Source organism: Falco punctatus, assembly GCF_963210335.1.
Source record: "Falco punctatus genome assembly, chromosome: 2".
Lineage (NCBI taxonomy): Eukaryota > Metazoa > Chordata > Aves > Falconiformes > Falconidae > Falco > Falco punctatus.
In genome coordinates this window covers 45182066-45303961 of record NC_137581.1, presented here as the reverse complement: position 1 = coordinate 45303961, position 121896 = coordinate 45182066, and the positions used below count along the sequence as shown (strand labels likewise).

The window sequence follows — 121896 nt, the reverse complement described above, 5'->3', positions numbered from 1 at the left end:
AGCTGATACTCCATTTTTGGGAAAAACCTTAAAAAAGAATCCTAAACCCAACAAACTGAAAATGTTCCCATCTGGAAAAATGCTGTGATCACACGTAAGCACACAAGACTCGAGATTCAAACTTAGTTTTAAATAGAAAACGTTGTTGTTCCTCGCTGGATCAAAGTCTGCTGTGCCAGAAAGCTTCATGGGATGGCTGTTACTTGAAAAAAATGACAAAAATAAGAATCTTTCCACAATCAAATAATTCTTTCAAGAGAAATGTAAGAATTCAATGCATTCTTTCTCTTTAATCAGTGCTATGTTAAATTGAATAACAATACACTGAACACAAAAAATGTGGTGGGTCGCTTTAAGTTCTAGAGATGTTTATGAAACTTCTAGCTAGGATTATCTTACAAATTTTGCTCATTCCAGTTCCCCTAAATCTGTTTGGGAGTGGTTCTTATTGGCAGAACAAATTATAATCTGTCATTACGATCAAAAAAGATTAGTGCCATTTGAAAGGAAAAAAACCACATCACCAACCCCCTATCAGATTAATTTTCCATCGTTTCTATTGTGTAAAAATTTCAGTGAGTGTCTCCTGCTATTGACATGTCTCTACAAGACTGGTATGTCTTACTCAAACTTTTGGCATTGTATTTTAAACTATAATAACCTCTATGTATCTTGCAAAATCTACAATTTTCATTATTTCTAGTGATATTTTTTTTTCGTAACATACTTGATAGAGGAGGCACCTGAGTTTCTCTAGCAGCTAAACTTTAAAGCCTTGGTAATATGTCCAGTCCACTGAATTTGCTTTCTAAAACTTAATTGTATTTCCAAAAGTTAATTCATTAGAGTCTTCAAATAAGACTGGGTAGTTTATATAAAATGTTTTCTAAAGGAATAATGTCTGTATCTCGGATCTTCCTAAGAGGCAATCTGGGAGTAAATAAAATTTTACTAGTTAAAAATTATGCAAATACAACAGCGAACCCTGAAATCCCAGAGAGTTAAGTGACAGCATTCTTAGAAAAGCAATAGGATGAGAAGCAATTCCAGCTACAGGGCATATTACTGAAATAAAGTACTTTAGTCCAAGCTGATTGAAGTTATGCATAAATTACAGGATTGTAAAGTCTACAGCTCCTCTAATAACTTAATATTTTTTCTGCAGTTAAAATTGTGGATAGAGAGCTTAAGGGGATGGATAATTACCACCAATTAACAGTCTGATCATGTGAGATGCTGAGGTCTCTCTGCTCCTTAAGATATTACTGAGAACTGTGGTTGCTTTACCATTTTACAAGTTTAAATCCTTTAACACTGAATATGAACTGATGATCCAGGTATGATAAATGAAATGGTTGCTGTGATGCCATGTGCAGAAACAGTATATATTACCAAGATACTGTCTTAATAAACAAAACATACTTCCTTTAATAAACAGAAGGAACATATCAATTTTATTTGGAAAAATAATCTTTACATGTAGTAGTTCACTGACAGGCATGTCGAATCCAAAATGTTCTTTATGTTTACTTACATTTAGTTAACTGCATCCGTGTTCGGTCACTTCAACAATATCACTTAAGAGATTTTGCATCTAAAGTCTATACAGTCAACAGAAATCAATGTCAGGTTATCAACAATTCAAAACTCTGGGTATTGTGGTGGGTTTTATTTGACCAACTGAGCATGTATTTGCAGCACATGCTATGGCAATTATTGAGCCCTAGTACTTTATGTACTTTAGATCTTTGAATATAGTTTTCACTTTGAATTTTACAATTTGTTTCAAGAAGCTTGGCCAATAATAATAATTAAAACAGGAACTTTAAAAAAAATTGTGGCATCTCATCAGAGGCTTTGTCTGTTGTGTCGCTGCATGGGTGCTGTGTTTACACTTCCATTTGGGATGACCTCGAGAGAAACTGCTCTTTCAGCAAGAACAGGCATGTTTTCAAAGCTCTGTGGATAAGGGCTATGGAAAGTTCCTTTCTTCTCTGTCTCAAAGTTTTTGATTCCCATTAACTGAGCTATAAGGAGTATATAGTTTAGGCTAATTCCTAACTATATTGTTCAAAGAGTTAGATGATGATTCTTTTCTCACCATTACAGTTTTAAACACTTAAGGGACAAATTACATGAGGAATAAATCAGAAGTCATGGGCAAAGGAATACTGTACTCAGTATGACAGAAATTAGGAAGTTTTAACTTAAAGACGCATGCAATATTACAACTGAGAAGAAATGAGAAAAGGGCACTAACTTCAAGAAGTTATGTAACTAAAGGACTGAGTTTCTAATGAAACACTATTAATGAGATGGGGATAAAAAGTGGTAGGAGATTAAAGGATAAGAAAAGATGAAGTAAATGGATAAAGGTAATGGGATTCAGACATAAAAAGCTGAAATGGGAAGACAGCATGAAAACTTTGGATTAAGATCTGAGAATTTGATTTTGGATGTAGTTAAAATATTAGTGGTACAGTTTATATAGATTAATTTTGTCTTATAAGGGTTTGTATAAAGAATTCAATAATAAAAATAAATTAGGTTAAAATAATCACATCTCATACCACATTAAGCAAATCACCCTACTGAAGAAATCAAACAGCTTGACATAACTGGCACAATGGTGATAATTTAAGGATTTCAGATTAATTTTCTACATTTTATTCCTTGCAGTTCTACCTCAAAAAATAATTTGCAAAATTTGAAATGTGTTCTTAGCAGCTGAAAACATGGGTCTGTAGCGTCTTAAAGTGAAGGCTTCTTGTTCTTTTCTAACAATGTGAGAACATCGATGGATCTGTGATTAGTTAAAAGAATTTCAACCTTTCTGCTATTTTTTTAAATGTATTCCCATGTTTGTCTTCACATTTCCTGATTATTATTAATTTGTATCGCCACAGCACCTACAAAGCCTAGGTGGTTGTCTGGAACCTGGTTTTGGTAGGTCATGCACAAACATCATACAAAGGGGTCGAATAGTGTTTGTAAGCAGCTGCAGCAATTCATTATGTTGCAGCCTCCCCCTGAGGCTGCTTCATTACAGCCATTTCATGATTATCCCATCTAAAAACATTGCAACAGAATGCACGAGGGGGTTTCCCCCACTGCTTTGGTGCCAGCCCAGCGTTCAGTTCACTTCCCTGGTAGTTTAAATCGGTCTTTGTGCTCAAGTGACTTAAATTGCAGCTTCATACATCGGATGAATCATCTAACCAACCATTCCCAAAAGGAGCAAGTAGTCTTGCTGCCCTCTTCACCCCAGAGCAGCTATTCCCGCTTCCTTTGTGCCCACAGCGGTGTCTTTTGAGTGCTGTCTCTTAAATTAGAGGCGGCTCACAGAACTGAGCTGGCAGAAAAGGCGCAGTTCATTGCAGCATTAAACCCGAGCTGGGGCTGCTGCCACGCAGCAAATGGGTCTTCTCCCAGGCACACTGTTAGAGGATCCTGAACCGTCATCCCGTAGTTGCTGGAGCCATATTTCAAGTACCATTCTCAGCTAAAGGGTTAATGCTAACTGCGCAGACTGGGGAACAAGAAATTTTTTAGCTTTGGGATCCAAAAAATGCATCTGTTATTCTTCTGACTAGCCCAGCTGTAAAATCTACTGTACACCAACGCAGTTCAGATGTTAAAGTGTGTGAAAATAATCCGTTTGGGAAAGCAATTCCATTCTGGCTTTAACTTGTACCATTGCAGCAAATATTAAAGCTGGTGTCCAACCTACATAAGACTTTTTGCATTAGCTGCCCTGTTCAAAGAATAGCTCATTTTAGGATGCTGTGGGAAGAGGTATACTTGACATCTTTCCAAACCAGAACGTTAAAACTGAAAACTACAACTGATAAACCAAAATGCATAAACCAGATGATTAAACTGGGAAAAAGAGGAGCAAAATACTTTGCTCAGGAAGCGAGCGCAGTTGCTGGTAATGCTATTGAAATATTGCTCGTGCCACCGTTTCTGTGTCACTTCTGTGGTCGTTGTGACCTACATGACACCTCTCTGCCCAAATCTGCCACCCAGCCTGAAATTACAGAGCAGCCCTTCGGTTTGAGCTACAGATTATTTTTCTTTTTTTCTAGACAGGTTTCAAGCGGTTGCTACAATGGCACGTTACTGGGAATTCTCGCCGCTGTTGCTACCGATGTAAGCACAAGGACAGCCACTCAAACTGACAGTTACAGAATGGATACGGGTGCTGTGTGACTGGAAAAGCTTTGTCCAGCTACTTTCTCAGGTAGAGGAGACTAGTTACTAAGATCTACAGTAGGTGGCGGTTTTTTCATCGATAGGAGATGTTATCGCGATAGCGGCGGGGGGGCGGGGGAGAGCGAACGGACGGGACAGGACACAGATAAAATCTTAAGCAGGAAAAAGAAACAGCATTTTAAGAGCAGTTTTAATTAAACTCTGACTTGCGAGCGACCCGACAGGGAGATGCTGCTGGGATGCAGCCACAAGGTCCCCCCGCACGCTGCGGCAAGGCTGTGCCTCCCCGCGCGGGGAAGGCGGAGGGGAAGGGGGGGGGGGGGGGGGCTGCCTCCCAACGCCCCTCCGGCTTGCCGCAAGCAAAACCGACCGGGAAAAAGCTCGGGAGCTTTTGCAAACGGGCGGGGGGCGACCCCGCCGGCCTCCCCACCTCCTTCCCGCCGCTGCTCGGCGACCTTCCTCCCCTTGCGGACCTCCTCCTCCTCCTCTTCCTTCTCCTTCCCCACCCCTCCCCGGCGGCTGGTCACGTTGCGGGGCCGCAGGGAGAGGCCCGCACCCCCGGGAGCGGTGGGGCCGGGCGCACTTGGCGACGCGGAGCGCAGCGGAGGCCACGTTGTATTTTTGTTTGCTGCCCGGGGCGGCACCGCCCCCTCGGAGCCGCTCGGGGCGTAGCCTGCCCGCTCCTCCCCGGGGCGCGGAGGAGGAGGACGAGGAGGAGGAGGCGGGGTCCTTCCCCTCCCCGGGGGCCGATCCCGCGCGGGCAGGCAGGCGGGCGGCGCGGCTGCGGGGACGTGCCCGGCGGGATGCGCGCTTAGCGGCGGCTCCGGCCGAGCGCAGGCCCCGTCGGCTGCACCTGGCGCCCGCCGCCCGGGAACCCGCCATGGAGAAGCGAGGGGAGGGCGAGCCGCTCTCCCACCCCCTGGAGCTGGAGCCCGAGCCCGAGCCGCAGCCGGCGCCGCCGGGGGAGAAGCGCTTCAGGCTGTGGTACGTGGGCTCGTCGTGCCTGGACCGGCGGACCACGCTGCCCATGCTGCCCTGGCTGATGGCCGAGATCCGCCGCCGCGGGCAGCGGCAGGAGCCCGGCGGCGCGGCGGGCAGCGGGGTGGTGGCCCGTGAGGTGCTGCTGCTGCTGGGCTCGCCCACGCTGCGCTGCGTGCCCGCCGGTCCCGGCCCTGGCCCCGGCCCCGGCCTCGGCCGCCCCGCCAGCCCCGCGCCCGCCGTCTTCATCTTCGAGCACAAGGCGCAGCACATCTCTCGCTTCATCCACAACAGCCACGACCTCACCTACTTCGCCTACCTGATCAAGGTGCAGCCCGACAACCCCGACTCCCCCATGGCCTGCCACGTCTTCCGGGCCACCGACCCCAACCAGGCGAGTGGCGGCGGGAGCGGAGGGAGGGGGCACTGCCCGGGTTCCCCCCCCCCCCGCTTTGCTTCTCTCCCCCTTCGCCTCGTGGGACCTCGGGCGCTGCTCTCCGCAACCGCGGAGGCGGTCGGTGCGCTCGGACGGGGCCGGGCAGCGCTTGCGAGACAGTAACCTCCCACACAGCCGCCCGCGGAGCGTGGGGAGGGGGCGGGCCGTGCCTGCCGGGCTTTCCCCGGAGCAGCCGCCCCGGGGCTGCACCTGTGCTGCACCGCGCCGAGCGGCTGGGGGGGCACAGCCCGGCGCGGCGTGGGCTGCCGTGCCACCCCCTGCACGGGGCGTCCCCCTGCCGGGCCGGCGGTGCCAGCCTCCGCGGAGCGGGGGTGCCCCCATCCTTCCCCGCGGTCCCCGCCACGGGGAGGCCTCGCACCCGCCGCAGCGCAGCGCCGAGCCGGCGCAGGGTGCCGGTGCGCGCCCCGCGGAGTTCGCGTTAACCCGCCCTTAGGGCCGTGTCGGTGCTGGGGGGGCGCCGAGCCGCGAGGACCGTGTATCCCCGCGGAGCCCCGGTGGCGGGGAAACCACGGCTCGGGACCGGTGGGCCCCGTTTTGTCCCCGGGTCACGCTAAGGACACCTGGCCCTGCCCAGGCACACGGTGGTGCTACAAGCAGCCCTGGGTTCGGGTGGAGACATTGTTGATAAAGTGCCAACTGGAGAAAAAGCCCTGACGGTAAGGCTGTATTTTCTTGAGTCTCTACCAGGCTCTGGCTCACGCCTGAGATGTGTGGCAGGCTGCTTTCTCCTCCCTGTTTAGAGTGTGTGTGCAATGGCGGTGTGACGAGTAGGTCTGGTCCTTGATTTAGCACAGGGACAGCAAGGAAGCGGCCTTTCAATAACAGTCCATTGGTTGAGTAAGGTAAGACACCTGCCCTTCAGTTTTCACAGACGCATATGGAAGAACACATGTGCGATTAGAAATGCTGGATTTTACTGGAACCACTTAGCTGACTTAGTAGATCTCCTGAATGGTTGCTTGGGTTTCTTTTTTTTTTTTTTTTTTTTGGGGGGGGCGCTGTTGGTTTTTTGGTTTTTGTTTAAAAGTGAAGAGGATAGGAAGCATTCAGAAAAATCGTTGAAAATTTCACAGTGTATTAATTTCTCTGAGCCAACATACTACCAGTGGTTATAAAGGAGGGGTTTAGATGGCATGCATAGCAGTGCCTGGAGCCATCATCAAAGACAGAGCAGCACAGGGGGACAGGTGGCCTCCCTCAGTGGAGGTAAGTATGCTTAACTTGCAACTGCTGCCCCCGCTGTGCTCTGCCAGGAGAGAGCATGCAGGAAGCACGAAATGGAGGGGATGGTGTCTGGCAAGGGAGGAGCCAGTATCCTTTCAGGAGTCTGACCATATGGACCAAAAGGAGCCAAGGTTCCTGTTGCTGGCAGAAGAGGCTGAATTAAGTTTAATTTTGGGGTAGATCTGCTTTGGTACCATGAGTTTGTAAGACAACCTCATGCTGTAAGATAGTAAATCCCTGTTACTCATGTGAACATGCAAAATACTATGTACGTTTACATTTGGGAGGCTGTTTCTGACTAAACGTTTTATCTGTATGTCCTCCCTTCTTTCCTCGTGAGGCAATAAATCACATTGATGCCGTAGGTAAAGTCTTCCTATTGAAGGAAGTTATTAGTGTGAACAAGTTTCCTTTCATAAACTCCTATCTTGTTCTGACAATATGCTCTAAATTTTATCTGTCAAGATTTTTTTTAACCTTGTTATCATTAGTAGAGAATAAGTCCCTCGCATGAGGGTTACTCAGCGTGTGATTTCCAAAGAACTACAATAAGGGTAGTAGATGCACAGCCAACGATGAGACTCACAAGTATCTGATTAATAGGCAGGTTTTTTAAGGTATCAAAAGGAATAGAAGGTGGAATTTTTTTCCCCTCAAGTTTTGTTACCAGTCCTTGAGGCTTGGTTGGCTGAGGTGGTGTAGGTCTCTAGGTGTTGCTCTGTGCTTAAGCCTAGTCCTGAGTAGCGTCGCTAGCTCTGGAAGTCTTTTGAAGCTCTGAATTGTTAGTTATGAAATAGATGCTGTTCTTGCACGCTTTCAAGATCTTTAAGTATGTACTTCTGTTTCATATTGGTTATGTGAGCTTCATGGTGCATATCAGTTTAGAAAGTATTTTTCGCAGCTGTTATTTTAAGACGACCTCATTTTCCATCTTAGGCCATAGTCCCTTCCAGCTAGTGTAAGTAGGCGCTGCTACAGAAAAGGGTTCCCACTCTCTTCAAGCCTCGACCCCTCGTTCCTTCTCAGCTTTATCTTCATGGTGGCACAACTGTTGTTGTGACTACACAACTGTAGCCACATGGCTAACGGGATCAGGGAACTGACTGGCATTAAATTTGCTTTTCCCCCACCTTTGCTGAATTAGTTCCAAACAGCTTCCTTCAGTACTAGAGCTGCACAGTAAAGCAACCGTTTATGTCAGGTCAGGTGGGTTGGAGGCACAAAGCAGCAATGAGTGGCCAAGAAGGTAAAGGGTCAGATAGCCTTTCTAGAAATTACGCTGACTTCAGACTAGCCAGAGATGACCACAAAGCCGTGGTGTTACCTGTCTTGGCAATATTAAGTTCAGCAGCACGCTAAGTCCCTCTGGAATGAAGGAAAGGTGCCGGAGGTGTTGTGTGGCCTTTGAGTTAAAGAACAAGCAAGGTGTCATTTTTAATGGTGGGTGTAAGTTATAAAAGTGAGAGGATAATGATTGATTACCAAGAGATTAGTGCTAGCACAGTAATTCAAAAAACAGTGTAGGTTCAGAATGAAAGTTTTGGCATCAAGCCTGTTGCTTTGTCCACCGGTGGTACTGCACGGTGTCTAGGATGAACACGCATTCACTGTGACCACAAAAGGGGCAGTTATGCACAGGAGGGGGGAAAAAAAGCAATACTTTTTGCCAGTCCCTGCAAATGTCTTCAGCAGATGACCAATAAAAAGCCAATGCAGTATGTGCTCAGATAACATCAGGTGGAAAGATAACATCTTTGAACGTTATTTGCCGTGACTGAAGACAAATGAGAGAGTGAGGCAGTACAGAATGCATTCCTGTTTTACTTGAAAGCTTGCAAACTGTAGGCAGAGCTGAAAAGGAGGAGCCACTGGGTCAGCTCCTGTTCCGGAGCAGTACTTAGGCACCGTGTCAAACCCAGAGCTCAGCTGTCGGTATGGGGATAGATGCTTTTATTTAGAGGAGTTGTTTTCTTCTGCCGTTTAATTACAAGGGGAGAGAAAACTGGAGCCCTCTGGGTGAGGATGGGAACAGAAGTGTTTGACTTCTGCCCCCACCCTCTTAGAATTATTACAGTGTTTGCTGCTCCTCATAACTTTTCAAAGCAGCAGCCAGCTGAAGTGGATGAGGGTAGTTCTTTAGTAGCTTTTGAAAAGCAGCCAGAGGTTTGTTAGTTTTGTATTGCTGTCATTTGAGAATTATCTGGGATGCGTGAAGTCTGTCTGTAGCCATCGGATGACAACATTGTCTCATTTTATATTTGGCAGATTTGCTTCACAGCCCCAGGAACAGATTTCCACCCCACCCCCACCCCCCACCCCCCCAGTTGGATTTTATAAATATAGCAGGCATAACCTTCTCCCACTCATCAAGAAAAGCCCTTTTGATTACAGTTTGCAAGCTCAACTTCAACATATTTTTACCATGAAATATTGATATTTTTTTTCTATAAACGTGATTTTAATTGTGTGGAACAAATCAATGCTGCTTGACACAGTTGCCTTGAGTTCCCTGGTTTTTGGGAGAGGGTTATGGTCTGATCTCTTTCTGCTTTTTTTTTTTTTTTTTTTTTTTAATTATGGTAATCTAGGCTGCATTTTCTCTGTGAAACATGAATAAGCCTGTTTTGGGGGATTTTTTTTTTTTTTAACCTAAACTGGCATCCTAAACCTATTTATACTATAATTGATTCTATAACTGAAGATTATGTCTCCAGTTAAGCAAGAACTTACGTGATGCATTTTGTATTTCTTCTAGAAACCTTATAAGCAGTGATCCAAATATATTGTTATGAGGTTTCAAAACTAATCCTAGCTGGCTGGGAAAGAAAATACTCTAGTGCAGACCTCAGTAGGTTTTAGCTTTGGTGTATATAATCTGTAGCTGCGGCGTTCTGCTGCAGCCATGTGTTAGGGAGGCTGTCTCAAGACGAAGCAGAAATAATGGAGCATTTTGCTGGCAAAGTAAAGCTGTGATAAGAACTGGAGAGGTAAAGAGCCAGAGACAAGAGCCAGAAGCCAGCCTGCTTGTAGCCCAGATCCCTGCTTTGTCATTGTTGCATGATGGGCTAAAAGTCAAAAACTTTAGTCTGTTCCAAGAGTGTGTTAATTGTCTGTTAGATAATGTATTTCAGCAAAGCGAGGCCAGAAGATGGTTTCTCCTGAAAAACAAGGCATCAGTACAAAGTCTTTCATTTTAGATATTCAAAGGATGCTTTTATGCTGTAATAATACCACATTCTGTAAGGCTTCTTATTAAAGAATGTAAGTTAGAAATGTTTGAAGAAGAAAGTTCATTAACTTTACATTCATATTTCTTTTGTGCTTTGATTTTTACATGACATAGGAACATGAGCTGAATGGCAGCAAAGTCTTGGTGTATTAAGTACACGTGTACAGCATTGTTGTGGCTCATATAAAAATATTGCATAGGTTGAGTCATCTGATAAACTGTTGAATAGGTCTAACAGACGTGGTAAAAAAGATGGGCTCTGGGTTTTGAAGGACTTTGCAGGTAATGGAAGAGATGCAGTTTGTTTGCTAGGTAGTTGTGACCGCACTTGGATTGCAGAGGAAAGAGGTGATGTCATTTTCCATGAGAAAGATAAGTTGTCCCAGTTTTATCAAGAAAACAAGTCTTGGAGAGACCAAAAGAAAATTTTCTCTGAGTGTGTGTGACTCAGGATTTCATTCATGGGGTGAGAAACTGAAAAGCGATATGACTCAAAACAAAGCCTGGATGCTAAAGGCTTGCAACGAATGCAGAATTGTTCGGTGAGCAGCCTCATTATCTCCAGTCTACATGGGCTATACTCCCTTTTTTTGTGTGTTTTGTATGCTTATTTTTGGTTTGCTTGTTTTTTTGTTGTTGTAGTGATGTTTGACTTAAGATTTGCAAAGTGGAACTGAAAGTTGAGAGCTTAAGGTTTCATTTTTGTTTTCCTTAAGTATAGATTCAGCACTTTTTTTCTGAAAACGAGAGCATTTCTCATTTTAGGCTTGTAAAGCTATCTTTAAGTTTTTGTTTTGAACATCTTGTCCATCATAACTTTCTCCTATGTCCCAAACAGAAGAAATAATAAAAACATTAAAATTGTTAACTGTTTCTAAATGGTGATATGTAGCCTCTTTATGCCAGACTAACGTTTAGGAGAGGAAAGGGGATGGTTTCAAATACTCTTACTTGCAGTGTTTGCAGAAATAATTCATGCATTTTCCCTTTTGCGGTTCCTGAAAACCATTCCATTATTTGGGGAATAGAAGTGATGTTACAGAAGATTGTATTTTCAGAAAGGCAAAATAAAATATAGAATGATAGATATATGAAATGACGTAAGCTCACTGCGAGTGGCTGTAGGTAACACAGTGACCGGCTAAGGCTATTTTATTTAAAGAAAGGAGCTTGTATGCATCTGTGCACACCAAATCAAGGCCCCTATTCTGATTATCTGTTTCTATGGGGTTTTTGTCCTATTTTTCAAATGTAGAGGCAGTTCCTTTTAAAAATAATCAAATAGAAAACTGACTTCTGAAAGATTTGGCTAGTTTATGTATTTCTTGGCAACAGGGAGAGCCTGATTTTTAGGGATGGTAAAAATCTTGGACCAAAATGCTTGAAGGTTTAAAAAAGTGAATAATAAAAAAGATTACATTTCTAAACAATCATTGCAGAATAGTAGTGTGACTTGACTCCTATTGATCTATACTCTTTGCTAGAGTTTGGTATATTATTCGATGTGCACAGTTAAGCCTTCTTTGCATGCCTTGCATCAGTCTTCCCCATTCACGTGGAACTCCCTGGACATCTTGCGTTTCTCTGAAGTAAGTGAAGTGGTGAACAGCGTGATGAATTTCAGGGCCTGATCATGGAGATTGCTGTCTAGGCTGTAGGTCATGCAGAAATTTCAGCAGTGTTGGCATGGTCCCCTCATGGCACCAGCTGTCCTCTGCCACCTGGTTTTGTTTCCTTTGTGGTTTCAGATACTCTTTCAAGTTCAGACACAAGAAAAGAAGAAGAGTTTATTTCCGTGTGGTTTTTATCATTTGTCCCATATGTGAACTGTGGCATCACCTGTCTTCACATTCTGCGCTGTTCTTTAGGCGCCTTTAGAGATCACAAGGAGATGACTGGTAAAAAGGCAAGACCTACTAGAAGTCTTGTATAGGTCGTTAAATAATCTGGTATCTGAGGGCAGCTGGAAAACAAACTTAAGGCAACAAAGCGTCTTAATTCATAAACAGGGTCTGTGCTTTTCTTTCTGTTCTGTATAGACGGTAATGTCTGTCACCTTAAGTTCTGACACAAATAGGTACATCAAGACCATATGTGATAACATGGGTTCCAAAATAAAATAGAGCGTCACTGATACAAGATAGTGTATCATTATGTTGAACAACTTTATCTGCCCCGAAGAGGTCTTCCTTCAGAGTGTAAAAAGGCAGTACTGAATGTCGGAGGGCAGGGTGAAAGCACACGAGTGGAAGTGGTTACTCCAGCGATGTATGAACTACGTGACTTCTTGTTTTGTGAGCTGTTTTGGGTACCAGAGAACATGCGTTAGTTTCGGATATGTGTGTTTGCATCTGTGAATGTGTTGGGCTTGTTTGTTTCTTTCTTTTGCCGCGTGTATTAATTAGGTGACAACTGGTAGATCAGTGAGGTGGGCAAATAAACATTCTTGGCGGTCCTCTGGATCTGAAAGTACTCTGGTAATTCAATCTTCCTCTTAGCCTGGGTCAGAGGTAAGCTTGTTTGTGCTGTAGGGGATTAGTTCTAGTAGTATATTTAGGACTGCAGGGGAAAGGACATAAAACCCAAACAAGAAAACAAAACCACATGCGTTCACCCCAGAGGGTTCATTGTACTCGTAGTCAAGTCTTCACTTTCATATTTTTGTAGAAGTTAACTATGTATCTTGACAAATCCAGTTAGTCTTCATTCTGAACGCAGTTGTGCTTTACCAGCACAAAACCTGCTGTGGTTTGCAACCGTGCTCCCTTGCCTCTGCCTCTCCGCTGCGGCCGTGCCGCTTGAAATGAGCAGCACTGCGTCCTGCTGTTTGAAGTGAAGGCTGCTCAAAGCCATCCCTCTCTTAAGTGAAATGGGCTGCTTAGTCCTCCCCCTCCCTGCTGCAGGGAATTAGGACTTCCAATGAGAAGTTAATTACTTGGTCCTCTTCTGGAGAGGGTGGGCCTGCTGGGATATCTGCTGCTCCCCAGGCAGACCCTCTCTGGGCAAAACTGTGTCAGTGGTGGGGCCGCTAGGTCTTGTTTCATTTTCCTAAGGTGAAAGGTGTGTTCACTTCAGCTGCAGTGCTTAAACATGGCTTTTCTGGCCTTCTACGTGATTTCAGTTGCTTAGGTCAACTGAACAAAAACACTGCAACATGTACCTCAAGGGCTGTCATACCGTGGAGGCTCTTCAGGCAGGATGGATGGCGTAGACTTAAGTACACGTATAACATGTCTGAAACTTCATTTTTCTGTTCAGAGCCTCTGAAAGATGTCAGGAACTAATAAGCAGTTACCTGGATGCATGACTATTTCATTTGTAAGAGAGGCAAAGTATTTCAGTTGAACCACTGCAAAACAGGAAAATAGTACTTTTTATTATTACTATTTTTTTAAATGGGCTCCCAGTGCCATTTAGAAACTCTGCTTAGTGCTTTGGAGGAATTGTATCTAGTAAACCACATCGCCTGACAATGTAAGTTACTTGTAATAGTAAGTTGTCATCTCTGCTCAAATTTGGTTCTTTCTCAGAAAATCCATAACCTCGTTTGTAATTTTACCTCTTCAGAATTAGATGCGCTTTTGCAAATGATCTTTTCTGGAAATTTGGAAAGGCAGTATGGTAAGGGTTTTTTTGTTCTGTGTTTCTGGAGCCACTGAAGATAGGTAGGATTCTACAGTATTGGGTATGCGGCATGTTTCTGAAGGATTAAATTAATTTTAAATACAAACATGAGAGAGATTCTTGTCCAAAGCCTGTGTGAAAGACCTGTAGAAGCTATTAGATAAGATAAAACCAATGCCATGGAAGCATGGCTGTTTCCTAGCTCTACAATCCCTGTCTCTGTGGTTTTCCCCCTCCCGTTACAGCTGACTTCAAAGTATATTTCAGTTGTGAAGTTCATTTTTGTATGTTGATAAACCTTAACAAGCAGCTTGCTCTGTTAAAATGACTGGGGTTATGTTTTATTTCATTACTGTTCTTGGCAAGAACACGTAGATCTGCACAGTGCTGTTTAGAGATCCTTGATGCCTTGAAAAACATGTTGTGGGAAGGCAGAATATTATCCTCTGGGGCATAGCAACAACTGCCTTCCAAACTGTTCAAAATTTTGTTTTTACTAGCAAGATTAATAAATACTTATTTTTTAGGATGCGGATGTTAAATATATTTTGTGTACTCGGTGACACTGATACGGGTTTCCTGTTATGCTCATGTAAAAAAAAAAAAAAAAAGATAGAAAAAAGAGCAGTGTCCTACGAGCTTTGGGAGTAGTCGGTGGTCTGTGGGTTGTTGAGTATTTCTAAAATAAAGTAAATATTCAGTAACAGAGCAATGAAAGACTAGGACGTGCAATGCTAACTCTTTGAAATGTATTTTTATATACCTTCTCATAGTTTGTGTCTTGCTTTGGCTTACTTATTCCCAACAGCTTGATCTCAAGTTCCGGTAGGATTTCTAAGTAAAAATAGATGTAGGGTAGTACATATTTAACTGAACTCTATTTGCCAGAGAGGAACCAGTTGCTTTCTTTAGGGCCGCTTGGCTGGAAGGGTAGTAACAGAGCAGCACGTAAACTCCAGCTAAACCCTGTGATGAAAGCTGATGTATGACCTTCAGGTTGACGTCCACAGAGCACTGCAGTGCACACACACATGCAGAATTATGGTTTTGGTAGTCTAAGGTGAAAAAAATTCTTCTAGCTAGTGTGCAGATTAGAAAGAGAAGGGATTTATGCATGACCTGCTGCCTTACCTTGCAATGGAAATAATACCAAACTGCCCTCAGTGTCATGGTACCTTTGTGCCAATGTAAGCAATTTCAGATACAAATTGTCAAATAAACTATTGTAGCTACACTTCAACACAAAAACATTATTTAATATGCTGAAATGTTGCTCTAATATACAAGTCTCATAACATCTAATAGGAGAGATGTCTATGGAAAATACCGCCCTTCCTGTAACGTTTGGTTTAGGCTTTTGTACAAGACTTTGTTTTTTATGGAGAAAGATTTTAAACAAGTATCCTTTTTGTAAAAAATACTTCTGGCCTGACTTTGTGGTCGTACTCAGTGAGAGTTCCTTAAATTTCTGTGCTGCAGGACTGCAAGCTTGAGCAGTACAAAGCAATTTGTAAAGAGGATCCACTTTTTTTGTAAACCAACTACACTATAAATAGAGGCAATATGTTGGCTGCTCTTTAGCAGCACTTTTTTTTGGGCAAACTTTGCCGAAAGAAAAAAATCAAGCAAGCCTTTCAGTAGGAGCAGCACATCATACTTTTATCTGAATTATTCATTAAGAAACACACCCAGATTATCTGTGGCATATGTGTGCCATGTATCCAGATTTAGCCTTGAGGAAATTTGCTGACCTAAACATGGGAACAGAGTGGGAGCAAGGCAGCATGATTAAAGCCAGCTCAGAAGGAGTGGGTTTACGTCCTGGCAGTGTGCCTTGGATTCCCTGTCTGCTTAGTGCTAGGGAGAACTAAAAATATCTGCAGTTTAGTGGGGTGGTGTGAGGTTTACAAAATGAGTGTGTTTCTTCTGTAGTGATCTCTGTCTACCAAATCACCACAGAAGAAGGTGATGTAAAAAAATTATATAGAGCATATCAGTTGATCCGTATAAATGCTGTTTGGGTTTTTTGTGTTTTGGGGTGGTTTTTTTGTTTGTTTTTTCACCTTTGCTCAACGTGCAGGTTGTCCTTAAAATATACAGCATTGCAGCTGGGAGCGTGAGAAATGTGGAGACCAGCCCAGACTGCTAGATTAATGAGCTTGGTGTATTAACCAAGCAGCCAAGTATTTTGTTTATGTATGTTCACCACTGTTCTGCACTTCACCTGTTTTACTTCAATATCCTGAGCTTGCTAGTTGTTGTTGTATGGGAATTTGAAAGGAAGCTTTCTGTGTTTAGTGAAAATTATAGGTTAAAACTTGAGCAATCCCTTCTAATGGTACCATCAATACAAAGCTCAACAGAGGTTTAGCCATAGTGTTGTTTTATTTCTTGTCTGAGTTTTTCAGATTTGAAAACCTATTTGATATGCTTCTGCTCTGAGTTCTCACATGACCACCATAAAAAGGCCAGATTTTGAGAAGATGGTTAATACTTGGATTTCTGCAGCACAACAGAGTGGTTGATTCAGCTAAATTCTGTTACTTCGGGAAGTGTCAACCTCAGGCAAGCTGGGCGTGTATATGTATATGCTGCTGTTTATTACCTATCAAGTAATAAATCTTCAAGAATCACTTAAAGAACAAACTAGAATATGATAAGCTTTCCTATTATGCTAAGCTTGAAGCTGAAGAAAAGTATCAGAATGAGATGTGGCAGTGCTAATTGTTTGCCAGCTCAACCTATACTACTGGGTTTTTTTTAGCTATTTAGTCCTGCTGTTACACTTTGCAATTGTACCATTAGATTTTACGTGCTCTGTATACCACCACCTGAAAAACTCCTACAGGGTTCCACTGGCTTTGACTCGCATTTTGCCAATTTTTAAAATTCTTGCTGTAGCTCTGTGGGAAGCACAAAATACTCTGTGGAGCCCCACAGATTGTTGCCATCCTTGTAGAAACACAGCACCCAAGCTTGTGCATGCCTACACAGTCATATACATAGTAGTTAACATCTAATAAGATAAAAACATACCGGTAAAATGCTGAATTCTGCTATATATTTTGGCCTTTTACATAATGCTTTGAAGCATGCTTGCATCTGTATCATGCTTTTGAGTGGGATTACTGAATTCAAGCAATAACAGGTAGGGCATAAGTTTTAAACTTAGGATCACCTGCGTTTTTTTATGGGAAGTTCAAGCTTTATTTTTGTGTGATATTCTTCTTTCCATCAGTTTTAAAGTATTTAAGTCTGTTACCTATGGTAAGATACAGAAAATACTTCATTTCAACCCTGTAGTGGGTCAGATTGTTGGGAATAAAGAATAGGCTTCCTGGTGTCCTTTTACAGGGGTCGGTCAATTCACTTGAGCATACTGCTGCCACGTGAGCTCCCCAGCCGCCTTACAGGGAGCAGCGCACATAAATTGTAATGGGTCACTGCACCTGGAAGGGCTGGTTTTATGTACCCACAGGAGCCCTGCATGAAACTACGCCGGGTCTGCTTCGTGGTCTTATCCTGGGCTTCATTGCTTTGGGTTGGTTTTAGGGGACTATTCAGTCAACAACTTAAGACTCTGTCCAGAGAGCCCGGTTCTTAAATAGGAACAAAGTCACACAAGTCGTTCTGCTCAAACCGCAGAGAGTTTTCCTATAGGCTCACCAGCTGCTAAATGGTGAACCTATAGGTTCACCAGCTGTTGCTGGAAGATAGTGCTGCTTTACTGGTCTGTAGCATGTTTTGGTTTTTATAATGCTTTAAGTATTTTCCTACTATCAAATATAGCAATCTTGTGCTATTACTATGTCATAATAGTCTTGAAGTTTCTAGTTTCTACTAGCACTGCTCGTATTAAAATGTCAAAATACCTTTCAGCTCAATTGAATAAGCAGGTGGATAAGGATGTAACTGGTTTCTAATTCAGATTAAGTACTTGGTGCTACTGTCATTTAGAGACCTAAGAAAAAGTAACAGTTTTTATTGGCATGTAGATTTGCTGGCTGTGTTTGTTGTACCATCAGGAGCATTCATCCAGGAGAGCACATTTCTTAAAGGGATGTTTTCTCTAGTTGATGCCTGTGAATGACCATGATGAGGTCAGGGTTGGGAACCATGACATGAAGATAATGGGGAGTCTGATACAGAGATCAGCTGCCCACGGAAGAGTATAGAACACAGATCACTGTGATATCCCTTACTGTTTGTCAATGGATTCATCAGTTTTCAAATTTGTGGGCTTTTCCAGTATTTTTACCATACGTGTATACAAGGCTACTGCTTATTATTTTCTCATGTCGTGTCTCTTGCTTTTCCATTTTTCTCAGCTCCTTGAAATTATCTCAGTCCAGGATTATAATCTTTTTTTTTTTTTTTCCCCCAGGAGTTAACAGTACTGCGTGCAGTACAGACAACCATGAAGAGTCATGATGCTGACCATAGCAGGGGGGGAAGATAATCCATTTACCCCCACTGCTTCCCACAAGCCTTCTGGCTCCAAATTAAAACTTGAAAGAAAAAAAGCCATTCATTCTCTTGATTGCATGCTGCCAGGAGCTGAGCTTTTCAGATACAGCTATCAGGATTATAAAAATTTAAACTTTATTCCTGTTCATATTGCTAGTGATAAGTTTTGGATTTCATAAATATCACCAAGACTAGCTCCTATTTCTTCTCTCTCTTTTTTTTTTTCATTAACTTTTTTTTTTATGTTCTGGTAATAGCTGTTTATTGAATAAAATCCTGAACAGAAGATTTTATGTAAAAATATGCATGCATGATGATTTCAATTTTGATCGAACTGTTCTAATGTACTTGCTGAAAATTCCTTTGCATTTAAAGTTTGTTTTCACCTTCATGCCCCTTTTTAAAACACACGACCTGGCACGTTTAATTTCAAGTCAAGATTGCATACGTCCAATGATAAGTGAAAGTTAGCTTCCTGATGATCAAGGCAGCGTATCATGTTTCGGTAGAAGGTATGGATGGAAAAAACCCAAACAAACAAACCCAAGCTCTGCTATGGGGGAAGAGGATGCTGTGCTGTATGGTAAAAGGCAGTAATGTTAGCAGAGTAACTCCTGGAGGATGACAGGAGCAGCTAAGTCATTTATAGCTGGTACTGAGATGAATTGTTGCTGAAGGATCCTGGTTACTGCATGGCTGCTGCTACAGCTGGTAGATTGCTTGGTTAAGAGCAAAGTAAACTTGAGCCTGGTAAGAACTGCTGTGAAAAAGTACACTCCAGATAAGTGTACTTTAATCTCTGGAACATTTAATTGGTTCACCAGCATTTTCTAGCGCCTGAAGCTTTCAGATGTGCAAGTGTATTAATGATATTGACATAATTGCTGATTTCTACTTTATTCTTCTCTGAATTTGGTAGTAATAGTAGCAGAGGACACTTCCCTTTTTACTGTTAATAGAGTTATGGTTCATATATCAAATTACGAAGTTCATACCTGTCCTTGAAAGCCTCCTGCCTATTCTCTGCATCTTAATGTAGTACAAGGCTGCTGTTGTAGGTCACTATAGTGATCTTGTGTCTATCTAACGAGGTTTGAATGTGTTTAATATGATCCTCAGAGTATGCTTTCCATGCAATTATGTAAAATTAATCCTTTCAAAAACTTGTATTCAGCTTGCGGTCTTTGAACATCATCTCCACTGGAACGTTGTTTTGACAGATTAGTTGTTGATAATTATTTTTTTTTTTAAAGCATGTTTAGCTCCTTATGATAAACATTCTGGTAACTATCAATCCAATATTTTCATATATAATATATTGTTTGAAATTTTGTTTTTTTAAGATAAGAAGGGCTTCTACGGTCTTTAATAATGTCTTTGCTTCCCAGTTCCCAAATGTGTTTTTTTTTTCCAAGCAGTCAGACTCAAAACAGAGCGTCAAGAATGATTGTCAAGCTCCTGTCCCAGTGCGCTGTGGCAGAGGGTGGGCAGGTGGAGGTTCGAAGAAGCCCTCGGCTCTTTAACTGGTCATAAAGAGGTTGGCAGGTTCACAGGACTTGAAACTGTATATAACGAAATTTCAGAGTGCCATTTCTGAGGTTAAGATTGGGGGGGGAAAGAGGGACCATTTCCCCTTCTCCCTGAGGGAATTGTAATGCTTCCATGGGAGTGCTTGCGGTCTTCTGGAGGAACAGTTAGTGGCAGCTTGGAGGAAAGGGAAGCTTCTGGTGTCCTTGCATGGTAATCAGGCTCCTGAGTAACTAACCAGTGACTCTGACAAATACATTCCTTTCACCTCTTGAGTTGCGTTATTTCTGACGCCATACGTGGTTAGTTGCCACTTTGCTTGCAGATGTAGCGCTGCAACTTTACAGAGTAAATATGTAAGTACCTTCTTGGGCATCATACCTCCCGTTAGCCATCTAACTTCCTGTCTTTTTTTCCTTTTGGTGCTGTTTTTCATCTTGGCTCTGTTTTTTTAATAGTCTTGGATGGTAGTGGAACAGAAAGATTTAATGCCGTGGGTATTCATTTGTTTTCTGCTTTACGGAAATCTGCATAGTTTGAATATAGTAACATGAAGGAAAAAACCCCCAAATAGTAGCAATTTATTCAAGTAAATTACTTCTAGGCCCTCACAGATTCAAGTATCATAGAGAAGCAGGCGTTTGCCCATTTCTCTTGACTGGGGAGCTCAGGGTGCTCTGACAGGTCTTAATCACTCATTTCATCCGCTTGCTTCTTTCTGTCCATCTGGACAGTCTTGATCTGTGGCAGTGGCATATATGACAGTATACATCAGTGCATATGTCTTGCTTCAGCCCACGGACTGTAAACTAACAGGTGGCATCAGCTAAGGAAAGAGAAGATACATCAAAAAGATCACACATCTTAAAGGGTGCTGTTGCATGAAAATGGGTTTGAATAGCTCAGGCATGGAAATTCCGTTCATAAAAGTATTATTTCTCTGTGCCGCTGTGGGTTTTTTTGTAGATTGGAAATAAATCAATCTAATTGGACTAGATACAATCTTTTAGAGGTGAGTAAATTTAAAAGAAAGTACTGATTGTGTGTGGGTTTTTGACTTCATGTGCAGAATGCTTATTAGGACTATAAAAAAAGATCGGACGTTTTCAGGAGTATGTTGAGTCATGAGCAATGTTTAATAGTCTAGATTAACAAAAATGCCTCTTTGGAGAGCTCTAACGCTTCTGTATTTCTCCAGCTTTTCTGTGGAGGATAATTTTGTCTCAGTAAAATTTCCCTGTGGATTGTCCTATTGTTACATTTTCTTAAGGATAAGTGACTTTCACCTTGCTATTTCAGATCATGAATATCTAATGTTTATATATGAGAAGTGCATCTTTCACTGCGCACCCCAAGAATTCTTGAACAGAATGGTATAAAGCAGAAATATCCATGCCTCACCAAAAAAATGTACTTGGGAACATGTAGACCAAGTAATTTGTATGTAGGCAAGCATAACTGAATTTTTGTAGCTGGTTTCTGAAGTTTCACATAAAGGAATCTGCAAACATGATACTGATGATGGCTTTGAACAAGGCAAGTCCTGTTTTCAACAAATGTTGACCTCATGTTTGTGGGACTGATCCTCTTAAAATGTCCATATCTCTCTGTATTGTGTAAAGCAGTTCTTTTCATATATATAAGCCTTTGCTTCTAGATCGCTTGCTGAGAACATGCAGCAGGGATCATACATACAATTTTTCATAAAGTAACTTCAGGCTATTTCCCAGCTTGCAAACAACCTTTCTCTATGACCTTGCAGTCATGCTGCCTTCTTGTGAGCCACAGTTCCTGCCTGAACTCTGGACACAATCGCCCAGTGTTACAGCTGGGCTGGCACAAAGACATCAGTTATTGCACAGAAGTACATTATTCTGCTAATACCTATATGCTTAAATACTTGGAAGTGATAATTCTTTCCAAAGTTATTTCTAAAGGCACTGCCCTTTCAGGTGTTCTTGGACAAGTCTAGCTGACTTCAGGGAGTTGACTTGTGTATGAATTTTCCAGAAATGGGCTGCAAGCCCAGAATTCCGCCGGGAGGGTTAATCTGAAGAGCACTGTAGTTATGTATTGTTTCCACATGAAAGCTTTCTGTAAACTTTGATTTTTACCAAGACCTTAACAAATAAATAAAACTAACATTTGTAAGCTGGTTTGAAATGTGCTTTAATAAGAAAGTATGTAGGGTGTCACCTGTCCTCTTCCAGCAGGCATACTTTGCTTTACTATAAAAAACCAAGCTGTTACTTGTTTTGCCACAAACTCAGGTACTCAAAAAACCTGCTAATGGATCTTTCTTCCAAATATTTTCTTTTAGTAGATTGCAGTTTTATGTGACCTTCTGCTATCTTTGGGGGTCTATTGGAAAAAGCAGCTTTATTAGAGGTATGCCATGAACGTAAACGGTGAGGGCATCGCTCTTTCACAAAGTCCCTTTTTTTGATTGCAGGAGCCTCTGTAGATTGCAGAAGGTACAAAAGGTCTGTAGAAATTAACGTGGTGACAGTTTCTTGTGAACTTACTATTTTTACCAAATGTTACAAATACTGTGTACTATACATTCGTGTCCTTATTACCAGCTTCAAAGAGTTTTCTGAGCTACTTGTTACTATAGGATCTGAATGTTTTGCAAAAGCATTATTAAATTTATTTTCACATTTGTGAGAGAAGGGGTGTCTTAATTTGGAAAAAAAGAATAAAAAATTAAAAGCTCAGAAAGGGATTTTAAACTGGGTGGAATAGTAAATATCTATTTCTTGAAAGCTCAATTCATGGTGTTTAGGAACTGTTGTGAAAATAGCTGATAGATTCAGACCTCATACTGGCTTCTGTACCTGCTGTAGCTTCCCAGCCTTCCGGCTTGTGATACTCTGGGACCTTAAATCAGTCACTCAGATACTGCAAAGTACACAAAGCATTTGGTTTAGTGCAAAAGGTGAGGTTTAGGCACCTTACCTAGCACCAGGGGAGATCATAATGGCAGAAGAGTGAGTCTCCTTTGCTACAGTTTGTCTTCTGTAACTGCAAAGTTATCCTCCTTTTTGGATTTCTGTTCCTTGAGCCGTGTATGAGGAAAGGTTCTTATAAATGGAGCAGGTGGACTGTCTTCCACTGCAGTTCTAGTTTGTTCTCAGATCATGACCTTTTTTGATGTGAATGAGCCAGGGATCTTGTGGAGAAAAAAGCATCAGTCTCTAACCACAAAAATTGTTAAGAACCTCACTATATTCCCTGCAAATGTCTGTCCCTTTTGAGCTAACTGGATAACTGATGGCAATGGAAGTCTTGTGCTCCAGTGCTAATGGAAAGAAGAAGAAAAACACATTAATTTTTCCCAGACGTTTACTGAGAGAAAACATTTTGGATGCTGACTTTGAGAATTACGCTGAGTACTACATTCTGCATTCTGCTTCTAGCTCATTTTTGCCTAATCCTCTTCCTTTGCCATTGCAGCTCTTTCCCAGTTTGCAGGCTGCTGCTGTCACACTCGTTTGCACTCAATGTGACTCTGACTTCTCTGGTCTTTTTCTGATCTCTTGTGTTTTTGTCAGTCTCTTTGTATTGGCAGTCCCTGGTCTGACACAAGTCCTCATCAATCTCTCTCGCCCTTTCTGTCATGTGTTTGGCCACAGTCCCTGTTGTTCTTTCAGCTCTGCCTGCAGTTCTCTTCTCTCAGTCCTGCCTGGTCCCTGTCTTTCTCTTCCCTAGCTTATCTCAACTGAGTTTTTCCTTCCCGTTCCTGAATTTGTGGACTCAAGCATATTGCAGATGTGAGCTGTATTTGCAGGCAGAAATTGCTATAGTATTTTCAGGGTCTGGTTAGCATCCAGGGAATCTGACCACTTGCATAGGTTTATTACCGCTAGACAACATTTCGCAGAGATTTCTAATTTGGGTAGATTCTGGTGGAGACAAGAATTGTAAGTTATACACAAAGACCAAACTGAAGAGTTTGCATGCCCAGGTATCTTGGATGAGTTTCTTGCAGTGATTTATATATATATATATATATTTTAACAGGAGTCAAAACCCAAGGAAAAATGTGTCTGTTTCTTAGCAGTGACTGAACTATTTTGAAGATGTCCATCCAGAAAGCTTGGTAAAGTTATGATCTAAAACCAGAGCTTTGTAGCATGAACTTTTGGCTCACCTGAGCAGCCTTTCATTCCAGGAGATGTACGTAATTTTTATTTTAAAACTGTAGACTGGGGAAAACCAGTGCAAGGTGGTGATCTTTTGTAGAGGGTTGAATTGTCCATTATGTCATCAACTTTTTCCTTATTGATTTTCTGGGCTGGGGTGTGGAGGAGTGTCTCTTTCTGTAAGACGTTTTTGGCTCAGAAGTGATGAGAGTTTTGCCAAAAATGTGAGGGGAAATAAGGAGTGAAGCTGAATGTGTTACAAATTAATTCAGTCTCAGACATGGGCATGTGGAAATGAGCAATTATGTACGTTAAAAACACCTTCAGATTTAACATACTGAATGTTTCCATTTTGTGCTTGAGGTTACAATAGAAGAGAGAACATTTTGGATGGGATTAGGAAAAGTTAAAGCCCTACTGGTTCCTGTTAATACTTTGAACTTTAGACAAAGATTCCATGTCTTAACACCAAACCTGTGGTAATACTTACTAGTAAAGGGACCCATCTTTCCCTGGCTGGTGTAATATAATTCTGTATTACAGAATGATAAATCGGCATTTGAAAATCTGATGATCAGTAAAATCTATTGAACGCTTGACTCCACAGAATTATGTCCATCCTACAGATGCAAGTTAAATAGGGGCAGAATTTTACCTCATTCTAAAATAAAAATGCTAAATGTGAGGTAGATCTCCAGAAAGAGCTGGAGATGAGAAAGTGGGTATCATGCCTTTTTGGCATCTCATCAGAGCCCAGGTTTCTGATGCTGATTACCTGAGAGAGAAGTACAGTGGCAGTTTACCCTATTCCAGGCTAAGATGAAGTGTATTTTCACAGATGTGGGAGAGAGGCACGTGGTTACACCTTACTGACCGTTGCTAGGTATGGCATGGTTATTCCCCGTGTGTGAAAACAACAAAGGTGGGAAAATCTACCACCTTGCTTCCCCACCCCCATTGAGAGACAGTATTATTAATACTGAAATCTGCAGGTGCTGTTTGTATTTTGAAATAAAATTATTCTTAAATGCAGTGGGGAAAGGGTGTTTCTCTTTGAATTTGCCAGGACATCGCCCCTTTGTGACCTAACAGCTGCAGCCTTGGTGGGCAGCTGGTTTTGCTACAGGAGTGTTAGTACCCAACTTGTCAAACATTCAGCTTTCTGCAGGCAGCACAGTTCTGCTGCTGAAGTTCGCCTGTTTAGAAGTGTTTTGTGTTTTCAACAAGAATGTTGTGTTTTCTGATGTATTTTAAGCACCCGAGCACTGTAGTTTCCCTCTGGTTGGGCTGACGGACCAGCAAGAGGAACTAGAGAGGAACCCTAGCCTTTGGGGGTAGGAGAGGCTCTAAAACCAGAGATTTCTTTTTGAGATCATCTTCAGGAAAGGATGGAAGATGGTGATGCAACTATCTAATCCTTTGCCCGCTGTCTCCTTATTTCCGAACAAATGCCAGAGCATCTTCCTGGCACAGCAGTATTAGGGTTATAAAGAAGCGAACCTCAGCAAACCTGTACCTTAAGAGCAGACGGTAAAGACACAGCATTCAGACTATACATTGTATGCAGTCTGGAGAGCTGATGAAACGCATATATGTGAGGTCCAGTGCCGAGCCTGCTTCTGAAACGAGAGCCCTAAAGAGATGATTTTCAGGTCAGAGTAAAACTAGGAGTAATTGCATGGCTCAGCCATTAGCATCGTGAGCCAGAAGCGTGATGTATGTTCCCCTGATGTTATGGAAGGAAAGGGTAGATGAAAATCCAGTCTATTTCCATAATATTTCAAACCAGCAAAACTGGTAAATTATTGATGCTAGGAAATACTGGAGTTAATGAATCCCCTACACAGTTCAGTAAAAGTAATGTAATTTTAAAGAGAAAGGCCTTCCAATAGCTTTAAAAGTAATTTCACAGCTTAAATGATTTCAGTCATGCCTCTGTAGTAAAGAGTGCATTACCCTTTTTATTACCATCTGTGAAAACTCTGCTTAGTTACATTTGAATTCAAGACACGATGGTTAGACTTGTCTGTGCATAGTTGAAAGTGACTGATCTAATTCCTGAGAAGGTATGTCCTAATAAATACATCTGTTGATCAAATAGAGCTTCAGAAGGGAAATGATTACTCATTTACTGAATTTAAATATAAAGGGCAGCTTTTTATAGCCTAAATGTTAATAATTGCTCTAAATATACAGCAGCTACTTTTTAGAATATGTTAACATGTATTAAGGGCAGATACGACTCTCTCTGAGAGGAAAAGTCTGTCAGCTCTTAAAAGATCTCCATTTATCTAAAACTAAATGTAAAATTCCCTGATAGCCCTTTGAGACAGATACTGATAGTTTGAAAAAATTTTTTATCCTTTCTTCAGATTTCCTCAGGTTTTCAGTGATTAACACCTAGATTACCTGTAAAGATAAGGATAATCTGTCTGCACATACTTCAGTTTCCCTTTGAAGTTTCCAGTTATATTTATTGGTAGCGGCTGCTTGGTCTCTTTTCGTTCTAATCATAGAATAGACAAACCGTAATGGTTTTTAATTGTCATCAGGTATTTCTGAATTTGAAACAAGCAGTTTGGAGAGGCTGAATTTGAGGGAGAAGCAAATTTGGTGCCCTGCATCCATTTAGTATTACGAACTTGTTTAATAGGTTTTAAATAAACAGATTTTATGTTTAAGTCTGAACTAAGATTCAAAGATCAAAATTCTTTGCCTACTGTGGGTTGAAGCAAATGGGCCTAATTTATAAAAATGGGTCTTTTAAAATACATAACACTTTAAATCGATAATATTGTGTACTATGTACTCTATTTTAGAATTAGGCTTTACAGAAGCAGCCAGTTTTGCGTGGTATCTGTTGTTAAGGCACCTTTTCTATCAAGTGGAGTTTATCAAGTGCCTTTACAGGTCCAGATGAAAACATTTGAAAAAAATTTTGAAAAATCTAACCTAATTAGGTGTAAACATTAAAAATGCAGAAATAAGCTGAAATACAACTCTCTCGGAGAGAGCATCGTGGAGTCTGACTTTTTGACATAATGCTGCAAAAAGTAAGCACCATATTTAAAAAAAAAAGAAAAAAAAAAGGCAACCCCCACAACAACATACACACTCAATGGAGGACAGTCTGTCAATCTCCCTAACTTTTGAAGAATGTTGGAGTTGTGCTGTGGAACGTTTATGTCAAGGTGGCATGGCAGATTTCAGTTCTGCATCCAACTAGCATTCAAAGCACTGTATTTTCATCCTTTCAGCAAGGATCTTGCAGTTGACTGGGAACAAAAACTGTCATGAGTCTCACATCTAGATTTCTTTATATATGTATACATGCCCCAGCTGTGTTATGTAAAGAGAGGAGACATTCCATTCATTAAGATTCTTTCACAATGATTTTTTTATTATTATTATTATTAAAGGCTGTTAATGAGCTGATGTGCTTTGGAAACCTTTGGAACAGACTGTGTGATGGGAGCAGTTGAGTATTCAACAGTTATTTACCAGCACGTTGTTTGAATTAGGATTGCAAGAGGAAGGAAGTTTCCATGGGAGATTGCCTCATGTATCCATCAGAATATCCATCTATTCTAGTTGCTCTGCAAGTTTTATGTAGTTTTAATTTAAATTGAGTAAAATTGCTCTGTTTTGCACAAGCTGCACAAATTGCGCTATTCTAGTTTTCAAAGCAAAGGTGAGTGGCAGATGTGGTTTTGTACGGAGAAATCCATAGGGATTGTTTCAGATGTCAGAAAATAAACTAGGTTCTTAGTTGGTACCTGTAAAATGGGAGCGATCAGGAGAGTTTTTGAGCTCATGAATCTGCTTTATGTTGTCCATGGCACAAAGTCTGGGTTCACACCACCTCCTGCATCCTGTTTGTTTTTTTTTATTATTTTATTTCAATAGACATAGATCCCCCAGGGCAGGAGGAGAGCTGTGCTGCAGCCCAGAAGACACCTCAGTCTGAAGACCAAGCCCACCTCATTGTTCAAATGGTGTCATGGAATGAACCCACTTTGCAGAGTTAAAGCTGCTGAATTGGAGCCGTTTGTCACGTGTTACAGAAATGGGTCAGAATCTGTCTTTGGGAAACTAGGCATATCAAAATAAATCCCTTTTCCTCAGAAATTGGAGTTTCTTTCTTATCAAAAGATAATTTTTTTCCTTCTGCTTTCTGCCTGTTTTTGAAAGCAGATGTTTGGCAACCAATGATTCCTGGATTCCCAGGGTGGAAAGATCCAGGCTACATCCCAGATCTGTTGATTAGCCGGAGCTGACAGTAGTCCCCCAAGCACTGGTCTTGTCCTCTGAGCAATGAGTCAGAACATGAGAATTCCTGACACTCATTTCCTTAGGCCATCACTCACATGTTACAATTTATTTAAAAAAACCCCGTTACATATATTCTCACTTTACAGTGTTTCGAGATCCACCATGTAGCACCTTCTGTTGTAGGGCTCCTCATCAGCACACAGTACTTTACACCTGTATTGGAAACGCCAGAATACTTTTGTGGAACATAACCTTCAGGCATCGTGGACAAGTATTACGTTATGCAAGAGCTATTTCTAGTGTATTAAAGATTAACATCTATGTAGAAAGTTAATCCAGAATAAGCACGTTGTGCTGATAAGGTAAAAATCACTCTCCGTTTAGTAGTCACTCCTATTTTTAAGAGTTCCCAAATTAGATCTAAAGTTCTTGTTTGTTTGTTTGTTTTCTTTTTTTAGCCAGACATTGGTGCATGGAGTAGTCAGTCAGGAGTATAATTTATTTTTTTTTAAATTGTGTTGTTTACAGTGACTGACCATTTTTGGTTAGAATTTTCATCTTCATTATTAAATAAAAAAGGTAAATCTGTTCCTTTACTTTTCATTGTTGTGCTTTTAAGTACAGGTAAATTCAGGCTGATGGAAGTATTGATTAATCTCAAAAATATCAAGTTAATTGAACTTGCAAATATGTATTAAAGGAGGCATAAATTTGCCTCAGATCTATTTGTAAAAAGTACTGATGTTTTTAGTTGTGAAGTCAATGCTTTAAAGTACGAGCTGTGCACTCTGGGGTTTTTTTAGTGGATCTAGCACACTCTATTTTAGATTAAACTTTTATTTTAAGCTAAAGCATGGTTTAGATAGTAAGTCTCAGTAAAGACACAAGTATCTTACTATGACAGTAGCTGGAGTACTAAAGGTCTAGAAAAAATAAAACCACCATAAAATAAAACCACCATAAAATTAAATACAGATTAGATTGATGTACCAGTAACGTGTCAAAAAAGATGGTGTTGCTGCTTGGACTATGAAAATGTCAGGATACTTTTTTTTTAAAAAAAATTAAAAACGATTGAGGAAGAATTGGACTAAGAAATAAAATTTTGTGTATTCCTAGGGGTGAGCTGGGACACCCAATTATTAGGGAGGAAAGACCTCAAAATCTAAGGAAGCATTGACTGTAACAGACATTCTTTGATATCTGTGGCACATGTATAAGTTGAGAAACAAAATAATGATTCATTTTGGAATAGTAATTTACATTTTTTGGTTCCCATGAATTTGGATTCCCAATTTAAGTTTCCATTTGACATACAATACCATAAAAGCAATAAGGAAGTGATGAGCAGTAAGAATGCTAGTGATCCGTTCTGAAGGGTTTTCTCTAAACACAGCTTGAAAGCACAATCATAAGATTTCCAAATACTTTTCAGTGTTTTTGCAAGTGTCAGAGCTCAGAGACTCCATATGGTTTGTAAGCAAACCAAAAAGATCACATATAGTTGGGGAAAGCATGGTGCAAGATGAACTGAGTCTGCTGAACCGTTCTTTGGCTGCAGCTAACATCTGGTAGTGCAGAAGTAATGGGTGTGCTGCTTTCTGGAGTTTGCTCAAGCTCTCTGTACCTTTTCTTTATGATTAGCTGTTTCAAAGTCAGAATAAGCTGCTTCTGACTCTCAGAAGTGGGATGGGAGATTGTCATTTGTGCCTCTGAGGTTTCTTGGGAGTAAACGTAACCCTGCTCCTTAGCATATGTTAGAGAGGTGTCAGCATTAGCCCAGAATGGTGGGACTTGCTTTCTCTCATGTGCAGCCTCCCCTGAGCGCCAGAAAGTTTGGATTGCTTTCCTGATTTTCATGGCCTCCTTGACACAATCCATATGCTTCCAGGGCCAGCTTTTCCTTCATAATTTAGATGTAAAAGAACACGATAAAACCTCGTTTGTGGAAGCAGATGGAAGGAGTAGGTACCTGGAAGCTGTGGCCCTGGGGACACTTTCCCTGTCCGGCACCATCAGGAGGGGAGAAAACCATGGTGAGCACGTGTTACATTGCTTACTGCCCCTACCCATATTTAATTTTTTTCCTGTCACAGGCTATATATTGCTTCTTTGGAGCAGTGTGATGTATTGGTGAGGATGTTATGAGAAAAATGCCCTTGGAGAGGCACTACGTCTTCACCTGGGGAAGGAGGACACAAAAGTAGCGTGGCTGGACTTGCTTTCCTTCAGGCTCTCCTCCAGTGCAAAGGCAGTCTGCAAGGCTGTCCTTCTGGTTTGAAGTTACTAGTGTTTCTAGTGGTCAGCAGGCTGTTGGCAAGGTTGTTTCGGTTTGTGTATGATGATTTAAGCTGTCATCTTTTAATTGAAGGGGAAGAATGTCAGTTATCCTCCAAAGATTTTCAGAAATTAAACCTGCTTTAACAGTGATGTTCATTGCACCGATAAAACATTTGCATCTCAGCAGAAGCCTTAGCTAGCTGTTTTGGGTATATTTCTTGGACTGTTTCTCTCGGTTGCTTAGCTTTTATTTCACTTGTTCAAAGGCTGTCAGAAAGGTTCCCAAACTGGCTGAAGATGTCACAACAGCTAGATACATTGGAAGGTGGCTTGAAATTTTTAAAACCAAAATGCTATAAAATGGAGATAAATGGTGAAGACGTTTCTGCTATTGTCGTGCAGTTGAAGTTATTTATACTTCATCTTTATACTTCAGCTGCTTCTATATTTAATTATGTTGCAATATAAGTTCCAATTGGAATACAGATACAAGATGACAGATGATGCAAATGATGCTTTTAAGCAGTAACATTGCTGTTCTTTCCTGGATCAGATCAATTATGGCATAGTTGACAGCCAGGATTAATTTTGACAGTAAGCTATAAAGCAGTGTGGTTGGGGAAAAAATTAGCAGATGCATATATTTGCTGAAGAATCTGGATTTGCAGATTATTACGGGTGTTATGAATTGCAAATTAAGACTACTGGAAAGCTTCTCCACCTTGTACGTCTGCAGCTGTGTTCTTGGTGTCCATGATTTGAAAAGCTTTTCTCCTACTGGATTAGAAAATGCTAAAAGATTAACTTGGCTTTGTTAGCTAGTTGTTTTGGAATGCAGTTCAATAGCCATAATTGAGTAGCAACTAGCTACAAAAGCATGCATTTTGCTAGTTACCATTTAAAAAAAGGAAGAAAACATTTCTTTGAGAGCAGAAGAAAATTCTAAGTTTTTATGATGCCTGTTCTAATGCTTTTATTTTAGAATAAATTTGAACATTTCTTAGGGGGAGACTGAGCTGTAGAGAGAAGCAGCATGTGCTGCACAAGGCAAATGGCACCAGGAACTGCCAGAAACAACTTGGGAACAGCTAACGAAGTGAAAACAGTTCAAGGGCTGTTCACATCTGAGTTTGGGTATCCAGTGACCGCTTTGCTGTGGCTCTCCACAGGAAAGCTACAGACTAAGAGAAGTCCAGACCTCTATTTATAAGAAATGCTGTGATTTCTTAACTTTAACCAGAAGCTTTTATGGTGGTTTATAGTTTGCTGTATTTTACCACATTATTTATCATGTTCTTCTAGTTCTGTAGAATGTGTCCCATATATAATTTTTTTTAAACTGCTAAATGGTTAAGCACCTTCCATCTAAGCTTATTTTCCTCAATGGAACATCATCTTAACAGGACTGTAGTCTTTTCTTTGTATTGTAACTACGGCAGTGCTTTATCTCACCCTGAGTTGAAGGGATCATATCAGACAGGTCTTGAGTATCAGGTGCAAAAGCAAAATAATCAGTGTAATTTAAAGTGGCTAAGGGCTTCAACTCGCAGTTGCATAATATTTGAAGAGGCTGATCAACATTTTTGTTAGTTACTAGAAACTTTGGTATAGGTTTTTCCTTGGGAGGCAGCGACTGAGAAGATTTAACACCTTCATCAACTTCTGTGTTCCTCATGCACTGTTGCAACCCTTACAAGTTTTGCCAATAACCACTGATGCTCACATGTTTCTAGTTGAGTAGTCAGTGCAGAGCAGGTGGCCCGTGGAGCTGCTCTGCCTCTCAGTTCTGCAAGCTTAGCTGCATTCAGCCTGCAGACTGTCCTCAGTTACCCTCATGAAACTCCAGACAAAATCTGGAGCTCTAGGAAAACAGTGAAATTTAAGTCCAAAGTTTATTGTTAGGTTTTGTTTGTCTGCAAAAATGTAAACACCCAAACCCAACAAAACAATACAGCTTGGTTTTTAAATTTTAGGCTGAATTAGCAGAACCACCAACAGAACAAAAAAAAAATAAAAAAAGGTTGGATTAGAAAAGGCAGGTGGTCATTGAAATACTGGACAGTGAAGTCTCTGCCACTTTTACATAGGCTTTATTTGGATTATCAGGGTGTTTTATTTCCTTCCTTCCTTGTTGTAAGGAAAATCAGTTGAGACTTCATGTATGCAGTATGGCAGTACAGGCACCTACTAAGGGAAAGATGGAACAGTTGTTGTATACAGATCCTACACATAGTTGATGCAGCGGCTGAGAAGCAGTGAAATCCTTGCCAAGTAAGTGTCTGTAAGCTGAGTGGTCATAATTGATCATTAAAAAGTCCACAGCATATTTGGGATAGCTTTTAAAGTCACTGGTCAAAACAAGATATCTCATGATTGTGTGTAGGGTTATAAAGTAAAACAATATGTAGGACAAGCAGAAGTTATTGTAGGATAAGGGCCTAAAATGCAAAATGTTTTGCAGTTGGATACTTCTTGATAAGATATCAAACACCACTCCTCCTGCCTAAACACAGAAGAGACAAAGTCTAAGCTAATCTAATTAGGAACAAGCATTTTAAGCGATTGTGCTATTTTAAATCTAAAGTTTGTTTTCTAGAAAAGCAGGATAGAACAAAAGTTACTTTTGTTAAACATTATTATAAGGTAATGACATCTGAACTGTCATCTGAGAGAGCTCATCTGAGCTTTCTCATCAGAGCTCTTTTAACCCTCAGTCACATCAGTCAGAAAGTGAATTTTTTCAGTGTAAATTTCCTTTCCCCCAACTATCCCAGTGATTCGTCCTCAGTTTTAAGTCTGTATACACGACGTGTCAGATGGCGAGACTTTGATTATCTTCAGTCTCTTGCTTAACAGTGTTAGAATTAGCTTAAGAAAACAGTGTTTATTTTTATGGGATTTAGGGTTTTTTTACTGTTTTAAGCCATAAATTTGTCACAGTTGATAACTAGCAGAAGTGGACACTAGTTTTGGGATTTTCTTCATAGAAACAGGTCCTGTCAAATCATCATTTGTCAATACATACCTAGAAAATAAAAATATACTAGTTGTGTTTTAAAAGTAATCATCTTTTCCAAGCTAGAGTTTTCTGTACACTGTATCTGTGAAATTACGAGTAAGTATGTAGTAGCTCAGCCTTAAATGTTTCTCTAGGTCTGCTATAACTAAATTGGGATACTATAGTATCTATCCTATAGTAGCACAGATCAGTGTTCACAAAGTCAAGAAGTACAGAATGGGACAAGAGTCTATTGATGCAAGATTGCATACTACTTAGTGGGAAAAAATTAAGCACCCTTATAAGAGAGAAATTAACTCTTTTAAACTCTGCTCCACAAAATCTAACCTTTCGTAATGAGAGTTGTACAGCAACTTTTGCTGGTAATTAAATAGACATTTTCTAGCTAGACAGGCAGATTTTTAGAAAGCATTGAGATTTGGGCATTGTAATTAATGTTTTTTTGTAGCACATAAGCTACATGTGTCAAGCAGGGCTGTAGGAGGAGCAGCAAGATCGTGTTTTTTTAAGCAAATGGAACCCTAGGAGTATCTGTAGGAAGAAGTTCTTCACATTTCTTCAAGTATGAGTAAATTCATATCTTACTGTTTAGAAGCACTTAGAAGCTCAAGAGACCAACTAAAGTAAAGGAGAACTTAGTAATACACATGTATAGCATATATAATATTCTAAGAAGATGAGAAGACCAGTTAAACAAACATAGCAAACTGGAAGAAAATTAAGGTCCATTAGCATCACTGAAAAACCAAGGCACAGTAGTTCTTACATCTTTACTGGCCTAGCAAGACACAGTTGGAAATGATTGTATAGAGTAAGTCAGGAAGACCCATAAGATTATAGCATAAAATATATATTCCACAGATGTCAGTGCTGTGGAATTAGTGCTTCAGAGGTCTGTGAAGATGGGGGAGATAAAGGCAAGGAGGATGGCTTTGGGCAGTAGGGCATATTCCCCAAATAGTTTGGGCTAAGGTGGGGTGTAATTTTGATGTTCTTTCAGTCGTAGGAAAAGACAGGAGCTGAAGCTAGGGAAAAAAAGATGCCACCGTAGTACAGAGACATAGGCTTTACTGCACCAAGTTATGCATCAGGCTGTTACCTTCTTGCATCCAAAGAGCAGCTACCTGGTACCTTCACTCATCGTAGCTGGGATTTCGGATTGAGATGGATGTGGGAGAGAACAGTGAAAGTCCTATGACTGTGCGTTGTATTTCACAAAACGCACCTCTATCAGTGATACAAGGTGCATCTGTTCACCAAAGCAGCATTTCAGTGTTCAGATAGGAGCAGGGCTTCGATGCACCCGTACCCATTGAGCTTGGTGTGTTACGGTGGAGTCCTCTTGTTCTTGGACAGCAAGGCTGCCGAAACAGTAAGTGTGAAACATATTGATGTTGAGAAGGGTATGAAGGCGTTGTTAATTGTAACATTAGCTAAGGACAACGACGTGGTGGAACAGCACGTGCCTTGCTGGATGTTGTGTTTTGTGTGAAGTGCAGTTTTGAGTGGCAGATTTAATCTACTTACAGTGAAGCTGGTAGCATTAACAGTTGTGGTCTTTCTTGTGCCACTGAGCAGCTGGAGTCAGCGCAGCCTTGCAGTGGGGGCTGTGCAGGCATGAAGATGCGATCTTGTCCTTGAAGGGCTTCTCCTTTGGACTGACACACATCCAGCTAAAGGCATCTGCTCTGGGAAGTGGTTCTTGACTCCAGCGCCAGACAGATGGAGTCTGGTGTTCAAGCTTGCCCAGCTGCCTCCCTCTGGAGGGTACGTGCTGCCTGGCTCCTGCCTGGGGTTTTATCCGGGTGTCTGTGGAGCAGGCACGGGACCTCCGAGGATGGGTAGGCAGGCTGTGTGGTTCTGAGTGCTTCAGATATGAGGTTGGAGTTGGCAACCACAGGAGTGACACGATGGCACGGTGCTGAAGTGATCGTGTGCTGTCCTGCGAGCTGGCTGAAGGGAGGGTAGGGGGTGGTTGGTGGGAGGTAGCACTTGAGGTTAGTGTTGGAGATACAAGGGGGGGTCAAACCTGATACAGCCTTACTGTTTCCCCTTATTGTAAGGGTGCCCTGTGGCAGATAACACTTGGTTTAATGCTTCACGTTTGAGCAAACCTACTGTGTAAGGTGATGAGAGCCAACAGAGCGCTTGGGAGTGAGTTTGTGTGCACAGTGTGGGTGAGCAGGGATGAGGCTTTGGACTGAAACTGGAAGCAAAAGGCAGGCTGAAAGGCATCAAACAGCATTTTCGGGAGATTTTATTTTGATGGCCTTAAGAGCACCAGTGAAAATGCCCAGCTGCTTATCCAAAGTGAACAAGAGAAAGCTAAATTACTTGATGTGAAAAAGTAAACTGCTGAGAATATATTTTTTTTAAAGGAAATTAGGTATGAGGAGATCTTTTTTGACTGACTGCTGTATTTCTCTAGAGGAACTTAAAGGCAGTTGTTGCCATTCAGGCTGGTAGTATGAGAAGCAAATGATCGAATTAATCAGAGAAAAGTGTCTGGGTGGGTGGGGAGAGCTTCAGGTGAAGTTAGTTGTTGGGCAGCTGGTCACATCTAACAGCAACTGCATGTACTTACCTATGTAAATTGAATAGTCTTAATTGATGAATAGGCAGTTTCCCTGTCAATGAAGAGGGGACCTTTGGAGAGAATAAATGGGTGATGCTGGACCATCTTCGTCATTCTGATGAGTATAGGAGTTTCAGGATCTGTTTCTATGGCTCATTTCCTTTCCATTTACGCGCAAAGTAGGATATTAAAAAAATGTTCATTTTATTGACACAAAATAGAACATTTGTGAATCATCATTTATATTTAGGAGAATGCATCTTTGAGTAAAACGAACTGGCTATTCCTAAATATAATTTATGTATCTGTTTATCAAGTTATAACTTATTTCCAGTCTTATGCAGGAGCATGACAGAAGTTGTGCTGTAAATTACTTGAATTATTCTTTGTGTCAAATAAGGAGTTTGCCAATGCTTCTCTTAATTCAGGATTGAACAATTATATGACACTTGGATCTCACTGCCTTTGTATTTAATTAATGAGAAAAACCTAGAGTGTGAATTACAGAGCCAAGTAGTTCCCTAACAACATCAGGAAATGTTTCCACAATAAGGTTGTCAAATTGCCTGCTGATTTAAAGGATCGCACTAAAAAAAATATGGTAATCTTTTTTTGCCAGGATATGTCAAATTTCATGTTGCAGTTCAATATTGCTAATGAAATCCCTTCTGTGCCAGACTGAAAAGGAATCTCAAACTATAGTCACAACCTGTGCTTGGGTATCATTATGGGATTTGGTTGCTGGCAGTGCTGATGTTCTCCTATTCTGTACAGCTGCTGAGTGAGTAGGAGCTCTTTTTTTTTTTTTTTTTTTAAGTATTAGTATCTGCCTGGAAAAAAAGGTAACTGATCAAGAGTAGCAAACATAGGCGCGTGCTTCTGCCAGGCACTTGTCTCCTGGATTCTCTGATGCATTTCTCATAGCTTGCCAGAAGGAATTCATGCATCACTGATGGTGAAATTACAGCAAATGCAAAATACTGATTTGAGATCTTCAGAATTAAAGTGATCTGTAATAATTGTAGAACCTAATTGGTACTTACAGTGTTTTTGAGGGATTTTGTGCTGTGTTGTCGTGATACTGTAACTTCTCAGGCTTTTCAAAGTACGTAGGTAAGTGAGGCTCAATGTGGTGCAGGAGTAACGAGCTCCAGCTTAACTCCAGAATCTGTTATGCAAATATTGATGTACACTGCACTTGGTTATGAGCTACAGCATGGATCAAGAAAATGGGTAGAAATGGGAATGGGGGGAGGAAACCTGCATTATTTCTTACAATATTTACATTTATCTTTGTCTCCATTGCTTTGTTACAGTTATAAATTACATGTCTTGCACTGCTGCTTACTTCTCCACTTGATTTCACTTAACAGTGAAGGTTGTGCATGCCACTTCAGGGGTTAAGAGAGTGCATAACGCTTGCACAAATGCAAACTTCCTGGACACAGGCTTCTGCTCTCTGTGTTCTGGCACACCACAGTTACAGCCACCGGCTTCCTAAGGAGCGCGTATGTTAACCTAAGCTGTATCTGTGTCATTGATCACACTGATGAACTCCTTTCACTCTTCCAGCAATTTCTGTTTAAAGACATGTAAATAGAAGTCTTTAATTTACAAACTTAGGGTTTAAGAGGCCCAGCAGTGAGACTCATGATAAGGTGCTCATGCTACATGCACTAGAATGATGCTAGGGGAGGTAAGGGAGACAGAAGGATCGTTATTGCAGGAAGAGCTGAAATAGTCTGGGGAAAAAATAATTTGCAGTAGTGTGTTTAAAGGATGATTTTTGCATTCTTCTATGTCATTTCTACAGTCCTGAAGGTATTTTATAAAACTTCACCAAAAGAGCAAGTCTGGCACTGTCGTTATAATCCTGTATCAACTCATTGTGGTTTTCAGTTGACTTGCAAGAATTGTATCTTCAGTAAGGCAGGGGATGTTTTGGGGTTTTTTGTGGTTTTTTGTTTTTTTTTTTTTTTTCATTTTATGTCTGTTCCTTTGTAATGTTCAGAGTGCCTTAAGCATTGTGCATATGAAATGGATGCCAAACTTCCACATGTTCCCAGTTTTTAAACTTCAGTGCTAAAAAGCAATGAAGTCACATGTAGTCATGGACAAATAAATGCGTTAGATCTAATTTGGCTACTGTAATACATTTTACAGAATGATAAAACCTGAAGGGTTTCAGCCCTGAATTATGCTGTTTCATTTATCAACAATGATAAAACCTTAGTTAAAACACATTCTGCACTTGTGCACCTCATACTCTGTACCCACTTTTGAGAAGCTGCGTGTATTTAGTATTTGACTACTCAAGTGCTTGCATTTATTATTAATGCAATAAACAATTGCATAGCTAGATATCACTTAGGAAAGAGCTAACATTTTTCTGCCTGCCTTTCCCTCTCTCCCACCTTGCTCCTGAGCATCCTCCTAAAGCAGAGCTCTGATCCTGTGTCCTCTCCTGCTGCGACATCATCATGCCACCACTCCTGTGAGGTCCATCCTGTCCATCCATGGCTGGAGCTGGATGTGCGAGGCCTGGGCTTGCAAGACACTTACCATGCTGTATGAGAGAGGTGCCTGAGGCTGCTGCTCACGCAGTGGCTGGGTATTTGCTTGTGTGGCTGCTTTCAAAAAGGGAAGCTTTGAAGTGCTTCAAAGAACTCAGTGGTATGTGTACCTTTTGATAAAAAGGATGTTCAGTACAAATAGGAGAATATACTGAAATATTAAGATAAGCAAATTTTGTGGTCGTGAACAATGATTCCTAGGGGAGAGCTGGTGCTGACCAAAGTGTACCTAAGCAAAACCATATTTTCACCCAGTTCATAACGGCTGAATAAACAAACAACCTTGACTAAAAAGAAAGTGGACTGAAGCACGGTAGTGACTGTTGGTATTACTGCCCTGTGCTAGGATGACAAGTTACTGGTAAAGCTTATGTCTTCACACTACTGAATTTTTCTAAACATCAGATCAAGTGTGTCTGGGTTTAGTTTTATACATTTCGTTGCCAATACCTACCAAATAATGGGACTAGCCTTATCTTTTTAAGTGGATAGCCTTCCTAAAAATGTTTTTACTTGCATTGAGGTTGTTTTTTTCCTCTGGAAAAATGAGGTTAGGCTTTTGGCAGAGGGGATCTGTCTGTAATGTAACAGAACTTAGTTCATCTCTTGCCAAACACCAGCACTTGATATCAATAATCTTTGACTCTAGTATTGCTTTTGGGTACAGTTATCATTCCCATTGTTCCATAACACTGCAGGGGAAAACAGTCTTTAACAATTGTTAGCAGAGAAAATCTGTGTGCAGTGGGAGCTGAAACGTTTCTTGCAGTTGTGTAACAGAACCCCAACATTTTGGCAGTGCTCTGGACCTGGAAGGGGATTTGTTCTGGTGACTGCTAGCAGTGGTTTCAGGCTGGCGTACGTCCTTTTCACTCTGTGTGTGGTATTGAGTTACATGGTACGTGCAAAATTTAATAATCCTTAAAGGATGTGGGTTTTCTCCTCCCCCTCCCAAAGGGAGTAACTTGTAGGGAACATATGACATAAATTATGACAGTATGAACTTGAATTTCCCTATTGAATAACTGGCAGTATAAACCTGGTGATAAATTTGTGCTGTGTAGTCAGATCAGTCTTTTCTCGTGTTCAGTGGTGCTAGCCTCTGCTTTGGAGTGTGTGTGTTGTAAGGGAAGAGAAGATAAGGGATATTTTCCTTCTGTGTCTTGCTAGTAAGAGTGACTAAAGCACAGAATATTTCCTTCCCTCCTTTACCCACCACCCCACTGTTTTAACCACAGCCCATGCTTAGAAGCAGCAACATCACTTCCTAAGACAAATAGTTTTAAATAAACTTCAGGTGAAGATCTTTCTGACTTCAAAGGACAAAGAAGATCATTTGAGAATCTGATTTGTTTCTGAGGAAAGCACAGGATGATGTCTCCCCTGCTCCCAGTTAAAATAACAGTTCTTTATGCCTGGGAGGGTAAATCGAAGCTCCTCTGGACATAGGTATGCTGTTGTTGACTTGATGTTTTATGAAAGTGGACGATGATGAGACTTTCATAGCTTTAGAAAGGCATGAAAGTGCACATCCCTTATTTCCCCCTCCATGCATACTCCTGTCTTCCATGGACGAGACCTGCTGGATGGCAGCCCTATTGCTGGCTGTGCATAGGTGGATGCCTAGGATCCTCAGACCTAGTAAACTGGATCAACACCACCACTGAGTACGTTTCCGCTAAGGCTAAACTCCCATCCGTCAGCCTGCGGCACTGGTGTGGAAATCTTTCAGACCAGCCCTGGGACTGTTAGGGGTGCATGCTGGAGCGTGAGATGCATTCCAGCTCTTGTTCAGAACTGTCTGCTTCACAGTAAGGACACAGGGGAAAGCTCAAGTGGTGGCAGCTCCACAGTAGCTTTGCCATAGCTGTGTTTTGCTCAGAGTAGTAATACAGCAGGCATACAGCACCTCCCTCCCACCCTCAGCTAGGACAAAGCATGTTGGCACAGCCAGCCATGAGAGATGCCATGCAGAGAAGAGAGTGTGTAAGCACCTCGTGGAGCTTTGCTTGGGTAGATGGGTGCGGTTGCTCATCAGCTGCAAAGATGACAGTTGCCTAATAGTGAAGATGCATTCTCTTGACTTCTGACTGATCATTGAGACGCTTGAAATTTTTAAGTCTCCCTTCAATTAAGATTTTGAGCCTCTTTGGTAATACATTTTGATTCAAAGGGGCGGGAGATGGGATTAGAGAGGGATTATTAGGAATTGGTCCCTAATAAAACTTCTTACCCAATACATGCATAAGCTTTCTAATGTGATCTCTTCAGTGTCTCAAGCGTTTATTTCAAGTTAGTCATTTGTTCCTGAAATTATGTCCCTTCCTCTAGAGTGTTTGCATGCTTCCTTTTGGTTAGTGGGGTCATTTCAGAGGATTTTAAAAGGATCCACTGCATGGTGACATACTGCTCTGACTTTATGGTTCTAAATACTAGGATTTGGGTAAGTTAGCCTGAGTCTTATGCCCGAGAATGAATGCTCTACCCACAAGAATAAACTTGCCTGGTCTCAGTTCATCTGAAACCGCTTTTTGTTCTGGTGCATTCACCTAGTTTGCATTTTGTAATGGGAGCAGCTGTGTTAAATGCATTTATTGGTATGTCTACTTGGTGCACAAGACCTCTTTGTTTATGCTGATGCTTTTGGAGAGACTGCCAGACTGAATCACTGATGTAGCAATAATATTTTATAATACTGCAAGATAGTTGTTCGCTTGATTCATTACCATTTTCAAGAACAAAGTCTAGGTAAGGAGTTACGTGTTGCCAGGTGGTGTCTGCCTACATATCAGAAGCAGCAATGCTGTGCTTCTAGCAGAGCTATAGTCTGGGAAAAAATCATGACATCTTTTGGAATATTTCATGGCATGATAGTTGGTACTTATGGCTAAAATAAAGGGATTTTCTGTTGTAGGAGGTATGGCTGACTGGGTCTATTCATAGTCTGTTTTATTGGTCCTTTTAAGTAGGAGTTGTGAAGAGGAGCTTCTTCCCACTTGGCATCAGAATGGGCTCTCAGTCAAGAACAGATCTTACTACTGCTTGTGCAGTTTTCCCCAAAGAACTGGAAAAATACTTGCTGCTGCTCTTCTACCTTCCTTTGCTGAGAGCAAAACCTCTTACAAAGTTTTTCAGGCATCCTAGAAGAGTCTTTTGAATCCTGCCATAATATTTAATGTTTGGCTGTGGTATGTAAGGTCTAAATCTGTGTAAGATTTAACCCCAACAGCATTCTTCATATGTAAAGCTAGAGTTAGTTCTTCACTGTTATCCAACTGTTCCTCCATTGCAACTGAGCTGTCTCCATAGCTATAATAATTTCTTGGATAATACCTTTCAGTTCATAGATGGGGACAGGGGAAAAACGTGGTAGGCAAAGTGAAGTTAGTACAGGTGGTGTTACACTTGGGAAATGCTTTGATAATGGTTTCATGGGACTTTAGCAATACCTTCTTTCCTAGATGATGGCACTGGAAGGTGTTCAGGTTGCCTTCACAATGCCATGCAAATTCCAGGTTCTTTCCTGCAGGTTACTTCATTGTTACAATCTGCAGGTGACCCTCTCTGACCTCATTTGCATTTATTTCTTCCACTCATTTTCACTAATTCTTCTGTTAATTTTTCTGTTGTCAGAAGTCAAATTGCCAAAGATGATTTCTCCTACAAGCTAACTAAAACAGAGTCCTTTGTGTGATTTCAACCTAGATACAGATTTATTTATTTTTTCCTTTTCTCCTCCAAGTTTAGATAAAAACAACTTTCCATGCTCTATTAGTTCCAACAGTCAGAAGAAAGGTTATGTGCAATTGGCAGGGGTTTGTCTTCTGCAGAACTCTTGAGTCTCAGTATCTGGGTTTTTCTTTTCAGATCTTGCACTTTTTTCTTTATCTAAAATAAGAAAAGAACCCAAAAAACCAACAACCTAGAAGTGCTGAAATAATGGAATTTAGGATTATCTGTATATCTTCCTCAAGTGGGGTACAAAATTGGAGAATTAGACTTTGGAGTGCAAAAAATGGCTTCTTTGTAGGCATAACTTAATTACAGCTAACTGAATTGAAAAGTTGACTCTTTCTACAAAATCATAGCATGGTGGAATGGTAAAGGAGGATTTACTTGTACAACTGACAACTTTGTAGACAATTGTGTTGGTTTTTTTCTCCAACTTGCAAGCTAATTAATGGGATAGTAGACTACTGTTTTCTTAAAGTTCATATGCTTTCATAGAAAACCGTCAATGCAAGGCACAGTTTTGATGAAGCTGTTCTGCTAATTAGGATTTCTCAAAAAGAATCTTTGGCAGACTCCTTGAATTTGTTTTTCCTTTATCAGTATTATTGCTCAAGGTTAACTGTTTGGACATGGCAGGACCACCTGCACAGAAAGGAGTCTGTATCTCAAACTGATTCTAAGATATGTTTAGGGGCTTTCTGTGAGCAAGGGTCATTAAAAAAAATATTTATTAATGTCTAAAATGTGAGCAAGGTTTTTTTTGGAAGCTAGAGACTCCCTGCTATAAGGGAAGGGCTGGAAGGGCTTTTTGCAGCTGCCAGAAGTGTCGAAGTGTGATAAATTTCAGCAAACGCACGAGCGGATCCTGTAGTGACTCACTGGAGCTTTGTCGTGGGATTCCCTGAGGATCCCAGGCTTCCTAGGCACAATTAATCTGAAACCTCCTTAGGATTTATCCTGCTGACCATAAGCTCTTGACTGGAAAGGATCCGGAGCTGGTAGCAGAGAGACTGCGCCCTCGGAACGCGTTCAGAAGGAAGCCAGCTCATAACGGCCACATGAGGGCGGGTGGAGGCGGGAGGGCAGAAAGTTCTTACGCTTACTGTGGTACAGATGTGTGACTTCTCTATTAGAGTGTAGTTATTACAGGAGGCTGGGGTGGAAGCCTTTGAAATGCATGTCTCTGATAATGCTGAACGTATAGGAAATGTCCTGCCTTCCCGGGTGTTTATGCTTTGGGTGATAGCAAGTAATGCCACCGGTCACCAAGCAGCTCAGGTGGCAGTTACTCATTTAGCCATACTAGAGGGTTAAAGAACCTTTTGGATACTGTGCAATATCAGGGGAATGTGTGAAGGATTTTTTTGCCTTTTTTTTTTTTCAATGCAAACTGTTGTTTTCCCTGGAGAAGAAGCCAAAATTGAAGTACATAGGTTCTCATAGTTAAGTAGCTGGATATTAGGAAATGCCCCTGTAGCCTTAATCCTTCTTTTTATATGGTGTAACTGAGGAGTTTATGAAGGATTTGCTTTAGGAGGAATAAGTTTCTTAAAAATAGGCATTAATTTTTGACTTACACAAGACATCAAGAGGCAGGTAATAGGAAATAACTAGGAAGAAAATGGTAAGTAAATAGTCAAGATGAAGTCAAAAAAGCTTAAGTCTGTTCAGTATAATTTGAAATAACAAGATAGGGTTCAGTAAACTTGCTGTCCTCATGCAGTGCTCACTTAAAAATGAGTTTCCAGTGACTTCAGTGGAAGCCAGACTGGACTTTTTTTTCCTTATTCTTAGATATTTAAATAAACTGGAAAATGGAAGGCAGCAGCAGAAGGTAAGCTGTGTTTGTCTTCAAAGGGACTCTTGCCTGGTTTGGGATACTTCAATAATAACCTTGGGCTTGGTGTATGGAGAGATGATAAAAAAATGAGCTCTGCGTTAGCACATTCTCACTCTGTGCTGTTTCACAGTCTTGAGATTATTCACCCATAGGCACCTGTACCTGGGCTTAACAGGGGTGTCCAAATTGTCATTATAGTTGGTGATAGTCTGGTAAATTCAGTCTGTGGAGTCTGGAGTGCTAGTGCCTCGTGAGATGAAGGGCACTCTGTCATCTAACTGTGTTTCTGCTGTCTGCTGTGGGAATTTGAATTCATCACTCAGACTCATTTCAGGGGGGAAAAAAGGAAAGCTGTTTGGGGCTGGGACAGGGCAGGATGGGATTCAGCTGAAGGTTGAAGTTCCTCTCCTACATCAGATGGCTACTGTGCCTCATTCACGTGTAGTCATAAAGTTCCTCTCCATCTGTTATTCACTGTCCACTAAATTATTAATCCAGTCTGTTTACTCAGAATAAATAGTCTTGTCTAAACCATGGGAAAGTTGTGTTTTGATTGACAGTCACAGAAACCCTGTATGCATTAATTACTCAGCTCATTTTGTCAAAAATAATGAGCATAAGGCCCAGACTAAGTATTTAAACATTATATAGCTATCTAGGATTTGCAGAGCCCTGACTAGCCAAACAGTACTTCTACATCAGCATCTTGTAGGCTGTTTGGAGTCCATCTTTGTGTTGAAAACAAGTATGCCAAAAAGTCAACTTCATTAATATTTCAACATTGAACTTGATTGTAGCTTAAGTAGCTGTGGCATTGTCTTACAGGATAGCAAAATCCTTGCTGTCTCTGCCAAGGTTTTAGAATTGTTTCCGTGCATGAGGGTTGTGTAACACTCCTTGAATTGAACTACTTAATCATTTCAGTCCTTCAAGAAACACAACAGATATTCCAGATTGGTAGTATAACACCTTTGAAAAGTACTCTGTGGAAGGACATAAGGGATAGTTCTTACGTATTTTGGAAGACGTGATGTCTTTCTGTCTAGAAGCTGTGGATGTGCACTGTGAGACAAACTGAAAGAGATGCATTAGGCTCCCTGTTGTTCTGCTGGAAGTACGGCTCCATCTTGTTGCTCTTGCAAAGTCCAGCTGTTAAGTTGTCCCATGATTTCGGTATTCTTAAATAGCAGATGGTGTTGAATGGCATCCTGCAAAGTGTAAATATGAACAGGTCAGGTTTAAACACACTAAATTGGTATAGCATTGGTGGTAATGATTAATGCAGTGATCTTGTCAGCTGTTCAGATCATTTGGCTTAATGCTCTAGAGAGCTATGACTAACCAATGGAGTACTGCAATGTGCATGTAGCTAAGAAGGAGTAGGAAGGAGGTATTGAACTTCTGAAGTGATCTTCACTGTGCCTGAGATGACTAACGCTGTGTTAGCGTTCATGTAAAACTGCAATACAGCTTCTCGTTCAGTAATGGGAAAAGTCCAGATTTACTGCAGAACAAACACTCCTACCATTTCATGGGTTACAGACTTTCTCATTTTGATCCACTTCCTTCTGTTTAAGAGAGATAAGAAAGCTGTATTGTAATCTGTGGATAGCTCAGAAGATTCTGCTAGGCCTTCAGCATTTCCTGGAAAATGGATGTGAAATCATCCAGTGAGACTAAGCAGAAATAAGAAGGGCAAACACAGAAATTAAATGCACAATAACAATTTCTTTCATATAAAGCATTTTATCTCTTAGTTTTCCAGCTTATCCTATGTTCTCAGCTAGTTCCTGGGCAAGAAACAGTGTTATCCCAGCTGCCACTGATGTTTGCTGTGCACATGCTTATGTGTATATTGGCCAGCTGAGCGGAACAGATGCCTTCAGTATGTGCTCAGTAATTCTCCTCTGTGTGAGTGTCTGTGCTTTACACAGCCACTTGCTTTCTCTTCTCCACTCCCCCCTTACCCTTCCCTAAGAAAAGATGCTCTTAAGGTGGTGAGATAGTGGTCAGATTTGGTGGAAGACATGGGCCCTAGGTGCTTATGAGAGTGGGGAAGAGGAGAAGGAACTGATGATGCAATTTCAGAAGCCTTTTTTTAGCCAGGAGATGGGGTTTACAAGGTACTTGTAGGTGGTCCTTGATGTTTCACATGGGACTTGCGATTATTCCTTCCAGTCCCATGGCCTGGGCATGCAACTTTTCCATTATGAGAAGCCTGCCGGTACACTATGATCCCTTATGAAGGCAGATCGGGCACCTCCAGATTAGCTGTGGAGATCCCAATAAGGTCTTTTACTCTGTTTTTTAAATAAGTACATGTTTTTTTCCAAACAGTCTCTCTGTTTGCTGTCTAGAACTCGGGGGTTCTGTTTTCCGCCCCCCGAGAGGATCAAGTATCTGAAGCTACGTGTTGGGTAGCTTCTAGGAAAAGAGGGCCACTGAACATATGTTTTCCTTATCTGTGCTTGAGGATGTCATTTGTTGGTATTATCCTTCCACTCCTCATGATGCTGGAGATGGGACACAGCTGCTTGTGTCTGAGCAGCACTCTAGATGTTCCTGGCTGCCTCCCAGAAAATTACTTGAGACACTATGTTAACAGTAACCGAGACAAACACCTCTGTAAGTGACAGGGCTTGCCTAAGACCAGAATTAAGTCAGGCCATGAGGAATTCCAGTCAGAGTTCTGTTTCTGAACACTAGTTTTATGCAGAAAGGAAAAAAAAGAGTATTGTTATGTTCTGTTACGCTGCACCTTTATTTTAATAAATGCTTTGTGAGCAGAAATCAGCCTTGCTTCCTGCCCTAGAAAGTAATAGGAACCTAAGCATGCATGAAAAATAACTAGCAAGTCCTGGTTGTCGCTACAAGCACTTGTTTACCAGAATTTGAGTAGTAAGAACATTACTGTGAATGGTTAAGCTGGCTATGCTTTCAGCAAAAGTGAAGATGTGCAGATGCAGCCTACTGTGTTGCCTGGTTTCTGAATCCTCAAAACAGGCTTTTGGGAACAACTGAATCTCTTCCCAGCCCTGCTGAGTTGGATTGAAGAACCATAGTTAGGCAAATAACTTCCTCCCTAACAGATGAAGCTTTTTTTAAGTTCCTCAGGAGCCTGTTATTAAACAGGAGCTGTGGAGAATTTATTTTGGCTTTGCTAAAACACTGGAGAAAGGCTTTGTCTTGGCTTTTTGCAAGATGAGGTGAGCAAGCTTTCTTGGCATTCTGGTCTGTATTTATGAGGATGTTCCATTAAGTTGGTAGCATATATAAATGGGTTGATGACCTGTCTGTCATTTGTCAACCACCACAGATCAGATTGCAGTCTTCATGCTACTTATGTGCTATGTAATAGCATGGCTTTACTAGGGAGTGAGGTATCTGCAATCTTTCTTTTTTTTTTTTTTTTTTTTTTAAGTATGAGGAAACAGAATGTGATGCCCAAAAATAAACTTGGATATGAATTGAGTCTGACTCCAGAAAATTGGAGCTTTTAATTCTTTTATGCAATTCTAAGCAAATTTTTGATAGTGCTTGCCAGTGCTTTAAGCGTTTCTAGGCAGAATTCACTGTAAAGCACCTGTATATCTCATCTCTCCAATAAAGACTCAGTACTGTATTTAAAAAAGCATTTAATGGTGTCTTTTCCCTGTTGAGGTGTCACTATTTGATGGTGTCTTTTCCCGTGAGATTTGAGGGGGGTGGCATCTTCCAAGCGTATCAATTTCCTTGAACATGTAGGAAAGTGATGCTAGTATGAGTGACTTCAGAAAGACTAACAGATACTAAGTGGACACTGGTGGTTCACCTTGTGTGAATCATTGTGGGTTTGCTAGAACCTTGCTGCTTTAGGAAATGTCAGCATGCAGCTGAATGTATGAATGACACTGGTGAAATGGAGGGAAAACTATCTTCTGTCACCTTAGTCTTGGGAAAGATGGACTTGATTATTTAGTTCAAGTTTTGGGAAGAGAGAGTCACTGTCGCCCCGTTGCCGCCCCCACCCCCCCTTCATCTTCTCTGGAAGAAGGGGGGGGTGTGTGGAAATGTGCAGATTTAACTTAGTATTAGTCTACAAGCCTATTATAATAAAGGTCTAATAAATACTTGGCTCTTTTTTCTTTTTAATGGCAGATGGAAGTGGAGAAGCTTTTAAGCTTAGACAATCTATACAAACTCCAAAATACTTGCACTCTTATTTTTCCATCACATTATAGCAAAGTTTTTTTTTGTTTAAATGATAAAGTAGTAGTAGAGTCCAACATTTGAGCAAACCAGTTTCTGTTTGCTCCTCCCCTCCAGTGCTAGCAAGTAAAATGAAGAACCTTTCTAGCTTTGTGTCCAAACATGTAGGACAGAAGGACCAAAAAAGGAGTAACTCTTCTAAGGGACAAGTGAGCTACTTCAGCTGTCAGGGATTAGGTGAGAAAAAGAAACAACTTAAAAGCAAAAAAAACAAACCCACCCACTCCCCCACTCCCCCCCTGAGAAAAACTCATCAAACCCTTTTGACCTTATAGCTAAGCTGCTCTTGTTTAAACATTCTGATACAGAAAAAAGCTTTAACACAAATGGTACTGATTCTTATGCAGAAAATTTTTTTTTTTTTTCTTTTTCTACTGCATAGCCTTTGCAATTAATGCATAGAGATCTTCCTGCATACAACAGATGAGCCTATGTGGGCATTTAAAACTCTGATCTTGCAGGTGGAATTGAGAGGAAGACCCTCTGTCCTTTTGTAGAGACCTGCTCACTAGAAACTATCAGTCTATCTGCACTCTTGTGGACATGGCCTTGAAAGAAGAGAGGCTGAAGCCTGCATCTTTATGATAATGCAGAACACTGCTGGGGCAGGGGAGAGTTTAATGCCAGAAAAAGCAGAGGTCTCAATTTTTCATCTCATTCCTTTATGTCTCAGAAAAGCAAGTTCTTTTTCCCCTAAGCAGTTAGACTGTAATGAATTCAGTTTAGTAACCTGAACCTTTTACTGACAAACTTACTTGAGAGATCTGCCGAAGAAATTAAATTGCGTTTGGTTACTCCAGTGTTCATCATATTTACATTTTTTTAATAGAAAGCTTTTTTTTTTTTTTTCCCTTCAGAATAAAATGAGGAAGCTTCTTTAGTAACTATTGCTTTTAAAATTAAAAGCAGTGGCAGAGGGTCCTTAGTGAACCTTGAGAATATAGCAAAATGACAGGAATAAGGATGGGCGTTGTAACCTCTTGGCCATGGAAGGGTTATTTACTGCACCTTTGCACGTGGGTGTTTCTTGGCCCTTTCCTCGAGGACCTCATGTAAAAAAACAAAAAAGTCTTGCCATCTTGTTTCTGGGTGACTAAATGGGAAGCTCTCAGCCAAGACGCTCAGCTGAATGTGGCTGTTGATGTAACACTGTGAAGATTAGGCCACAAAAAATCTCAAGGCATCATAAAAACAAAGCAGTGGTGTTACACCCTGAGGCCTGGTGCAATAAGTGCAATAAGCAGCAGGTGTGGAGGCAGCATTAGTGGTTGCCATGTGTTAATTTTCTGCATTAATGATTGAAGTCTTCCCCTTCGGTGTACCTGCCAGTTGGCCACCAGTAGCCAGGGCCCACGGTAAGGCCTGTATTGGCCTTTCAGTTCAGCGGCTGTCACTGCATGGGTCATCCACGCTGTGCTGTGTAACAGTCTGAAAAATCCAGGGGTAAAAGCAGGCTGTGTTTGGAGATTGAAGAAAACGTTTATTTAGCAGCATGTGGATAGTAATGGAAGCTGTAAGCGTCTCTGTTTTTTTAGCTGTCTGTACTGGGTTAACCTTGGCTAACAGCCAGATACCCACCCAGCTGCTCACTTGCACCCCCCCCACACACACACCCCCCAACCCGATGGAGGCAGAAATAGAGTGGAAGAACAGGGAGATGGCTTACCAGTTACCATCGTGGGAAAAACAGATTCTTGGGGAAGATTAAATTAAATCTGTTTCCAATTAAAATGTGTTTCTGACTTGAGAAACAATGACCAAAAAACCCCACTGTCTTCCCCCTACCCACCTCTTTTTTTCTAATGCAGGATTTCTTTCAGCCCTGCTAGATTAATTTTGTATGTCCTCTGGTAACTGTAGTTGGCTGCAGCTGGCACAAGGTTGCAACAATGGAAAGTATTAAGGTCGAGGAAATTCAGCTCTTCAGGGGAAAAGTGAAGGGTTTGCACTCATTCTGCAATTTTCTTTCAGCAAAGGGGGAAAAAAGTCAAACCAAACAAACTTTAGCCAGGCACTGGATCCTTCACTTCTTCTTAGGCTATTGAAGTAAATGCAGAACTTAAACTTAGTATTTAATTTGACTAATTTTGTATTAGTATGCTATGCAAGCAGCGATCTCAGCTAGAGGTCTTTCAGGCTTGTGGGTGTATGCAGGGTTTAGTGAGCAGCTGCTGATTAAATCCAAGCTGAGTACATAAACCTGAAATTGGCTGTTTCTGTGGTGCTTGTAATGGGACTCAGGACATGTTTTCATGTCCTAATGGAAAGGTAAGGCTGCCTTGGCACAGGGTGTTTTATCATAAAAGCGTGGTGTGTGTTTTTCTAGATAGTGCAGGGCAGTGTTCAGATAAGCGTTGAAATGATGTAAATACAGCTTTGTTTTTAATGTGATGAAGGGACCTGTTGTATTATAAAGAGCAGCTCCCTCCCCTCTTCAGTCTATTAGGTATTTTTAAATACCTAATCTGGGGATTTAAGAGCTCTGAAACTCTTTTAGCCAGTTTATGAGCAGCAGTTTCTGGGTAGATTCTCATAGCTGCCATTCTTTGTATTTGGGGGAAACCTGCTCATGAAGTCTATGAAAGTGCTGGGTAAAGCTGGGGTAGCAAAACTTGATTATTTTTGTAAATGAGTGTGTGGAAGTATGTTCTTACCTTCTGTGGGTGTGAGCATCCAACCAAGCCTTGTAGAAACAACAGTGTCCACAATAATATTTGTATGCAGCTATAATGATAAATAATCAGGAGTAAATGGTTTTGATGTGATAATATTGAGAAAATACTTGGGAGGTGGTAGTGAGCAAACTCTTCAGCATCTCAACTTCCAGGTGCATCTCTTCTTTCCCAGCTGCGTGTAGGAACCCTTCTAAGGACCAACCATTTAGGAGGGGTCCCCTTCTGGTAGGAGTTTCATCTGTTCTCGTGTCACCACTTGGTTTAATTCTTGTAAATTTGAGGCTTTCTAACTATGCTGCATGTAATTATGGAGTAGGAAACACACTGTTTGTCCACTGTAGTTTTGATAGAATCTTGGGAGTTTTGAGGTTGACAGCAGGTGTGAGTATGCTTTTAACAGCTGGAGTTGCTTGCTCTTCCACCTCTTCCCTGAACTAATTTCACACCTTAAAATATCAGGCCTTGTTCTGTTCTTCTCAGTAAGTATGTGCTTTTCCTGCTTACACCTGTATTACTGAGCTGTTAGCTGCATGAACCATGATTTCAGCTTCCGGGTAGGTTCCTTCCAAGAACTGCAGAATCCAAAGTGCTGTATTCTTCCACATTTTAACATCCTGGCTGGTTTGTAAGTGTAACTAGTATATACTCTGTGCTTACCACAGTGTCAGGTCTCAGGATCTGACTACTCCTGTAGCTGAAGGTCCTTTTTTTCCCCTCTGAAAAGCATGGGAAATCAAAACCCTAAAGAAACAAAGCTCAGGACATCATGAGTAAAAAGCAGTGGGTTATTGCTTCCTCCATAAAGTATCTACTTCTGTTGTCCACAGTTTTTTTTCCATGCAGAGAATATTGTAAGTTCTGAAGCTGCTGCATCATAACAACAAAGCACATAAAGATGTTTTTTTTTTAAAATCCTTCCATGGTACATAAATGTTATTACAACTAGCTGTATGGCCCTTTTGCAGGATGAAACTGTAGGGTATTGCATAACTTGGGCAAAATTATGCAAATACTTTTTTTTTTCCTTAATAGTATAAATGACAGCTATTTTACTGTAAATTTCTACACTATGCAGTAAGACATAATTTAAAGTTCCTGGAGAATCCTAATTTCTGAGTGGCAAGTGTGCATCCATCAGGTTTTATTGATGTGAGGCTATTTGTGGAGCTTCTGCATCATGAACAGTTCTTAACTGCTTGGGAATTCACACAAGCAGTCAGTGTTGCTATACATTAGCAATACAAGGACTCAGCAAAAGTTTCCTGCAAAGATGACTCTGACTTGTTTATTTCTGGTAAAATACTTATTACAGTCAACATATATTACAGTAGCATGACCTCAGTTTGATCTTAATTTCCTGCCTTTATTCGTACGTACAGAAAAAACAAAATACTAGCGCTGCCAATTGTTCCAATCTTACAATATTCAGATATTTGCCATTGGAAATAAGCATTGTATATCTTAAATCCTATATTTCACCTTCACGTCACTTGAGAACACTTGGTATAATACCAGGATGTTATTACATGACGCGTATCTGTTATTACCTAATGTGTCTCTTTGAAGTGTTGCCTTAAAATTAGCATCCTCCTTACCTATTTGTTCACTTATACCAGTGACTGCATTCAGCTTTGATGCTTTGGATAATTTATTTTTTTTTTTAACTTGAAAGACTGTCATTCCTTGGTTGTACCTGAAAGTTTCAAACCTGTCGATCCAGCAGCTTACAATGGGCTTTGTTCTGTGTCCCCATAATTAACTGACTATTTAGGTAACAGTCTTTTTTTTTTTTCTTTTTTTTTTTTATGACCTCTTATTTCAGTATGTCCTTAACGTGAATCGGTTTCTAATGGATGCTCAAAGTGCTTTCCTTTTCTGGTCTTAATACCCAAAGAGAGCACAGGTTTTAAATTTGTCTTTCGGTAGCATTTTTTACCGTATGTGTAACAAATGCTGTTGAGCCTTACAGTTTCCTTGCAGCAACACTGCTTTATGTATCCTTCTAGAATCCCTGTCTGCTATGGTCTGCCTCAGAGCAGACATCATCTAAGTAAATTTTAGGAAAAACAATCATCGTGAAGCTGCTACTGATGGAAAGTAATACGGTTTCTCAAATGTTACATGCTGATAAGCAATTCTAAATGGTTTAATTCCAAGACTGGTGTTTATGTGTGATGCATCTTTGAAGCAGTCAAACAGGCTGAACGAGGATTGTGATAAACTGAAGGACCTTGACATAAAATGTCCTCTCATACTTCCTTGTAGCTTGGAGAGAGGAAGCACGTTGAAAAACGAAGATCACAGATCAAATTCAGAAAAACGGAAATCTCCGCTCTGCACAATGTGAAACACAGATTAGCTGTTTTATGTAGTAGGGTCAGTAGAAGCTCCTTTTTACCTCATCTTGTAGACTTTTCAGAAGTGCAGTGCTTTTAGTATGATATTAAATTGAACATCCCAGTCTGAGCTAGTCTTTCCCAGTGTTTCCATGAAGGGAAATAGGGTGTAAAAATCTCTTTACGGGATGTAGATTCAAGTGTCTGTGGAGAGCAGCCTCAGCTAGGCGGGTTGCAACTCTGCAGAAAGCTACTTTCATATGCCAGTTTGAAATTATTTATATACCAAGTACTGGATTTGGGAGCAAATGTGTCTGTTCTTACTTTTTTCTACTACTTTCACCTAAAATTTTGTCATTGTTTGCTCCAATGCATCATAACCCGCTTTTAGTGTTGCCCTCAATCCCTGTTTAGGGGGAGGGGAAAAAAAAAAGATTTCTACTTGGGTTAGCTTGTCTTCTGTTCATCTAAAAATAAGGAGGTGTTAATATATTGTTTTACTCACTTCTGTTCCTGCAAATACCTGTGAGCTAAACTCTGTCTTGGTCTATGAATTTAATTGGGCTTCTCAAATTGTCTTTTTCAGATTTTGCTTCTAGCTGACTGTCCATATTAGTCTCTGAACTTCTATAGTTCTAATAAAATTCTCTTGATAAACTAGGATTCTGTTACATCTGCTTCATTGTATCATAACTGTTTTGCAGTTACCTAATTTTATGCAAGGTGTTAAGTTTTTCTGAGAGCAAAACCACGGAAATGAGCCAACTTGTACCCTGTGTTAGCTTCAGCTCCCTGAGAGCTCGTGAACAAACTACAGCACCTGGGACCATGCCAAACAGGTTAAAAACTCCCTAGAGGATAGTAAATCTAGCTAGTGTTGTATATTTCTATCATGTTTGGGATAACCCTTGAAGCTGAGATTTCTGTTGTTCCTTCCGGAAGAGTAGCAGTATCTACTATCTAGAAATGTATGGAATTGTTTCGGAAGCCCTTGCGGGTGTCACAGCTGAAGTCAGAAGGCATGCGTGTGAATCCACCACACAAAAGACTCAAAAGATGAAGCTTGGTGACTAAGACCTATCTTGTCTTCCTAGATACGGTGCTGGGAAGCAGAGAATAGATGTTAGGAAACGTGCTTGCTCTTGTGATACAACTGACATGTTTCCTCACTGGCTTTGCAAAACAAGTTTCAGCCTTGACTTCAGTGAGAACAGGACATCCAGGCATGACCAAGAATAAATTCCCAGTGTAGATAATTCCCAGATAGGCTAATCTCCCTCAGGGGAGGGAGAGTTGATGGGCAGGAGGAATGAAGTTCACTCCTCAGGGGAGCTTATTTTCCATTTTCCTTTAATAGTTTCATGTTCACTGCTAACTCATCAGCAAACTGACTTTCAGTTGCAGAGAGAAATATTTCATAATCTGGGCTATTTTAAGTTAAAAAAAATCAGATGTAGAATGACAAAATTATGGATAAACTGAGTTTTGAAGTTCAGCAGTCCAGAGAAAACTGTCATCTTTTATGGAAGGATTTACATACTTGTGAAACTTCAAGTTACTTGAAGCTGTGTCTTGCTTTGATTGCAGCAGAGTATGACAAGTAATAACCTTAGCCGAAATGATTGCGAAACTCCTGTGGTAATCTGAAGTGAATGGGATTTATATCACCCTTCAAAATAATTTATTTAGATGTCATGAGAATGCTGTTGTGACAGTAGCAGAAACCACTCTTGACTTCTCATCCCTCTCCCCATCAGCCTGAAATGGGAGTTTAGTTTCCAGGCTAGACAGGAGCCCCGTGACGGGGATTGCCATGCTCTATCTAAGCTTACTTTTGCAAAGCCCTAGACATTGCAGCTGTGCCGCCCTTCTCCTTTACATGCAGGAAATGTGTCTTAATATATAGGTACCCAAGTAATATGTGCTAATAGCACTAGTGTGGAGGGTTGACCCCGGCTGGAGGCCAGGTGCCCCCCCAAAAGCTGCTCTATCACTCTCCTCCTCAGTTGGGCAGGGGAGAGAAAATGTAATGAAAGACTCGTGGGTCGACATAAGGACAGGGAGATCACTCAGCAATTACAGTCACAAGCAATAGACTTGACTTGGGAGAAAAAATTAATTTATTACCAATCAGATCAGAAGAGGATGAGACGTAAAACCAAATCTTAAAAAAAAAAACACCTTCCCCCCACCCTTCCCCTCTTCCCAGGCTTAACTTCACTCCCAATTTATTTGTGTCTTCCCCCTGAGCAGCACAGGGGGACAGGGACCAGGGGCTGCGGTCAGTCCCTCACACGCTGTCTCTGCCGCTCCCCCCCTCAGCAGGAGGCTCCTCACACCCTGCTCCGGCTCCAGCCTGGGGTCCCCCCCCGGCAGACAGCCCTCCATGAACTTCTCCCACACGAGCCCTTCCCACGGGCTGCAGTCCTTCCCACCCTGCCCCAGCGTGGGTCCCTGCCCCGGGGCGCAGCCCTTCAGGCACAGGCTGCTCCAGCGTGGGTCCCCCGCGGGGTCACAAGCCCGGCCAGCAAACCTGCTCCAGCCTGGGCTCCTCTCTCCAGGGAGCCACGGGTCCTGCCAGGAGCCTGCTCCAGCGCGGGCTGCCCCCTGGTCACAGCCCCCTTCGGGCGCATCCACCTGCTGCGGTGTGGGGTCCTCCATGGGCTGCAGGTGGGGATCTGCTCCACCACTGACCTCCGTGGGCTGCAGGTGGGGATCTGCTCCACCACTGACCTCCGTGGGCTGCAGGTGGGGATCTGCTCCACCACTGACCTCCGTGGGCTGCAGGTGGGGATCTGCTCCACCACTGACCTCCACGGGCTGCAGGTGGGGATCTGCTCCACCACTGACCTCCACGGGCTGCAGGTGGGGATCTGCTCCACCACTGACCTCCACGGGCTGCAGGTGGGGATCTGCTCCACCACTGACCTCCACGGGCTGCAGGTGGGGATCTGCTCCACCACTGACCTCCGTGGGCTGCAGGTGGGGATCTGCTCCACCACTGACCTCCGTGGGCTGCAGGTGGGGATCTGCTCCACCACTGACCTCCGTGGGCTGCAGGTGGGGATCTGCTCCACCACTGACCTCCGTGGGCTGCAGGTGGGGATCTGCTCCACCACTGACCTCCACGGGCTGCAGGTGGGGATCTGCTCCACCACTGACCTCCACGGGCTGCAGGTGGGGATCTGCTCCACCACTGACCTCCACGGGCTGCAGGTGGGGATCTGCTCCACCACTGACCTCCACGGGCTGCAGGTGGGGATCTGCTCCACCACTGACCTCCGTGGGCTGCAGGTGGGGATCTGCTCCACCACTGACCTCCGTGGGCTGCAGGTGGGGATCTGCTCCACCACTGACCTCCGTGGGCTGCAGGTGGGGATCTGCTCCACCACTGACCTCCATGGGCTGCAGGGCACAGCCTGGCTCACCGCGGGCTTCACCACGGGCTGCAGGGGAATCTCTGCTCCAGTGCCAGTTTCTGCAGCTACACTACCATTAGTCACTGATGGGCTTCAGCTCAGCCTTGGCCAGCAGTGGGTCTATCTTGGAGCCAGCTGACATTGGCTCCATCAGATGTAGGGGAAGCTTCTAGCAGCTTCTCACAGAAGCTACCTCTGTAGCCCTCTGGCTACCAAAACCTTGACACGCAAACCCAATACAACTAGTGAGATGAAGATGCTGCCACAGAAGGTGAAGCAGTTTTTTGAAGCTTTGGCGTGCCTTAACAATGAACTGAAATTCTGGAAATCCTGGGTATATTTGTGATTGTATTGCTGGGAGTTGGTAAAGCCTATGCCACTCCTTGTTAGCAATGTTAGCTCTAGTTAGTTAATGCAACCTACCTGTTTTGCTTACCTGTGTAGACTTAAGCCAATTCCAAAAGCTGGTTCCCTAAACCTTACTGTTTATGCTGTCAGGCAGTGCTGGGCAATTCCCAGCTCAGAAATCTGTCGCATACCAGGCATAGCAAATTAAGAATATAAAGGTTAGCAGTACCGAAGCAAGTAGTATCTACTGTTAGCAATTAGTGAAGCACTACAGAAGTTACTTCACCTAAGGTATATGAACTGTTGCCTAAGACCAAACAGAAACTCCCCATGTACCCTCAGAAACAACTCTTTTCCATCCGTCTTGATTTGCTGTATTCATTACCTATTGTGTTTTCTTCCTTACACAGTAACTGAGTGCCTTTATGCTTCCTTTTCCCCTGCAGTTTTATAGAACTCAGATTCATAATCAAAACAAAACACTCTTTCATCAGCTTTTTGGGTATATATGCAAATGGTCTCATGGGTTGTTCTCAAGACTAGTTAATTCATCATGTATATCGTGTTGGTGCAAGAGTCTTGCCTTAGGAAGCTCTTCCTCTGAAAGGACCTTACCTTCTCTTTACTTTGACTCATTGGTATCAAAGCTTTCTTGGAAAGTGTTTCCTTTTCTGTTGCCCCTGGGTCTTGTGGGTTGGGGCAATTATTATTATTAACAGTAACGCTGTAGCTCTCCTGGAATTCTTCTGCATCAAAAAGTAAAATAACCATGCGCTTAATTACTTTTGGCTATTAAATCTGAAATACCCCTTCAACTGTGTCTGTACAGATTTACTTTTGACCATTATAACTATCTAACTGTATTTGATATTTTTCACAGCTAACATAAGCAGCTGATGAAATCTTAGTATTTTTAACAGTTAGTGATCGACAAGATTAGACTATTGTGACTCCCAGCAAGAGTAGCACTTGATGTTTTGTGATACACTAGCTCTGCCTTCAGGCACGGTATTTATTATTGCTCGCAAAGTGGTGATTCAAAACTTTGGTGTTGGTAGAGGTCTAGTAGCTGGAAGCTCCCTGCTCTGCCCGGCACTTGGTTTCAAAGCGGCTGGAAATTCAGCATCTGAATCAGCCTGGCTTTGAAATCCTCTTCTGCTGTGTTTATGCGAGGGTTGTTTGCTGGTTGTTATCTGGGAGAAGTTAATTGTATTACTGGTTGCTTAGGCATTTGATACTGTTGCAAGGTAATGCAGTTGCTCTTCTGAATTGTGAGATTACCGGACAAGCTGTAACTTGTACAGGTGTGTATTTCCAAAGTACTGGAAAACTAATGAAGTTCCTTGGCAAGGGTGGAGAAGCTGTTTAAAGGCTATTAGGTTGCAAGCTATTTTTTTTTTCCAACTCTGTGCACACTGCCTGATAAATTGTGTGCATTTGTCTTTTGCAGTTTCTTCATGCATGCATTTTTGAGAAAAGGAGTCTTGAACCCTGTAGTAACTTTTTTGTGTCTCTACTGTAGTATCACGTGCTGCTTGACACTGGTGTATAGCTTTCTGTAAGCAGAGCTTTTTTTTTTAAGAAAAGTTTTTAGTCTGAAGCCTCTCAATACTGCAGTCAAGAGTTTCTGAAAAAACATAAACTAGGAGACCTAACTCCTTGGTTTCATATCATTGAGGAAGCTCTGGCATCATTAAGGCGGCTAGAAGTTGTTGCAGTGCCAGACTTCTTCTGGACCAAATACATACACACCTGCTAGATCTCTTAGACTGATTAAAGTCTGTAATTTTTCCTATCTGCCATAGTAAGCACTGAATTACTAACGATTTACCATCATCTCCTTCAGTGATAGAAGACAACGGTGGTTATTGTACCAAATAAGTTATAAAGGTGGTGGTGTCCATGGATATCACATGCAGGTGGTTCTCAACCAAATCTTGGCTGATACTCACTTTAGGACTCATCATGGTCCAACATGGAGGAGTCCCGAAACCTTGATCTCTTGACTGGGGCAAAACTAGACTTTCCAAGGTGTGTTTGTTTCATAGTGAATCATGTTAGTTCATCTTTTTAAATTAAAATCTTGAGAGCTTCTATCTAAATGACTGAATTAAGAAAACTGCCACTTTCTTAAATATGGTGCGTGGAGCACTTATTTCAGTCTTAGCACTTGCACTTTAAATCTGCTAAAATGAAGTTCACTATCTTATGATCTGTATTTGAGAAGTAGATAGCAACCATAAATGGGCAAAATACTTCAGTGAGCTCTCCAATTGTAGCTTCTTTTTTTTTGCCCCAAAAAGGAAATGAATGTAGAAAATGTATTAATTGTTTGGGATTGTCCATGTAACAGCCTTATCTTCTCAGGCAAGCCCTTTTAAAAATAGGGTATGTGTTAAACATGATGGAGTTCTTAAAAACATCATCTTCTTTAATAAACCTCTTACTAGAAAATGAAGTGCCAAATTAAGTTAGAAATACAGAGTTTTCAGGAGAAAACTCCTAGTTAATACCTGAATCTGTGTTTTCGTAGTTTAGAAGAACTTTGGTTAAAGCAGTTGTAACATCATCTGAAACTTTTCAAGGAAGCTGTACTTTGCTAAACCTTTCACTAGGAACTATGCCCTGAACTTGGAAACAAACTTGAGAGTACTTGCATATGCTTAAAGTATATAACTAGTAGGTGAATTGAGACTTACTATTCTACATATTCAAAGAACATAAGGATCGTCATGAGAGCTCTGTACTGACACTTCTATGGGTTGCGAAGTATTCAAGCAGAATGAGTGTGAGCTGTATCTGAAAGGTGGAAAAGCATCAGCCTTTCTGGCCTGAACATGGGAGCAAAGGTACTGAATTCAAGAGCCGTGCTTACTTAAAGCAATGTTACTGTTGAGCTGTGCTGTCGCTGCCATCATTGAAGTTCTTTGATATACCACTGTAGAGTGTTTGCATGCAAGTATAAAAAAAATCATCTGTTGTCCACTAAGGCATCCAAACAGTCTTGTAACTCTTACACATTCTTTCCTGTTAAGTAACTTGATCCACCTTCTGTCATTATACTGCTTATTTAAATTTGGATACTTGGCAAAACAGCATCTTATGTGCATGAATAGCACACAGAATATGTAAGGTGATCCACAAATTTCCAGTAACAAATTCAGTAATGTAGTGGGTTCTCTAAACATAAGCTGCACAACTGTGGTAGACTTGTTATCCTGCTTGTTGACTGTATCAAAACTAAACAGCACAAGTAATTCCTGGGTTGATCTAAAGTAAGAATTATGTTGAGAACTAAATTTAATTTTGCCATATCTATCTAAAAATCTCTCTCCCTTTGGGCTGGTTTAGTGGTAGTCTTCAGCTTTGCCTTCAGCAGGAGTATGTGATCTCCCTGATACTGAAGGTCAACAGTAAAATAAGTGCATTGATCTGTAGCAGTTCTTTAGAAACAAAGCTATTGGGTCCTGACCAGTCACCTGGCAAAAAATACAGCCAGGCAAATAGGAGTAAGACAGTCTCTTGAAAGCAAAACTTTACTATATATAATTCTTTAATGGGTTTTAGCTTCTTCATCATGTGTTTTCTGTTGCTGTAAGCTTTGGCTATACTCACGAATGAACCTGTAGAGAACAGCAGAAACATGAAAGCTCTAGCTGCCACAGATGACAGTCAGCTCGAAGCTCCAAAAGCTGCTTTCACTGTCTTTCTTTGCCAGCCCCTGTGTTCCAGCTTTCCTGCTACTGGGCTTGTGTTTTTGTTAGCCCAGACTTGCAGCAGAATGAATTGGAGTTGGTGGTAGATGCTTATTGCTGCCTGTTGAGAACCTGCCTTTGTGTTTTCTAAACTGCATTTTTAGAAGTACATGTAAGTGCAGGTGGGTTGTAGAAATTAGCAATTTGGCTGTTACTTTTTTCCCTTTGTGATAGCATTGTAACCTCTTGGTTACAAATCCTCATTTCTGTAAAACCAAAGATGGTCAGTATTTCTTCTGCACTAAATCAGTCAATGGAGACAAACTCTTCTGTTCTAGTTTCTAAACATCTCTAACATAAACAAAGTCAACAAATTCTTGTGTGACTGCATAAATTAAATTACTCTGAACTGGACTTTTATCTCTTTATCAGAAAGATGCATTTTTTAATGGTGTGAACTGTTAAGTGTAGCACTGTCACCAATGTGTGAAGCAGCAGAATGCTGCATATTTGGAAGTACAAAAGGTCTGGATTATCGGTGCTATACTAACTGGGTGGTAGTAAAAACATTTATAGCAGTTAAAAGAAAACATTTTTTTTTCCCCTCTCCCACCCTTCTTTCTGGTTGAGAATAGTTATTGATATCTGCGCTTTGGCTGGCATTTGGGTGTGTTTTGGTGTAAGATAAGAACTTTGCCTCAGTGTTGAATGCCCAATACATAGCAGGGTGTAATATATGGCTTATTTTGTCTCTGTTCATGTTTCACTGCTGTGGCTGGGTTCTCCTGTCTTATGGATGTACAACTTGACAGTAACTGAGAGTCACATCAGATTGCTCCTAATTTTTTCTCAGAGTTGTGCTGGTTTCCAACTGATAGATGCCAAACTCTTTCAGTAATTAGCAAAGCACAGGGTGTTGATTTCTGGATGGTATCCTGTTTCTCTTTTGTTCATTTTTACATATACATAGTTCAGTCGTGAGTGGGACCCGTCGAAGCTGTGTGGGTGCTTCCAGCCTGAAGTCAGGAAATACTTGGCTTTTGAAGCATAACGGCTGCTGCACAGAGCTCTGGCTCTACCCTGATATCATGAAACAAGCCTGAGGAAATGCTGGCAGCGTTGCCAGCCCTTTGTGAAGAGGGGGATCTTTCTGCACTCACTTATCCCAGGAATCCATTCATGAGCCCTCATGTTCATCACACTAAAGTTTGATGACAGTTTTGCTTGGACATGCCTGTGCTTCTGAACTGGAGGCCACATCAGAAGGTACTGACTGCTTCTAACGTGTGTATGGATTCATTCATCTCGTGTCTCTTTGCATGGTGAAAGGGGTCTGACACTGCACCTTGCGTGGTGATCGAGTGAGAGGGGCTGAGCTTCTTCCTTGCTTTGAAAGTAATTGCCTTGCTGGAACTGCTGTCATTAAGTAGCCAGATTTGTTAGGCATGTTTGTTAGATAGTATTTTATAGTCATCCTAATGTTTATAAGCCTTATGTATGAAAAGGGGCTTTGCTTTGTTAATGTATTGCAGACTGACATTTTCCATGTCAAAGCTAGAAACAAACAAGGGCTATAGCTTCTTTGCACAGTGAAATTCTGTCCAGCTGTGGAGATAATGATCCACAGCAAGGGAATTTTGTTCTTCTTTACAATATCCATAGTGTTCAACTTCAAAGTTTGGGTTAAAATTGAAAGCACTGGTTGGTAATTACTGTGGGATGCATTTGAATGTTATCCCTCCAGCAAAAAGGGGAGCTCCACCTTTGTTCACTGGAGGCTGTTGTAAATTCAAAGGGAGTGTGTGTGTATTTTTTATTGTTGTTGTTTTTAATGCTTCACCTTCTGTCACTGCTATTCAAGAAAGTGTGCAGTATCACCATGGAGATACTCTGCCTATTCCAGAGTTGTGGCAAACTGTTCTAGTGTTATGCTGCGGCGTGCATGATTTAGTAGGCTTGATAGCCTCTCTGTTTTGCAACTTCAAGATATTGGTGATACCTCATAAGGGATGTTCTTTCTTGGGGAGGTTTAAGGCAGGGTTGATTAAAAACTGGAATTAATTTTAACAAAAACCTAGTTGCATGACATGAGAAGACCTGTGAAGAAAGGTCTTCTGCTCTTTTCCTGTAGTCCTCTCTTTGGTTTTAATCAAGTCAGATGAAAGGTCTTGCGTTAGTTACATTAGCTAAGCTGACATTTGCAACATGAAAATACATTTCTGCGTTGAACACAGTGAAGTTTCTTGTGTTCATTCTATGTAGAATAGAATAGTTTTTGGCAGTACTGTTCATATGCACTTTGAACAGTGCACTACTTGTGCACGAGGAAGGTGTTTGCTCTCTGTTGTGTATTGACCCTGTTGTAGGTCTGGTCACAAGGGACAGAACTGGATGGAGCCCATAACCTGCAGAGCTGGAATTAGCAGATCTCAGGTATTAATATATCTGTCTTCTAGCCAGGCTAAGTACTGCAGCCTCATCTACATTAGCTGGCCAATTGTATGATGTACATAAGGTCTGTAATCAAGGTCATGGGGGAGGTGGGACAAGGTGGGTATGAAGTGCAAATGGAATAAGTTAGGGGACTGTTTGGCTAAAACTTATACTGCCATTAGTTTCAGCTTACCAGAAGTCTACTGTTTGTAGTAAACAGAGTTTGTGACAGTATAACACCTCTCATGCTTCACTTATGTTGTATATTCAGAGCTGAATCTTACTGTAGTGGTGCAGAACTCAACCAGTTCCATCTGTTCTGATGATTACAGCTAACGACTTATTGAATCGCCATGTATTGAATCAGATATAATTCAGTGAAGAGTGATTCATTCAATCTTAGGCTACTCAAATGCAAGTAATAACAAATTTGATTTGATTCCCAAGTGTGGGGTTGTTGGTTTGTTTTCTTCTTTAATTAGGCTTACTGGATCAGTCATGTTTCCCTGGGAGTTAAATATTGCCTATTTCATGTCATTATGGAGGAGTTCTTACTTGCCTCTTAACTCACAGTCTTGGTTTTTTGGTTTCAGTAGTGTTAATTTTTTTCTTTTTTTTTTTCTCCTGAACCAAGTTTTGGAGTGTTCCTCACACTGAGGAGCTGAATTAGTATCACAGGCCTAGTCTTGTACTTTTGGTACCCGCTGTCCATCCTTGTCTTTTTGGCCTCCTGCATTTGTGGGCGTTTTGGTACAGGCCCTGAAGAAGGATCTCTGTTCTTCTGAGTTCTCTTGGCTCTATTCAGAGATTCTGCTTTCTACTTCTGATCTGAGAGCTGCTGTCGCGGAACGGCACCATTGACTCCGACCTTTCTGCCTAAGAAGTCCTTTGCAACTCAGTTGGGGACGTAGTCATCTTCTCTGCCCAGCAATATTTGGAAAAAGGTGATAGACCCCTAGACCACGGGACTTGGAAGAGGCAAAGCAAGGGATAATCAAGTCTGCTTGTGTTATTCCAGCACTAACACCTCTGGGCTTGTTTGGGCTGGAAGTGTGCCTCTTTCACCCTGCAAATACACTGCCTATCCCCCTCTACTCCAGCCTCCCTCTTTGACATAGCTGTCTTCAAGGCTTGGTGACAAAAATTCTGAGTATTTAAATAGATTAATTTCTGAAATGTTTTAAGGATTTATTTTCTTTATGGTGAATGCTTAAAAACTCATTTCACCTTTTTGGTGTGCTCTACTGTAACAGCTGATAGCATATATTCAGGAAGATCTGCAATGGCCCTGTGGGTTTCAGGAATAAGAATCCCGTTTCTCCCTTTTGGCTGCTTAATTTCATGAGACTGCTGCAGGGAAGTACTAGAACTTGGAAACTCATTAATAGGTTTTGAATGTTTCAGGAGTATGTCATCTTAATATTGCTAAACTGATTTCTAAAATCAGTTAAGCAGTTTCATCCTGTTAATTCAGTTTTTTAAAATCTCCATTCTGCTTACTGTCTTGTCTAACTTTGCCCTACATTTTCAGCATTAACAGGTAATAAGCTAATACCCAAATCCAAAAATGTTACACAACTTTGATGGTGAAACTTTTGTGACTGGGACTTCTTGATGTACAGAGGAGCAAAATGTCAAAAACCAGTGACATATGCCAAAGAAATGTGTAAAAAGCCACATTGGGATGGTTGCTGTGCCTGGTTAATTGTGTAACTTTCCCTGTATCTTGTATTTCAGGAATATAGAGATGCAATCTCTTGTTTAGACTCCACTTGATCCCAGTTACGGTTTTTGCCCAAAGTCAAAACATTAAGATACTGTAATCTGATCGGGTATGTCTCGGGTGGCAGTGGCACTTGATTCTTTATAAGGTAGTATCACTCTGGAAGTGAAGAGAGTCAGGTCTAACAGTACAAGCTGGTACATCATCGATCACTGGGCACATTGTCATCTGTATGCAGTTACTCCTGTACGCTAAAGACCAATAAAATCTGTATGTATGACTAATAGCCTAGCAATGTTTGTATCTGTCTTGCATCTTATACTTGAAGCTAGCTGGTTTTTGGGCCATACTATTTAGAGAATTCATGAAACAACCAACAGGCATCTGGAACTGGTTCTGGACTTACAGATATTTCTTATCCATTGTGATATCCCTGTATTACATTGTTTTCATATGTATATAAGAAAAGTATTCATAACTATGGTGATTAGATGGGTATCAGGTTTTCACCTTGATTTTTCACTTGAGTTCTGTGGATAGGTAGAAAAACAGGAAAAAAATGACTACTGAGAAGGGTGCACTCTAAAAAATAACATGGCCTGTAAAAAAGTTTGTCTAAACAAAGCAGGGAATAAGGTTTGGTTGGGCAGTATGAGCTGAAACCCCTGCTCTAATGCTAGGATCCCTCTATGCTGAAGTGAGAACGCTGTAGCAATTTATGTGATAGGTAGAAGCAAAAGCTATACAGGGAGCAGGGATTGTGCAATAGTAGTTGTGACTCAGTACTAGTGTCTGAAGAGTATACACGATCTGGAGAAGATGGAAATAAAACCAGCTGATGAACAGCAGGATGGTAGGAATTTTGTTGTTGTGGTTGTGGGATTTTTTAGATAGAATTGCAATTACTTAAAACTCTATGTGTATGTTTGTAGGGGATATCTCTGACAGAGGGAGGGGATGGATGGGGAATCCTACTGTGGTAGACTTGATATTGTCTTCTCAGCCTATTTGGACATCTGCTGACAGGGGAGGATGTTAGGAGGTTATTGGGTATTATTAGAAAGACCGAAGAATTTCTTCTCCAGTCTTATCTTAGAAGTGATGAGCAAGTGGCAGAACCCAGTAATTGCAGTGGAAGTGATGGTACTTTTTCAAAAATCCAAATTGCCAGTTAAACAGCTGACATTATGGTAGTTGATTGCATGTTGAATTTATGCATTTTGACTAGAATTATCATTTATCACTGTACTTTGAATGGAAATATAAGTGAATTTTCCTGTAATGAATTCTGGATTCTAAAAAGGGAAATGTTAATTAACAGACAGCTAACTTGTGAATTTTGCTAAAATAGAGAGCTAAGGGATTTCAACTCTAGAGCTTTTTTAAGCACAGACCATAGAAAGTATAAGAGGAGTGATCAGTGGTAAAAGAGCTGCGTCTTGGAATATGAATTAGCATGTATGAAGTGAGAAATGTCCATCTTCAGCTGAGCTGGCATGGCTGAGAGGAAGCGCCCCTTGGGCGATGGTAAAGCAGCCTGGTAGTGAGAATGAGTGAAGATTGAATACCCTCTAGTATCTGTGTCATGTCAGAACTAACTTTTAGCCTCACTGAAAACTGAGATGATGATGACATCTATAGGGATGAAAGCCAGACAGTCAGTAGATCTTAGGGTAATTGAATTTCATTTTGCAATAAATGGACTGGAAGCAGATTTGAGTTGAATGCCCAGTGGATGAGGAGTGTGTAATGGGAGACGGGGACTAAAACGAGGTAGTTTTCCACTGTCACTTGCAAAACTGTTGGTATATGAGATTACTGCCTCATTAGCAAGTTTCAACTGGTATCATGTGACTGAAAGAAAGAGATACTGTAGGGAGCATGGATTATTAACTAAGGTGTGACTTTGGAGTAATATCTTCTTTTAAAAAAATAGAAAAAATACTTTGAGACAAATGATTAAATATTATAGATATGGTGGGAAGCTGTATGGAATGCAGCAGCTGTTGATTTATTGCATTGGATTAGGTGAGTGTTGATAAGTGATTTCTTTTGCAAGGTAAATCAGATAGATACTGTCTTTTGATCTCACTGTCACTAGTAACTTCCCCAACGCATGTAAGTGATGCCATTCGTTGTACTTCCAAAGAAGATGAGACCTGGTGAGAAAGAGGTTTGGTTAAGCAGAAGTAGGTACTGTCAAAAGAGCAACTAGAAACACTCTCATCTGTGGTCAGTAGAGTTTCTTTATTGAAGACAAAATGAAAAAGGAGCTTGCATATTAAATATGTTGATACTGAAGGCAGACATCCTCCCAAGGTGATTGGCATAAGGTGGAAGAAGAACTAGGTGGCCTTAAAAGACTGGGTGAAAACAAGAGTTTCTACTAGAGATGTGCAGTTTGGCCTTACAGGGTATAGTAGGAATCTGTAGGTAAGCATGATGGAGGAGAAGAGAGATTAGGGTGTACTTCTTAATTGCGTGATGACTGAGAGACATCAAGCAGTGTGACCTTAAAGTAAAGATATCAGGAAGTGTGACCTTAAACTAAACTATGCCATAGTATGGATGGGGTGAGATTTTTGTAGTAGATAATGACTGAGAGCTAATGCAATTGTAGATGGTACTTCAGTAAAATTTCCATATGCCTGCTGCCTGTATTGTAAAGCTGGCAGTTGAAACTGATGGGGATTGTTGGTGTCTTTTTCACAAAACTGTTTCCACAAAATGTCGTAAGAATGGAATCTCTGGCTCTGCAAAACAAAAACAAAGAAACTATGATGGTCCGATGCAATATACATCAACAAGAGATGCTGATGTGAGAAGAGGGCTACAGGAAAAGAGAAGGCAGTCTTAGTGTGGGAAAAAAAGAAAAAAGTGTGAAAATTGGTCAGTAGACCTTCTTGTGCTTTAAAACCTTATGTTCTGAAAAAAGTTCCAGTAAAAAAAAAAATAAAATTAGAAATTATTTGCTTTGCTTCCACTGCATAAATTGTCTGTACAGAATTTAGAATTTCCTATTCTTGCATTTTCATCCAAGAAGCTAGTGGCACTCGACTGAAGAAGTAACTTGTGTAACTGCTTAACAGTAACAAATGTTTGATGTATCACTGTCTGTGCTATGTCATTTGTGGCTACTAAACTGACCTTTCATGTTGTCCCTTAGGTTCCTGATGTCATCAGCAGCATAAGGCAAGTCTCCAAAGCAGCACTAAAAGAAGATGCCAAACCAAGTAAGGATAGTGAAGATGCCTTCTATGACTCTCAAAAATTTGAGGTCTTGTACTGCGGAAAGGTGACGGTGGCTCACAAGAAAGCTCCCTCCACGCTAATTGATGATTGCATTGAGAAATTTAGCCTTCATGAGCGCCAGCGCCTGAAACTATTAAATGAGCAGCGGAATAATGAGTCAAGTTTAGACTTACCCCTGTGTGAAGGAAATGTGCCATCTTCTCCATCAGATAGCCCGTTTGAGGAGCTGGACAGCCCAAGTAACACTGTAGGGCACGCTGCAATGTTTACAATTGGCAGCCAGACCAACTTGACCAACCTGGTCAGCACTCGTGGCTCCTTTCCAGAAAGAATTTTAGAGGACTCTGGCTTTGATGAGCAGCAAGAGTTTCGCTCCCGGTGTAGCAGTGTCACTGCAGTTATGCAAAGAAGGGTTCATGACACAAACCTGAAAATACAGCCACGCAGAAGACATGCAAGTGCACCCAGTCATGTTCAGCCGTCCGATTCTGAGCAGAACAGGACAATGTTGTTCCAGGTGTGTACTAGGATGAGCAGTTTCAAGTTGGTTTTGCGCTGTATCTTCCCCTGTGCAGTTTGAAGCTGAGACAAGTTTTGCAAGAAAAAATAGTATAGATTCAGTATGGTTTTGTGATTTGTCATAAATATTTATGTATCTGATCATAAATGGTTGAAATGCAAGTAGCTGAACTTTTAAGGAAGTCATCTCAATGTGTGAGCTCAGGTAAATTTTCAGAAAAAGGAATTACTTGTGCAGTAATCACAGTTTCTAGGGAAATAATTATTTTATATGCAGTTTTGGTTTGTCTGTATTGGTGAGATCTAGGACCTAGCTGAAAAAAATGAGTATTCTTTCAAAAAGAGGATGGATGAAGGCTTCCATCCGAACAAATCCTCTTTTGTGTGTGTCTTTTTAATTGCACAAAACTTCACATAAAACTATGAAAGCCTTATGTTTGGGCCAGCCTCTTTATGATAATTTGTATTAATGTTCAGCTTGTCTTTCCCAGATGAGTACTCAAATATCTCTGCACTGAAAGCTTCTTACTTCACACCTCCTGGTTATTTTTGCTCTTGCCCGAAGTGCATTTGATATCTTCAGAGCTTGTGTATTAAGAAAACAAAAGGACACTTAAAGGAGGTGACCCATAAAAGGAAAGCTCTTTGGACCTTAAAATAACAAGGGGCTAAATGTCTGGGTTTTGTCTTTCCATTTGCTTTAAAGATCATTCTGGTCTTTTATTCTCTTGGGGAAGTGTTAACTGAAGTGAGAATGCATTGCCCTTTAGAAAGCCACAGCTATCACTAGTAATGAAAAGGATTTAGCTGAAAAACTCCCTGAGGTCTATGGAGTAAGTTCCATAGGCTTGAGAAGCAGTTTGGGAAAGCTAAAAGATGGCTTGCTGCAAAACCTACCCTTTCTCGTCTGGAATTACTACAAAAACAAAAAGTATTGCCTTAAGATCAACATGGTTTCTCAGCTGATCTATAGCATAGTTTAAAAAAAACATTAAAATCTTCAAAATCTGTTTTTTCCTGCAGCTTTTAATTTAGCCACATTGTTTACTAAATGTTTTAGTATGGTCTGTCAAACATGTGGTCTTTGGACAAAAATAAACTTGAAAAGAAAGGGGGGCAGGGGGGAGGAGGGGGAGAGCTGTCTTCTTTCCAAGTCTTTTTCCTATTCAACTGAGAGTATTGTTCTTGCTGAAATATTCTTACTCAACATAGACTCAATTATGGCACCCTTGCTGCTGCTGAGTAAGCTGTTGTGCTGAAGGTATGTGAATAAGAAAGGTCTAGATTGTCACATTTTTGTTGCTGTTAATGTTGTGCCTCCAAGACAGTCATAAACTAGACTTATTTTTCTCCTCATTTTCCCCTGCCCCAGGTTGGAAGGTTTGAAGTTAACCTCATCAGTCCGGACACCAAATCTGTTGTGCTTGAAAAGAATTTTAAAGATATCTCCTCATGTTCTCAGGTAAGCATTAATAAGAAGCAATATGTAGATCATCAGGAGAAAAGGAATGTATTTGTTCTTTAGCTGGGTTGCCTTGCTGGTCTATAGGCAGCAGAAAAAAAGAAGCATAGAATTCTCTTTCAGCATTCTGTGCCGTTTTCCTTTATTCAGGGTCAAAGGCCATTTTTAGCCAGTTGATCCTATCTAAATTACCCTGAAAGTAAGTAAATTGCTGTTTGACCCCGTTGGCTCCTTAAAAAAAAAAAAAAAAAAAAAAAAAGTGGGAGACAGCAGGGAATTTCGAGTGGTTGTGGCTAATGTACATACAGATCCTACACAAAGTTTGGTCGTCTGCTTTTTGTGGGAGTACAGCTGAAGAAATTGGATATTAAACTGTGATTGCTTCATGAACACTTGCAGCAGATTTGAAGTACTGATTTGCCCTTACAGGAGTGAGGGGTGTTTTTCAAATTGGTGCTTTCACTCATCTGGTAGCACAATCATAATGCAAAGAGATTCCCAAAGAGCTTAAGTACAGAAAAGATGAATGCAAAATGACCAGTCTAAGCTCTGGTAGTGGCAACTTCGATCACTGGTCGAAAGATAAACTGTTCTGCTTTGGGAAGAGCACTGGATATAATTTTGGAAGTAGCTTAATCTCCATTTAGGATGCTCTGAGTGTGCTGTTTCGGGGCAGCTGCACTCCAGAAAGCCTCTAGAATGAAAGGAGGAGAGAATCAGATCACCCTTCCAGAGCAACAATAGTTCACCTGCGTCATTTCTTCTGGAGAACATGGCAGTAGGTGAAACTAGCTGTGTCTAGTAATAAGTAAATGTGTCTTGTAACATTAAATGCCAGGGCCAAGGGATTTACCTTTCTATCTTGCTGTTCATCACTTGCTTTCTTTGGGCACTTTCTGGTTTGAAGTCTTACTTTATTGCCTTCTTTCATTCGCCATGCACATGCATCACTTCAGGCCTCCTTAAATGTTATTATTGTAGTCTAAAGTATACTTCCTGGCATGCTTTAAACCTGTATTTCATTGTAATGCTAGTAAATCTGCTCTTGCAGGACTGTGTTACCAGTGCCAATACAAATTAAGAACTGGTCAGTACTTCTAACTCAAGTGGAGCCTTGAGCTACCAACTAAAGGTCCAGGCCCTTAAACAGACTTTGCTGTTTAACTACAATTTGTATTGGGCTTGGTAGAGAAAAAAATCAAGTGCAAATATAGAATCGGACAGTATAATCAAACAGTGATGTATTTATTAATAGCCTTATAATAAATCTAGATCAAAGAGATTATTAAAGCAGTAGTACAGAAAGCAAAATTTGCAGACGTCTCAAGTCTTCTGCTGTTTGGTACTACCCTGAATAAAAGTGACACTTCAACTTTATGTACTGGGCTCCTGGGTTGCATATACATACTGATAATAGTCAAACAAAACAGTCCTAAGTGGGGACAACCTTTGTTCTACTGATTTTAAAGTGGGGTGAAGACCGTGGCAGACGAGTAAAATAACTGTGTCCAGTAAATAGTGTAAGTCATGCTGTGTGTTGGGCTTTGGAGATGGAGTTTTTCGCTACACCTCTTTGCTTTCATATGGAGCAAAGCTTTTGTGATTTTGCATGCTTGAGTAACTCAAACAGGCCCTAACAATACTGTGGGGGTTTTGTTTGGGTTTTTTTCTAATGCAGAATGGCTACTTTAGAGAAGTCAGGGATTTTTTTTTTTTTTTTTTCTCTATTTAATAGAAATGAAACATTGATTTGCTCAAGACTAAAGATTTGGTTGCATAAACCCCATCAGTACTTTTTTCAGTGCTAGCGACAGGGCTCCTCCGTTACGTATTTATAGGGCAGTGATTTAGTGCATATTGTGGGACTGCAGCCTAGGAATGTTTGTTCTGAGCTTTGCAGATGATGAAAAGGAGATGTTCCCTTCAGCTTGCATTCTGAATTATTTTAGTCTGGTCTAATAAAGGTATTTTTATTCTATAGCTTAAGTATGGTTGATGTGCTGCATTCAGTTCATTATCCGCACTCCATATAATTGTCAAAGCAGCAAATATAATTGATGATAAATCCCTGTGTCTGCTGCCTAAGCTCAGGTGTCGGACAGCTGTAGAAGTTTTTTCGTTGTAGCCTTGCTGACCTTGAGGGAACCCAGAACAGCAACAAACTTTGCTCTTTTGGCATGGCAAGTCCAGCCACCCTCTTAAAGAAATGTGATGGAGGTACTGTTAATTGAGGAATGTCCTGTGCTATTTACACTTCAGCGATGCAAGTGTCAAGTCCATCTCCCCCACAAATGTTCTTGTGTGGAGACTGAGAAATTGGACAGCTGTAGACTTGTTCAGGAGCACTGTCAGCAGAGAACTGGCATTGCACTGAACCGTTTTGAGTAAATGTTCTCCTTGCAAAACAGAAGGCAACATTTCACTGTTACATAGATCAACATATGTGTATGTGTCTGTTCTTTTTCATTTTATGCTTTTGAAGACTTCATGTGTCACAGGAAAATGAGTTCAATTAAGTCAGAATTAGTATGGACTGTGGTAAATTAATGTAGTTTGTGCCATCTTAGATACCCTCTGCACCTTTGTTAAGTTTTGTTTAAGTAGCATAGATACAACTTTTGGAAATTTGTTTTTAAAAACTACAGCGTACTGTGACAATATGTTCAGTCTGTCACGTACGGCATTAGCAGTTTTGTCTAGAGTGTTTTCTGTAGTGACAAGCAAGTTGTTTTGCCTCTTCTCCTCTTTCTACAATATAGGTGTTTTCTTTGGAGATGGATCCAAGCAACTGAGTTGTGCCTTCTGTTGTATTTGGACTTGAGGGATTAAGCTTTCTTTTGGAGAAAATCTACTATTACTATACTCAGATGATAAAAACATTGGCAAAAGCTTTAACAATAGTGAGTCATGTTCCATGAACTGAGACTGGGAATATAGTGCTTCTTAGGAAGCAACTCTCTTTGATCTTCTCAGTGCTGTTTTCAGCAAGGCAATGTTCCCTGTCAAGCAGTTAGACTAGGATCTTGATACTACACATCAATAGTAATGTGTAGTAAGTCTTGAAACTTCTGGTATCTAACTCGGTTTCGAAGAATTTATTTAAGAATTAGGTTGGAATTTTGCATGCCACCACTCATTCCCTGCTCTTTTTGGTGTAGTGCTAACTTACTTTAGAGGAAAGTGAAGATCTGTTGCTACTTTGATGCTAGTCCAGTCCCATGTTTTAGTGTGGGCTCATCACGTACATTTTCAACTGCAGAGATGATTTCAGATACAACCTAGGACTCTTTAGTTTGCTGCCTGAAAATCCATTTTCCTAATGGAAGAAATTCAGGTCCAGGTCTATTGCTGTATAACTTTTGGTTTGATTGTATAAAGAGCTTTATGTAACTAATAAATGCAAAAAGCAATTTAAAAGATAACTGCTGTAGTGGTAAAATAGATCATTAGGAGTATGCGTTCATAGTTTCTCGAATTTTTGTATTGGCAAGTGTTGGAGTCTGTTATCTATTTGTGGAAGCAAAACCTGTTTAGGAAATAGTCTACTAATGCTGTTTTTTTTAAACTCTCTTAGGGTATAAAACACGTTGATCACTTTGGTTTCATTTGCCGGGAATCTGTTGAACCTGGCTTAAGCCAGTATGTTTGCTATGTGTTCCAGTGTGCAAGTGAGTCTCTGGTGAGTATTTATTAACAATTCTGACCTTTCCGTCGGAGGATGTCTGAGACATTTCCTAAACCATGGGAGTCTCTGTTATTCTGCTATGTCAACTGAGACTCAGTGGTCACATCTTCTCAGGTGTGAGTCCTCAGTTGTGAATATGAAAACATGTAATAGGAAATACCTACATCCTGTTCATATATAGCTATATCCTGCTACTCCACTGATGCATATATCAAGAACATATAGAAAAAATCCAGATGGATGAGTTTGCACATGCAGACTGTGAGCGTATTTGGGCTCTGTATTTGATTGTAACTCTTGCATTTCTAATGATTAAGACATTTGGTTCCACATTAAACATGTAATTACATGCGTTGAATGAGTAACAAAGCTGATGATAAAACCCAAACATACTTTTCAGGGTAGGGTTTAAACTACTGGCTGATCCTGCGTGTGTCTTTAGCCTGCATTTGACTTTATCATTTTACCTGTAGCCTGTTTTATTCCTCAGGAGAAGAAAATAACAGCATCTTGTGAGAGAAGAAAACCATAGTATGTGTGGATGTATGTAGCTATAAAAAAGTCAGTTGGACATTTGATAAAGTATATATATCAGTCTATTGAACTTCCAGGTGCCAGTGATTTAACTGATAAAGGTAGCTTAGCTTAATGATGTGAGATGCAAACAAGGAAATCATTTTAGCTACTACATTTTTATTTTAAAGCTCTGACACTTTAAAAAGAAGCTGGTTTCTGTTTTTTTCTGTTCCGAAACATGTTTGTTCCTGATGGCTGTGCTAACAGCTGCTAACTCTTTTTCAGCTAATCTTAAAACCCTTCTAGCTAGCTGAACATGTAATTTGTTCATCCATTGACTAGTTTGAGAGTGAATAGATTACATTAATAAAACTTCCAACAGCTAACAGCCCTAGATGTACAATAGTAGCTGAGGCTGCACTTCTGTCAGTATGAGAGCTTCTTATGAAATCAGCTCCGACACTGTATTAACAGAGAATGTTACATCTGACCTACTGATAAATCTGACCATGCATAATTCAAAGACTAAAAATGTGGTGTATAAAGAAACCATGTATTTATGAACCTCCTCACGTATTCTAGTACTGATGTGTGTGAGTATGCCCACACTGCAATATGAAATGAACATTCCTGAGCTACTTCCAGGTGCAGTTGCTTGGACCCCAGTGGCAGTTGGATTGTGGCAGGGCAGAGCTGTAAAACCTAATGCTTTCCAAATTCTGTGCTGCCAGGCAGGCTATGGCACCAGGCTTGTGTATGTTCGCTCTAAACCTACCTACAGTCTGTGCTACAGTTCTCATGATTTTAGTGTAGTCATAATCCATATGCTTAGCACTGTACTGTGGATCTTATTTGAGAGGCATTGTTACCAACTCTAAAAATTTATCAGTCTGTATTGCAAGATGGATATTCACTGTTCAATGCCCTGCTTCATTGCTAAAGAGGGAGCACCCAGAAATTCCTGGTAGTGCTTAAAACTGGGGGTAAAAAAAAAAAAAAAAGGTAAAAGACCTCAAAACCTAAATGTATTGGGACACAAACTAAATCAAATATCCACAGTCAAGGCCCCCCTGCCCCCACCCAGGTGAAAGACACTCAAAGAAAGTCTTTGTTTTCAATGTCAGACTACATGATTTTGGTCTCAAATATTTATTTCAGCTTTCTACTTCCTGCTTATAAAAAAACCCAACAGGTAAAAGCAAGGATATGATTTGGCAGTAGAATACTAATTTCTTTCCTAAGATTGTCATCAAGCTGTTGTCTCCCTCTTTCCGTGCTAGTTCAAAGACTCAAGTGACCAGCTCTTAGTAAGCATTGTATTCCTCTAAAATACAGACAGGGAACTCCCAAGTGCTTTGTGTATAAGGTCTGGGAGTGTATTTGGATGAGTGTGGAGAAACACTGTCACCTTGACCTCTCTTACATGAAAGTTTGAGCTTTTCCACTGCTGTTGTGTGGGAACATGGCACCACTGTGTTTGTGTTAGTGGTAAAGATCAGGGCAGACTGCAAAGCAGTACTTAAAGGTAAGTTGGTGATTGTAATGAAGCTGGTAGCTGGTTTAGTAGCCTGGAGAAAAGTGAACTGCTGTGGGAAGCTCCCGTCTGCCAGCGGGATGAATCTGTGGGATTTTGCGCTAAAATGATGCAGTGGTAGGAAGCAAATCATTCAGAGGGAGCATGTGCAGTTTACAGGAGAAACGTGAAGCTAAGGGAAAAGAAATTAATGCTTTTTATTTAGCCAGCATATATTCAAGCCAAAAATTCCCACTTGCAGCTTCTTAAAACAGCAGCTGCCTGCCCAGTAAGCTTGGGCAGCAGCAGCAGATAGATACTCAAAATTACACTGGCTGGCTGAACTTGAAGAATGGTGAGCGTCCACAGAAAAGGTAAAAAGCTGGAAATTCAACCTTGATCTCTTTAGAAGACAGCAAAAGGTTTTACTTTGATTATAAAGCACCTCTCTGTGATGTGATTTATAAATCTAATTTGACATATATGGCATGCATTTTTGTTTATATACTCTCTTTTCCCTCCTTCCTCTATAGGTTGATGAGGTAATGCTAACCCTGAAACAAGCCTTTAGCACTGCTGCAGCTCTGCAAAATGCCAAGACGCAGGTTAAACTGTGTGAGGCCTGCCCTATGCATTCATTGCACAAACTTTGTGAAAGAATTGAAGGTAGCAGCTGAGTTTATTTTCTAATTGTGTTTTTCTGATTAGTCTAGAATTTTAATTATGTTAGCCAGTGCTTTCAACTTAAGCGATATAAGGACAGAGGGAAAAGAATCCCAATAAGCAATTCTAACCATCCTTTGCACTCTCTGTAATCAAGTGGAGGTGATTGCAGTAATGATCCTGCAACTGAATGCAGTATAGCTTCTGTTATAGATACATACTCTTTCATCATCATACCTCTCTTAAATTTTTAGCAGTGCAGAAAAACCCACCAGTTCACCTTCCATTTGGTTTTTTTTTTATTTATTTATTTTCCCGAAGGTGCAGGCTTTCAAAATGAGTCATAAAAAGACAGTTCTGATCAAAAATGATCTTGCTTTCTTGTGTTTATTCTTTCCTGTGTGGAATTATTTTTTCCTTCTTTGTGTTTATTCTCTTACACACTTCAAAACCTAGTTCTATTATGGGGAAATAAATGATTGAGTTAGGAGATTAATAACCAATAAAGAAAGTTAGGGCAATTACCTGGCTTCAAATACGAGTAGACAAACCTTTGTAGTTTCTCTGGAAGTGAGGTATGCCAGAACACATGCAAAAAAAAAAAAAATCTTACAAGATAGAATTAAAAAAATAAATAATTAGTAACGGGATGCTATTTTTATAGTCACTCCACTATGTCTTCTTGCGAAGTGTTGTACAAAAAAACCCCCAAGGATGTTATAGTAGTCTTTTATCTTGTGCCCTGGTGATGATGGTGCTGGCAATTGCCGGTTCTCCCATTCATGAGGTACGTAGCTCCCTCTGGTGGATGAAAAGCGAAGTATAAAATCTTGGTGGAGCGAAATTCTGCTAGGTTGTGAAGAGTACTTTCTGCGTTTAACAACAGATATTCAGAAGTGATAAAACTTAACAGGGAAAGTCCTCTGTAAATGAAAAACTGTAGAGGCTTCTTTATAAGGCAGCGTAAGTATCTTGAACACAGGTACTTGCAAGCCTGGGATGAGTATCCGGTATTAAAATAAAATCTCTTCTAGGACAACAACTTGAGTACCACAATAATAGTTTCATAAACTTTGTTCTTAGTGACTGAAAAGACATACTTTACTGTTCCTTTGTTTTTATCCATCTGCTTTGTTTAGAGTGTAGAAATTTATCATAATCCAACCTACAGCTTCATGAATTTGGAAAAATCTTTATCTGTTCTGATTTTACAGTTTTCTGTTAATGATATCTACCTTGGATGGAAGACCTATGTATCTTCATTTGATTCAGGGGTTTTGTTTTCCCCCATGATTGCCCTGTATCAAACATCAGGAGTTCTTTCCTTTATTCTTACTGGTTTTTTGCTATTCTTGATTTTAAGTCTCTTCAGTTCTCTGGTATGACCGTACCATACCATTTGCTTGCGTAGAAATGCATCTAAGTTTTTCAATCAACAGCACCTGAAAACTTAGGAGGATCCTGTGCGTTGAGTATGTCTCCGGTTATATCCCTGATCTGTTCCTCTTTTCCTCCTCTGCCGTACAGTTGTCAGGCTTCCAGCTGTCAGTGATCTCTTGGTACTAGGACAGAAGACATCAGCGGGGTAGGGAGCACAACCTTTTACACAGGAGCCAGACACTTAGCTGCTGCTAGTTCTGTTTTTACCACTAAAGAAAGGAGACAAAACCATGTGGTTTAGCAAAACCTGAAGCATTTTGTATCATGTATACTGCAGATATACAGCTGTTATATGTTAAACTTGTTTCAACTGAAATGAAGGCTTAAATCTTCTACTATCATTGTTTTCAAAAGTTTTTTGAGAGATCATTTGAGAGTCTAGAAGCTTTAATGTTCCTTTCTTTTCTCAGGACTCTATCCACCAAGAGCCAAACTTGTAATTCAGAGACATCTGTCATCACTAACTGATAATGAGCAAGCAGACATTTTTGAACGTGTTCAGGTAATATGTTAGAAGCTCTTCTTCAAATTTGAAAAAGACCATGATAAAATGGACTAGACGTTTTGGTTTTGATTGTTTGGTTTGTTATGCAGCTGATCTAGAATTTACTAATTTTTCCACTAAACATCATACTGAAATAGCATGCTCCAGCCTAACCTCATGTGCGATACACTGCTGTCGGAAAAGTTTTGATTCCCAAGTCTGCAGAGATGCTGTGTGTTCATACCCAGAGTATTTTTTTTTCTGAGCTTAGTTCTTCATCTGTAAACACATTTCCCTACTTAAAATTGTTAGGGGAGTGAGTTGAGAGCAGATGAGACAAGCAGATACTGGGAACGTGTCTGGCCTTTACAGAAGTTGCCTTTTTTGACTTACTCTGAGGCAAGGTTCTGGTGCAAGCAAGTGTACTCAAGTATATGAAGCATACAATAATTTAGGCTTCCAAAGGCTACGCTCATCCCTAGCTCATTCCCTGAAGAAGGGAGTGGCTGTTTGATTTTCCTGTGTTCCTTACTCCATTTATAAGGCTATAGAATGGCAGACAGCCTCAGAAAACAAAATGTGTAGGCGTAAGGCTCCCTCCCCTCCACAGCCTGTAACATTTTTCCATGTGGAAAGTCTTGGTCTGTTCTGCTCAGGAGTACGAAGGCACACAAAGAGTAGTCAATTTGGCATACTAATAGTATGCTGTAGCATCTGGCATATTGGTATATTAATTTCAAAGAATACATACGTATGTAAGGGAAAATAAGCAAATCATGACTTGAAAGAACTTTTTTCTCTTCTTTGCTGTTACTGACAGAAAATGAAGCCTGACAGTGACCAGGAAGAAAATGAACTTGTGATCTTGCATCTGCGCCAGCTCTGTGAAACTAAGCAGAAAATGCATGTTCACATTGGTGAAGCACCATCGGTAAAGCTTATTTTTGTATTATTCCTCTCCTTCCTCCCACCCTGTTATAATGCAACCTGCAATTTTATCAGGGCCACTGCTAGAGTTCATTAGGGATAGCTGAAGCTGGGTATCGTAATTGAGAGGACTGTGAAAGACAATTAATTTGATTTATAGTGGCATGCTTGTGTTTTGTTAAGTTTGGGGGGCACAAAAGGAGGGAAGAAAGACAAGCAATTATTTTTAGGTCTAGATTTCCTTACTGTGTGCGGATACCTCTTCTGTCCTTTTTTGTTCTCCCTGATCCCCACTCCCAAACAGTTATTTCTAGGGAGAATAGGGATGAAGAGGGCATTAGTTTCAGTTTAAACTACAAACTTATCTAGCAAAGAGAATGGGTGACAGTACTGTTAAATTGATATGCTTTTGCAAGATAGTCTTTAGGGATGGAATGTGCTTTTAACTGCGGGGTTTTATGCGTTTGTGTTTTAGGGGGTGTGGGGTTTTTTGTTTGTGCTGTTTTTTATAATGAAGGCCAAGGATATGTTGTTTATTATTTAACTTGGTTCAGCTCTGGTCTTTGGAGGTCTGCGATTACAAAAAAGAATTGCCAAAGCTGAATTGTGCCCTTGCTTATTTCAACAGACTGTTTCTAACAGTGCAATTCCAGAAGGCACCACGAGCGGTGGCAGGTTTAAACTTGACATTTTGAAAAACAAGGCCAAGAAATCCTTGACTAGCTCACTGGAAAATATCTTCTCAAGGGTAAGATTAACAACTCATTGTCAGCAGCTCTCTCAGATAACCTTGACAGTAAAGACCTAGCAGATTATTTTTTTGTTTTGTTTTTGGTTTTGGCCTCAGTCTGATAAATACTTAATGAGGCAATATTGTGAAATCTGAGGGTTACAGCTGGGTTGATAGTGACTTAGCTGTGCTAGAAAGTTTATGTAAGCCCACACATACAGAGGAAAAAGGGCAACTTTCTGAATAGGTTCATTGTAGGTGGCAAGAGATTAGCTGAGCATTATTGGATGCGTTGCTTCAGAATAAAAAACATCAATCAGGATGGTTACATGATCCCATAAAGAGACATTTTATCTTATTTTTTGAAAGTGTGAATAAATGTGCCTGCATAAATGGGAAATCTTTCTGTTCTGTGAAATAATGCCTTACTGCTCGTGGCTAAAATTGCTCTTATTGATCACTAAAAATCTTTAGAAAGTAGTAACAAAGATGTCCTTTTGCAGGGGAAAAAAACCCAAACCAGTAGACTTAAAAAGTGAGTTGTTGCTAGCCAGGTATGTTGTGGAATTGCAGAGAATTACTGGAACTTTTTTATATTAAAGTGGAGAATAGGTGTATAGAGGAGTAAGTGAAGAAGGCTGGGTGCCTGGGATCCAGTATGTTGTTCCAGAGGAGGTGTGATGGGCTGTGAATACTGGATGGTGAGGCTTCAATATAATTTGGAGCAGTGAAATTAAGTTCCTTCTGCTAGTAATTTTAAAAGTACCATGCTGAATCAAGGTCTAAGTTGCACTTGTCCTGCAGCTTATATGGGCATGCCATAAAGTAACCTACAAATGTAGGATGCCACAGATGTTCCCTGTAAAGGAGGCAAAATATTATTTGCCAGGGAGAATGCTTAGAGCTTTCAGTTAGGTGTGAATTTGATCTAGGACTGAAGCTAGAATTAGAACTCTCCTAGTCAAATCTGACCTCTGTTGTGCAGCAAGTTTTACACTCTAGGGACTTGGTCTGAAGCAGGGGTGGGGGATGGAGAGAGGAGGAGGGAGGGTGGAGAGCAATGATGGTCAAAAGATACAGATAATTTCAGCAGTCTGGAATATCATCACATGGTGACAGTCATGCCTGTGCTGAGTCTGATTTGTTTTCCACATCTAAAGGGGCATGTGACTGGAAAGTGATCTAGCTCTGACCAGTGGGTTATTAACCCTGTGGTGGCTGTGGAACAGACATTCATCACTGGGAACAACCCAGTAAAGCAGCCCTGACATATACAGACATACTAGTACTCCAGTCATGTCAAGGAAGAATCACTTAGATGGCTTCAGTTGAGTATCTGAAGGGAAATTGCTTATATATTGTTGGTTTTGATATAGTATGTTTCTTCTCACCAGGGCCACTGTAGCATACTGCATGTTATAGCATAAGGATCTGTACAGTCCATGATTGAGTTCAAGAGAAGTGGACACCTGAATCTGGATTAGGGCCATTTTAAGTTTGCTCTTTAAGAAGTGGATTTGCAGTTGTGAGGAAGGTTGTCTCATCTTTAACTTAAAGCTGCGATAGATCAGGAGCAGCAGTAGAGTATCGTGATACACATAGGGGTTCATCCTTGCAGACCCATTTAAAGGTTACACAATGCAAGACCGAGAAAAATACTTTATAGTGCAGCTCAACCACTAATTATTTGATTAAAGCAGGTATATACAATGAGTATCTCTGTGCATGTATACTGTGTTATGTGCTTAAACATGTTAGGCAGTGACAGTTCCGATAGTTCTCATTCTTCATCAAGCTATTACAACAAGCCCAATGGATCATGGCTAATTTCTAAAGGTATTTAGGCACCAAATACCTATTGGTGTGGTGGGTTTTCCCCTCCTTAAATCAGCTGAAAATCACATGGTATTGATGTAATGGGATGCAATTATGCATGACTTATCTTCATTTTAAAGTACATTTAGTAACAGAGACCAAGAACTTTCAGTTTTGTTTGGTTTTTGTTTGTTTGTTTAAGTTGGCATTTGGCATCTTTTTGTAGATGAAAACATTTCAGTAAAAAGTAAGTCAGAATATGTGGGGGAGAGATGCAGCCTCAGTCTTAGCAAAACTAGAAATAAGTATGTAGTAACCAGATATATAGGAACACTTTAAGTGGATGGCGTCTTAACTAGGTAAATAGCATCAAGTGACATTTGAAGCTACTTGAAGGAGTAGGTGCTCACTGCTCACCATAGGGAAACATGCTGGGTTCTGTGCTCTGGCTTCACATAGGCCCAGAGGAATGTCACTTTTTTACTTGTTTGTTTTGCTGGACTGATCTTATTTTTGTCAGGTTTGAACTGAAAACAGGCAGTGGCTTCCTAATGAGGTACCTTAGAAAAATAAATATAACCTCTGTTTGACCTCATGAACAGATTTCTTCCAGCCCATGCTGCACTAACATTTTCTGTTGCTTTTCTCTGAACGAGAAAGCCCTTCTTACAGTGCCAAAAATGTGTGTTTTTAAAGCTAGTGAGAAACTTCCAAGTTATCCTTTGCTCTTGTTTTATTGTGAAGGGTCAGTGAAGAGAGAGGGCAGTGTATTCATTGGTAATGAGCTTAAATGGGATAAAGTACTTAAAAGGCACTCTAAGTCTTGAAAATAAACCTTGCCAGGAAAAAGTAGGCTAAATAAATACTGCTGATAGTTTTCCCAAAACCTAGACTATTTTTCCCAGATAAAGTACTGAAAGCAACTTGCTTCAGCAGATGGAAGTGTCCCAACAGCATCCATCACCAACATTTAATGGGAGTTAAAGTTAGGAGTGGAAGGCAGTCAAAAGTATTGTGGCTGTAATGCCTCTTCCTGTGAAACCACGTAGCTGTTAACAAGTTCAGGAAAGATCTGCTAACACTAGTTTTTAGCAAATTTGCCTTGGGTTTATCTGCAGTATAACTGGAAAGTCTTGTTTGTATCTGGTACTATTTGGTTGGATTTGCAGCCAGAGGACATTTAGTGCTTTCACCACTACTGCCCGGTTGTACTTAATTTGTCTGAAATATATAGATATGGAGTAAACTCTGCTGAGATTGTAGTATGTCAAATGCATCTGTTAGCTGCAGTGCATGCACAGTACTGAAGTCTGGAGCTTTTTGAAGTCGGCTGTTTTACCTCAAATAGATCAGGAAATACTCAGTTGCTTCGGACAACAGAGCTACAAGTTTAGAGCTCTTGGGAGAAAGGGTAGAAGATACAGTTTTGCCAGCTAAAGATGCCACTGCTTGTAAAATCCAGTGCTTACCCTGTGATCTGTCATCTTATGTCAAATGTGTCACGTGCCTGAACTGTCCTTTGTTCACCTGCATGGCTGTTGCCATCTTGGCTTAACCTTCAGAAAGAGGAAAAAGACCAGGTTAAATTACTTACCTTCCTTTCTTGCAGGGAGCCAACAGGATGCGAGGCCGCCTGGGAAGCGTGGACAGCTTTGAGCGCTGCAACAGCCTTGCTTCTGACAAAGTACGTAAAGAGCTTAGTTAAAATTGGCACGTTTTTATACGTGAGCGTTAATGAAGCATAGATACGGCAGTCTGCTTTGATTTAAGGGAAGCAGGACAAAGCACATCAATTTACAAAACTCAAGTAAGAGTTTCCACTGGGAGGTGGATGGTGTGAGAATGCTGGCATGTATGTTGACTTGAAGCTTCAGTTTAATCTGCTGTTTGACTGCCAGTCCTGTTTTTGTACACTTCCCTCGCCTCTACAAAAAGCAGGGAGTTTCTTGTCAGCTTCTGCCTTGTTTCACTGAAGTAATTAAAAACACCTCGTTATCTCAACAAAAGGAAATGCTCTGAAGGTGAAGAATCCCTTCTGTAAGTAACAGTTGCTTTAGGGAAGTAAGAATTTTTGACCTAAAACCAGCTGTTGGGGATGCTGTATGGGGGCGAGCGGGCGGAACTCTGTTCACTTTCTTTTTGTTTCCTGTTTTTAATGTTTTACCTCACGTGAGGATTGGTTGGTGGTTTTCCCAAGAGGTGAAGATTCTATTATGGTTTTCCTGCTACAGTTGCTCACAAACTGGCTGTGCAATAACAGCCTGTCTTCCAGGATATCTTTCTGACGGTACAGGAAGTATGCTCACGATATGTCGAGGAAACTAGCTGAAAGCAGTTTCCCTAGTCTCTTCAATTCCTGTATTTTCCTGAAAGAGCCAGAAGTCCGGTAGCTGGAATGCCGATCCCTGGGAGAGGATGCCCAGAGTAATTAGTACGTTGTTTGTGCTGCATATACATTTATATTCCTCCCTCCTCTTTTTTTTTTTTTTTTTTTAAAGAAGGATGCTACTGGCTTTGAGTACATTATCAAAGGATGTCTGGTTTTGGTGATAATTAGCATACAATAGGCCACGACCAAGAAGGGGGAGAGGCTTTGGTGCCCTGATGCGGCGCGCAGCCGGTGGGGCTAGGCGAGAGCTCTGGCAGGGCGCTGAGCCGCGGGCCTCACACCACCAGCACTTCCTTTCAGGACGCTTCGCCGGGTGATTCCCCACCAGCTACTCCTCCGGCATCCCCCGTGTCCTCGGCCTGGCAGCCGTTTCCAGAGGAAGGCTCGGACTCCCCCCAGTTCAGGAGGCGCGCGCACACCTTCAGCCACCCCCCCTCCAGCGCCCGGCGGAGGATAACCTTCCAGAACGGGAGGTCGCAGAGCGCCCGGTCCCCGCTGCTGCGGCAGAGCTGCGTCGAGGCGACAAGGTGAGTCGGGGCACGCCGCGCCGTGCGCCTGCTCCCCCATGCCGCTTCAGTACGCGAGCCTCACCCGCGTGCCTTCTTACGGGAGCTGTTCCTGCACTGCTCTGGGTTTTATTTATTTTTCTTTTCATCCGACTTCTCTGCCACGGAGAGTTTGGTGCTTTGCAGTAACTCACTAATCCCAACATTAATGGTTCAAGGGAAGCATCAATCCAGTGAATTGATCATCAGGTGGGATGCCGGCACCGAACTATTTATTTGTCACCTCCGAGCTGAGCCTTTTTGGCAGTGTTGGAAGTCAGGCCCTTTGGAGAAGAGGTCTTCACTGCTTTTAGATGTGGAGATGGTAGCCTGATGGTTTCATGCCAGGATGAAAAAGGCACTGACAGTTTCACGTGTCCATCACTGTGTTAGCCAAAGCTCCCAGGGAGTGTGTCGAGAATTGGAGCTGGTGAGGAGCCTCACAGAAGGGCTTACGGATTACACACGTCCGCTGAACTGTCAGGCATGCCAGTTCCTTGTTTGCCTTTCTCCAGAGCTTCCCTCTGTAACTTCTTTCCTCTTCCTTTTTGGAGTCTCTCCAGCTGCCAAGTGGAGGAGCGTTCCCTCAGGGGTTCCCTCGCTCAGCCAGAAGGGGTCCCCGCAGCTCCTTGGGGGCCTCTGGCTCTGCTTTCTTTTTCTGCCTCCATCCTGGCTGCCTGCAGTAAGTGACCATGCAAATGCCGGTACCTTTACAAGATTCAGGCCCAAATGAGCTGATTTTTTTTTATTTTCTGTTAGAGGAGCCCTTTCTCCAAACCACTTGTCTGTTTCAGTACTTGGCTGCAATTCTGCTTTTTGTGGGCTCTTTCTAAAAATGGTTAGAAACAATAATTTCTCTCCCCTTTCATGTCTAGATCAGTGTGAATGCTGCACCAGCTTGCAGAGAAAGGCAAAAAAGTTTATTCTGTTTAAGAGAATGGAGGGGGTTGAAGGGTAAGAAACTAGCCTTGAAGTAGCTTTGTTACATTGTGTTTCTGAAAAGATAAATACTGTGGTTTTTACTGAAATAAACTTTGGTTATTTTTTTTTCCCCACTGACCATGTTGTACACAAACAGGAAACCCTGGCAGTTCAAACTGAAGGACTTGCTGACTTCACTTCTTTGTATTAACTTTTTAAGAAGTCGCTGATTAAGCGGCATCATCAGCAGATTTTCAGTCAAAACAGTTTGTAGCAACTTGGTTTTAGGCTGGGATTTTTCCTTCTCTCCTTTCCTATTGAGGATTCATCAAAAGTGTTAAGTAAAAGAAACCTAATATATTTTTATGCTCCCCCCCCAACGCTTGTTACTATTACTAAATAATGTTTTACTGTATAGTAGTTAAACATACAAACTAAACACTTCACAAAAAAATATCCAAAATATTGCATTTAAATAATCTCTAATGTGTTCTAGCAATACATGTTATTTACAAAAGCAAGAGGAAACTGAATGGAAGAAACAAAGTGGTTCATGTTATTGGAAACAGGTTTCTAAGGATATTTTCTGTACATTTCAGAGACTCTTTTTCTGAGTTTACTTTGAGAATAAACACGGCTAAAGAAATAAGGTGGTCTGCCTTTTCCTGCAATGTCATTTAAATGTTTCCTGAAAGAAATCAGCTGTAACAGCAAAATCAATATCATCAGGGAAACTGCCCAGCAGTGCATTTGGTACATTTTATCTTCTGGGAAACAAAGTTCCTATAAGCCAAGATGAGGTTCTTGGCCAGTATCTTTAATCTGAATGTTTTTTTGTTGTGTCCGAATACATGCTGACCCATCTGCTATGTTCTCTTGTTGCCTGCACAGCCCTGTTGTCGGGGTTTGGCACACTCTCAATGAAAATGAATCTGCGTCACCTGGTCTCCCTTCCTCTGTCTCTGCCCCTTCCTTCCTGAAAACCTTATACCAGGGCTCAGGAAGGTTGCTCCAGCACTCGGAAAGCCAGTTCTCCAAGAGGTGAGAGTGTTGTATCCTTCCTAGTTCTTCAGTGCCACCAGCTTAAGATCAGGATTCCAAGTGCAGTGCAGCACATGGGATCTCTCCCACTCTGCCTTGTGATCCTGCATTTCTAACAGACTTCCTAAGTATTTGATGCAAATGGGCGAATAGGCTTTTGGCCAAAAAAGCCTGTTAAAAATAGAGGCTTGTCTGCTAACATCTTGTAGCTTTGACCTGTTTCTGTTGCAGTGTTGCAAATCTGCTGCATTGGTTTGTTGCTTGAAATGCAGTGTTTTTTAGGAGTGTCACGCCAGTTTAATGCTTTCTCTGCTGAATGCAAACCAGCATGTGTTGCTGTGATCATTGGTATGTGAAAATAAGAAAAAAGCAGTGTGACGAGTGTGCAGTACTAATGTGGGATGCCTGTGCATGAGGAAGGGGAAATGCCAAAATCAGCTGGGTGATACTAGCTGTGATGTGAGATGTTTAGAGAGAATCAGCAAATATATTCCAATCGAAGAGGAGTGGGGAAGAAGCGAAGTGCAAGAAGGGCTTTCTGACATCAGTGTGAAAGACAGTGTCTGAGTGGAAGTCACACTACTTTTTACTGTAGGAGGAGGCTCTCCTTCAGGACAGTGCTTGAGGAAGCTGCATATGGGTTGTTTTTCTGAAGTAGGCCTGTAGTGAATAAGGTGGAGCCGTAGTTTTGAACTTCTTGATCTTTTTTTTTGCCAGTCGCTGGCCTTTCTATTCCTCTTCTGTCAATGACCACTCCTTTTTCCTTCATCAGTCTGTCCTTGTTCACTGAACTACTTGTGTTTCTGGTACTCTTCATCTCTGAGTGTAGCTCTCCCCTAATCATTTACAACAGAAGACTGTGGAATTCTAGAAGGTGCTTTTGTGACTGTTTCTCCCTGGAAAAATAACAGTAGCTTACATTCTTACCGAAAACAAGTGTTGAGATCTGGATTCTGGGTGTGTTAGACTCTAATATCTGGGATTTCCGTTGTATGAGATGGATGTAAAAGTTTTTAGTGGTGCTTAAAGATATTTTTTTCATCTTGTGGAGCACAATTTCATTAAACACTGATTAGTTTGTCATCTTCATTTTTAGGGTAGAGTGTAAGAAATCATGTAAATATACAAACTAATGCAAAAGGCAGTTGACCTGAACGTGATTCTAAGGTACAGTTTGGGTTAGTTAATCTCTAATAATACATGTGTTAGAACAAATACAAAGTATGTATCATCTCCTTAAGCACAATTTATTGTACGTTGATTTCACTTAACATTTGAAAGAGTAACATCAGAAAGAGACAATCTGTTATTGGTGTACAGCATGCAGCCAAAAACTGTGATGTACACATAATTACAAAACACCTAGTGGGAAAATTCTACAGTTTAGGTCCTTCCAGCAGAATAATCTTGTATATAGGTGGAATAAGGTGATAGATCCTTACAGGAAGGTGACTGTATAGCCTTCATGGCAGGATGCCTGCTGGCCCTGCCCCTCGCCACCCTCCACTCCCCTGCAATCCCACAGCTTTTAAGAAGTAAACAGTAAATTGTCCAAATTCACTTTCTAATACAGGGATAATGTAAATTAATCATTAATTTTCAGAGGTGTTTCCAAAACCAGTCTTCAAAATATTTCACAGTTTTGAAGACAGAGTCACTTTAAGATGACCCCACCTTTTTACCCCAGCTCAAATGAATAAGCAATAAACAATAAGCAATAAGCAGTGTAAGTTTCTGATATTTGAGAGAGATTGCCATCTTGTCCAGTGTAGAAGCAGGCTTTTAATATCGCCTGTTCTAATCCTTGTGTCCAGTAATAGTTACTGTATGAGTGCATGGGATGCTTAGATTTTCCATTCCCTACTATGCTGTGGTAGCACTGGGCTAAGGAGCAGGTGAATTATGAAAGCTGAATTTAAAGAAACCGATGAGCGCACACTAGGGTGTGCAGAGAAATGGACAAAAAACCCCAACCAACCCCAAAACCTGTCTCTTACAGACTACCTCTTATTTGGGTTCCAGTCCAACTTTGCTTCTGTGTTCCCATCAGTTAGCAGGCTTGGTCCAAGCTGAGCTCATGCCCAGGTCAGTTTGTACAAACAGCTGGATCCCATTAAACCTAGCTTTCTGGATTTGGGGAATGTAGGTATTGATTTATTGTACTAAAACTGTACTATAATGCCAGCAAATTCCAAGCTGAAATTTCTGAGGCTATAACTCTTCCTGGAATTGGTTTTGTATGCTGGTCAAGGTACTGTGTTTCATTATAATGAAGTTTTGAACTGCAAGGTGGGTTGATCTTCAAATTAGGATTAATTCCCAGAAGACCACCCTGTTTTTACTTAGCTTTTATAGTGTACAGGTTTCTGACACCATTTAATCTTGAATTTGTGTGAAAACTCCTATGAAAATGGGATCTCATTAGCTATAGGTCTCGCTGGGAGCAACTGGGCCTGAACTGTAATGGTAAGGAAATGGCAGTAGCAAGGGTGAAGTGTTGACATCTAGTTGGGTTCATGAGGTGATTAAAACAGGTATAGTCAGAAAGAAGTGCCAGATGGATAACGCTGATGATGAGAGTGACTCGGGTAATCCAGCTGTCAATTGAGCTGGCTAATAGAGAATGAAATATATTGTCCAGCTGACAGTGGCTGAAACTCTTTAAACTTTCCCTGATTTAGCTTGCAAATGTGTGTTGTGCCATGAGGTTTACAAATGAGAGGAAGTTCAAATTTTTTACGGTAGGGTTTTTCTTACGGGTTGTTTTGTTTTGTTTCTTTGGTTTTTTTTTCCTTTGGGAATTTTTCACAGGGAGGACCATCTTCTGTCCCAGTAGGCTCAATATGAGGTGTTCTTAGCATGCTCATGTGAGTGAATGTTAGGTTAACGTGGTAGCCCTTTACGATCTGAAGGCTACAAGCTGTTTAACTGTTAGAAACCCTAATTAAAATTTCAGTGCAATTTCCTCTCTAAGAATAAACGTGGTTACTAGAAGTGTATCCTGGCCACGTTGCACTGGAGAAAAATTCTTTATAGTCTGACTTCTCATATCATGTAACTTTGAGACAACACATGATGCAGCAGGTAGTTTTTCTTGTGGTCTGGTGAACTTCAATGTGCAGGAGCAGCGCCCGTTTCATTTGGAATTCATTTTAGAAAGATATTTGATTTATAGCAGTCAGATGGGCCTATGCAAATAACACTAAGCCAGGATCAGCTGGAGACCTGGGAGTTAAAAAGCAATTCTGCTTATTATCTGTGTTGTATATGTCTTGAATGATGTATACAAGATGATCCTGATCCATATTTACGTCTCATTTGGCATACGGTCACAAACTCAGAAACTGATTCTAGGGTGTTGGAGATACAGGGTACAGTGGCTCTTGCCTGATTGTAGACGGCTTCATTCTCACCTAGTCAGTGGAGAGGTGTTGGTGTTTCTGCAGCACAGTTGCTCTCATCCTGATGTGATTGTCTTTAATATTCTGACATTTACAGAACTGATCCTGCCTGTTCATCTGTGGTCCTTCCTGAACACTAATACAGCCAGTTGTGCCTGTCACTGGGAACATCTTCATTTAGAAAGCATGAATCATGCCCTAGAAGTATCTTGACCTCCAATAAAAAGGAAGCCTCAGTTGACTTGCTAGGGTTTAAATGGCTGTGTTAGAGATACCTAAAGCCAGGAGAAAAAATAAAAATAAGAATTATTCTCCAGATAAGTTCACTGTGGTGAAAGACACATCTTTTTTTCCCAAATGTTTTTGGGGAGGCTGAGCTTTTTGAGTCAGATTCTAATGATCACTAGTATGTTGCTTTCTGCGGAAGAGAGAAAACACTGATATATTTTCTGCTTTAAGGAATGAACAGTATAGTAAAGTTGGATAACAAAACGATACTGGCATGTGCCTTCAGAATGTTGTTACTGCATGGTCAATTCATTTGTCTAGAGAGAAGTCTAGGGTGGAAGTGGTCGCATAATCTCGACTTTTGACAAGTATGTTGTGTAGCATTTAATATTGAACACAAGCACACATAAGGATTAAAAAAAAATATCCTGCCAACAAGGAGGTGAACAAAGAGGATTTGAGAGCATCATCTGTTTTTAAACTTCATTTCTGTAACTTCTGGAATTTCTGGCTTTTATTCAACAGCTACTCCTGAAAATTAGACTATTAGAAGGATCTGGGTTGTTGTTGTTTTTTAATACAAAAATAAAAGCAGCGCTTTTAAAAATGGAACAACCTTCAGCATAGGTTTCACTAGCCCACACCATCTCCCTTCATTGCATTGTTATGCAAGGATAATTGAAGCTGATTTATTGCCACTTGAATTTGAACAAATTGCTTTTTTTAAAACAGCTTCATTTCTCATGAAAAAAAGTAAGTACTTAATGTGCTTTAAACAAAATAGCAGAATGGAGTTATTTAGAATAAAAATATATGACAGTTGTGACAATAAATAGAGAGGTGTAAACTGATTGGAACTAGTTTCTCTTCTTCCCAGAGGGGAGGTATACTTCATGTATTTGGCTTACATATAGGCTTCTGCTAGCTTAAGTCCTGGGAATTGAAATGTTAGTTGTCTTTCTGTACTTGATCTGGGAGATTTTGTATCACCTCAGCCTCAAAATTGCAGAGGAGACTGAGTTGACTTAGCTGCTAGTTAAAGCAAGCAAGAGAAGAAGTTGAAATGAAAGTGAACTGGGGAAAAATACAAACCTTGGCGTGAGCAACAACAGTATTTATTCTAAAGTCAGTTGGCTTGTATGGACTCAAGTACAAAACAGTTTAGGTAAGTATTGGATAAAGAGTTCAACAAGAAATGGGGTAGCTTTGTGATTTTTTCAGTCATCAGTCTTCAGGAGCATTGTGAAGAACAGTTTTGGGAAGAGATTTAGGAAACTGAAACCAAGCAATAAAGATGCTTGTAATCTGAACAAGTTTTGGGGGTTTCTTCTCCCCCTGACCAACTAGCTGTGTCATCTTCATACTGGGCATTATCTGATAGAATAGTGAATGGGATGGTGCTTTGGTCAAACTGAGTTGCAGTTACTGACATAAAAAGCTTAGATGATTGTACTCTTTACTCTTGAGTACTTAGGTTGTCACTTGTAACAGTGTAACAGACTGAGATATTGGAGGCATTATATTGAATTTATAGCTTTTTATGTTTTAGTGCGTACAAACTGATGAATGCATTTTCGTTTCTGTGTTGGGTAAGGAGCATAGGCTAAGTAGTCTTACGGAGAACCATTATTCTTCAAATTGAACTGTGATGCATTTGTCTCAAATATAGAGTATTACATTGTTACTGTTTTCAGGAGCTGCATAGGAGGTGTGTTAAGTGAAAAAAATTATTAAAAAATCAGAAATACTCCATTTTGTGGAATTTCGCTATTGAACTATGTGACTTTGGCCTTTCATATGTCTGTTTTACCAAGCTGAAATACTGTGATGTGGAAGTTGTACCATAATGTAGTTGTCATTTTCTTAAAATGAATAAATAAAAGTGAAGTGTGTTTTTTTTTTTTTTAATCCATTCTTGCAATCATGTCCTACTTTGCAGTTGAGTTTTTTAGTCTCTCTTCTGTAATTTGTGAAGATTTTATGTGCTGCCATCTCTTAATTTGCAGTGCATTGACTCAGGTGCATTTTGTCTCGCTTAGTCGTTGGTAGGTGGCAGCAGGACAGGAACTTGTAGAGAGTAGTTGTCTGTTTTTTCTTCTTGGTGGCTATGTTACTGTATAACCCAAGAAATACTCATCCTCTGCTTTTCCCCAGTGTCTAGGCTCTACAGTCCATAGTTTATAGAACATGCATACATTTCTTGAGTTTGAGGTGGTAACTTCTTTTGGAAGTGGAAAACGTCATCTAAAAACTGGAATTGATGAATGGACTATTTCTGCTAGTTGACCTTGCAACATGTTTCCCATGTAGATGTTTAAGTCTGTGTGTTATCACAACAGGGTTTTTTCTTAAGAATTCTTGAGAATTTATCCTTTCTGTGTTGAGGTTTGGTATCGGTGCCCTGACAGGGAAGTTGTGAAAGTCTTTTTCCCCAGGTTGGGAGGTAGTGAAAACTCTGCTCTGCTTTTCATAGCAATGACTGAACTCCATTTAAGAAGTTGCTGCTGTTGTTTTGGAGTTGCTTTTGCTTTTAGTCTCTCTGCTCACATTAATAAACCTCTTCATTTTGCAGGGAGCTGATAGCTAATGGTCAGATACGCAGTTTTCTTTACCCCCATCTTCTTTAGAGGATCTGTATGATGTGTTGCTGGGCTGTCTGAGCAGACCATCTACCTGCCTGGCTGTTAAAATCCACGGCTATTTTAAAACCTGAAGTAATCTTGCAAATATGACCAAGAGCCAAGCCAGCCAGTTAAGTTTAGGTGTGAGAGATTGTAGACTAGGGAGTAAGTACTGTGCAACTTCTGTTTTGAGGTGGGGAATATGTAACCGAGTTACCTCATCTGTTTTTTGTACCAGCCTTCTGAACCATTTCATCATGGAATGGGAGATGCTATCTTTTTACTCTGACTTCTTCCTGCTTTTACTCTTTAGGGTATTGTTTCATGCCTTTAGATCTGATACTAGGCTGGGACTTGTCTATCTTGAAATGAGGAAACTTCCTTTGCTCACTTTCCAGCCTCACTTTGCTAAATCTTGGTGTTTTCACAGGTGCCCTTACCTTCATTGAATACGGCAAGGTGCGCACATGAGACTTTCAAAAGTTTTCCTCTAATCACTCATCATACAGCTCTTTGAAGGAGAGAGTGATTAACGTTAGTTGCTTGAAATATCAGGGGGATTTTGGAAGAGAGGGTTTAACAACAGAAATACGGGTCCTGAGAACTGTATGATTTGTACACTTCATGAGGCAGCACGTGTGACTAATCCATCCCACTGTAAACTCTGCAACTGAAATGACAAACGGCTTTGTTTCATACCCTAAAATAGCCCCTGTCTTATTCTGACTTCCGTGTAAATTTTACTGCTATAAATTGTACGCTATTCCTAGGACTGCCTGCACATTTAGGAGCACAGTAGCTGATTTTGTACACAGCAGCAGAAAGGAAGATTTCATTCTCTTGTTACGTAGCTTCTATTTAGTAAGCCCTGGAATTACTCAGGTTTTGTGTTCTAACATGTGATATGTAAGACCTGAAATAGAAGTAGTTTCATTACAGTTATTTATAGAAACATGACTTATAATCATTAATACATCCAAACTCAATACCTTATTTCGAAGAGTTGCTGGACTGCAATACCTTTGGAAAACACCTCTAGACTCTATTAGTTTTGTAGTTGATGTTTGGCTAGCACAAGCATTGGTTACCCCATCATGAAAGACTCTGTAAGTTGGCCAAAGATTTTCAGAGTTTTCTGTTGCTGTTTTGGTTAGTGCAACACGGGGCTCTACCGAGATCACCTACTAACAGTATGATGCATAGGGAATTGTGGCACTGTAGAAGCTAAATCGGGAGTAGAGAATAATTCAGGCTGTCTGTTATCCAGGGCTCCCAGTCCTTAGCACTGTTCTTGGGGGAGGGCAGGGGTGGTGCCTAATGCTGTGTAAGCGAACCTCAAGACATAATTATTTCCCTGCCAGGATATGGAAGCAAGGTCTGATACCTGTGTATGGTAGTGAGTCCAGTTTTCTCACTGAGGCTTACAGATGTCAAGGAGCTGTTGCAGATCATTAGCACAGGGACAGCTTTGATCACCAAAGAGGCCAGTTCTAGCTTGGTGCGTTATCATTCACAGAGTATTTGATATGAAAAGTGCTGACCGAGATGATCTAGCTGCTAGACTCGTGTAGGTGAAACTTTATAGTCTGCTTCCCTTGCAGATCTCTCCTTTTGTGGAGGCCACGCGTGGGGAGACGGACTGCAGCTGGCAAATGCAGTTATCTGCATCTGACCTACCACTAAAAATGTAGTGAACACTTAACATGCTAGGCTTTCCTTTCATCTAACTCTTTTTAGGGACTTTGCACTGTATCATGAAAATTCTTCACAGGATGAAGGTCTGAGTGTAGCTACTGCTGCGCTGATCTGGCAGTTTTCCTTGTGATGAAGGTGAAGCTGCAGACACAGTTCTGCATATTTGATGCTGTCTTCCCAAGAAGCCTGTAAGTGTGTGTCATGCTGTTGACGTTCCATGGAAGGATTTATGATGGATAATTAACATACCCTTTGCTATATGAGATCTGTGTACCTACTTTACTACCACAGATGCAAAATGCTGAAATATTTCTGAAAGTGGCTCAAGTATTTACGAAAGCTAAATGCCCTTTCCGTTGGCAATAGTCAGTAGAGAAGTGTGCTTGGTGTCCTCTTATAATGATCTCCCAGCAAAGCTTCCTTGTATCCTCTCCTTGCCTCTTCCAGCAACATAAGCTACTCTTAAAATCATTATGTAAATACATTTCTATGTGGCCTGCATGGATAAGCAAGGAGCTTCTGGCAAAACTCAAACAGAAGAAGAGAGTTAATGGAATGTGAAAAAAATGACAGGCCACTCGGGAGGAACATAGGAACGTCAGAATTCCTATATATGCAAGGATGTAATGAGGAAGGCTAAGGTCTGTGTGGAATTAAATCTGGCAGGGGATGTCAAGTACAACAAGAAGAGCTTATTCAGGTACAACAGTAGGAAGAGGATGACTAAGGAAAATGCGAGCCCACTGCTGAATGAGATGGGTGCCCTGGTGATGAAAGATACAGAGAACGTGGAGTCACTGAAGGAAGACTTTCCCTTGGTTGAGGAGAATCATCTAGATAAACTTGGCACCCACAAATCCATGGGTCCCCACGGAATGCGCCCATGAGTGCTGAGGGAGCTGGCAGATGTTATTTGCTAAGTCGCTCTCCATCATCTTTGAAAGGTCCTGGAGGACAGGAGAGGCGCCTGAGGACTGGAGGAAAGCCTGTGTCACTCCAGTCTCCAAAAAGGGCAAAGAGGAGGACCCAGGAAAGGCTGGTCAGTCTCACCTCCATCCCTGGAAAGGTCATGGAACAGCTTCATCCTGGAGGTCATCTGGAAGCATGTGGAGGAAAAGAAGGTTATCAGGAGCAGTCAGAATGGATTCACCAAAGGGAAATTATGCCTGACCAACCTAATAGCCTTCTACTATGGAATGACTGTCTGGGTAGGTGAGGGGAGAGCAGTGGATGTTATCTGCCTTGACTTCAGCAAGGCTTTTGATGCTGTTTCCCATAACACCCTCATAGATAGGCTCAGGAAGTATGGGTTAGATGAGTGGACAGCGAGGTGGATCGAGAACTGGCTGAATCATCAGCCAGTTTTCTGATGATACAAAACTGGGAGGAGTGGCTGGTACACCAGAAGGCTGTGCTGCCATTCAGTGAGACCTGGACATGCTGGAGAATTGGGTGGGGAGGAACCTAATGATGTTCAACAAAGGCAAGTGTGGGGTCCTGCACCTGGAAAGGAACAACTCCATGCACCAGGACAGGCCTGGGGCTGACCTGCTGGAAGGCAGCTCTGCAGAGAAGGACCTGGGAGTTCTGGTGGACAGCAAGTAGCCCATGAGCCAGCAGCGTGCCCTGGTGGCCAAGAAGGCCAGTGGGATCCTGGGGGCATTAGGAGGAACGTGGCCAGCAGGTCGAGGGAGGTGATTCTCCCCCTCCACTCTACCCTGGTGAGGCCACATCTGGAGTGCTGTGTCCAGTTCTGGGCTCCCCAGTTCCAGAGACAAGGAACCACTGGAGAGGGTCCAGCAGAGGACTACTAAGATGATGAGGGGACTGGAGCGTCTCCCTTATGAGGAAAGGCCAAGAGAGCTGGGACTCTGTAGCCTGGGGGAGAAAAGACTGAGAGGGGGTCTTGTCAATGCATACAAATATCTTAAGGGCGAGTGTCAAGAGGACGGGCCAGACTCTCTTCCGTGGTGTCCAGTGACAGGACAAGGGGCCATGGGCACAAACTGCAACACAGGAGGTTCCATCCAAATATGGGGAAAAACTTCTTCACTTTGAGGGTGGCAGAGCACTGGAACAGGCTGCCCAGAGAGGCTGTGCAGTCTCCTTCTCTGGAGACATTCAAAACCTGCCTGGACATGATTCTGCATAACCTGCTGTAGGTGACCCTGCTTTAGCAGGAGGTTGGACTAGATGATCTCCAGAGGCCCCTTCCAACCCCAACCATTCTGTGAAATATTACCATTCTTTTCTCTTAGCTTTTATTCTAAGCTTCTAGCTGAGCACTGCATGAATGCTATGAATTCTTCCTGGGGGTATATATTGCAAACTTCACAGCACTGTGTTACGAGAAAACAATTGGGCACGTCTGTATTCAGGGTGAAGCTCGCATACAGCACACTTTACCTTCTAAAACTTCCCAGTAAATACTCCTGCAGGTTTGGCTGTACATTAGACAGACTTAATAAAGACTTTTATTCCCCCCCCCACCTCCAAAGATGACTGACTTTGATCACCCCATCTGCTTTTTCTTTCCTTCAGTGATGGGGAGGGAAAGAAAAGAACATCAACCGTCTGCAGCAGTGAATCTCTAAATGCTGTGGGGGCCACGCTCACACCTCGCCGCATCTCCTGGCGGCGGAGAATATTCCTGCAGGTAGCTTCACCTATGAATAAATCTTCTTCCAAGATGCAGCATCCAGGTCTGTGTGTGCTTTTAAAGAAAATAAACAAGCAGTTGTTACTGAATAGTTATTACTATAGTGAACTGCAATGCGAAAATATGAAAGGGAGAAGGGAGTCAGCTTGCTAGAGCCTTGCTAGAAATCAGTTGTACTCATAGAGCCTTGCTAGAAATCAGTTGTACTCAGCTGGCTTTAGGTCTTTGTTGCTTTGAACACAGGATTCTGTCATCAAAATCAAATTAATTGCAATCTGCCATGGCTGTGCTGGTAGCAAGCAAATGAAGAACTACCTCTTGCTGACAAAGATAGCCTCTTTAACGGTTTGCATATTTTTACCCTAGCGTGTTTACGTAACAGCAGTGTTATGTTCTGCCTTGTCCTTGTACCGCACATAGCACCTGTTCATTGTGTTAATAATTCTTACAGCTGTAGGTCATTTAAAGTAGGAAACTCTGAAATACCTGAAATCCTGCTCTGTTGATAGAGTCCCATTGGCAGAATTCACAACCGTAGGTAAATGGCAAAGTCTTCATTTAGTAACCATGAAGTGCTGTAGCACTGCCTATAGTGCAGCTTAGCAGATGGAAAAAGTTGCTTTTATTATAGAGCCTGTGGTAAATCATGGCAGTAAACAAGCTCAGCTGTAAAGGAAACTTTATGGATAAACACCTCTTTGTAACTCTAGAAGGAGCTAGAGGGGAAAAGGGTTGAAATACTGGCTGACCCTTTATTTACCTTTATTTAATTTTAAAAATTAAAAAAACTTTAAATAAAGCACTTTATTTAAAAATAATTCTCTACTGCTAAACTGCATTCTTTGGAATAAGCATCTCACTGCTGAATGTGGAAGACAGCTATGTTTGTTCTGCTGTGACTTAGATTTTTGTGATATGTCAAGCAATCTGAGTTTCCTGTAATAGCTTTCTGATTCTTTGCAGATGGTCATGATGGAAGTGAGTTGTTACCATTATCGCCTCTTGCTCCACCCCTCGAGGAGGACCCTCTTGTTCTAGTATTGCAAAATGAGGATGGTCTGGATAAAACTGGAGAGAGGAAAAACTCAGAAGAACTACAAAGTCTGTGGAGAAAAGCCATTCATCAACAAATTCTGTTACTTCGAATGGAAAAAGAAAACCAGAAGCTGGAAGGTTAGCTACTTAGAAAATACCCCAAAAACTATTACAAATTCTGCTGCCTGAAGCTGAAAACTGTACTGGTGTTGGGCACCTCAGAGATGTGGTTCTGTGACTTTTTGGTTAACGGTGCTAGAAATAAATGTGTTTACCCACTCCTATCTCAAGTCTACCAGGTTCTTTGTCTGCCTGCAAACTCTTATTAATGAGTCACCTCAGTTAAAGAAGGTAACTTTTCCTTTTTTAGTGCGCATTAGGCAAAAGTTTCTACAGTCTGGATTTTAGCTAAGTCTAGGAATTCTAGTGTGAGGTGGAGGCAGGAGAACAGATGCTGTGTGAGCATTCAAGTATGGTAAACCTTACCCTCTGTATCTCATTTCAGTCCTTCGCAGTGTATGGGATTTCTGTCCAGGCTTTCTGTCCTGCGTTAACCACATCACAGTGGTAATTTGTATATATTCAAATGCAAATATGATTTTTAGGAACTGGCTCATGAAGTATGTCAGAAAGTTCTTTTCTTGAATGATGAACACTGTACACTGAAAATTGAGTGCCCTTGCTGAGGGATCTGAAGTTGGCCAAGCTGACTTGTCAGCTGCCTGAGCTTTTGGCTAAGATATTTTATTATGACTGGTCAAGACTCGCACAAATAAAAGATAGTATGCAATGTCTATCCTAGTTTATAGAAGTTCTTCGGTATAATAGATGAATAGCTTTTGGTGCAAGTTGAAAATTTTCTCTCATTTTCAAATGTTATCTCTGTAATTGCTGCCCTCATCTTCTCCTATATGGTCTATAACTTCATTATGTGGTAGTCTGATTCTTCAAACAAAACATAACGATCTTGTTAAGGTCAGTTAAATCTTTTTCCTTCTTTAGTGATGCTTACTGAGAAGGCAGAGAGAGGAAGGAAAAACAGTAGGACAAAAGTTTTTCCATGTCCCTACAAATGTACATCCTTGAATGTATTTCCTGCACAAGTAGTGTATTTCTTTGTGCATTCTCTCTACAGTTTGTCTCCTTGTAGATTCATAGGGAACATCTACAGAGAAGTCTGCTTTAACTTCAGCCATAATCTTCACTTACTGTTTTAGCAAATGGGTTAGTCTCCTGTTGTAGGGTGGGGAAGCTGGACATCTGCTGTAGTGACTAATTTTATGTTATTCCCTCTGGTAGTATGAGATGCTGAGGGACAGGCTCTTCTCTGTACCTGCCCTTCGTTACTGGAGGTACTGAAAATCATAATCAGTCCAGTTCCTTAAGGCTTAGTTGTAAGTTATTTCCATTCTGTAACGGATATGTAGAAACTAAGTTATTCCTGCCTGATTATTTGTGGTGAAAACAGGAGTGTCAGCAGTGGAGACTCCGAACTGGCACTTACCTGCCAGCCCACATCTTGGTTTGTAATCCAAGAAGCGTATCTCCAATCTCCTATGCAGGTTCATAAGTACTGCTAGTCAGACTGGTACTCTGGCTAGCTAGAATTCATCACCTTATTTTCAAAGGGTGAAAAGTAAACTATCTTAATGCCTATCTGTAGGCTTCCTTCCTGTGGGCTGCTGTAACATGGGCCATTTTACGGACCAGGCATATGCAGAACTGATGCATCCCAAAAAAGTACTGGTTTGTGCAGTGGTTGGCATCCTAGCTTGCAATTAAATGTAGATCTCAGAAATGTAAAATGTAATAACAGAAATGCAGCTATTTCTCTACTTGAAGCCACGTTCCTAGCTGTGAATTTATTCAGCTGTATATGACTGGTTTAGAACTGGAGTTGCTGTGGAATTGGTTTTAGTGATTTTCTCTTAATGTTTTGTTGATTTTTATTTACAAAATATTAATAGAACTTCTTTTCCTATTCCTTTTGCTGTCGAGGAGACTTGAATACTATTAGCTCTTTGTTTTACAGAAGGTAAGTTCTGTGAATTGCACAAACTTGCTTTTTTCTGAGAAGCTTCCCACTACTTTTTCCAATAGATCACCTAGAAATACAAGAACTACAAAAAGTAGCAGGCCACCTAGCAATGATTAGGAAGAACATTAACTAAGATGGTTGCAAGCAGCCAAGGGTGGCATGGTAGGCAAGGCAGGTACAATCAACAGGCAAGCTTGCTGACTTTCACTGGGGTTAACCACAGAGCCAGAGTATTGTTCAGAGAAAGATAACCTATGCACTTAATCCTGGAGTTCGTTGTCACACTGAAATATGTTACTGTTGTCTTGAATCTGTCATATATTGCTTATGAGTGAGCATTCTCAGATTAAATCATAAAGCAATAAGGTAGCATTTAAAATTGTCCCAGTTGGACTGCAGATTCTTGTGGCAGGATCACATTCCCATTTTTATGGGAGTGTGCTGCACATTGCATGATAGTTGTTTATACAAAGCCCCCTGTAGTCTTGAACAGATAGGATCTCAGAGGTGTAACATACAACTTCTAGAAATAATGTCACCTATGTTTTGGAGTGGGCTAGGCAGTGATCTTATGGATTCATTCAGTACTGGCTATGTCCAAAGCGAGATAACTAGGAAAAGGAACAGATTGTTTTGTTTTGCAGGTTGTATTAAAACGTGAGAGCTTGCTTTCACCTCGAGGTGATGATGGGGACAGGGATACAACTGTTAAGAGGAAGGAGTCTCCTCCAAGGAGCGAGTACTGCATGCAGATCAAGGCAAATTTGGGATAAATCACTTGCAGCTTTCAGAGGTCATGTTGTGAAATGTACAATTCAGTCCAATGATAATTAAACCTATCTCTGTAAGTTAAGACACATTCAGGTCTTCATTCTAGTTTTTTACACTAGTAGTATGAGGAATTGGGAGTGATTTTCTGCATGCGTATCATGTGTAGTAAAATAACCACAGTTAATTCTCAGTAATGGACATAAAAGCTACTCCTTCGTGAAGTTCCAGAGTAACAGTGCAGCTTTATTTCAGAAATAGTGAGTCCTCTGGGATAAATATTTTTGCAATATTCTATTCTTTTGCAAAGTTCTATTCAACAAACCTTTTAAGTTTACAGCAACACCAGTTTTGTGCTCAGCCCAGATATACCTTCCTGGATATGGTTCACGTTGGTTCATTCTGTTTCCTTCTTGTCAGTTTGATGATGCCAGGTAGCAGGGCCAAGAGCTCTTGCCACTGTCTTAAGGAACACATAAAAACTGGAGCCAACGTGACAGACTCCAGTTCAGAAGACTTGCCTGCTTGCTTGCCTAAATCTCTAATAGAAACATTCATATGGTTGGGACTTTCCATACTAAAACAATCGTAATGTTCAATATAAACGAGAAAAAATTATCAAAGGTGTTTTTGCAGTTAGAAGAAGCAGCAGATGTGGTGAAGTTGTGGTGAGTGGTTTTTTCTTCTTGCCCTAAGCCTTAAAAAATGTTTTCATGTACTTCATGATTACTAATGTTCATGGCCCAGTAACAGAAGCTAAATTGTTGCCTGCAGGATCTTATGACAAAAGACTGGCCCCATCTCAGCTAACAACTGATAAATTGTAGAAGGTGTATTTATCCCTAGACAGATTATCAGGTAGATATATCTAACTTGAATTGGGTTTGCATATTTGATGTCTTTTATAATTTTCTGATGTTCTGTTTTTCTGTGTGTTCTTTCTTTGTGTTCTAGCAAGCAGAGATGAGCTCCAATCAAGAAAAGTAAAACTGGACTATGATGAAGTTGGTACATGTCAGAAAGATGTCATAAATGTTTGGGATAAGAAGTTGCTGAACTGCAGAGCCAAAATCCGATGTGACATGGAAGATATTCATTCCACTTTGAAAGAAGGTATTTGTGCCTTTTAACTATGAAGTCTGAAGATAGATTTTTTTTGTTGTTCCTTTTTGATACTGAAGGAAATCTGCCAGCAGTACGGTTTTTCCAGTAGCACAAAATTATGAAAAAATTGCCTTCTTTCTACAAATGGACCCACCTCCTGCTGCCAAACAGAAAATAGGTTGTGCTGTGCCTGCAACTAACAATGTCAGCAATGCAGAAATATGTATATTCATACTCCTGGAAGTAGTGTCTTGTGCCCATGTATTATTAGACTGAAGATTAAACTTGGAGCTTCCGCAGCTAACACTGTGACCTTCTGATTTCTGGTCCATGGCTGCTATCCAACTGCCAGTTTCAGATGCTCTAATTTTACTTACTTACTAAGAAGGCAGGACCAGAATCTCTAATGTGGACTGTGCCCAAACCCTAGGGTAATCGCAGCCAAGCTTTGGGGAGTCAGAATATGGTCTTCTAGTATTTTATTTCCTTAAGTGAAAGGCTGAGGATTTTGGCTTGAAGATCTTTTTGTGGCCTAGCCATAGGCCAGAAGGGGAGCCATAGGGCCTCGTTAGTGTAATGCAGATGTGGAGTCTGCACCACTGTGCTCTCCTCCATAGAAGCTCACGTCAGTGTTACAGATGCTGAAAAATAATATTTCAGTGTAATCTGGCTGTGGTACAGAAGGGAAGTTTAAATTGCTTCTGAAGGAAAGTGTGGTAGAAGTAAGGTGGTTCCTGTTAGGGACATGCAGAAGACTGCAAGCAAATTACTTTACCTTGCTGCCCTACCTTCTGCTGCTGGGCTGCAGTTCAGAGTTGGGAACAAGGATATGCTTTTTCTAACTTATATTCTGTTAAATAATTATTTGCCTGGAAAGTATTAGGAGAGTTGTCAATTCATTTTGACTTTCAAAGGTCAGTTTACAGAGTCAGATTTCGAAGGGGGATGTGTGTGAAAGTCCAAAAGTAGTATTTTAATTTAGTTTATGCTTTCACAGATGCCTGGCTGACTTGAGAGAAATGATGCCTTTCAGTATGAGTGGTTCTGTGTCCTTCCTTTGGTGTGCAGCGTTAATGCTTTTAGGTTTGAACTGAGCATTTTATAGTCTGTACATCTTTCTCCAAGCCTGTGGACTGATACGAGCAGCCCTTTGGAAAGGGGAAGAGGAGGTGGACTTCGCTGTGTTTTATACCTGTGAATTTAGTTCAGCCTTTCTAAACAGGCCGGACTGCATTCTGTGTGTAATTGTGCATCTTCTCCTGCTGGAGGCTATAACAGCTCAGAAGTGGCAGAACAAGTGATGTTGGTACCGTAGTTGCCCAGTGTAGGTACTGTAAGTTTGTAGTTAATGTTTAGTTAGTGGGACTGAACTGTGGCTGGTGAGTGAATACACTGCAGAGCAGACAATTTCTCAAGCTGACTGTTTGTAAGGGATCTTCCAGAGTGGTTTGGCCAAGGTTATAATAGACCAAGGTTATGACAAAGCAAATTCTTGTGTTATAGCACTATAAAAACATGGCCCTGCTTAGGCCTCTTCTTTTCCTGACTGACTGCAGGTGTACCAAAAAGTCGTCGGGGAGAAATTTGGCAGTTTTTGGCTGTGCAGCATCGAGTCAGACACAGACTGCCAAACAAGCAGCAGCCTCCCGATGTCTCATACAAAGAACTGCTGAAACAACTGACTGCACAACAGCATGCCATCCTTGTAGATCTAGGTACGTCTGTTTGTAGCTGGGAGGTTTTTCTGACTTGTTTCATGGGTCTTTGAGTAAAAACACAGCAAAGTTAATGGAAGCTGTTGTTGGAGGGAGGTATCAGCACCACTTCCTATGTCAGGATGCATTCTGTGCTTGCCGCTTAATGTCCTCTAAGCAGATGTTTTCTGAGGTTATGCTGTTTGTATTTATGCTCTTATACATCTGTCTGAAAAGAGAAATCAAGCAGTTGCTTCTGCTGGTTCAATGCAGATGAGAATATTATATTAGCTCAATGGATACTGTCTAAAATTGGTGGTAAAGTACAGATTGATCTGACTAAAGTCAACCTGCATATGAAAGCAAAGAAAGAAGTGCTGGCAGATGGATCTAGGATTTTTTGAGGAGAACTGAGTAGTGATTACTCTTTTCTCTTTTATGTCAGGACGGACATTCCCTACGCATCCTTACTTTTCTGCCCACCTCGGAGCAGGACAGCTATCACTCTTTAATCTCCTGAAAGCGTACTCTTTGCTGGACAAAGAAGTGGGTTATTGTCAAGGTATCAGCTTTGTAGCTGGAGTGCTGCTTCTACATATGAGTGAAGAACAGGCCTTTGAAATGCTGAAATTCCTCATGTATGACCTTGGCTTCCGTAAACAGTACAGGCCAGACATGATGTCACTACAGGTAAGTCAGTTGTTCCTACTAAAGCAAACCAGAGTTTTAAATGAGTTTTGAGCTCTTAGAGATTGCTCGTTCTTCAGGGCCTTATGAAACCTTACGCGGTTTTGGAAGTTGTGAGGTGCATGCAGTTGTTGTCGAACCCCTCTCTGCCTCTCAGTTTGCAAGCAGAGAAGTTCAGAACTTGCAGAATTTTCCTGTCACGCATCCCCACCATTTACTGTTTGGAAAGTCTGCGTCTGTATAGATGGAGATTAAAAATAAATTTGATTTTATTTTTCTTCAGTCCATGAGCACCGAAATGTAGATTTTTCTCTTGTAACTCCAAGGCAAATCAATAGTGACACCCAGTGGCCGGTCAGGGTACTCCGCAGGCATTTGTACTTGGGGCTGCTCTGTCTTGCCTTGTCATTTGCACCTCTCTCATCGTCCTCTGCCTCACCACCCTCAACACAGCAAGACAACAGACCAGTTTTTAATCTTTTTGTTTTGGCTGAGAAACGATGCATGTTCTGCAATATTAGTCTTTCAACAGCTAGCTATAGATACTCAAGGCTGTTTTGGAAGGAGACAGAAAATCAGATCTGTATAAACTTCACAGTTTAAAGTCTGAGAAAACTTCCACCTTGGGATGCAACTGTCCACTAACTTAAATAACTATATGCTCTAAGCCCCAATTATTATAAAGGGATACGCCACTGCTGAGCTAAATCTTGTAATCCACATTTGAGAAAGAGAAAACTAAGAGGCAGATACAAAAGTTTTTTTGTTTTTTTTTTTTTTCCCATGCTCCCTGCATAGCAAACACTTATAATTACATAAAAACTGAAGTAGGAGTTTCAGTCCAATTTTCATGACCAGTCACTTTAGGTGCTTATTTGGGAAAAGTCCAGAAAAATAGAATAGATTGTAGTTAAAGAAATTGTATATGCTTATTCAAAAAAATGGTAGAGAGGAGTGTTTTACTGTGACTGTAAGTATACTATGAGACATTTGTTGTGATCAATTAAGGGTGAAAAGCCACAGAGTCATAAAGAGCATCATTCTGCCTCTTCCCTGTTCCCCCCCAACCACCCAATAAGTTTTGAACCAGTGGGGTCTAAGTGTGATAAATGCATGGTTGTGGGATTTTTTTCGCCTAGAAGGTGCTGTCTTAGTGTTTGTATGTTATACTGCAGCTGTAGACTGTCAAGAACTTCTGATGATTTGGGAACATTCAGAGATCCAGGATTTTACCTTTTGATTTAAATGAGTCTGAAAATTTCATTGTCAGAAGCTCTTAGGAAGAACACGTTTTACGTTCGAGAAAGGTCACTGGTTGTAGTACTGTTTGCCCTTTAAATGAAATGACCTCTCTTTACCCCACAGTTTGCTCCTAGGCAGTTATTCTGTTCTAGACAAAAGTACAAGTTTTGTCTGCTCAAGACAAACTAGACTATTGAGGATGACTTAAAGGATCTCACTAAAGCCTAACCCTTTGTTTTGCTTTTTAACAGGAGTAGAGTACTTGCAAATTCTTTCGCATTTACAATACTGAAACACAAGTAAGCTTATATGCAGAGTTAGCTTCTGTCCTGAGCAGACAAGCATTGTATGTTTCTTTAGGATAATGAAAACTTATTTGACTTACATTTTTAATTGTTATCTGGAAAAAGTAGTAATCTAGATCCTTAGTTCATAATTAACTCATCCAATTGGTGTATGGCCTCTGCAATACTGTTCTAATTTCACATGTAAATGTATTTTGTATCAATGCTGTCCAAACAGTGCTTAATTATTATCTTTGGCAATTAATGTAAGAACTCAAAACGCATGCACAAATTTAGCTAATTTGTCTTAATGAGAAGTGATCTGTCTGCTTGCGGAAACTGCTGACTGATAATAGTTTCAAGTGCAGTCAGATTTTGGTGGGGAAGAATCATAACCACTAAAAGTAGGAAAGTAGATGGATCCAAGAAATAATTTTCTTATTGAGGAATGGATTCACCTGAAGCATAAGGCACTGTTGACAGCAAAGCTGGGCCTGACAACTAATCAATATATGTCTGCTTCTCATCCATCTTCTGCTTTATGACGGAAGCATTGGCCTGTGCTGTGAGTGACTTACTAGGGAATATAAACTATCAAAATGGCAAGGAAATAATTTGGCAGAAAGTGATATTTCTGGCAATGAGTAGCAACTTCTAACCATTTTGCTTTGCAACCTTTTACAGGTTGTATAACAGCACTTTGTGTATCAGTATCTTAACTTTTTCTGGACCGCTGGCATGTTGGAGGTTTGTTGGGAAGTATGTATGTGGTACACCTCTAATGACCACTGTATCTAATGTACTTTGTGGGGACAGAAGCAGTCTAAAGTGATGATTGTAGCAGAGGAGTTTTAAATGCAGCAAAATTATTGCCAGGATTCAAAGGATGAAAGCTGAAATGTGTAAATTTAGCCAGAAATAGTTCAACTCTATAATGGGGAGTTTTGGCATCTTAAAAGAGGTACTTCTACTTTCATTGCTGCAAGACTGAATGCTCTGGTTTGTTGATAAAGTTAGATCAATATATTCTCTTCTTACTTTAAGCCTGTGAATCTGAAATGATATTTCATTAATAATCAGGTTCAAACTGTTATTTATTATTGACTGCTGTGTTGGTTTTAATTCATTAGGGGTGGGTTGTTTATGTGTGAGTAGAAATCACTTGAGGCCCTAGGCAACAATTAAGCTTCATTTTACCATGCCATCTGTACTAGAGTTTCTTTCCCTCAAGTGGAATGTGAATGGTGTGGAAAACTTAAGTAAAGCTGAACTTTTCTTTCTCTACTTCTTTTCCCCCCTGCAACCCCCTCATGCACTGTAGATTCAGATGTATCAGCTCTCAAGGCTCCTTCATGATTATCACAGAGACCTGTATAATCATCTTGAAGAAAATGAGATCAGTCCCAGTCTTTATGCTGCACCGTGGTTTCTTACATTGTTCGCATCTCAATTTCCATTAGGATTTGTAGCCAGAGTATTTGGTAAGAAAGTTTATTCTGTTGCAATAATAAAAAGAACAATGTTGTCCATTGTGTTTTGAAACTCTCAGGGATTAGTTTTCTACATACTTGGGACATTTGGGGTGACTGTTTTGGGTGGCAAGTAGCAATGCTCTTCATGGTGGCATGTCAGCTCCTTTTCAAAAAGGAAAACTGAAATGTATTCTTTGAAACATTGGACTTGAGCAATTAAGTATGTCTACGGTTATTAGCCAAGAGACTTCTGATGGGTAAACAGCAGGACATTTATTGTTGCAAATGTACTTTATGCACCAAGTATTCCATTTATATCTATAGAAAAGTTCATCTTGCAAACTGAAAAAAGAGAATGCATTGGTTTTCAAGAACATGTTTCTGAATAATTGATTCTAAAGTGGTTTCTAATAAAAATTCAAATAAACTTGAACTTAAAGGCTGGTTCAGGTATTCATGTATGTATTGAATAGTTCCCTAGTCTTAGAATGCCTCTTACTCCATTTAGAGGGTTTTTTCATGACTCCTCTTCAGATAATGTCTAGTGCAGAAGCTTAAATATTGATTGTGCCTTGTAGTGTTTACATTATCAGCATGTCAGGTACCTGGGTTTGTGCTCTTTTATTGTCAGTAAGAGCTGCCAGTTTAATCAAATCTCTAGTAGTGCAGATACATGTAAAAAAAATTACATGTTAATATAAAACTCAATGTGCTTAGATACGCACCAAAAAACTGGGAGCATATGCCATGTACTTCCTCTTGAATCAGACTTTTTTCCCATTTGATTTTTCTGTTTTCATACAACACCTTTTGTCTTTTCTGATGAAATTCAACTTCTGTCTCATGTTTTATTAATGGAGTGAGCTAGGTTTTTAATTTGTTTGGTGGGGGGGGTTGGGGGGGAAGAGAGGCTTTTTGGTTTTGGTTTTCATTTTTTTTTGACCCAGTGATTTCTCCATTACAGAGTTTTTTTTCCTTTTACAGTAAACTTTTTCTGACTGCTCTTTAGGTGAACCAATGACTGGTGTATCTGTTTTTCAGTGGTATGCACGATTGGTACCTCTCTTTCCCAGTGAGATTATTGAATACTGGGACACTCAAGTGTTTTGGATTTTTTGATTTGTTTTTCAAGGCTGAACTGTTCTTTTCTTTTTTTTTTTGTTTTCAGTAGGCTTTGAATTTGGAAAACAAATTTTTTAAGGGTGGGGAGCATCAGCGTTCTTTTCTTTGTAAATAAGCTGAGCAAGGCATGTTCCCATTTTAAAAATCAAAATCACTGAGTTGTTTTACTTCCTAATGCTTTGGATTCTTGCATCTTTGGTGTCTTATGGGCCATTGTCAGATACCACTAACAGATGGTTAGTGTCCACCCATCACAAATTATGCTGCTTGAATGTGCATCATAGACTTGAGAAGGGAGACCTTTAGGAACTGTGTATGAGTGAGATGGCTGCCTCACGAGTGTCCTGGTGCTCCCCTCTGATACTGGATTAGCGCCAGTGATAACGTCTCGGCGTCAGGATCAGAAGTTGAGTTTATTCAGTCATGGAGCCCTGCTCTTGGTGGTGTGACAGAGCCAACAGTACAGGAGGCTTATTTGAACTGCTCATGTGCTGCGTTCACCTCTGTAACTGCAACTCCACCACTGCCACCGAGACAGTTTCTAGTTACTCTGAACAAGTTTCCAGTTTCTGTACAGTCTGTATCTACTGACTTATGCAGAGCCCGGACTTCACCCTCACGTTCACGTAGTTATACCTCAAAGTAAGGGATTTGGGCTTAAATTACAGCCAATGTGATCACTACTGTGGATTTTGAGAATAATGTGTTTGGTTATGAAATCTACATGATCATTTTTTAAGGACTAGCTCTTGCCTGTAGAAAACAGTAAAACTTCAGTATGTTGTGTTGTGATCCACTTCCCAATTGCTTTTCAGTCATAAATACACTTAAAACCAGTTAGCAGTTAGCTAACAGTCTATAGTTTGCAGTAGACAATAATGAAATGCTTATTGCAGGTAACAGTTACAGATGTAACAAGCATGTTGTATTTTCTTTAATGCTCTCTCATGTCTGTAAGGTGACAGAAAATGCTTTTTATATGCTTTAACCTCATGTTGAAATAAGACAGATTGCACTTCTGAACTGAATAAATAGGCGTTGTGATTGATTACAAAGAACATCCCAGCAAATATATGTATTTACCCAATTACTTTAGTTCACGTTTTCAAGATACTTCAATTACTTTCTTTTTTAGACATTATTTTTCTTCAAGGAACAGAAGTCATATTTAAAGTAGCACTGAGCCTACTTAGCAGTCAAGAAACATCTATAATGGGATGTGAGAGTTTTGAGAACACTGTTGATTTTCTTAAAACCACTATTCCAGATATGACTCACCCTCAAATGGAAAAAATTATTACTCAGGTAAGTTGTTTTTCACTGCTCTTTACTTCCCCCCCCCCCTTAGTGTACTTTAAATGAATCATGCCCAAGGCACAGGTAAAAGTCTTCTCAGTGTGCTCCTTTTGGTTTTCAATGCAAATGAGTAATTTTCCCACTAACTTGTATGGAAATAGGATATGAGCTAATTTCAATGGGTTTTGAACTGCAATTCTAGCAAGACTTTAGTTGCTACCTCAGGGTTTAGTACAAAGGTTATTTCGTGCCTCAGATATTGGGAAAACATGACTTTGCTTATAAATTTCACATCACCATCAGAAGGGTAAAAGTAGCCTATTTTCCAAACCTAAAGCCAGCTATTGCTCCCTGCTAGCGGGTGGGCAGTCCAGCAGTTTGTGACAGGAACCGCAACTTGCCATGGTGGGAAGAGGCAGCATCACAGCGACTTCTCCTCCTGATCCTTCTGACTTCTGGTTGCACGGGGCCAGGTACCCCCATGGGAACTTTGCTGATACTTCCAACTTAAAATTCTACAAGTTAGGAGGTTGGTGAGGCCCTGTTTTCATGATACTTAATAAAATCAAGGTCAGGCAAACTTTTGCTGTTCTGTTGTGGGGGCAGCTTCCATCCTCCTCGGGATCACTTTTAGGGTGAGAATAGAAGAGAAACAAAGAACTACTGATGCTGGTATAGGAAAAGCTTCTTGTGAAATACTGTCAGTGGCTGGGATCTTCATGTCTCTACATCATCTTCCTCTGCACTGAAGCTGCAAATTGAAAGTAAGCCTCGGTACAGTACCTTAACTGTGAAAGGGTTTTTTGAGCAGTTTTCCTGTTCAGGTGGCAGTTTGGAGGTAATAGAAGAGTTCTAGAAAACCACATCCACGTGCAGGAATGCAGTTAACACTGATGCATTCCTGTGGTTTGGTTTATGCTTGTGTATTTCAGGTGCTGTCGGTTAAGAATTCATTTTTAGATGACATGTAAATCTTCATTCCCTTATTGCAGTGATTGTGATTGCTGTGCTAAACCAGCATCAGGCACTTCAGCGTCTATCTTCACAACTCACTGATTCTGGCGATGATAGAGATGGTAGTTCAATATTTTTGATGTTATTAGAAATTAAATCTCTGTCTGTGGTCTGCGTGGGTTGCAGAGCAATTGTGCTGTGGTGAGCATGGTAGAAGTGGCTTTGTGCAAAGACAAGACTGATTGAGTAAAGGATGGGTGATCTTACCTGAGCAGAGGTGGTTGTGGTTATATGCAGGTCAGTTCAGCTCTGAGATGAAGGCTGCCTGCTTGCCTGTGGTGTGGTCTCATGCTGAATAGCCTTCTGGATCTGCGTGCACATGTAGACTGCCTATATCGTATTGCTCCTCCACCTAGGCTGGCTGAACGGGGTCTTTGGCTGTCTCAGAGCTGTAATTCCCAAGACCATCCTTTTATAGTGGATAAAAAAAGAAATATGTAGACATCGTGCAGGACTACAGTACACAAAGAATTGACCAGGTAGCCTCATAGAGGAAAATGGCACTTGCCCAGTTTGAACACCGTATGTAACTTAAAGTTTACCTCATTTGAATTACCTAAAGAACAGTGAAGGTAATGCAGAATTTGTTTTGTTTGAGGGGTCTGTGTGTGTGTGTGTGTTCTGTTGCTGTAATGTTTGTAATCTCTAGAACGAGGAACAAAATTGATGTCACTGTAGACATCCTTCCTTTCCTAGCCTAAACTATTTGGTAACTTTCAGAAGCTGAGAGGCTGTGACTAGATGTGTAAACAGGTAAGGGTCATGTGGTCTCATCACTGTTAGATGCTCAATTCCATAGTCTTCACAATGCTTTGTTACCAAAGCATCCCAACAAGAAAATAGTGTATCTTCACAGAGAGACAGAGCACAGGGAAACTGTAACCATGAAGAGTATTTTTGTAAAAGTCTGTAAATGGGCACTTGGAGTCAAGAGATCCAGTTTTGAGGGTGGAGATCGGATATTCCTAGATTATTATTCCTCACAGTGTGATCCTGCTCCTATCACAAGCTGGTGAGACTTGAATTTCAAAATTTCCTCTTGAACTTCTTAATATTCCTGAGTAAGAGATGATAAGACTTGATCATATTATAAAATTATTGGATTATATAAGACTTTTCTGCTGATATATCTCATAGTAAGAGATGGTATTTGGTAATGGTAAAAATGATGATCCAGTTTTTCTAAAGTCTGATTTATTATGGCTCCAATAAGAACTTTAGATTCTAAAATGCTCTAACTGGAGATTCTCCCTTAAAATACTTTTTGAGAGGAACAGGAAAAACCATTAAGTTAATCGAGCAGAGTTGCCTCTTAGCTGAACATTCATGTGGAATATGTGCTCTCTATTGTAGTTTAAAAAATAATTTTTTCTCTCATGGCAGGTGTTTGAGATGGATATTTCAAAACAGCTCCACGCCTACGAAGTAGAGTACCACGTTCTTCAGGATGAACTGCAGGAAAATGTGAATCCCTGTGATGAAGGTGAACCCCTGGAGAAGCTGGAGAGGGCAAACAGTCATCTGAAGAGACAAAACATGGATTTGTTGGAGAAGCTGCAGGTAAATGATTTAAGACTACAAACTCATGGAGAGATCATTTCTGTGATTCAGCCAATAGCTAGTTTTTGTGTTTATGGCCTCAGGGTGTTGTGCTATTTTCTTTTGGTATTGAAAACAGGGATCATTTGGGTTTTTTACTAGTATTATTATTAGTTATTTATTTTATTTGCGGCTACCTGGGCTTTTATGTCTGTTCTGAAAATGCACCAAGGACATAGAATAAATATGAGTGACTGATTTGAAAGGCTCTATCAATGCTCTTCTGTTCTTCCAGAGTGCTGTGCTATAACGCATCTTCCTCAATTCCTTAACCTCTTCATTTTTTTGTTTGTATACCTTCTTCATTCCTCTGCTTGGGCCTTTTCCTGGGAACGTTCGGAATTCCCCCACCTCTCACAGAGAGACATTTGCTACTGCTGAGGTCCAGGGTTTCTGATTACTAGTCATGTTTTTTTGTTTCCCAGAAGCAGCTATAAGTCTTTTATTGGGAAACAGTGAACACTGTCTGCCTCTAGACTTAACACTGAGGTTCTGTTTCCCTCTAATCTCCATCCTAATTTACTTTATTACATAGGGTTCCCATTGCTCCGGCACTGTCAGACAAGTTGTCTCTTCCAGTTCTACTATAGCTGCTGATTTCCTTTTTCTCCTTGCAGCTCCAGTTCCTTGTTACTCTCAACTGTCCGTTGCTTGCTGCAACTTGCATGTCTCCTTCCCACTGTAAAGCTTTTGGGAATCCTTCAGATTGATCTGGTCTGGTTACTATAAGGAGATTCTGTGTATGATACACAGCAGGCATTCCTTGTATCATCTGCCTACACAGATGTCTTTTAGAAACATCTATGTAATTAAAGTTCTTCCCATATTATATAGCATGTCGTAATATAAAAAAAGGTTATTCAGAACGTCTCTAATTTATTATAAAGATAATGCTGTTGTTTACAGGTTGCTCATGCTAAAATTCAGAGTCTGGAATCCAACCTGGAGACTATTTTGACTCGAGAGAACAAAATGAAGACTGTAATTCAGTCCCTGGAACAGGAGAAGATAACATATCAAAAGACTCTTGAGCAGATAATGAAGTATTTGCCAGCGGAAGTCTTGTCTGACTGTGAACTGCTTCTGAAGGAAGTAAACTACAACCCAAATAATAAAGTAAAATAAGGAGTAAGCCATAAACCAAGGTTTTCTAGGCAGCATTTTTTCAAAAAAAGGGAAAGAAAAGATGAGTATGCTGCTTTCAGAGGACTTAGCAATAGGCAACAGTATTACCCAAAACTAGTGCTGGGACACTCATAGCTACAGATGGGCCTTCAAATGTCAGTATGCAAATTCAGGCTATTAATTTTTTTATGATTCTGTAAATAAATCGCAAGGGGGAAATAAAGGATTCTTATATGTAATTATGATGAGTAGATGTATATTTAGAGTTGATCTAAAGGAAAAGAGAAATTTCAGTAGTCAAAGCCAAGATAATGGCGGTCTGCAAATTCACTCTGGATGTGCTTGTCTTGTAGCAAAACGAGGATAGCGTGTCTTTATATATATGTATGTTGAATAATACTTGAAGAAAAAAAAAACAAAAAAGAATGTAATTTTCCCTCCAAAGAGCAGCATGTTTCACATCTTCTGTGGAAAATCTGTGTGAACTCATGTGTGCCTCTCTTTTAATTCTACTGACATTGTGCGCGGAGACCAATAAGCAGAACAAGTATCATGGCTTGGTTCGTGCGGAAAGAGCTCTTGTGCCATCTGCTGCCTGGGCTGTCGCCGTCAGCGACGTAATTACACACGCATGTTGGAACTGGAAACCAAAAGCATAATGTCATAGCTCCGCCTCTGTAACTCAGAGCTAAGAAATAGGTATCTATACACGCTCGCAGAACTTGTAAAGGCAAGAGCTAACAGTGACTGCTACTTCCTTCCTGGCCGGTTTGCTTCTGCCTGTCTCGGGGTTGGTCATGATGACGGGAGGAAGTGAGCGATCCTGATGTTAATTTTCTGCAAGAGACTTGCTGTCGTAAGAGTCAGGCATGCAAGACGTTCTCATTTAACCAAAGAAATACTGCAAGGAGCCTTGTCTGATCATAGTGGGAGCCAGAAAGCTATTCTTAAATTTTATTTGAAGAGAAAATTGAGGCAGATTGCAGGAAGTTGAGCATAAGTGCACGCAAGAGGACCAAGCGAGTTTCAAATGTTATATACCTTTCAGTTTTCGCTTACACAGTGGGTATACATTTCAAAAGGGATTCTGAAGTACAGGTGTAGTTTTAATAATGCTTTCCAGGTTATTCATGTTTTAATAATAGTTTGTGGTTTTCTTTTTAAAACAAAAGTCATGAATTCTTGTGTTCTGGGCAGAAGGTGGGTAAGCTCTGATCATTTCAAGGGAGAAAATATGTTTATAAAGGTATAAAAAGATGCACATAGATTTGAAAATGTTTTTGAGTGGAATTTATGAGAAGGTTTAGACAAATGTGTAATAGACATGTACTTTGGAGTGCATGTCTGAACCGTTAATTGAGTGTTACAGTGGCTCATGTTATCTCTTACCATTTATACTGTATTTCAGGAAAGACATACTCTTTTTAGTAAGAAAAACAATTAAGCAAAGTGCCAAATCCAGCAGTGTCTTTATGCATAAGTTTGTCCAATTTAGAAAGCAAGGACTGAATATCACTGCTTTCTAAATATTATGCTTTATGTTAACATGAAAGTGAGGAGCAACAATGCTGATTTGCTGCACGCTGCTGTGGAACTTAGGGGCTTGGGGTCTCCTAGGTTTGGTTTTTGTTGTTTTTTACTTCTGTGATGTTTTACTTGATTAAATATACTGATTTACTTAACAATCCTTCTTTTTACAGTTAGGGTGAAAGGTCTTAACACTGTGTGTAAAATTGTGGAATCTGTCTAGATATTTCAAGAACGTTATATTGTCCTAGGTGGAAAAATGCCAAGTGAAAAGGCAGTTCTTTGCAGTGTTGTTCAGAGTAAGTTTTAGCTGGTGTGTACATACGAAACCAATCCCAGGAACTGCAGTAGCATTTATTACAAAGAATCAAGGTTATTCAGATACATCTCTTTTTTTTCTTTTTTTTCCTTTTTTTTTTTTTTTTTTTGTAATAAGATGCACTGAACGTGCTTTATCCTCTGTTTCACTTATAAAATTTTTCATGTAATGCCTGGAGTAATTCCAATAAATGTCATTGCTGCATTTCTCATGACCTCTGGCTAGTTTTATTTTTTTGCACCTCAAGTACCAATCTCATTCTCAATAGTGCTGTTTACATGAAAGACAAAAAGCATCTGTATTTAGTTTCTAGTTGTGGAGAAAAGAACTACAGGAATTGTAGAAGGACACGGGAAGGGTCGGAATTCCAATTAGGGAAAATAGTCTTGCATTGTTCTTAACTGAAGATTAAATGATTAAAAGGTATTTTTCTTCTGTAGCAGTTCATTTGGTACGTATGCATGTTGGGAATAGTAATTTGATGAACTCTGCGCTGCACATCTAGCTTGGGAGGAGGAGGAGGACACTGTATCAACAAGTAGGAATAAACTACAGAAGTAAACCCACAATTAGGTAAGTGCCTCATAACATTAGGGCATATGTGATAGCATTTGTATTCTGAACACAAGTGTGCCTTGCTAACTGAGTATCTCTAGAGTGTTTAGTGAAGTCTGCACTCCAGCAGATATCCTCCAGACCATCTTCAGATGAGTAGCCAGCAAGATTATCTAGAAGATTGAACAGCATGTGTGTTTGCGTCCATCTGTTTGTCTCTCCCTCTCTATCATTTAGGTAGCTTTACAGCTGTTCTGTTCTGGTTGCAGTTGTGTGACTGTGAATTGTAAGGTGCAGTGAGCCAGACAGAGCTGCAAGGATATTTGCTTGGGAGAAAGGATGGTTCCTGGGTTTGGACAAATTGTTCTTTTATTCTTGTTTTTCTCTTTGGAAAAAAAAAAAAAAGTTTTCAGAATAAAGGTATTGTTCCGCTTGAGCTAAGCGGAACAGCACTCTCCATTTTTGCAGTCACCTTGCAGAGAACTAACTCAGGAGGAAAAAGTATTTGCTGTTTTCAGGAACAGCTAACTTAGACTGGTTTCTGCTGGCAGAGGGTTTTTTTTTAAGTCTGGGAAGACATCCATCCTTTTAGGTAGCAAACTAGCCTGTAAGAGTACTGCTTGCCAGGAATACAGTTGAAATAGGTCAGTCTGGTAAGAAGAAGGGCTAATATAAGCAACACTCTGGTATTCACATCATTTATGGGTGGAAAACTTGGCCAAGAAAGTTGTAGGGTTTTGGTCAGTTGGTTTTCTGTTTTTCTTTCGGGGGTTTTTTTTGGAGTGTGTTTCTGGTTTTAGTTTTGTTTTTCCTTCTCCTAAAAAGGAGAGTATTTCTCTCCTTGAAAGAGGAATGTTTACTTAAGGTACCTTTAAGTTTAATTTTGTTCACTTTTCTCTAAAAAAGCTTCAGATTTTTACAGAAAAAAAAATAGTCTTCTGATAAATGACATGTTCCAGTTGAAGACCTAACTGGAAATCACAAATCTAGCTAAACTTAAGTGGTTTGATGATGCCCTCTTCAACATCATACTGCTTTGCTTAATATCACTACAAGGCAGGCAAACAGTTTGTAACACAGGAAAGAATTTCAGCAGTTTGGTCCAAGAATTTGATGCCAGTATAATCCAGAGGGTCTACATTTGAACACTTAATCTAAACCTAAAACCACATAAGTATTGGTGTGAGTAGCCTTTTGTGTATTGAGGTGAATAGCCCCAGGCACTATTAATAGTGGTTATCCACTAAGTCGTTGTAGTCATAGATGGGCGTTGACAGACACGTGCAGGTGGTAACACGTCAAGCTTTGTGGCAGGCTACACCATCCATTTGAGGAATTGTAATTGATTTTATATTTCTGTAGTTCAGCTTTTACTGTCAGTGTTAGCTATTGAATGCATTTAACATACGCTTTGCCTTCCTCAGTCTTTCTAGTGACTAGAAAGAACAAAATTTAACTTCCTTCCATACTGAATGCTTGGCCATATCCTTCCTCCATACATCTAGTGTGCAAAGGATAGAGTTTATATTCCTGGAGTTTAAAATATGTTAGCTGACTCTGTCTGATAGAATATTAAACTCAGCAGTGACAGTAAAAAGCTGGGGAGTAAAGCAGAGATTACTGTGTGCCTTGAGCAGCAACGACTTGCATGCTGACTGGCTTGCAATGAAGTGGAATCTGGATGGGTTGGTACTTGGTGTGCTGTTTGGTTTTATTTTAATGTTGACCTTAATCCTGGACCAAAGGAAGGAGCTAGAGGTGCTCCTCTACCAAAATGTTGTGTTGGAATTTCCTTGAGAGGTTTTCCGCTCCTTTGCTATTCTCTTTAGAACTCTTGCTCAGCAACTAGGAATTGTTAACAAGGGAATTGGGAGTTGTTTGTAGTCTTATCATCAGAAGAACTTCTCTTGGAGTTTATCCAGACTGTTCCTGTACTCAAATTACAACTTGCTCAAGTCTTTGCTCTGATTATTTTAATATATTGGGGTTTATTTTTAGTAGGAGCACATGCTGAGGGATGACATAAATGCCGTACATCATGTCCTGCCAGAACGTATATGTGGAGAAGTGTAGAGTGAGCTTGTGCTTGTGAAACACTGGATTAAGAGAAGTCACTTCTTAGTGTGGGAAACAGGTCTGTATCTGACCTCAAAATAAGAGACCCAGTTTCACTGGCTCTGTGTACTCCTCTTCCGTCATCTGTCTGAATGCCTACTTCAGTTGTCTGTGTACAGTTAGCATTTGGAGCTGCAGATATTTAGGTGTACGTGTCCATTTTTGTCTTAAAAGTTTAATGGGCTTGAGCGTGAATGGAGGAGGAATGAAGCATTCTGTATCATATAAGCATTCTCTTCACATCCAGAGTAGCCATCCAGCCGAACAACTTTATTTCAGAACAGAGGAAACACACAGCGAAGAAAACTGGTTTGAGCCTATAGTTGCTTTTCCCTTGCCTGGGCAAGTGGGCTACCCAAAATAGAATAATAGAATATCTAAAGTTGGAAGGGACCCATAAAGTTCATTGAGTCCAACCCCCGGCTCCTTACAGGAATGCCTAAAACTAAACCATATGACTAAGAGCATTGCCCAGGTGCTTCTTGAACTCTTGACAGGCTTGGTGCTGTGACCACTTACCTGAGGAGTCTGTTCCAGTGACCAACCACTCATCTCAGTGAAGAACCTTTTTCCTAACGTCCAAGCTGAACTTCCCCTGATACAGCTTCATACCATTTCCTTGTGTCCTGTTGCTGGTCACAGAGAGAAGATCAGCACCTCCTCCTTCTGCTGCCCCCCTTGAAGAAGCTGTAGAGCAAGATGAGGGCACCCCTTGGCCTTCTCTTCACCAAGCTGAGCAAACTACGTGACTGACCTCAGTAACTCCTCTTAAATCTTGCCCCTCAGGGCCTTTCGTCATCTTTATCACTCTTGTCTGGACACATTCTAATAGCATGATGCCTTTCTTGTATTGAAGCACAGTACTGGAGGTGGGGCTACACCAGTGCAGCGTAGGTGGAGTGGGACAATCACCTCCCTCGAGCTTGATGCACCACAGGACAGGACACGTTTGGCCCTTTTGGCTGCCAGAGCACACTGCTGATTCATTTTCAACTTGCCATCAGCCCAAACCCCCAGATCTCTTTCCGTGGGGTTGCTCCCCAGCCTCTCCCCCACTTTGTATGTGTAACCAGGGTTATGCTGTCCCAGGTGGAGAATCAGGCACTTGCTCTTGTTAAATTATGTACAGCTGGTGATTGTCCAGCTCTCTGGTCTATCCAGATCCTCCTGTAAGGCCTCTCTACCCTTGAGGGAGCCCACAGCTCCCTCATGGTTTACTATCACTGGCCGTCCTGGGGAATAGGGATTCTCAGGGGCGCAGTGTCAAGAGTAGATCCAGGCTAGCTGGAGCCTGGAAGAAGCCACAATAGGACCGTGCAAAGCCTGGCTTGCTTAGCATCCAGGAATGCAGTCTGTGCATGTCTCTGGGGGGGCTGGACATCACCTCTGTGCTGCACCTCGGGGCTTCTTGCTTCAGAGCGAGGTCAAGTCTGGTGCTGTGGACCTGTTTTTCCTGTGCAGTTTGTGCTCCTGGAAGTTGTCTTCCGGTTTAATTTTATGTGCTGAGACCACACTATGTTACAAGTCAAACTGGAATAAGTAGGGATGAGTGGAAGATTTCCTTCAGTGTCCACCTGGTGCTGACTAAAGCCCAGCTGCAGGCCCCCAGTCGGTCAGCATCCCATCAGCGCTACTCCGGGAGCATACAAGACTCGTTCTGTATGAAGCTGTTGGGCTGTCTGCACTGTCCTCTCCAGCACTCGGTAAAGGGTGAGGGGTTTTATTTTTTTTTCCAGCACTACAAAAAAAATTAGCCTTAATTTTTTAATTCTATTGCCCACGAGGTGTCAGTGTTGCTTTTGTACGTGCAACCGGTGCGTGCCCCTGCCCGTGGTTGGTTGCACGGCTCCTGTGCTGTGCACGGATGCAAACAGCACACTGTGGCTCTTATTTTAAAGAGGAGAATTAACTTATTCTCTTGCCCGATGAAGCATGATGCTGTATTTGCACACTTTCTAATAAAATGTGACGTTCGCGATCAAAGAATTTATTGTAGTGAGAGGACTTACTAAATGACAGATACAGTCTTCTCGGAAACAGATGCCTCAGTTGCAGCGTTTAGCCTCTGCTCTTCTGTGAGAGAACTATGGAGGCACTTTTACACCCTACAACAGGCATATTGTCCCCAGCAATCTGTTCCTGGGTGTCTCCTTTTGGACTGTTCTGGTTGAGCCGGATTTATTTTTATGTCTCTTGCAACCGACATTAAGCTGATCGGGTCTGACTGCAGTCTGATTCTGCACTTACTTTATCTTTTTTAAAATAAGACTTCCTTGAAATAAGCTTCTCCATGCCCACCAAGTCTCAGAGAACCAGTCCTTCTTCCCAGGTTTTCCTTTAGTTAATCTTACCGGGTTTTCAGCGATCAGAACAAAAATGAAGGGTTTGCTCCTGTTTTCCCCAGAGCTACAGAGAAAACGTGATTTGCTCCTTCCATTTTCTATTTAACACCTTTTCCCTCCAACAGCATCGCTTTCAGATGTCGTGCTTGCGCTGAAATGTGGAGGACACGTTCAAGATAACATGCTGTTCCGACCACCAAGACACAGCTGTTCTCAAATACGTCTGGACAACAAGTACAAGGCATGTTTACCTCCCAACCGGAGCCTAATGTTCAAACCATACTCAGGTAATTATGGCATCAGCATTTCCCTGGAGACTTCTGGGCATAAATAAAGAGACCACATCTCTTCTACAATGTGTTTGCATTTCTAAAAGCACCAAATTATAGATGGGCCTAATGGGTTGAAGGTGCTTAAAGCAGGGCCAGTGCACTTCATGTGCAATATACCATCATTTGAAAAGCTATCACGTTGTGGAAACATCATTCAAGTGCTAATTTAAATAATACTAACATCTAAAATGAAGGCATGCTCTGACATTTATAGGTTTAATGTCTATTTCTGCACTCTACCAAAATAGATGGGCTGTGGGTGGATCTATGATTATTGCTGTGCATTAGCAAGACAAAAATTGTGTAGGCAGCTGGTATTATGCCTGGGTAAATATAGATGAGGGAGAATCTACAGAGTAATTTTTTGATGTCACATATTTATTTAAGAAATAATTAGAAACAGCATTAACTTCAGCAGTGTTTAAGGCTTTGGAGAGGGAGAGAGGATCTTAAAAATTTGTTGACCAGGTATGTCTCCATCCCGCATAGCCTGTGGTCCCAGTAGCAGGGATGGGGTTATGCAGTCACGGACAGGAGCAGTGATTCCCTGCCATCCTTTGCCTGCTGAGCAAACATGACTGTTGAGCTGAATGCATTGCTGAGCCATCATCCTGGTCAAAATTTGTGACGTTTGTGTCCTCTGCCCATGTGGTAATCCTGAAAACTTCAGAGAGCTTTGACAGGCT

General features: G+C 40.9%; 1 protein-coding gene and 1 long non-coding RNA gene across 4 annotated transcripts; one reads left to right on the top strand and one right to left on the bottom strand.

Annotated features, from left to right (window-relative positions):
• The first annotated feature begins 5062 nt into the window (after nt 1-5062).
• TBC1D4 (TBC1 domain family member 4) lies at nt 5063-116080 on the top strand. 3 transcript variants are annotated; one of them, XM_080374394.1, is made up of 20 exons: nt 5063-5587; nt 68201-68803; nt 70178-70267; nt 73842-73946; nt 76515-76647; nt 78495-78586; nt 79389-79499; nt 80124-80243; nt 83650-83724; nt 84730-84956; nt 86787-86936; nt 97423-97583; nt 98504-98713; nt 102336-102494; nt 104042-104200; nt 104625-104869; nt 107714-107873; nt 110122-110291; nt 112680-112856; nt 113802-116080. In XM_080374394.1, exons 1-20 carry the CDS (start codon nt 5096-5098, stop codon nt 114018-114020), a joined length of 3858 nt encoding a protein of 1285 aa, XP_080230520.1. In that variant the 5' UTR covers nt 5063-5095; the 3' UTR covers nt 114021-116080. The 3 variants fall into 3 exon arrangements, with proteins under 3 accessions (XP_080230520.1, XP_080230521.1, XP_080230522.1); XM_080374396.1 differs by lacking the exon at nt 5063-5587 and adding an exon at nt 62057-62144; XM_080374395.1 differs by lacking the exon at nt 86787-86936.
• Nucleotides 78079-83767, bottom strand: LOC308058531. Its single transcript, XR_013925862.1, has 2 exons — nt 83635-83767; nt 78079-78293 (listed from the first exon to the last, which is right to left on the bottom strand). It is a non-coding gene; the product is annotated as an uncharacterized lncRNA (long non-coding RNA).
• Nucleotides 116081-121896: the final 5816 nt, after the last annotated feature.

What these genes read in the sequence shown, in the direction of transcription:
- TBC1D4 (XM_080374394.1), top strand. Translation starts at nt 5,096, where the DNA reads ATGGAGAAGCGAGGGGAGGGCGAGCCGCTCTCCCACCCCCTGGAGCTG. An exon ending in ACAGGACAATGTTGTTCCAG is followed by an intron (nt 68,804 to 70,177) that starts GTGTGTACTAGG and finishes CCCCTGCCCCAG; the next exon opens with GTTGGAAGGTTTGAAGTTAA. An exon ending in TCATTCCACTTTGAAAGAAG is followed by an intron (nt 102,495 to 104,041) that starts GTATTTGTGCCT and finishes GACTGACTGCAG; the next exon opens with GTGTACCAAAAAGTCGTCGG.